General features: G+C 42.7%; 4 protein-coding genes, 2 long non-coding RNA genes and 3 other non-coding genes across 17 annotated transcripts in view; 4 read left to right on the top strand and 5 right to left on the bottom strand.

Moving 5' to 3' along the window:
- Nucleotides 1-219: 219 nt before the first annotated feature.
- LOC135101431 (oplophorus-luciferin 2-monooxygenase non-catalytic subunit-like) lies at nt 220-4,346 on the bottom strand. Its single transcript, XM_064005371.1, has 3 exons — nt 3,444-4,346; nt 2,288-2,413; nt 220-771 (listed from the first exon to the last, which is right to left on the bottom strand). Exons 1-3 carry the CDS (start codon nt 4,312-4,314, stop codon nt 620-622), a joined length of 1,149 nt encoding a protein of 382 aa, XP_063861441.1. The 5' UTR covers nt 4,315-4,346; the 3' UTR covers nt 220-619.
- Nucleotides 4,347-11,343: 6,997 nt separating this feature from the next.
- On the top strand, nt 11,344-18,995 carry LOC135101437 (oplophorus-luciferin 2-monooxygenase non-catalytic subunit-like). The gene is made up of 3 exons (XM_064005388.1): nt 11,344-12,215; nt 14,621-14,743; nt 18,743-18,995. Exons 1-3 carry the CDS (start codon nt 11,435-11,437, stop codon nt 18,889-18,891), a joined length of 1,053 nt encoding a protein of 350 aa, XP_063861458.1. The 5' UTR covers nt 11,344-11,434; the 3' UTR covers nt 18,892-18,995.
- On the bottom strand, nt 14,480-76,502 carry LOC135101435 (acid sphingomyelinase-like phosphodiesterase 3b). 9 transcript variants are annotated; one of them, XR_010269271.1, is made up of 13 exons: nt 34,416-34,546; nt 30,114-30,221; nt 29,796-29,880; nt 29,351-29,476; nt 28,704-28,854; nt 27,870-27,978; nt 27,174-27,361; nt 26,414-26,518; nt 26,067-26,134; nt 25,689-25,848; nt 25,356-25,505; nt 24,674-24,936; nt 14,480-14,876 (listed from the first exon to the last, which is right to left on the bottom strand). XR_010269271.1 is itself a non-coding variant. In XM_064005382.1 (12 exons), the coding sequence occupies exons 1-12, from the start codon at nt 76,485-76,487 to the stop codon at nt 24,724-24,726; spliced, it is 1,533 nt and encodes a 510-aa protein (XP_063861452.1). In that variant the 5' UTR covers nt 76,488-76,502; the 3' UTR covers nt 23,836-24,723. The 9 variants fall into 9 exon arrangements, 7 of the variants coding, with proteins under 7 accessions (XP_063861452.1, XP_063861456.1, XP_063861457.1 ...); XR_010269272.1 differs by lacking the exon at nt 14,480-14,876 and adding an exon at nt 23,836-23,919; XM_064005382.1 differs by lacking the exons at nt 14,480-14,876; nt 34,416-34,546 and adding an exon at nt 76,418-76,502 and having other exon boundaries at nt 23,836-24,936.
- LOC135101117 (uncharacterized) lies at nt 45,975-47,946 on the top strand. The gene is made up of 2 exons (XR_010269037.1): nt 45,975-47,404; nt 47,553-47,946. It is a non-coding gene; the product is annotated as an uncharacterized LOC135101117 (long non-coding RNA).
- On the top strand, nt 55,919-55,990 carry Trnat-cgu (transfer RNA threonine (anticodon CGU)). The gene has a single exon. It is a non-coding gene; the product is annotated as a tRNA-Thr (tRNA).
- Trnat-ugu (transfer RNA threonine (anticodon UGU)) lies at nt 56,823-56,894 on the bottom strand. The gene has a single exon. It is a non-coding gene; the product is annotated as a tRNA-Thr (tRNA).
- Trnat-cgu (transfer RNA threonine (anticodon CGU)) lies at nt 58,123-58,194 on the bottom strand. The gene has a single exon. It is a non-coding gene; the product is annotated as a tRNA-Thr (tRNA).
- Nucleotides 76,503-95,147: 18,645 nt separating the features above from the next.
- Nucleotides 95,148-96,437, top strand: LOC135101048 (uncharacterized). The gene is made up of 2 exons (XM_064004622.1): nt 95,148-95,848; nt 96,012-96,437. The coding sequence occupies exons 1-2, from the start codon at nt 95,696-95,698 to the stop codon at nt 96,435-96,437; spliced, it is 579 nt and encodes a 192-aa protein (XP_063860692.1). The 5' UTR covers nt 95,148-95,695.
- A 6,326-nt stretch (nt 96,438-102,763) lies between these two features.
- Nucleotides 102,764-125,000, bottom strand: part of LOC135101440 (uncharacterized) — a 204,395-nt gene continuing 182,158 nt past the window's right edge. The window contains exons 5-6 of the long non-coding RNA XR_010269274.1: nt 114,417-114,490; nt 102,764-102,844 (exon numbers count right to left, since the gene is read on the bottom strand). This is a non-coding gene — a long non-coding RNA (uncharacterized LOC135101440). The remainder of the gene's footprint in view (nt 102,845-114,416; nt 114,491-125,000) is intronic.

The following is a 125,000-nucleotide window of genomic DNA, read 5'->3' on the forward strand; positions in this document are numbered from 1 at the left end:
ATTAGTTACGGAATGTGAAAGCGTACGGTGAAAATTTATTAAGACGCATAAGTATATGATACATGCACCTAACCTTTATGGAGGCACAGTGACCCATACTGATTGGAGTGGTGAGGGAGAAGGAATAGCGCTGCAGTGGTTCATCTTTTGGTACAACTGATTTTTTTTTAAAGAGAGGGGGTGGAAAGGGAGTTCGTGATGGGATGAACAAAATATTAATAAAGGCAATCTTTATTTACAACAAGATTACTGTACTTTAATTACACTTTTCTCCATGTTCTTCACTCGAATGTGAAATCTTTTAATCAGGATATGAAACCAGATCAAAATTATCTTTTAGAAATACTTTTAATCATACAAGTAATGTATCTCACGAGAAGATTGAAACAGAAGCTAACGAATCCAGGAGCAACATTTGCTAGCGGGCCTAATCAATGAATAGGTAAAATTATACTGTAATGCTGCCAAGCTACACCAGTGCCTCCTCCTACCACACATATGAAGCAGTGGAGTCAAATAGTTGGGATGTTGACATATTTTGTTTCTCTTACAAGTATATATATATTACACAATTACATGGCAACGTAGATATCAGAGACTATGGTTGGGATACAGAGGTCTATTTGAGGCAGGTATGGTTTAAGAAATCAACATTAACATTATGTATCTCAGTGCCAGTGTCAACGCAATTAGCGCCGTAGCTAATGGTGTCCAAGTGGTCGGAGTTATTCAACAACCACAGCATGTCACAGCTGCACACTAACGGATTATCTGTCGAGAGAACGTCCATTAAAAATATACGTGGTCTTTATTTATTTTTTTTTTATCACGAAGATCATAACATAATTGTTGGCGACCACATTATAAATGCTAAGAAAGAGGGGAGAAAAGAAAACGAGAAGCACATTAGACAGTTTAGTGGCTTTGGCGTAAAAACAAATAAATAATGAACCACGTATGGCATGTCAGGTGTTGAAGTACTTCAATATGCCGGATGACGCGCGCGCACACACACACACACACACACACACACACACACACACACACACACACACACACACACACACACACACACTTACTTTTGATCTCTTATTATATTAGTAAGAGTGATAGGTATTTCTGTAGCGTACCGTATGCACGACTTCAGACTGTGTTCGGAAAGATTGCCAGTGTACGATAATGTGGCCCTGTTACCATGGCCACCATTTTTGTTCTCTTTTATTCTATTCTGTGTGTGTGTGTGTGTGTGTGTGTGTGTGTGTGTGTGTGCGTGTTAAAGCACGTCAGAATACGTGGAACGCTTTAACTGCTTGGAGAACTGAGCACTGGCATCAATGTTAACTTTGATTAGTCTTAAGTTACATTTGCTACCTAACTGTTAGTGATTAGCATATTACACACACAAAAAAAAAAAAAAGATAAAAAGGGGAAAAAAAAATGGTGGCCATGGTAATTGAAGGCTGCATTATCGTACACTGGCAATCTTTCCGAACACTGTGTCTGAAACCGTGCATACGGTACACTACAGGAATACCTATCACTTTTAATAATATAATAAGGTCAACAATAGTAAATACCACTAAAAATAGTCATCATAGCAATAAATTATGAGAATATATTCACATAATAAACGCTGCTACAGGTAGCCACTGTTGCCAGTATGTATTTTTAAAAGAGATATCTCTTAATTCCTAAAGGGTAAAGCATGCAGGGTTTCGAATGCAGGTTTGACAAGTTGGATATCAGAGTACGATAATATTACCTTCAGTTCCCTCTCCCCCTCCCCTCTCTGACCGCGACTATACTGCTACTACTACTACTACTACTACTACTACTACTACTACTACTACTACTACTACTGCTGCTGCTGCTGCTGCTGCTGCTGCTGCTGCTGCTGCTGATGATGATGATGATGATGATGATGCTGCTGCTACTCGTACTACTACTGCTGCTGCTGCTGCTGCTGCTGCTGTTGCTGTTACTGCTGCTGTTACTACTACTACTACTACTACTACTACTACTACTACTACTACTACTACTACTACTGCTGCTGCTGCTGCTGCTGCTGCTGCTGCTACTACTACTACTACTACTACTACTACTACTACCACTACTACTACTACTACTACTACTACTACTACTACTACTATAATCTTCACAATTTTCATTATTACGCATTCTTCTTATTATTATAACTATTACCATCACCGTCATCACCACACACACACACACACACACACACACACACACACACACACACACACACACACACACACACATGACTCACCATCAAATACAAAAGTGCGAACTTTGCCAACCACGCTCTTGAAGACTGTCTCCCACACCGGCTTATGGAAGTCCGCCACAAAGTTGTTATGCATCCCTAGGAAGGTGAACTGGCCGTTTCCTAGTCCTGCAAAACCAAGCCCCTTTAAACATGTACTTGCGCTGCTATCAATGTCCATAAACACGAAGATAAACACACAATAAACACTCTTAAAAACTGAATGCCAGTAAAGATGAAGACTGAAAGGTTGAAATTCCTCTCCATATCTCCATTCATCAATAATTGCATTTATTATTATTATTACTATTATTATTATTATTATTATTATTATTATTATTATTACTATTATTATTATTATTATCATCATCATCTACTATCATCATCATCATCATTATCATCCTTTTCCTCATCATCATCAGCTGCAGCAGCAGCTGCTGTAGAGTCTAGTGTCCAGTGGAGGACAACCTTTTTTTTTCCATATATCTCTGTCGGTTGCCCGTCTATTCCACGCCAACGTAGCTAAACTTGTCATCCTAGTTTTCCACTTGCCAGCTTTCCATACATCACTCGTCCGCCTTTCCGTTACTCTAATTGCCTGATTGCTGTGTGTTAAATGTTCGGCGCGTGACTTATTTCGTCCATGTCCATATTTCTCTTATAACGTAAGACGTCTTTAAGTCTGGGATCTTTTCTAACATGTTTATATTACGCTAAACATTATTTCCTCTATTTCCTTGTGTTCACTCGGATATTGTTGATCAGAGTTTACCCCAGTGTTCCACTCCATATCAAAACTTGCAGAATGCACCCACTATAGGCCTTTTCTCTTTGGCGATAATGTAAGATTACTTTCCATAGAACCACTTTGATTATCTTTTAACTTATTTTTGATGATCCAGATCTTCTGGTTTCAGAAGATTCCGGACACTTTCTACTAATTTTTTAAAAATTCTACCTTTATATCATAATATTCAACTGTTAAACATTAACTGAGCAACTCGGCTCTGTCACAGACTTACGAGTTGTCCTCCTGGGTCTGAAGTTTCAAGTTCCGGCTGGTGGAGCCAGTCTACCAGCTCCTGCTTGGAGGGAGAAAAAAAAAAAAAAAAAATGCTAGATAAAGTTGTGCTATATACACGGCCTGAGGGATACACACCTGAAATGGCGCCCACTTCAACAGTATGGATGTCATTTGAGTTCAGTTTGATTTCTTCAATGGGACTCTGGAACTTGAGGGAATCTTTGTAGAGCGTTTCTATTGAATTGTGACTCAGGTCCAGGTACTTGAGATTTTTGTTTTTGTAAAATGCATTCGCAGCTACATGTGTAAGATCAATGTCATTAGCAACCAAATACTCCAAGTTTGGCAGAGCCTCAAAGGCGTGGTCACCGAACTGTATGCCAGGATTGTAAGCGATATGCAGGTAATTCAAGGAATCAGAAGTCATTTCTGGTACATGTATGATGTTATTTCTAAAGACACGAAGGTCGGTCAGTAATGGTGCTATGTCCACCACTTCAAATGGGAAAATGGTGATAAAGCTGTCAGTTACAGCGAGTGTTTCGAGGTGTGGAGCACACTTATCGAACACAGTTGGGTGAATAAAACCTAGATTGGTGTGACTGATCCTGATGTTGGCGAATGTCACGTTCTGGAAGATATCGGCGGATAAAGATTTGATATCAATTCGCGGTTCTGATGGTTTTGCAACAATGGTTAGAAGGGTAAAATTTTCAAATGGAAAATACGCCTTGAACACAGTCTGTAGCTGGGCTTCATTTGTTACTTTAGAACAATCAAGGCTCAGAATATAACCATTTCTGATGCACACACACGGGTCTATTTCCGTTATATTAGGACATGGCCATCCTTTCTCTAAGTGAGCCTGGGATGGATCAGACTCTTCAAGTCTGAACCCAAGGGCCGCTTGGATCAGCGTGGCAGCGAACAGAAGCAGCAGCGTCTTGATAGCCATCGTGCCTGACGAACACTGAGCCACTGAGTCCTGGGCGCGTCCCTTGCTCATCTCCGTGTGGCTGATAACAGTGACCGTGTTGCCGTTACTCCTTTATTGTATCACGGACTTAAAAAAGAAAGAAAAAAAAAGACTTCGTTTCCTTAAATCATGTTCTCTCTCTCTCTCTCTCTCTCTCTCTCTCTCTCTCTCTCTCTCTCTCTCTCTCTCTCTCTCTCTCTCTCTCTCTCTCTCTCAAAATTACTCTGACAACTGGTGATCAGCAATGGCGGCGTGAAGTCTTCATGCTAACTCTATTTCCTGAGTTCCCTTTATTATATACTTTGTGTTGTTATTCTGGAGAAGATTGATTGTTTTGTCACCTTGTTTTTACTCTGCTTTTTTTTTTTTTTTTTTTTACTGAAATACAAGTTCCATTACAGTGATGATACTTTTGACATGTTCACTAGATTGTGTGTGTGTGTGTGTGTGTGTGTGTGTGTGTGTGTGTGTGTGTGTGTGTGTGTGTGTGTGATATGAGAAAGTTATTTTCACAAAGTTCAGCATCTCCACGAACTTTCTCTATGTATTAAGATTCTGTGAAGTCAACGCTTTGCTTTGTGAACTGCACTATACGTGACAGCAAGGGAGATGCTTCTGAACCTTGTGCAAGTAGCGGAACGTGAAAAAAAAAAGTTCAAAATAGTATGACAACCACAACGCATCGCCAGCGCCACATCACCATCACAGCCCACCACCATAGCATCAAAACGCCCACGACAAAACCACTACAACCACCTCTCTTGTATCGCTGTATGTATTGAAATTTACGAGCTATTCCCGTGCCATCTTCGCATGAACACCAGCATTACCACGATGACCACAACCAGTCCCAATATTGTACCGGCGAAGCGAGATGTTCACTGCTGGATGACGATTATCCTCATCATAATCAAGATGACGATAATGCTGCGGCTGCTAACGATGATGATGATGATGATGATGATGATGATGATGAAAATAATAATAATAGTAATAATAATAATAATAATAATAATAATAATAATAATAATAATAATAAAAATAATAATAATAATGACTGATGATAATGATGATGATGATGGTGAAAATAATAATAATAATAATAATAATAATAATAATAATAATAATAATAATAATAATGACAGTGATGATAATGATGACAACAACAACAATAATAGTATAATAATAATAATAATAACAATAATAATAATAATAATAATAATAATAGTAATAATAATAATAATAATAATAATAATAATAATAATAATAATAATAATAATAAAAACTGCAATAACAAACATTAACAACAATAACAACAGTAATAATAATAATAATAACAAGAAGAATAACAACACTAATAATAATAAATGGCAGCAATGGTAGTAATAACAATAAAAATATAATAGTGATGATGATGAAAGCGATATTGTAATAGTTACTGCATACAGTCGTTCAAGCCCTCCCCCTTCTCTCTCTCTCTCTCTCTCACACACACACACACACACACACACACACACACATCTTGATTACTGCTTAGGTTTGAAGAAGAGAAGACACGTAGCACATGCAGTTAGTAACAATGATAACAATAATAATAATAATAATAATAATAATAATAATAATAATAATAATAATAATAATAATAATAATAAAATGGATACATCCTGTTTGTGTATGAACACGAGCGTGACAAGCGCCGCACACAACACCCACAGAAAGATCATAAACCACACTTCAATTAAGATCACGACGATACTGCCCTCTGGAAGTCTCATTATGCATGCATTACGGATAACGACCTTTAGGGAGGGTGGCCGTCATTTTACCCCAGAAAATAGCTCCTGTCAGGGAAGCGGTTCATGATTTGCGATTTAAGGAGTCTTGTACACGATTCATTAACCAGGTTATATGGTGTCACCGCCAGGGGCACTGCTGGTCAGGCTGTCGTAACCTATTATTGCTTGCTGCTCTCAAGGTCACACTCCCTAAAATCAAGTATCCACCAATGAACTTTTTTTTTATCTTACCATTGTTATCAATCCTATTTTTTTTTTTCCTATCATTATACTGGACGTTGGGGAAAAGGTACTGACATAAGCGCACTTGACCGGGTTACTACAGCTCCCCCACGTGTACCGTCGTGTGTCACTCTGTACTAGGTATTAATTGTCATACATCAAACACCTTAGTATATCAAACACCAGCATTTAATGTCACTTTTTACTGAAGAGTTCACGTACAGCAAATCCGATGCTTCTAAAACTTGCAAGATACATTATGTCACAGTGTTAATTTTACATTCCCACCAAGTGGTATTACTCTTTGCATTTCTTAGCGCAAGACTATGTTTTAAATAAGCTTTCTCACTCATGGAATATATATATATATATATATATATATATATATATATATATATATATATATATATATATATATATATATATATATATATATATATATATATTCACCAATAAAAAGAGAAGGTAATGAAAAGTGATGGTGTGCATCAATGACCTCTAACAGACACAGACCATGTTTTAAATAAGCTTTCTCACTCATGGAATATATATATATATATATATATATATATATATATATATATATATATATATATATATATATATATATATATATATATATATATATATATATATATATATATATATATATATTCACCAATAAAAAGAGAAGGTAATGAAAAGTGATGGTGTGCATCAATGACCTCTAACAGACAGACAGGTGTATCAGACTGGCTCATCCATGGTTCCCAGGCGCCTCCACACTCCTGTCATTAATGCCATTCAAGAGTTCGCCTCCATAATGGCATGCAGATAGAGTACTCAGTGGTGGTCGCTGCGCAGAGTTAATCACGCATTATGATAATTTCCCCTCGTCTCTATTATTAATTCAGCTTTATCTCAGGTGTGGTTGAGCCACGCAGCCGCTCCTTCCATCTTGGTGGCGGCGGCAGTGGTGACTTTTCCCCCGCCAAGATAATGCCGTGAATGGGAGAGTCAACTGAAATAGCAAGGGACGGTGGCTATCACTGTGAAATGGTCTACAGAATAAAGAAAAGAAATCAGACCCGCAAGACATCACTTCCCGTGGCAGCATACATTGGCTATCGCTTCTGTGACAGACAATGCAGCCCCAAAAACTTTAATTTCTCATTTTATCCATTTCTCTGGCTTTATTGTTCCACAGCAGCATTTCCAGCGTCCACTACTTTTGTTTTCGTCTTGCACCTTCAACCACTTCCAAAACGGAGCATTAGGTCACTTAAAAAGTAATTGCACATTACATTATAATAGCTAAGTGCAAGAGCCAAGTTTATTTGCATTCCGAGACCGAGAAGTCTTGGGCTAAAGCAGTTTGTGCATGGACTTTCTTGAGCGTTGCCTTTGTCTGAATGTGATGACGGCAGCAGACGTTTCTTTTTTCTTTTGCATCAATGAAAGGTCATAAATCGCCTGGCAGGTCAGTCATGCGTCAGAAAGGACGGTGTGTCGTGGTGACCATCGGTAGTTTGTCTGAGATAATTTATTTGCAGATGTCTTTTTTGCAAAATCAAAGAGGCTCCCGAGTTCTTATCTTTTTATTTATTTCTATTTAGCTTTTTATCTGATGTTCTCGATTAAAGGGAGCCTCGCCTGCCATCTGCTCATCCCCACAGTCTGCTTGATACCCGCTCCATCCATGGGACTCTTGCCATCCTGAGATATGGAAAGCTTGATAAGAGCCATGGAGGAAAAAAAAATAAATAAATAAATAAATATAAATAAATAAATAAATAAATAAATAAATAAATAAATAAATAAATAAATAAATAAATAAATATATATATATATATATATATATATATATATATATATATATATATATATATATATATATATATATATATATATATATATATATATATATATATATATATATATATATATATATATATATATATATATATATCAGGAGTTCAGGAACTACTGCCCACCCGGACCCGGATCTCCCGGACCTATTGAAGACTGTCTAGTTACAGCTAGGTCTAGGTGTGACGGCATGATGCTTAGTGAGACTTATCAACGATGAATTCAACGTCTTATTTCCTTCACTATGGTCGGTATTGGCTTACCTATACATACAGGGTGCCCTAATTATGACATGGAAGACAAGGTGAATATTTAAGAATTCCTAAGCAGTTCTTTTTAATGAAAGAAGCAAAAAAATAATCAACCATTAAGGAGTTATTAGATCGACACTTATTTTTCTTCATCCCATAGTTATATGAAATACTCTAGATGGCCTTAGTCTCCCCTTATTCTCACTTCATCGCCGACGACTGGCATGGGAAAGTCAGCTGATTCCTTACCATCCACCACTGGGAGCTGAGGGTGCGTCCACTTTCCATCGCAGCGGAGGGAGGAGGACGAGAATGGATCTAATAACTCCTTAATAGTTGATGACAGGGATTTTTTTTCCATAAAGAAAAAAAAAATGCAAAGAAACGCCAAAAAAATCACCTGAATTTTTTGCGTATTATACTCGTTACTGAGACACCCTGTATATAGTCATGAGACACACTCCCGACCACTTACACAGTCCAAGAAAAGGCTGGGAACACTGAAAGGTTCCACAGATGTTCAAGCTGCAGCCAAACAAATGATAGCGACGGGGGCCGCGCACTCTTCTTCGCAGCCTTGGATACACAGATACGAGGAGGCGGCAGTATGAAGCAACGGAGGAGCAGAGTCCGGCTTTGTGTGTGTGTGTGTGTGTGTGTGTGTGTGTGTGTGTGTGTGTGTGTGTGTGTGTGTGTGATAACAAGAAGCCCCAAACGTGTAAGCAAAAATGTGTCTCATTTTTTATGATGATTTACATATGAACCTATTAAACATACTTTTTCTTAGGCTAGAAATGAACACTGTAAAAATGACAATTGATCTCTCTCTCTCTCTCTCTCTCTCTCTCTCTCTCTCTCTCTCTCTCTCTCTCTCTCTCTCTCTCTCTCTCTCTCTCTCTCGAGAGAGAGAGAGAGAGAGAGAAGTTGGATAGATATATAGATAGACAGATAGATAGATAGATAGATATAATTAGATACAGACATAGACACTGACAGTGGTGTGCCGCAATGGGTAAGTGATGGCAAAATGAGGCTCTGTACAGTATTATCTGTATTCTGTCATATATTTTTCACAGTGGTACAAGAAGACAGATTTGTATGTATAATAAAATAAAATATTTTATTTGTTTCAATTGCTTCACAGTCTTGCCTGGAAGAAACTGGCTGCATGTGTCCAAGTAATAATTTTTCTGACCCTAAGAAACCCCAAAAACACATACAGTATGGCATGGGATTATGTTGGGAGTTCCTTCTTCCCAAGTGCCAAGTAACTCCTATTTAATAGGTTGCAATTGGACTTGTGTTTCATTGTCAAAATGTGCTTTCTTAAAATTATATATTAGGCGACCGAATTTCTACTGCACGTCACAAATTCTCAAACCTGGCATTGATACAACACGATATGCAAGACAAATCTTCACTTGTATTCAAAATACCAGTCATATTTACTACAGCATACGCAGCATTACGCCCTGCCGTTCTGAAGCGAACGCCGTGGAGAATAAAGCAGCCTTATACGGCAACATGTGATCAAAGTGTATAAAAGCCTGCACAAACATTCATGCAAGGCGCCGCGCCGTTAGTGGTGCACGGTGCGAAGCAGGTGTATTCATATATGAAATGGGCTTTACAGTACGGGGACAGTGCCTATCTACATGCAGAAAAGCCACACATGAAAAACAATGTCGAATTTTTCGCAAAGTAACAAATAATGATTAATAGCAGATATCATCTACGCGCAGGTGAAAATTCTCAAGGAGTGCAGGTGCTCATCACGTCTGCGAGGCGCCATACTCTGATGTAAGACGCTAGGGCAGATAACCAGGATCCGTGAGAACTGCGCTCCTGGCGGCGGCAACCAGGGCTGCCGCAAAACGTGACGTGGCTGCCGTTACCTTTGAAAAGACTATAATATTTCCAAGAACAAAATCACCTGAACTACCAAGTTATGGACGGGAAGGATTTCTCAGAACTGGGAGGCAGAATGAAGGTCGCGTAATGACAGACGCTGCAGACAACGCCAGTACTTGTAAACCAACTTCCTATTCGCTCCTCTTGTGTGTCTTTGTTTCTTGAGGAAGAATGTCAAGAGAGAGTCCATTTTCTGCTTTGTGAAAAAAAAAAAAACAATAATGACAACAACGTCAATAATGTTATCATAAACAATGATGATAGTAATAATAATGCTAATAATGTTTCTTCTTTTTATTATCATTATCATCACCACAACCACCATCATCATTACCAACATCACCATCGCCATAATCACGGACCACGAAGACACAGGACACACGTGAGTATTCCCTCCACATCGCAAAAGGTTGCGAAGAGACGAGAGATGGGAAATTTGCTCTGAAATAGTTATTTACGCACAACACAAGAATGAAGCAATGGAACATGAATTTTGTTAAATTTTACATAATTTTATCAACTATGCCACCGTGCTTTTAGGAGCCAAGCAAACAGAAAAGTAATAATTATGGTAATAGGAATGATGATGATGATGATGATGATAGTAATGAAAATAATAATAATAATAATAATAATAATAATAATGGCTAATAAAATTGCTATTATCACTATTATCATCATTATCATTATCATCATCATCATCATCATCATCATCATCACCATTATTACTGTTACAACAACAACAAATGCTGCTGCTGCTGCTGCTGCTGCTAATGAACGATGGGTTTCACCATAACTCATGAAATCTTCGTTGGCGGAAATAGATCCAGGAGCATTGCTGCTATAATCCCAGACACAACATTGATGATGTCTTCTGTTCTTCACACATGGCAGAAGGCACGACTGATCCACCCACAGCCTACGACTTGAGTCATGATTTTCTACGTTAGCGTAATTCTCTCTCTATTTAGAAAAAAGCGTCTTCTGTGACGACTACCCATATCGAGTGAGTATCAAGTGTGTGCTATATGTAGCGAAATGAGCCAGTTTAAAGCCGCCTGGCATCGAGGACAGGGCGGCGATAGGGAGCCAGTGGCAACAGTTTGATAAGTAACAGTGATCATGAATACCAAGTGTATCTACATGGCGATGATGGCTGTACTGGGGTTTATGCTGACCTCAGCTCAGCGCTGCCCATTCCACATGGACATCGCACCCTGTTTGTGTACTGAAATCGGACCGAGCCCTGAGTTGGATTTGGACTGCTCGCATGTGGTGGACATCGATCAGCTCACGAGAGTATTCCAAGCGGATTTTCCTTCCACGAATTACCGGAGACTGACCATGACTGGCACTCCTGACGAGCCTATTCCTTTAAGCTTCCTCCCTGACGGAGTGTTCGGTAGCATCACTTTTCAAGAAATTGTAATGCAACACACACAGATCTACCGTGTGGATGATTATGCCTTCCTCGGGTCAAAAGACACACTTACAATGCTAACATTAAGTCACAGTGTACTGACAAGCTTCCCAACCACGATCTTGCCGCTGCTGTCTGACTTACGGGAGCTGGACTTGTCATACAACCATCTCGTGTTCATCCCTGACCTGCGCTCGTCCTCCCTTCGCTCCCTTACGCTGGCCCACAACACCCAACTCTGCTTCAGTGATCAGGTCTTCACAAAACTCGATCAAATAGTCGATCTAAACATAGGACACTGTAACATGGAGACAATACCGACTGGGATGTTCCTAAATATGATGAACTTGTCGACTGTTTATCTGGAATACAACAAGCTCACACACTTGGATGCCGCAACTCTCCACTTCACGAGCGAAGTTATAGAAGAAATTGTTCTTTCCGGGAATCAGATTTCTGCCGTTGAGCCAAATTTTTTCTCTGGTAAGACTTTTTTTTTTTACATGAGGAATCCTATGTCGTTATGATGCAACCACTGGCTTTATTTCACCCTTTTCCTACATTCAATAAAATAGTACGTATACGAATAAATACAATGCAAATCACAATGATAGAGAGAAATTATATATATATATATATATATATATATATATATATATATATATATATATATATATATATATATATATATATATATATATAGTCTTCCCCAACTTTCCTACCGTGACGGGAGAGAGCGCGGAGGTCAGAATGGACCCCGCAATAGGGAAAAAAAAAAAATCCAAGTGAAATTATCCACGGAACCTTCCTGTCACACTTGAGTGATAGCTATCAGTTGCTGGGGCCAGAGAGAAGTAACTCCCTCGCCAGAGCAGCGCAGGAAGAGCCAGCCAATGACGGCTCGTGCTGCGAGTCACTTGTCACGCCGGAGCACCTCCTCACTACCACACCCACATACTTCACACTCTTCTTCCCTCCAGCCTGCTTGCTACCCTTAAATGACAGGCTGCTGTCTTAATTTTACTTTTACACAACACGTAAGCTTTTCATTATTATGGCGGACAACAGCGTACCCCTTGAGGAGCCAGGAGTCTTCAGAGGAAGAAAAATATCGCTAAAAGGCGAAGAAGCATTGGGGAAGCCTTCGTGGGCTTCGGAAGCATCGGATGATTTTATTATTTCTTTATATTCTATTATCCTTTATACCGGTATATATTCATAAAGTTTATTTGTTCCTTTGTTTTAGTTCTTTTCCAGTTTCATTTTTTTAAGCTTATATCATTCTCTTCATTTGTGTTCATCTTAGGAAGTACTTGTATGTCGCTTACGTTTTTGCTTCATAAAATTGATAAGTTCACTAAAGGAAGACTTTTAATGGTTGTGATTCCCCTATTAGTACAGAGAAAACAAAACAACTTGATGTGTGCGCGCTAGATACAATTTGGGTGCTAGACACAATTTTAATGTAGCTGTGTGATATCCTTAACAAAATCGTATCGAAAAAAAATAGTCACCTATTTTTTTGATAATGTAATTTAATTGCAACTTCACAGCGTAATTCAACTAAATAGTTGCAAAGGGTATAAATTACTGAATATTTTGATATCAATCATTACTTTCTATCTCAGTCCATTCAAGAGATATCGCATTTTGAAACTAGCAAAACTCTTGACAGCGTTTCTTTCCGTTTTTTATTTTTGGCGCTTACGTCACTCTAGCTCTAGGCGCCTTAAATAAATAAATAAATAAATAAATAAATAAATAAATAAATAAATATATATATATATATATATATATATATATATATATATATATATATATATATATATATATATATATATATATATATATATATATATATATATATATACAAAGTTGGAAACATTCTATGGTGAAGTGTTTTTAACTCCATTTTTTAAATAATAAACGCGCATCAATGGCAAGCGGTTGGACACAGGCCGTCCCTTACCGTTCAGCTGAGTGATGTTGCTAGAGTTCCTTATGTTTTAGTTATCATTTTCTACAAAAATACACTGGGTTCTTCAATTCACTTATATCTTTATTTATCAAAACCTTGATGTGCAATCCTAATGATGGCAACTCCCACCATTAGTGTCCCCTCCTCCTAACTTGTAACTTCTACACTATGGCATTAAAAACATTGGGCCACAGAATATTTCTGACATAGAATGACTTGATCTTTCATTGCTGAGGATATGTGACTTTACTCGTGGGACTCACTCTCTTTCTCTTTCTCTCTCTCTCTCTCTCTCTCTCTCTCTCTCTCTCTATTATACAGTACACACACACACACACACACACACACACACACACACACACACACACACACACAAACACACACACACACACACACACACACACACACACACAATCAATAATTTTGAGTGCATCAGCTTACATCACCTTCATCCACACTAAAACTAATAATCTTCATTCGTTTTTACAAATAAGTGTCACTTGCATTCATTCGGATTAAAACAACTAAAATGTGCCTAACAACCGTAATTCGTAATTACCTATGTAAGGCACACGACACCCGTCTCTCCCTCTAGACATACAGTTGACCCAGGAAGTGAAGTCGTAAAGTCAAGTGAATTTCATATCGGCAAATCAAGTATAAATTAATACGTGGACCACATTATTAAAGTGGATTGAATATAATAAAAGCATCACAAAGTCAAGAAGAACTGGGGATGTGGTAGTGGAGGTAGCTGCAAAATACAGCATTTTTATTTATTTATTTATTTATTTATTTTTTTATCAGAATCATTTTGTAGAATATGACACCGCTTTCTTGGGCAACTGTACCGCCCTGCAACTCACTGTGGGCTTGCTCTTCTCACCCTTCAATAACACTACTGCTTCAGGGACAGGCAAGCAGACGTACCTGGAGCTGCTCAACAACCAGATCACGACCCTGGCAGAAGAGGCGTGGCGGCCAGTGTTCCAGGCCATTAGTGACCCCGGTGACGGCCTGGTCATGTTGGACGGTAAGTCACTCCGCCACGCATTCACTCTCCCTCACTGCTCACATATCCCTGAGGCCTCCATCCGCTCCCCTTTCTCATTAGCATCACCAGTACAGCTTCATCCATCGTCCTTCTCATAGCGTATTGCTGATAACTGCGATGAACCGTCGACATTTTGCATTAAAAGTAAATAGCAATAATAATGATAATAATAATAATAATAATAATAATAATAATAATAATAATAATAATAATAATGATAATGATAAAATAAATAATAATACTAATACTACTACTACTACTACTACTACTACTACTAATAATAATAATAATAACAATAATAATAATAATAATAAAATGAAATAAATAATAATAAAAAAATAAAAAAGATAAATAAATAAATTAATAAGAGTAAATACATGAAAAATAAAAATGCTTCTACTTTTAATCTGGTGATATATTGTGTTCATGGTGTACACTGGTGGCATTGATCAAGTCAGACGAAAAAGCCGAAAGTGTGTAATGAAAAAAAAATAGTAATGTACAGTACATTGGATGTGCTGCTCCATTATGCTATAAGAACCCCTTTCTCTTTCCTTACCAATGACCTGATATTTATTTCGTAAGATCTACTGGTCTATATATTTCCTTACACACACACACACACACACACACACACACACTTCAAGGATATGCAGAAAATTCTCTCTGGCAGCCACTCCTTCAGTAGCGAGATAGTATATGAGAATCTTCCCTATAACCACTTCACCCGCCTCAAATTGTGGCCAGCATTCCCTTCAAAGATCCCCTCCTCCAGCAATCATCGCCAACACGGTTGTTCCCACCACAATCAGCTCTAACGCAATCACCATTATCATTACTGCCAACGAAGTGGTCGGAGGTGTGCTTGTTCGTTGCTTGCACACTCATGCCAGAGTGGTGTTTTTTTTTTTTTCTTTTTCGGTCTGTTCTTTTTATTCCTATTCTGCATTGTCGACAATACTTAAAGAAATATTCTCACGTTTTGATGCCTGAGAATACGATGCAAGTCACCGGGTTCTATCTTTCTCCAATGTTCTTCAGAAACAAACTTGCACGTATCCCGTAAGAAATAGGAGGAGGCAATGTTACCAACATGCCTTAATGTGGCTCAGAAGGCATGATGTCAGGGAAGTGACTTGTAATAACGACAAGTATTCTCTATGAATCCGGCAATGTTATACCATTATTCAAGAAGTTTCACATTTCATATAATATATAACGTTGAAATAAATAAATAAACGAATATGTATATATATATATATATATATATATATATATATATATATATATATATATATATATATATATATATATATATATATATATATATATATATATATATATGAGAACCAATCTCTCTCTCTCTCTCTCTCTCTCTCTCTCTCTCTCTCTCTCTCTCTCTCTCTCTCTCTCTCTCTCTCTCTCAATCTAAATCTAACTTTGTCAAGCTTGAATTTACTATTTCTTGTCCTATCTTTATTAATGACTGGGGCTTTTGGTTGTCATCCTTGTCCCTTATGTTACTTGAACACCTCTGTCGGATGATCTCAAAAGGCACTCATTCAAGCTAATACCATACGGATATAATGATTTTGGGGTTTCCTGATGTATTCTTTATATATATATATATATATATATATATATATATATATATATATATATATATATATATATATATATATATATATATATATATATATATATATATATATATATATACATATATATATATATATATATATATATATATATATATATATATATATATATATATATATATATATATATATATATATATATATATATATATATATATATATATATATATATATATATATATATATATATATATATATATATATATATATATATATATACTCGTATATATATATATATATATATATATATATATATATATATATATATACGAGGTGTGTCATTAAAGTTCCAGGACTGGTGTCCTAAAAGATGAATTTCAAACCCAAGCCACAAACCACCATATTTCCCCTTCAAAGTAATCCTTCTGGAGTATACAACTGCGCTCCCAACCCTCTACAGTCACTAATCTTTTTCTTACGTGCTTTTAAAATCATGTCCTCTGTTGCAGGTCGTTTAACAATGAGCGCTGAACAGCGAACAAACTTGAAGTTTTTGGTGCAGTTGGGGAAAACGCCGTCAGAAGCACTGGGTATGCTGCAAAAAGTGTACGGGGATGAGACAATGTCACGCTCACGTGTTTTTGAGTGGTGCAAGAGGTTCAAAGAGGGCCGGGAGGACGTGGAAGATGACCCCAGGAGTGGAAGACCCTCAACGAGCAGGAATGAGGCCAATGTTGAGCGTGTCAAGCAGATGGTGCGTGACGATCGTCGGTTGACTGTTCGAAAGATCGCAGATGAGCTTGGCATGAACCACAACAGCGTGTGGAAGATTATCACTGAAGATCTGGGCATGCGGAAAGTCTGTGCGAAGATGGTGCCGAGACTCCTGAACGATGACCAGAAGGGACGACGCATGCAGGTGTGTCAGGACATCCTCGAGCGTCTGGAAACTGAACCAGACTTGCTCAGGAGAGTCATCACCGGCGATGAGTCCTGGGTATTTGAGTACGACCCGGAGACCAAACGCCAGAGCCTTCAATGGAAGAGTCCGGCGTCGCCACGGCCGAAGAAAGCAAGGCAGTCCAGGTCCAGCTTCAAGGTCATGTTGATCGCTTTCTTCGATGTGAGGGGCATCGTCCACTGCGAGTTCTTGCCACAGGGCCAGACAGTCAACCAACATGTGTACAAAGAAGTACTGCGGCGTCTGCTTCGTGCAGTGCGCGAGAAGAGGCGGGAGTTGTGGCAGGGCAACTCGTGGCTGCTTCACCACGACAATGCGCCTGCTCACAATGCCCTGAGCATCAGAGAGTTCTTGGCCAAGAAGAACATCGCCGTGCTGGAGCAACCGCCCTACTCACCTGACCTCGCTCCGTGCGACTTCTTCCTCTTCCCCAAGCTCAAGGAGGTCATGAAGGGGACCCGTTTTGATGATGCGGACGACATCAAAAAGGCCGTGACGACGGAGCTGAGGAGCATCCCGCAAGAATCCTTCCAGCAGTGCATGCAAGCCTGGCAGAGAAGGATGGACAAGTGCATGCGGTGCCAGGGGGATTACTTCGAAGGAGATAACCTATAGTTTGTAGCCTGGATGTGAAATAAAACTTGTGTGGCACCAGTCCTGGAACTTTAATGACACACCTCGTATATATATATATATATATATATATATATATATATATATATATATACTCGTATATATATATATATATATATATATATATATATATATATATATATATATATATATATATATATATATATATATATATATATATATATATATATATATATGACATCATATTAGTCTACACTAACTTTTGCTATCTCCTCTCACAAATAACACGGATTTACTTGCCATTATTTGTCACTGCCAACAAAACTACGCGACCTAGAAACGATCATTATTCAACTTCATTTCCGCATTATCTTGTTTATCTCCACTTTGTTATCACCAGCCTCTGCTTTCATTCTTATGATCTCAGTCTTAGACAGTGTGCAGCGCTGCATCTCTGTCACACACACACACACACACACACTCAGCGTGAATTCGAGCTGCACACGCTAATCTATAAATGGGCAGGTGTCTGATGGACGAGAGAGTTCCCAATACGTAGTTCCTTCTGTTTCCCAATGAATTCTGATACTTGTCTCCTAAAAGTCTCTTGAAAAAAATAAATAAATAAAAAGAAAACAAATGATGAAAAAAGTGATCACTGTGTGTGTGTGTGTGTGTGTGTGTGTGTGTGTGTGTGTGTGTGTGTGTGTGAATATACGAGTATTCAGTCTTACATGTTTCTCATCCAAATTTGATTTACAGTATCCAGCATTGCAAGGCTCCTCAGGGTCTTTTTCCAGTCCCAAATCTTCTATTCCCTCTCAGGCAACCCGTTGGACTGTGGGTGTAGCCTGGCCTGGCTGGTGACCTCGTCGTCCTTTCTGAGCCACCTGGCCCGCGGCGCCACGTGTGCTAATGGCACGGCTATCCACGACCTCGATCCATCTGCCTTCGATCACAACTGCAGCCGCTGACTTAATGTGCTTCCCGGACGGAGCGTCAGGTGATTTTTTTTTCTTTTTTTTACAAACTGACATGTACATACGATATTAAAATAATAAACAGGGAAAGATGAACGTCATGGAGCACGTATCAACGATGCATTTTTTTCTTTCCTTGATGCTTAGATTCTGAATGAGTTGTTTCTCAATCATCCTAGGATACACAGCTGCTGAATCCATGAAATTACCTACTACCTCTCTTATACGTTACCTTAAGGGTTTATTGCGTGACATACATTAGAAATGAATGACCTACAAACAAGTTGATACTATCAATTTCCTTGTTTGAGAGTGTCTCGCAACACAAGGAGGCAGTCACAACCTGCCCTCTAAAGGCAGCTCTCTTCCTTCACACAAAACTACAACCACCTAATTTCACACACACACACCATTCACTTAAAATTCAAAATCAATACAGCGACTCCTACACCAGCCTCGGACTTCCCATCTGGGGAGGGGACCACAAATGTCCCCAAGTCGGACTGCTTTTCTGGCATCGACCCTAAGTGTTTTGACACTCCCCTCAACTTTTCATTAACTTCTGCAACATTCGCGGTCTAAGATCTAATTTTCAATCTGGAGAACACCACCTCTCCTCTACTAAACCTCATCTTCTTTTCCTCACTGAAACACAGGTGTCTGAGGCAACTGACAGTAGCCCCTTTTCTGTTCCCTCCTACTTTCTCTATCCTGGATGTTGCGTCTATGTGCGCAACGACTTAACCTGCTCTCGTGCCCACGCTCTTAAATCTTCCGAGTTTTCCACTATCTGGCTACGACTGCAGAGTCATTCTCAAACTAAATTTATCTGTGCTGTATACCTCTGACTTAACTCCTCTGACTATAAGAAATTCTTTGATTACTTAACTTCCAAAGTGGAGCACATTTTGACTCTCTTCCCTTTTGCAGAGATCTCCATTCTTGGAGACTTCAGTGTTCACCACCAGCTTTGACTTTCCTCTCCCTTCACTGACCATCCTGGTGAACTAGCCTTTAATTTTGCTATCCTCCACGACCTAGAGCAACGGGTGCAACACCCTTCTCGTATTCCTGACCGTCTTGGAGATACATCCAACATTCTTGACCTTTTCCTAACATCTAGTCGTTCTGCTTATTCTGTTATTCTCTCTTCTCCGTTGGGCTCCTCCGATCACAATCTCATATATGTATCTTTTCCTATCGCTCCAATCCCTCCAAAGGATGCACGAAAGCGGAGGCACCTCTGGTGTTTTACCTCTGCTAGTTGTGGGGACCTGAGGAGGTATTTTGCTGATTTTCCTTGGAATGACTACTGCTTCCGTGTCAGAGACCCGTCTTTGTGTGCTGAGCGCATAACAGAGGTGATAGTGTCTTGCATGGAGGCGTACAGTCCTCACTCTTTTTCTCGAACTAAACCTTCTAAACCTTGGTTTAACACAGTCTGTTCTCGTGCTGTACATGATAGAGAGGTGGCCCACAAAGAATGCTTAAGCCTTCCATCACCTTTACCTCATGCGCTTCATATTTCTGATCGGAATCATGCCAAGTCTGTTCTCCAACTAGCCAAAAATTCCTTCATTAATAGAAAGTGTCAAAATCTTTCAAGATCTAACTCCCCTCGTGACTTCTAGCATCTAGCAAAAACACCTCCAATAACTTTCCTTCTTCTTTCCCTCCTTTATTTCAACCTGATGGCACCACTGCCATCTCATCTATTTTCAAAGCAGAACTCTTCGCCCAAACCTTTGCTAGAAACTCTACCTTGGATGATTCAGGACTTGTTTTTCCCTCTCCTCCACCCTCTGACTACTTCATGTTACCCATTACAATCCTTCGTAGTAATGTTTTCCATGCCCTCGCTGGCCTAAACCCTCGGAAGGCTTATGAACCTGATGGGGTCCCTCCTATTGTTCTCTGAAATTGTGCCTTCTTGCATGCACCTTACCTTGTCAAACTCTTTCAATTCTGTCTGTCAACATCTACCTTTCCTTCTTGCTGGAAGTTTGCCAACATTCAGCCTGTTTCTAAAAAGGGTGGCCGTTCTATTCCCTCAAACTACCATCCTATTGCTTTAATTTCCTGCCTATCTAAAGTTTTTGAATTTATCCTCAACAGAAAGATTCTCAAACATCTATCACTTCACAACCTTCTATCTGATCGCCAGTATGGGTTCCGTCAAGGTCGCTCTACTGGTGATCTGGCTTTCCTTACTGATTCTTTGTCTTTTAGGGATTTTGGTGAAACTTTTGGTGTTGCCTTAGAATAATCAAAAGCTTTTAACAGAGTCTGGCACAAAGCTTTGATTTCCAAACTACCCTCCTTCTCTCTTTAACTTCATCTGAATTTTCCTTTCTGACCGTTCTATTACTGCTGTGGTAGACGGTCACTGTCCTTGCAAATCTATTAACAGCGGGGTTCCTCAGGGTTCTGTCCTATCACCCACTCTTTTCCTATTATTCATGAATGATTTTTTTAAACCAAACTTCTTGTCCTTTCCACTCTTACGCTGATGATACCACCCTGCACTTTTCCACGTCTTTTCGTAGACGTCCAACCCTTCAGGAAGTTAACAGTTTGCGCAGGGAGGCCACAGAACGCCTGATTTCTAATCTCTCTAAAATTTCTGATTTGGGCAGAGTAAACTTAGCATCGTTCAATGCCTCAAAAACTGAATTACTCCATCTATCAATTCGACACAACCTTCCAGACAACGATCCCCTCTTCTACACTGAACATCCTCGGTCTGTCCTTTACTTATAATGTAAGCTAGAAACTTCACATCTCATCTTTAGCTAAAACAGCTTCTATGAAGTTAGGTGTCCTGAGTCGTCTCCACCAATTTTTTTTTTTTCATCTCCCCCTCCTCCCTCCAGCTGCTAAGTCTGTACAGGGACCTTATCCATCTATGTATGCAGTATGCTTTACATGTCTGGTGGGGTTCCACTACGCTATTTTAGAGAGGATGGAATCAAAAGCTTTTCGTTTTATCAACTCCTCTCCCCTAACTGACTGTCTTCAGTCTCTTTTATCATTGCCGCAATGTTGCATCTCTTGCCATCTATGGCTATTTTAATGCCAACTGCTCTTCTGATCTTGCTAACTACATGCCTTCCCTCCTCCCGCGGCCTCGTTGCACAAGACTTTCTTCTTACTCTCCCACCTGTTCTGTCCACCTCTCTAATACAAGAGTTAACCAGTATCCTCAATCATTAATTCCTTTCTCTACTAAACTCTGGAACTCCTTACCTGTTTCTGTATTTCCAGCTTCCTATGACTTGAACTCCTTCAAGAGGGAGGTTTCAAGACAATTATCCTTCAATTTTCGATGATTCTCCTGACATCTCTTTTGGGACTGGCACATAAATGAAATTTTTTTTCGTCTTTCTTTGTTTCCCTTGGCATATAAATTAGTGACTTGCAATGCTGGCTATTTCATTTCTCCGACCATACTAAGGAGGTTATACGCTCGATTAACTGTGAGAATATAATCAGTCATCATGCCATTGAAGTTGAATGAACATACTAACACATACATAGAAGCCGAAATATACAAGTTAAATGTTTGTAAACATAACATAATACACACACACACACACACACACACACACACACACACATACACACACACATACACTGTGCACACTTGTGCTCCAGAATTAATTAATGAAGACGACAACCTCCGTCGCCCAAGTCACCTTCCGTACGCTGCACCTCCACACGAAGCACACCTTGTTAGGGGCACTGTTACCAACTAACAGATTCATCTTATATGTTCATCCGATTGCTAGGACGTACAGACAGTGTGGCAGGTCACTCCTATTTCCAATGCACACAAGTAACCTTGTGACGGCAGCATTCCGAGTCTGTCTCTCTTGATGAATGATCGGGACGTTGCAATATTCCTTGGTGTACAGGGCTTTAGATTTCCGTTGTTTCTTGACAGTAAAGTGCATAACGAACAAAATCAAATACAGTCGAATTACAACTGTGCATTTTATGAATTTCTGGACGGTGAAAGGAAAACAACATACATGTGTGACATTGCTGCTTGAAGATACACCACAAATCTCATTAGTTACCTTACACTGCGTTAGTTCTTCACCTTCTTGTGTCCACCCTTATCATCCTCTTCCTGAGCCAAGTCTGTTCCAACACCAAGCCTTTTCCCAAACTTTCTATTTAACCAAGCTGTATGGTTCATGAAAAGGATTAATCATTAATCACGGAAGGCGGTGAGGATGCTCTCAGCAAGCACAAACAGTATTTTTTCATGAGCATATCATTTCGAGAGAGAGAAAAAGTTTATGTACTTCATCAGCCACCTTCTCACTCACTGCTTTTCCATGATTTGTCTGTCTGAAATTTAAGGGCATCATCCTTTGACACTTACTGTAATGAATATCAAAAGGAGAAGAGATTTCGTTAGACGCAGAAAAATTTGGTGCGTGTACTTCCCCAAGTTTGCGGCTGGACACGGCCTTGGTGGTACGTGGCATGCTATTACTAAGGGCTGGATGTGTAAACGAGGAGTTAATGGCCATTAGAGACGCGGGACAAGGGACATCAAAAGGCTGTTAAGTCGTTCGTTGAGCCTAAGATATTGGAAGGTCCTGACAACCACTCCAGCGGTTTCTTAGCGGCAAGGCAGCGGCGAGTAGCGTGAGTGATGTGGCAGGGATGGTGAAGGGGTAAGGGAAGGGGCTGCCATGTGGGTTGGGGCTATGGCAAGGCGAAGGTGGAAGGGCGGCAGGTAGGCTGGCTAGGGAGGGATGGTGTGGGTTACGTGTTTTGCCTTGTGTGTTACGGCACCTTAACATCTCGAGCCATTGCACGTCGAAGGGTTTATTGATGGAGAGAGTAGTGGTGGTGGTGGTAGTGTTGGTGGTAGTAGTAGTAGTAGTAGTAGTAGTAGTAGTAGTAGTAGTAGTAGTAGTAGTAGTAGTGGTGGTGGTGGTGGTGGTGGTGGTGGTGGTGGTGGTGTTGACCAGTTGTGATGAAGAACGTTAGAAATCGAGATCGGATCTGTAATCAAAGGTGGAAATACCAGGTCACAGCTTTACCACTTCACCACAGATTCTTCAAAGACATGCACATGCGAATCAAAACATGATGCTACAAAGATCTTCATGCAAACAGAAACTGTGGCTTGATTGCATGGTTCTCTCCGTCCCGGGCACCTTTTGTAACTACTTTAACATGAAAATATGTCTTCGGTGGTGAGAGAGAGAGAGAGAGAGAGAGAGAGAGAGAGAGAGAGAGAGAGAGAGAGAGAGAGAGAGAGAGAGAGAGAGAGAGAGAGAGAGAGAGAGAGAATGAATGTGATTATTTACTTGCTTGGAAGGCAACTTCAACTGCAAATCGATGGATCACTATGTTGAAAAGTTTTCTGTTGATCTTACAGATGTCACATGATGGTAACACACCAGCGAGCCAAGGCTTATCAAGGACGAACACTAATTCCGTTAAAATAGCTTTAATTTTAATATGACGTAACAATAATGATAATAATAATAATAATAATTATAACGTATATATATATATATATATATATATATATATATATATATATATATATATATATATATATATATATATATATATATATATATATATATATATATATATATATATATATATATATATATATATATATATATATACACACACACACACACACACACACACACACACACACACACACACACACACACACATGTTCGTATGTGTATGTATATGGATATCAGTGACAAAATGCTAAAATGTACACTAATCTCACCATAAATATTGATCGCAGCGTCTCGAAACACGACATCACGGCCTGGGTGACTAGCGGGCCACCAGCACTAGGAGAAAGGGCACCACAGCGAGCGCAACCCGCCAGGAGGGCCTGACGCCGTTGTTGCAGTCATAAAAGCGAGAGTAGTTCATTTCGGTAATGGCACAGTAGTGCAGCAGACGACACTTCTCGGTGCACTTCTCAGGGTCCTCAAGTCCCACGGTGTTAGCTCGGTAGTAGAGATCGAACACAGTCCTGTTGGCCTGCATGGGTGAAGAGAGGAGCGTGTTAAACAAACTTGCATCCTTTAGCAGAAATCTGCTTATATGAAAATAAATTTTTACTCTACATTTTTCACATATTGTACTCATATTGCAAAATGCGGAAAAAAATATTTATGTATTGATAAACAAACAAAATGTCTCGGCCAACTTTCCTAGCTCATCCTACTTGACTCAAAATGTCAGTGTGTCTGCATGTCAGTCAGATGACATGTTGTATTCTGAGGTAAGTAAATCATAATCCACACGATGGTCTTGTTGGTGTTCGGGCCATGCTATGTGTTGATGTAAGGCATGCTCTGATGCATCTGAATATACAAGTTAATACAGTGCATGTGCAGTATTGCAATAGGAAGGTATTAATGTGAAATGCCCCCAATAAAGTGTGGGAATACAGGCACCTTCATGTTCTTTGCGACCTCGTACAAGGCGACAGGATTGAGTGACATCAAGTTGTACGTGGACGAGAAGTTGTACTCGAGCTGCCACTCAGCGCGGCCCTCCAGATTCGCTGCAGACAGATCGAGGTAATAGGTCGACACGTCCACCACCTGCGGCACATGTAAGGGAGTCCTGATGGCATGATTTTGACTGACTAAGGAGGTGTTCGTCAAAGTGGCGGTCAAGGCGCAGCTTTCGGGACTTCAAAGGGAAAGTGAAAGGACGTCTGAACTCTGATACACCATCAGGGAGTAAATCAGTGGTGTGTGAGCCCGCGGACTAGTGTCACTCACCTTGCCAGTTGTGGTATTGTAATAGACCAATCTGATGCCTGGATTGTTGGCGCCAGTCTCCTCGGAGAGAGTGGAGCGCCATGGTGTGACTCCTGGACTCAACAGCTGGTAGGATATGGGTATTCGTTGTTCTTGGTTCTTCTTTTCCTCAAAGAACAGTCTGGTAAAATACTTTACATTGTTCGACATAATACGTTATGCATTTATATGAGTGAAAAGTTTTACCGTGAAAAAAAAAAATAAATAAAATCACTTTCGTGGCAAGACGTAAACTGTGATATCATAACATCATACCAGGAATGTTACAAGTAATTATCTAATCTGAAATTCGCCCCATATATGTATTCATCTATTTGCTTAGTCCCTGAAGAAATTCACCTGAAAGAGTCCGTGTGGTGGTGGGCGAAAAACTGAGCCTCTATCACGTGGGCGTGTTGCTGCACCAGCTGCGGGGAATGGTAGGATTGTAAAGACAAAGCACAAGATGAACAGTTATAAATTAACGGAAATATATAATAATCCCTATTTCCATGTTCTGCTTTAACTGTCAAACAAGCAGCGCGGATGGCCTGCACATTTACGACATGAGTATGTTGTTCTCACTACGTAAATTGGACTGCCCTTACAGCATGGAAACAAAGTTAAAACTCCTTTCCCAAAGCTCATAAAACTTCGTGGCAGAGTATTGAGGTCACGTGTCTACGCAGACAAGGGCGCCACTCTACCTGAATGAAACGCTCGTTGTACCGTGGCTGGTACCAGTGGAAACCCTTCCTCTCCTGCTGGTACCGCTCGAAGGTTCCGGGGGGAATATGTCCCACCAAGTACACCTGAAACACCAAAGTCAATCATTACTATTAATCCCCAGACATTAACTACTTCCATGTTAATGCACTCTGTCACTCAAATCTGGACTGTATGAAGTAAACCTACAAACAGCTGTCAAAAGAAGCACTGTAACGAGCACAGGAAAAAAAAGGTAACAAAATAACTTTTCTTTATGAGTTCCTCTGTGCTAATGGTGTTTCCTATCTTGGGTCACACCACCAGTGAAATGCGGTATTCAGAGAAATCGGTGAGAAATGCACATGTATAGCCACGCTGGGCTGTGCCTGAGGTAACTTGGCCTCCTCCATGTGGTTAATGGTGCGTATGCCTCTCCGCGGGGTGGTAAAGTCGCCAGAGGGACAAGCGACATCTTATTGTTCATAAAAGACAGCTGATGACTCCCTACAGAACAACTTTACGCGATACACTCTTCGGTGGTTTTCACTTAGAACGTCAAACACATCCATCAATATTTTTGTAACTTTACAAAACAATTTAATATCACGGATTCTCCCTACCCTAAAAAAAAAAAAGTTTGTTCGGATACTCTTCATCCCTTATCAAATTTAATATGATAGACTTCTCACGCCGCCGATGCGTGTAATGGGCGGCCGCTGCTTACACACCACTCACGAGGGGCGATGAACCACCACTCACCTTGCGGCCTTTCTTCGCCAGCTCTGTCAGGAGTTTATTGGCCCAAGAGAACTGTTCATCGGGGTCCAGGCCGTCAGAGCTCGTGTTGGGTAGCAAGGCAGTCTCATTGTTACTCTTGTACCAGATGAGCGTATTGAGCGCCACCACCGTCACCTTGCTTCCTGCCACGTCCGCCACGTACCGGCCACCTGCACCGACGGGATTCCCTTATTAGTGTGACGCAACATGAAGCTTTACCAACACTGCTACCTTTAACTATGAACGATATTGGTCGTTGTCATGCATTATCAAGAAACTTTAAGGACAAGCATTTTAATAAGTTATAAACAAGACACATGGCCTCTCTCTCTCTCTCTCTCTCTCTCTCTCTCTCTCTCTCTCTCTGTAATTTGAATCTATACGGATGTTTTGATGTACACACACACACACACACACACACACACACACACACACACACACACACACACATGCACAATGTAAAAAAGGAAAACTACTTGTCGTAATAATGAAGAATAAAAGTCTGACGCCTCGTTTACTCTTGCATGTGTGCGCACGGACCGCGCGACCCCCTCCCCCTCACTCACAAGAAGGAAGAAGGTGACGCAGTATGCTGAGCGATACTGGTACACAGGACCAGTAAGGCATCCCTACCATTCTTTTTGCCTATAGAGACAAAGGTGACGCACGAGCACTTACTGGAATTGAAGCTGTCGTACACGTTTTCTTCGTGTCCCTCGAGCTGTTGAAACCATTTCTTCCACAGATCGGCCACTTCTGACTGTAGACGATTTGGGCCCACCGGCATCTGAAAGAGTAAAGGACCACTGATGTACAGAGGCTGAGCCATGCTAACTGACATTGATGGATATTAAGAAAATCCGTTACGTATATACATAAATTAGTATAAATGACAACACTTTAAGAATTTTAAATATACCTTTCGTGATTGTTAATTAGCTTTTCCCACAATTATAAACAGGTGATGAAGAGTAACTATCTTGTCTCACCAAAAGTCACCAGTAATTTTGCCACCTGAGGGCACGCAACACTGTCGCTTACTGATTCTCTCGGTGAATTGGTCAACGTATTTTCGTTTTGCTTTAAACCTTGCAGCAAAATTTAGATTACTGTCACCAAAATTACTGTCATCATTTAACTGTAACATAGAATATTATTTTAATTTTAATGATCTTGTATCTTATGATTAAGTGTTTTAGTAGAAATATACCGGTGCTTACTGCAGGTTTCAAAACAAGACGCAGGGGAATCAGTCAATGAAAGCACCAGTCACTGGCAGTGCTACCATGTTCGCGTAAGCTCAAGGGACAAAACTGTCTTGACAATTATTAAACAGAGTATAGTACACTCATGTTACAATATTTTCAGAGGATGACTGAGAAATGGAACTCAACAGCACTCATTCTTGGGCCTTTGCTTTGCGGTTTAATAAAATTCTATATTTATTTTATATTTTCCTATGTAGTTCTTTGAAGTGGGTGTAAGGAATGAACATCAAGACCGGTGCCTCACCTGGTTCTTTGGGTAGTAGTCGTGGTTGCCCAGAACAGGGAAGACCGGGGTGTTCGGGAAGTGGCTGGCGATGAGGTCGGTGAGGTTGGCCACGATGTTGACAACAACCTCGGTGCTGAAGTAATCATTGGGGACGTGCGCGGTGTCATCCCTGGTGGAGGACAGTGGCGATGGTAACACTGTTGTCAGTGGCTTCAATAACTCGCTTCAGGAACTATTCACTCTTACAAGCGTGAAGATAATTGGCGATGCCCTCCACTCACTCACACAAACGAAAGTTATGCGTTAATGAAGCAAAGTATATCCCATCTAATCTTGAAAAGTTTGTCAACACTTATTCTATTTTTGCGTATGCACCCCTCACACGTGGCAGTGTTGTGTGCATACTGAAAACAACGAGTGACAGGCGAGCGGCGCCGCAGGTTCACAGCAAAACAATCAGTCCCTCGTCAGCAGGACTGGGACTGAGCCACTGATTTCCCTGGAGTATTACTGTTGGCACAGCTGCCTGACGTACACACAGGCCGACAAGCAGACAGACAGACAGACAGACAGACAGACAGACAGACAGATAGACAGATAAACTAAGAGACGGACAAACAAAGAGATGGACATAAAACACAAAAGTAAAAGAAAGGAAGACTCACCCCGTCCATAAAATAAAGTCCGGGTTACTCTTAAATCTCTTCATGGCGTTCACCGCGGAGGTCAGAAGGGAAAAAGGCGCATCGCAAGAGTAGTCGCCAAATTCACCCACGCTACGGGAAACATCTCTGCCGGGACACGAGGAACACATGAGAGAGACGGGGAAGGATAACAGCCTCATGTGGAAATACATCAATAAATATATCAGCGGGATAACCGATAAATCAAGACTTGCGTGGCTCATGACTGAAGGGAGGCAAACAGACATGACACAGGCGCAGGCCAACAGGTGTGCGCATAGTACGCATGTAACTCATAGTATATATGTGTGTATGTATGTATGTGAGCAGCCGATCCAACAGTCACTATTGATCTGTCATGGCAAGGTGTGTTGGGTGACGGGAAGGACCAGCTAAGGTCAGCGCGGGGTGGAGGGCAGCTACTCACCTGGTGTCCCAGCACATCTTCTTCGGGTCGCCGCTCGTGGTGTAGTTAAGATCATAGTGGAAGTCCGTTACGTGCCAGAACGTCCCTAGATGAAGGAAACCTCACTAATACCACTACTATACATAGATAAAATAATAATTTGGCAAAATTATAAAACAAATTTAAATATATGATGAAACTAAAAGGGAAGCAAAATGTGGCAGTAAAAACGGTTCCTAGAATATGTATGTTTGGGAATAAAACCACATGGAAATGACTCATTAACATTTTTGTAGCGATACTAATCCTTTCAATCAAGGGTGTAGCGGCGACACTCACCGATTCTGGCCTCAGCGGTGCGAGGGTGGCCGGCGAGCACCAGCACCACTGCCGCCACTGTCCTGGCCGCCGTTAACATCACAACTTCAACCCTCGTAGGTCTCCTCTCTAAAATAAAAATTATACGTCTAGAATATGCTTGCCAAATTTTTATTTTAAAGCCTCAGCATGAACACCTAGGAACGTATGTGAGAATTCAAGCATAGTTCACGACGGCTGCTCTTGTGAAGGAGAAATACAGATGTCCGATTGAGAATCAGGAATTCAATTTCATTGACAACGAACGTCTCATGGTTGACAGAAGTACACATACAGGAAGGGGAGATCATAAAAAAAAAAAAAAAAAACAATCCGTAATCACAAGAGCATCTTGAGATATGAGAGGGTAGTGTACAGCCAGGCAGGGGCCCAGCCAGTCCAGACCTTGACGCACATTATTTCTATAAACCACACCAGAGTTGCTACAACGGAATGTAAAATTCACAGGCTGAGCCAATTACTACGAGCTAATTTGTTCAACATTAGGGAGACTTTGTTTCATTTTCAAGCAATTTATCTTAATGAATGAGTTTAACCCAAGCACAAACACGGAGATAATGATGCGGCAACACTCCGCCATACCAGTCATAATTAACACCATTGAATGATTTTTCTTACTTTTGTTTCGTTATTGACAACTGTAACATCAACCAAGAAGTGACTGCGGCGAGGCGAGGCGAGGCGAGCGTGACTCTTACATCAACACAACACCTACAGACACACACTCACACAAGATTGCTTCACCGCGGCTTAGGGAGCGGCCAAGGTTACACTCCTGCCAGGTTGCGGGAAACTCCTGGCGGCTAACGCAATGCTCCAATATGAACTCAATTTTTTCTTATTTATGAACTATGCGGCTCCTGTACAGCGTGATTAGAACTCAATTGCCGGAAAATCTAGACACAAAATTTCTTTGAATATCATAAGCAGCTGTACAGCATTATGGACACTGGCAGACTCGTGTGTTATCAGTAGTCACTCCACACTGCGTCACTAGAGGTCAAGCGAAGCAATCCAACTTACTGTCTTTTAAACACATAGAGAGAACTGCAGGCTGACCTACTGGTGCCGCTGATACATAATCCTCTCCTTATAGTAACCGGTAACACACTGAACATTATTTTCACAACTCATTCCCGACGAGTATCCGGGAGATGGCGTCACTAAGCAGCAGGCGACGTTTCAGGCGACGCGAGCACCAGCCGCGGAGGACTTGCCATCGATGAAGCAATTACTCAGGCCGAATGCAGGCAATTTTCCATCCCGCTCTGATATCCAACACCAGGCTATTTGGAACTGTAAAGAATCCTACACAATATTTTTTTTTTTTTTTTTCTGAGCATGTTGCGCCTAAAATCACAACACAATTTTGAATTTGGAATCATATGCAGAGACGTGACCGTGAAATTTTACAAGTTGGTCATGGTAATGACACTGCATCACCAACGTGTTTTCTTCAAGGTATTTATGTGTAATTTTTGGTAGCTACAATCACAATTAACTGGAAATAACTCGATACAGTAATGTTAACTCATTAAAAAAAAAAAAAAACACAAAAAAAAAACATACTGCTATTTTTTAAAGCGTGAAAGAATTATAAATGAATTGATGAAATACGGCGGGAGGTATAGAGGTGCAAAACGAACAACGCTTAATCAGCCTAATTTTCATATTATTCTTCGTAATTCCAAAGACAGTTCACGCCTGGCTTCCCGCTGTCTGGCTTGGCCTCGCCTTTCCGCCGTGGAAGTCGCCGGCACCAACGCACACCCAATGAGGCAGAAAGAATGCTCGCTTCTGACACTTATTTCCAGATTGGGTTGCTGACGTCTACACAAAGCCGCAGAGTCTCAGTGCTGACTTGGTGAGAGGAGTTACTAGCTGATTCTTTATCGTTCTACTGCTACACTTTTTATCTGTAAGACACACATCTGAAGGATTACATGGATTAATACAGTAAGAAGCATTATACAGTTGTACAGGATGTTATGTGAGGTGGAGAATCATGTGGTCTTATCTGTATCACCACCAAACCTTGACGAGAATGCAACAGTGGAATGAAAATTACCAGTAGCTGACAGTTACAAAAGCCTACCCTGACAGTGTTCGTTTGGTTCACTTCCATGAATAACGCAGCTGTGCCATTCCACCCACCACTGTGCTACACTATTTTTTCTCTCCTTTCACGTGATTCCCACTGCGGGACGTAAGTAATATAGTTCCCATTGTCTTAACATCTGATAAGAGCTGGTGAAGATATTCTGATGGAAACCATTTGCTTAGTAGTTACTTATCAATATCTCTCTCTCTCTCTCTCTCTCTCTCTCTCTCTCTCTCTCTCTCTCTCTCTCTCTATATATATATATATATATATATATATATATATACTTTACCTACCATCTAAAGGCTATACGTAACAATAATAATACATCAAACTGCGGCATACGTTGTCAGTTTCTGATATTTAGAATGTCTTACAGCATAAGAGCTACTGTACAACACTACCTTAACACACCCTTTGGTTCATAAAAATTATGATGATGATGAACCAAGAATTTTATTAACTTTATTAATTCAGTATTGACGTCAATGGAGACGATGGAAAGCGGCACTTAAGAAAAAGATTCCGGGAAGGATTCCCAGCAGTACAACACCCGAGGCGGGTGGCAAATAGATTATCGTGGTCTGTGCCTCTATGCAGGTCGATCGTGACACGAAACTACTAATACTCAAGTAACGGGAAGTGTGTGTGTTTGTGTGTGTGTGTGTGTGTGTGTGTGTGTGTGTGTGTGTGTGTGTGTGTATAAGAGAGAGAGAGAGAGAGAGAGAGAGAGAGAGAGAGAGAGAGAGAGAGAGAGAGAGAGAGAGAGAGAGAGAGAGAGAGAGAGAGAGAGAGAGAGAGAGAGAGAGAGAGAGAGAGAGAGAGAGAGTGGGAAGGGGGTGAAGAAAGGGACAGGGAGGAGGCTATCTCTGAGCATCGCCTTAACATCGCTGGTAAAGTAAGAAAGGGTACGAAGGTCTGCGTGGAACAAGGCGTCCCGTTACTCAGCTGAGGCCTCACCTCGGCGCGGCGGAACCCGACCGTTGCTGCGCGAGATCCTTGACGGGGGGAACACGGTCTGCAGGTGGTGGTGGTGGAGATGGTGGTGGTGGTGTAGTGTGGTGATGAGTTGGACAAAGGAACATAATGATGATGATTATATAAACTGGACATGATAATTAGATGATTATCGTCAACAATGCTCAGATTTTCCTTTAACAAACAAGATAATAAGTCACAGTGTGCTGGGAAGAGTGCCAATCATCTCCCCGCAAGGTTATCTGTGCTTTGTACCAACAGCCTCACCTTCTCCCTCACTGGACCCTCTCAAGATATTGTAGTAAAAAGAAATGGGCTGCTTCAATCCACTCACACCATGCAGGATCAATTACGGTCATACTGTCTCATGGTCTCGTTATTCTAGATTACTATATTCTTAAACACAGATATCTGGCGGCGCGCGCGCACACACGTACGCAAGAACACACGCAACATTCTTCTGCTCCGACACAGGTTCAGTACTTTACCGAGAAATACCTAACAAGCAACAAAGACGGCAACACATGCATCCTGAGGGCAAATCGATTGAAATGGAAAATAAGAAAAAAAAAAAAATGGAGGGTGAAGGATAGTGACAGAGTTCCTAATTCAATGGAAGACAATCATATATACGTAAAACAGCCAATACAGCAGAAAATACAATGTTGCGGATCAAAACATTAATTAAGGGAGGTGCATGCGTCATTCTGAAGGAGCCAGTATAAGGAGAGAGTGTATTGACTCTTCACTTCATTTGCTTTACGTGATTACTGAAGTGTGTGTGTGTGTGTGTGTGTGTGTGTGTGTGTGTGTGTGTGTGTGTGTGTGTGTGTGTGTGTGTGTGTGTGTGTGTGTGTGTAGATGAATATGAAGTTCTCTGTATGTGAGGGTTATTACGCTGACCATTACACTAAATAGAACTCTACACGGAAAATGTGCTTAGATCGTTCGACGCATCACTTACATTCACCTTTAAGGCAGGAAATGGTAAAGCAAAACAGTTGCATTCACTTCAAAATAAGAATGGCGCTACACGATCCTAATCAATGGTTCATGACGCATCACTTTTCTTTCCTCCTAATTTCTCACTGAACACCATGCTACTTAATTAATTTTAATGCAATAGGTAATTAAAGTACCCAGTTTGTATCCCTAGCTGAGTAAAGTAATGGTAGAAAACCCACCCCTACAGAACAAACAGCAGCGGATAAAGTTGGTCACAGCGGCGGCAGCAGCAACAGCAGGTGGGTTGAGGGGCGGCCGAATACTACCTCTTTTAACGATAACCATTGCCTCACCACTGTTATCTCGGACGTCTTCATTATCACATGACATCAAATCACAAATTAAATGTTCTGAAATGAGGCATAGCGATAGCTGTAGTGGTGGTGGTGGTGCTGGAATGGGTGGTGGCAGCACAACAAACAAAACGTTTTCCTACATCACAAAACATTCGCTGTCAACAAACGGTCACCTACACAGCTAAACAGTGTACACTCGCTAACTTTTTTGTTGGACCGTTGATCAAATCCCAGCAACATATCCACCATGGCACGAGCTGCAGGTTCCCTTTCCCTCGACGCGGCTCCCACCCTCGCCCAGCGGACCAAACTCGAGAGAGAGAGAGAGAGAGAGAGAGAGAGAGAGAGAGAGAGAGAGAGAGAGAGAATAAACAACAAGCATAATTCATTGAAGGTTATATGAATGTGTGGTCACTCGTGGTGTAATTATGGGTGTCAGGCTCTAGAGAAAGGCAAGATACACACCCTCATGAAACGACACGGAAAAGTGAGGGCAAGGACACCAATCCCCTCCACTGTGAGGCGTGGCGAGGCACCGTTGTCTGACTTGGCGACCCAGTGGCAGATCAGAGCAGAGTGCAGGCCCTCTGGGAGCCTGATTGCCAATAACGTGCCGGAGGACTCCTGCTGGTGTCAGTGATTGGCTCAGTCGGTGTCACGTGTCAGGCGCCAGTGCTGAATAATGACTTTAATATCTGATCGTTAGTCAGTGGCTCTCCCCCGCCTCAAGCTGGCTATTCGAAGGAGCACCACCACGCCTCCTGCAGTGACCGCCAGCTGCAATGTATCTAAACCTACTCTTCATTTACATATTCGTGTAATGTATTGTACATCAATTTTTTTTTGTTTTGTTTTGTACAATTCACTGAAATCACCACAGTTAACCTTTTAAATACATCTCTAAACATAACACTTGGTATGCATGAGAAAAGTGGGAATGTTGAACTTTACTCGACAACAGCGACAAAAGAAAACAAAGAACATAGCGAAGGAAGGCTCCAGGTGGTGTCGCGAAGCCCCCCAAGACCTGACTAATTCCTTGCGACATGGCGTGTCCGCGCTAGCAATCCCCCGTGTCGGTGGGGACGCCAATCCAGCTTGCCTAATACCTGCTACTTTGTTATCAAAGGTAAAAAAGCTTACCGTGTGGCGGATACTGATAAAACGAATTATAACGCCTTTAAATTCTAACACACCAGTATATCAGAAGGAATCATTTTAAAAAGGAATGAAGCTGAGGATATCATACGCTTGTAAACAGAGGCTGAGTACAAGAAAATGAGGAAAAGACAGCTTAGGGGCGATTCTTGTCGAGAAAACTGCCAAGGAATGTCAATCTGGTTACAGAGAGATTAAGATAGTGGGTGCATCATTCTGCAGCGCTGAGGTGCTGACGTAGAAGTGTCACGACATGGAGACTCTGCTAGAGACGGGCTGCCGTCAACACCCCGCGGCGCCTCAGTTCCCGGACGACAAAACTGGCAGTAATGACGCGTTGCTGAGGATTAGCGAGTAAATTTACCTCGCAATTTGATGATGCTCTGGTTGCTGCTCTCAAATTGTTGACTGCCGAGGCCTGAGTGGAGGCGTCTGCAGTAATGATGAGAGCATTAAACAAACTCTCCTCATTTTGGGAACAAGAGTGAATCCACGTTTCGCGTATATTATGTTATGTCGTAACTATTGAATTTAATTAATTACAATTTATCTTAGCAACTGCCTCTCTCAAGTTATCACTGATCTGAACACAAAGGGCGCTTCCTGGGTCATCATCTTTCTTGACAACCATAGCAACCAACCTTGCCAACCAAGATGGTGCAGCGCCCACACCAGCCTATTGTCATCCTGAAGCACCCTCGTCGGGCCTTGTAACTGCGACCTGGCACACTAGAGCAAGGGCTGCGAGGGCAGGGGGGTGGGGGGGCAGGGAGGAGGAGGGGAGAGGAGTTCAGTGTTGTTTCAGCTGGTCGAGTAAACATCTAAGCAACGCAGCTCGACGATGTCTGCATTACCCTGCACGAGCTGGAGTTCCCAGTCCCTGGTGATCAAGAGCCTGCCTCACAACACCTTAGCCGGGTGTCCTCATGCGTGCCCACGACCCAGGGATCACACCTCAGCCCGGCAGGGATGTCCCGCGTGACCAGGATTAAAGGGGCGCCCAAGGAGTCCCGGCGCGGAATGAGTAAGTGGGATTTACAGCTTCAGAAGGGATAAGAGGTTCTCCTCGGCTGATAAACGTGAGAGAGAGAGAGAGAGAGAGAGAGAGAGAGAGAGAGAGAGAGAGAGAGAGAGAGAGAGAGAGAGAGAGAGAGAGAGAGAGAGAGAGAGAGAGAGAGAGAGAGAGAGAGAACAAATAAGAAAACATTTTTGAAGGATCACAGCAGGATGGTACAACGAACGCAGTGCACACTCCACACCGCCGCGAGGAAACAGCGAAGGGCGAGAAGAGAAAAATGCTCAAATGAATTAAAAGTGTGTAAAAAAAAAAAAAAAATCCCTCGCACCTGCGGTAATTAGTCGTAACCTCCCACTCCCTCTAACACCCAGTTCATTATCATGCAAATACCTTTTTTTAATTACCTGCAGCCAACACCTCTGTAATGATCAAACTTTGCCTCGGCCCCCCGCCAGGAAATTGGTTGACTTCCTGTGGGACCGTGCGTAGCTGCCGCCTCGGTCTGTGGTTGTGGTGAGGTGATAGCGGCGGTGGCGGCTGTGGTGGTGGTGGTGGTGGTGGTGGTGATATCTGTTATCGATGATGCTGATGTGGTTATTTTTGACGATGTTGTATCATCTGGTTTTGTTTCAAGTGTCAGTATCGCTGCTGATGTGTGCAGTGAGGGGTGGTGGAGTGGTAGGGTGGTGGTGCACGAATGTTGGAGTGATGGCATATGTATAAGTCTCGTCATATTTTTGTAACTCGCTCAATCATCAAGAAAGAAGGAAATTCATTAAGACTAATTTCATTTCACTGAATACAATATTACGTTCACTGCAACTTCCCCTCGACACATTTCATTTACTGCCGAAATGTTTTTGTCTCTCACGTTTCTCTCGCTCATGTTATCACTGATTCATTGCTGATAACGAGTAAACCACTTACTCCTATCTCCCGGCCGCCCTATCACGGCTGCGAGTAAATGAAGTATTTATCGAGACTGGGAAACGGAGTCCTTCACGAAAAGATACCAAGTGCGCAAGTAACTTCGTGGGGATGGTAAACTTTACAACAACACCCTAATGGAGATGTTGTATGTAAGATTTGGCAGGTTTTTAACTTTATTCCATTTTCATTACCCTTTGTATGAAGAATGACTGAATGCAGCGTCCTTTCCCAATACTAATACTAAAGTATTCCCAGTACTAATATAGGTTATCCTTTCTAACTAAAACCGAATGGCAGTGAGAATCCCTCTTAACTCATGTAAAAGACGGATGCATTACATGCGATTTCTGAATAAAATGCGAACTTCATGCATAACGATATGCATACCTAGTCTGTTAGTGTCACCAACATGTACACAATGAAAACTACATAATATTTAACAACACACAAGGCCTCTGATGACAGGAACATAACGTGAACTAACATTTTTGCTGTACGGTTTATGTCAGTGTACACACACACACACACACACACAGTAGTAGTAGTAGTAGTAGTAGTTTATTGACAAAGTACCATTACAAATTGATAAGATACATATTATTCTGATCTCTACTTCGTCCAAATTGAATTGATAAGTCACATTATGTAGAGAGCCGCTTACTAGGTATTAATAACTAAACAAATTATCTTAAGTTTAAGAACTTTCCTACTGAGTACAAAGAAAATACAAAAAAGAAATTCACCGAAATAAAACATGACACGTACATTTAAATGCAAAAATTACCAGAGCTTAGAGAATATAAGTAAAATACATTAACAGTATTTACCTTAAACAGATGTCTGCCCTATCTTTTAAGAGTAATTTTTATAAAATTTCAGAACTGCATATACATAGTCACAAACTTCCTCCAGATGGGTGTTATCAGTAAACATTGCTTGTAGGGTGTCATATGTGATGTGTGGGTGGTCATTCCTGTGTTGTGCACTGAGTGGACAGTGTAACAATGCATGTTCCTCTGTTTGTATGTGTGTGCCATCACAGGGACACACACGCTGGTCACGCGGGGTTCGACTCCACCGCCCCACTTCAATTCGGAGACTGTGTGACATGAGACGTAGTCTGGTGAAGGCCTCACGTTTGTAATCTGGTACATATTGTGTGGTGCTGTAGATCGGGTGAACCGTTAATGACGGATTCATAAATGTTATATAAGTTGTTAGCTTTGTGGCGCCTGGAGCTTTTTCTCTTACAGTTTGCTTAACATGATCGAGTTCATCAGGGTTCCTGTTTCTTGATCTTACTTGTTCCAAAAACCGATAACCTGGAGTGTTTTCTTCCCTACATAAGTTGTATATGTAGTGAAAAGGAATGTCTCTGTCCATCTGATCAGCTAGTGTTATAAATTTGTATCTTCTGTCAGCCACTAGCTTATTTAACGGGTTGATTCCAGCTTCTATCATGCAGAGATTTACACTAGTATTTTTTCTCACTCCCATTAAACATTTTATCAGCTTATTATACTGTTTTTCTACACTTTTTAAATTATTACTGAACCATGACTCACAGCTATATAATAAGGCACTTGTTACTGCAGCATCAAATACTTTCTTTTTATAAACAAAAGGCATTAGAGTGTTACTGGCACAAAATATGGCAAACTTATTCACTATGGCCTCACTCGCGGTGTGGTGCAGTGCTGTAACAGTGTTCGTGTGGGCCGCGTCGGTGAACCATGCGCCCAGGTACAGGTACTGGTTACAGTATTGCACCTGCACCCCGCCACTGTTCAAACTCTGTCTATCATTCTCATCACCGTTGATCACAAAGAACTTGGTTTTCTTCTCATTGATTAGCATTCCACTTTCTTTACAGAATTCCGAAACAGAGGCTAGTTTTTTTAAGCACATTTTTCGGGAAGTCGCAAGTACTACAGCATCATCCATTAGTAATAATACATGTAAACTACCGAGAAAGCCATCTCTTTCTACAGCTCTTTTTAGCATTTGTACCATTTTATCTATATATATTACAAATAATAAACTACTTGTTGGTGCACCTTGGCGGACACCTACAGTTGTGTCTATTATTGCAGATTTTAATATGTTCTTCGTGCAAGTGTACATTGCTTTTATGATATACAACATTACTTTACCACATCCTAATTCTTTTAATCTCTTAACCAATTTATTTCTGGGCAATCTGTCATAAGCTTTACTAAAGTCAATGAAAAGTACATACAATTTATTTTTCTTATAATTGGCATAATCACATAGTAATCTTAAGGATATCACATGTTCCAAGCACCCTCTGCCTTTTTGAGCGCCTGCCTGACATTTATCAATGTTAAACCAAAGTTTAAGTCTGTTCAATATTAATGTGTCAAAAATCTTAGCTAGTGTGTCCATGATACATATACCTCTATAATTTCCACATAACATCTTGTTACCTGACTTAAACAGTACTGTTAGTTTGCTATAACACCATACTTGGGGGTACAACACTTTCATTAATATAATATTAAATATTGTCAAGAAGAACATTAACCAAGATGCTGGTAACATTCTGAACACACCAGGACACATTCCACAGTAACTCTTATTCACATTTATATCACAATTTACCTGACTCAGTTCCTCATACGTGAAAGGATCATCTAATATGGGTATATAAGGTGCTGTACTAATATCACAACTGAAACTTGTTCGTGCATTTTCAGTATTCAATAGTTTTTCAAAATGTTCTTTAAATTGAGCATCGTTGGGTCTGTCACCTTTATTTTGATCAACGTTTCCTTTCCAGTTGATAGATTTCCATATCATTTTTGTGTCGTTGGTCTCCAATATTCTCTTCCATCTTGGCTCCATCGAGACCCAGTTGTTGTTCGCAGCAACTTGTCGTTGTCGGTTCGTCACTCTGGTGGTGGGAACAGCAGCAGCAGCAGCAGCCGCCCTGATGATGCGGCAACCTTCGGTTACCGCTGCCTCCACCTCATGTACCTCGCTGTTTTCTGTCAGTACTGGAGTTGGGGTCACTTGTAATTCCCTTGTCAGTGCGCCTAGGTCCACATCCTTGTACTGTATGCTCTTAGGTAGTGATGGCTGTATCTTTTCTGCACACCGTGGCTTCCCCAGTGCTGATGCCCTGCGCAGCAGCTCGGTAGAAGACGCAGCCTGTCTTGCAGCGATGGTCACGGTGACACAGAGAGGGGCGTGGTCAGATCTCGGTACTGTTTGATCCATGTGGAGGTTTGTGATCATATCTACACATTCATTCTTAATCACACATAAGTCAATTTCAGATAACCAACGTTCGCGTCTTCTGAATGATAAGTCGCCTCCTAATAATTTCCCGTTGCGGTGAAGGTGGTTTGCCACGGCCAGCCCGTTATTGTTACAGATATTCAACAAAGTTCTGCCGTGCTCGTTGACCACGTTATCCTGCACGCCTCTGTATTGGTAGTAGTTGCCATCTCTGTCTGAGAGTTGCGGTGTTGCCACACGTGCATTGAAGTCACCCAGGGCGATGACTCTATCTCGATCAGTCATATGTCTGACTAGGGCCCCATATTGTGCTGGGCTGTAATAGGGTGAGTCACTTGGGGGTATATATATTCCGCCTAACTTCAACGTCGGCAAACACAATAATACCACCCAAATCTGACCTTCATCTTCTGTGTCCACTTGTATCAAACTGTCCATTATTTTGCTCTTCACAAGCATCACTACTCCGCCTCTGTGTTGGCTTTCTCTTGATGCATTCTTGTATATGCTAAACCCTGGAACGCTCAGGTTAAAGTACATCTTTGATTCTAAAATTCAGACAATATCAAACTTAAGAATAAACGTCAGTATATTCTGCTCTTGAAGTTTATCTTTGAGGCCTGAGATGTTCCACGAGCATAGTTTTAAATCACAGAGGGGATATGGTCTTAGAAAAAATGAGGCATGAACCTGTCAATCACTACTCCATTTCGCAACAGTACACGATTTTTCCAGTCATATTCTATGTTTACTCCAACATTTTCTGGTTTTTCTTTTTCCTCTCTTTCACTCTTCCTTAGACGTGCATTCTCTCTCCTGACAGCGGGATGTACGTCTTTTTTAATGTATACTCTTGACAGTGTCTGATTCGCATTCTTCAAGTTTTTCCCTGCGCGTACAATACTGTCTCGCTGAGTCTGATTGTTCACGGTGATGTGGATAGGTCTCATGTTCCTTTCGTTTGGTCTTCCGAGCCGCCTTGTCACCCATCTGTCTCGATCAGCTGCCGCCTCGCACCCTGTTGCCTCCATCACCTTACCAATCTTTTCCTCATCGGTGCTGCCAAGCTCGTCAGCTGATTCGGAGACTCCAGTTAAAATAATGTTTAACTTGCGATCTTTATTATCCAAAGCCTCCAGAAACATCTGCTGCTGATGTATGATTTTATATGCATCGTCCATTCTCTCTGATAAGTCAGCCACCTGCTGCTTAATGGCGGTCACTTCCCTCAGTGACTGCTTCATACTCTGCAACTCTGCCAGTAGTACTGCATTCGATGGCTCAGGGTTTCTTGTCTCGCTAATGAGTGTAGTCAAAGCCTGCTTCAACTGAGCATTTCTCAGTCTATCAACATCATTTGGTGTAAGTGATCGGACAGTATCGGCATCCTTTAAATCATTTAAGTCTGCCATTCTGTTTGGTTCACTGCTCAGGCGTGGTTGCTATGGACGCGTTGCTAGGGCTTACTGCGCATGCGCAGAAATGACCCACAGGGCGTGAGGGGGGGTTACCCAAGTACCTCTGATATATAGGGGTTAGTTTTGACTGATTCCAAATTGTTAGCGTCACAGGTTCTGATCTAAGTAGATTCCAGCAACTCTTACACACCTTTCAAAATCAGTAGTGTATCTATAACACTTCCCTGGAGTGTGAATTCGATGGAAATATGAGCAGCTCTTCCACCAACTGTTTACCCTCACGAACGCCCTCTACACACACAGACAGACAGACAGACAGACAGACACACACACACACACACACACACACACACACACACACACACACACACACACACACACACACACACGCAAAGCTAATTGGTAGTACCGTCCTATTACAAGGAGCACCATATAAGGAAAATAAGCTTCTAGAGAACAGTACGAAAATCTGCCTTAAAGCGTTACTTCTACAATAAACAAGTGTACAAAAGGTTGCCTTCAAGGAACACTTGGAAGGCAACACTCAGAGAAACACCAACACAAAACATTAGAGGCTGTATATTTAATTTATGTTATGCAGAAAGAAAAGAAAACATTGACAGAAAAAAAAAAAAAAGCAATCAGCACAAACTTTACATTATCACCTTCAAAATTCATGTTGGAAATTTTTATGAATATCAGTTCAACAACTTTGAGTCACTTGCGCCTTGCTCCATATCTTGAAGAATACCAACTGAATAATGACGAGGCGCATCAGTCATGCTCGTTCTTCTTAAGAAAAGTGCCACTTCGAATCACTCCTGTGAATACTGTGCACACAAAACCAAAGTTAGTCAAATCCTTCATCAAAACAACTGTGACTAATGTATTAGTCATTTCATGCGATCGCTGCTTCCTTGTAATAATTGGTTAAACACGTTTACATACTTGCTTTGCGATGAAAATCACTCCGTTTGAAATGTTTGTAATATTTTATGAAATAATATGATGTTATGTATGACAATATAGTACATCAAGCGTAGTTTGGGACCATTTCCGCAATTTGAATCTACCGCCTTTGACGTGGCATCCCGCCAGTAGAGGGGAGTAGTAGCGTAGTAGTAGTAGTAAGTTAATCATTGATGTTGTTTCTGTATTGATTAATGTTGGATAGTTATGGCTGAAATTTGTGAGTAGAATCAGTACACGCAGTTGTGGGGCTGTATGATGCCGGTATGTTCTTGCTTGGGTAGGGGCATATTATGCAATGTTACAGGAGGCTGCAATGGTCATCTGTAATCACTTTGGTTCTTGAAGCTTGTGAAGGGCCAGAATGCATATTTCTGAAGTCTGGAAGGAGTTGTCCGCCAGCCTGTATGGACACTAGGCTGTAGCTCCAAAACTAACTGTAGGATTCTCTCTAAAATAGTCTCATTGAGATTCTCGCACAAAATTACCTATACGTAACTTAATCTAACCTAACCTAACCGCTACAAGAGTAAATGGGCCGAAACATTACCAGACTTCGGGAATATGCCTCCAGAGGGATACGGGTTAAGGTCGCTTCACACACATCAGTGCCGTATTCATTCCGTGCTGTTCAGTGATTCAGTGTCAGTAAAAAAAAATTCGTCATTTTGGAATTCGGCGGAAGCATTTACACACGTCCGGCGAAGTACCGTGTTTTGACTGAAGTGATTGTTACGTCTCCGTTCCGTGAAATGGAATATCGTCGTCACTGGTATTTTAAAAATTTTCACGGATGTCGGACGAGTGTTTGAAATAAAATAGAAGAAATTGAAATGGTGATAAATACTCTTTTTAATTGATGTAATTAATCACATTGTACATTATACCTTACCACAACATACCACATCACACCACACCACATCATAACACACCACACCATACCACACCACACCACACATCACTGAGCAATGTCATCAAACAGTTTTTGGACATTCTTAAGTACTGGAAAATTTTTGTTTCATCATTAATTAATTCCTCGTACAGAGTAGCAAAATCTCCTTCAGTTTCTCTTTTTCTTCCACGTTTCATGTACCCAATTTTCTTTTCTTTATTTTTTGTTAAGCAAGCATCTTGCTCTTCATCAAGAATTATGACAATCATAGCCAACTCCACGTCTGAAAGGATATGTGTGCGTAGACGTCACGAAAGCGACATGGATATCACTGACACTAAACCTATACGATACTAATACGGCACTGATAGGTGTGAAACCATCTTTGAGTGTACTATTCAGGTAGTGTACCCACTATCTCACTATCTGCCAATTTCACTGGGACAAAAGCAGAATTAGGTGATTGTTAAGAACAACAACAATAATAATAATAATAATAACAATAATAATAATAATAATAATAATAATAATAATAATAATAATAATAATAATAATATAATAAAAGGAGTTAAGCCATCTATATAGATAGTTAGATTGATATTATCATTATTATTGTTATCATCATTATTACATATCAAGGTATCGTGACATTATTATTAATAATATGTTATTATTATTATTATTATTATTATTATTATTATTATTATTATTATTATTATTGTTATTATTATTATCATTATCATATTTCAGCTATCCAACATCAGAACAGTATATGAATATAGCAAATGCTGTTTTGACATCATTTCCTGCCATCCTGAGAAACAGTGGTTTCGAGGAGCATGAATTGCAGCTGCAATGGAAATTGCGCATTCAGAGCAAGTTTCAGAATTCAAGAAAGAGGCAGGATTCCTCAGTGACTGAGGTGATGTCAAGGAAAAAGAAGATCCCTTGCATAGCGCCAAAAGAGACTACGTGTCCACTGATGTATGGAGTAAAGGCTTACCTTCCACCAAGGCCCCATTCAGAAGATGATGAGTCATTAGAGAGACATAGACAGTGGCTTGCTCTACATTGGATGAAGAAAGATCCCGAGTTAGATAAGGTATGTGATATTTGTATGCTTGATTTATCTTTTTCATATTTCAGAGACTTCTTTACTGGCGTTGTTTTAAAATACCTGCTCTTATGTAAGCAATTTCAATGGTACTGGTGGATAGCCACTGAAAAATGATGCTCATATATATATATATATATATATATATATATATATATATATATATATATATATATATATATATATATATATATATATATATATATATATATATATATATATATATATATATGAGGGAGAGAGGGAGGCTGGCGGGACAGTCAACTTATGAAAACTAATTTTACTTTAATGATTTTCCTCAGGCTGAACGCCTCATGCAGTTGACACTCTCTGAGAGACGCAAAAAAATAATCAATGGGAACATTCTTGTAGCAGAAATCCTGAACTTGTACCCGTGGATTCAGACTTTTGAGGGCGTAAGTGTGTATATATGTACACTTTATGGATTTTGCTACATATTGTTACTAATTGTCAACTTTATTTGTAGGACTATAATGTATATAGCTATTTATATTTTATAGCAGGTAATTGATATTTAACTACCGGTACTTCCATTCTCCCTCTCAGGCTCAAAGGCCTCAGTGACGGGAGATAAGCACTCATAACTAAGTACAGTTATTGCAGGTGCTCATCTCTGTAACCTTCACTTATAATTATTTGATGCTTATATCTTTACAGATAATCAAGGAGTTCCTGAGATTAGAATCACAAGCGGATGAACCAGACCCAAGAGTAGCAGTTTTGAAAGGGCTGGAGAAATATAGGCTCCCAATAATTGCCATTCTCAAAAAAAGAAAAGCAGTTCCTCTGTATATGGAAACCTTACTTGAACTCTATGACCACGATGAAAGTCAATGCGAGTAATGTCTAGTTCAATTTGTTCATTTCAGTAGCTGGTAGCAATTTAATATATGTATCTTTTCATCATTAGCAATGCATCTTTCACTTTTATAAGCCTAGTATTCATGAAACTATGCTGCATGCAAAAACCAAACATTGTATTAAGCATGACCTATCTAACTGTAATGCTTGCACCAATTTCTATAAAGGTACTAATTTAATTGTTAAATTCCTGCTCTTCTATCAAATTTTTGGCTGAGTGCTATGGCTAAATAATTGTTTGCAGCATAAGTGATGTTAAAGATTTTAATAGGTGTAAAGCATCTCTCTCTCTCTCTCTCTCTCTCTCTCTCTCTCTCTCTCTCTCTCTCTCTCTCTCTCTCTCTCTCTCTCTCTCTCTCTCTCTCTCTCTCTCTCTCTCTCTCTCTCTCGTAAGGAAAGACATTATTTCTAGTGTAAATAAACCCAATAGGCTGTCCAATTTGAAATTTAAAATGTAAATATTATCAATCTTTTTAGAATTGTTAGCTGCATCCTCTTCCCTTGCAGTCCAATAAGACAGGTCACTAATTCGCGTGGAGATAGAATTCTTGGAGTCACCTTTGCCGGCGCTAGCGCAAGTGCAAACAGTCTGATAAAGGTTTGTTCCATGGTTGTGGTGAAGTTCAGGACTTCTCACACTGTTTTAGTGGATATGATGAGAAGAATCGGGGGTTCGGAACATCAGTGCGTTATGTCGGGGCATGTAGGTTCGGCTGGGGTTATCTTTCTTTCTTTCTTTTTTTTTTTTTTTCGATCAGTACTCATCATATTCTTACGAGGACTTGCTAGACAAAGCATTATTGCATTATGATATTACCCAAATAGTGTCTCAAGTAAAAAACATAACCGCATACTGGAACAAAAGATTTGCTGCTGTGACACAAAGGACAAAAATCATTAGTATACTGGTCATTCTGAGCATTCAATCAAAATGCTTGTCATTCATATAATTAGTAGAACCATCGAGGAGCTTTATTTTTGTTAATTCTTATGTGATAAAGCAATAATTACAGGAGACTTTTAAAAGATTGGTAATCAAATTAGTGGACTGTCCTATTGGATGTGACCATATCTTCACTTTTTCCTTACACAGTTAATTTTCTTTTGTTTATTTGATTTACTTATTATCATATTTATTTATATATTTATTTATTTGCACCAGATGCTTGCTTAGTTATATTGGGGTTACTTCACCTGCTCGGAGAAAGGAAAGACTCCATTTTTACTAAGGTTAAATTTCAGTACCTTTGATTTTAGAGTGGTGTGTATATATTGAAATTTCTGAATATATTATCACCTTAAGATATACATCTACATATAAAATTTTATTTTAATGTCAAAATGTTATTAATGTTTACACTATTATTTCTTCCTTAAGGTACCAGAAGAAGAACTAAGAACAGGACAGTCTAGTGTGTATTTGATGGTGCACCTGTAGCTGAACCAACATGTATTTCTAAGGCTGTAGTCTCATTGGTAGCAGGGCTTTGTGTTTAATATTGAACACCCAAAAAATTGTGAACATTTCCTCCGTTTCACAACATCCCATCTCTTAGGTATCAAGTATGACAAAGGTAACACTTCAAAAACAAGATCTCTACTTGTAAAACTCAATGAAGTAAAGACAGAATTGAGCTACAAAAATGCATAAATCTGCTTCCAAATATATTCAACTCCACACATAATGCCTCTCTCTCTCTCTCTCTCTCTCTCTCTCTCTCTCTCTCTCTCTCTCTCTCTCTCTCTCTCTCTCTCTCTGTCACACACACAAACACACACACACACACACACACACTAGTCAATTACTAGTTAAAGATTAATCAGTGAAATAAATACATAACATTATGTTAATAAGTTTTCTAAAAGGAAAAGGAAATACTTGTATTTCCCCTTCCCCCAACCCAGTATTCATGAAATCTTACTGAATTGTTATCTTATGTTATATATATATATATATATATATATATATATATATATATATATATATATATATATATATATATATATATATATATATATATATATATATATAATGAATGGAGAGTAGACACTCTCTCTCTCTCTCTCTCTCTCTCTCTCTCTCTCTCTCTCTCTCTCTCTCTCTCTCTCTCTCTCTCTCTCTCTCTCTCTCTCCAAATTGGGAAGTATTCTTCATGTACCATATGATGCATATATTTTTATTTTTTTTTATATGCATTTTTTACCTTTTTTTTTATTTCTCTATGTTATTGCAAGTGATACGTGAAACTTCTTTATTACTGTTCTGAGCATTTCTGTAGATTTGTTTAGTTAGTATATCCCATAGAAATACTCATTTTCTTTTTTTGTGTGGCTTTAAAGGATTAATGGTGACATATGGATATGATCTGGGTTAAAAGCTTGTACAAATAAGGTTAAATGTCTATTTTTGCACTGGTTGTTTCCCTAAGTTTCTTAAAAGTACTGTGATATAATTATTAGCAGTGGACTAATTAATTATTCTTTACAGGGTCTGTAACTCCTTACATTTAATTTATGTTAACTTTACTTACATATTTTTTCCTTTAGTTTATGAATGGGAGGAAGGTTTAATATTCATATCTTAAGAGATGCTTACTTTCTTTTCCACATTGCAAGTTTTAGTGATTAATACTCACAAATGTGTATTATTTACTTAATGGCTTGTCAAAACAGGTTGTTTTTGTGTTGCTTTTTTTTTTTCTCATGCTAGAATGAAGTGTTACTAATGGAGTTTATTTTTTACGTCTGTTTTATATATCATTACAGTTTTGAGGGGAGCTTTCTGTTAAATGTTCAAGTGAAAAGCATATTATACTATAGATGATAAAAATTATAGTGTTTATTTTTTTATTTATTTATTTTTTAATGCAATGAAATGGAGGGAACATTTAATTGTATATGAATATATTGAATTTATTACCTATTCTTTCCCTAACATTGAGACAGCAGTAGCTAGCTGCTAGTATTAAAGGTACTAATGATTCATCATCTGCCTAAGAAAGACTAACTAATTAGTCATTTAATTGACTAACTTATGATCCACTTTACTAATGTGGTTAGTAGAAGCAGTGAACAGTACGAAGGCATTAGTCAGATATATTTGAGTAAGACCATACTCAGGTTGAGTGCTCAGTTAGTCACAAATTGACTAACATTATGTTAGTCACTGTGACTAATGCTGCCACTCGTTCTAGACCCCATGGGTTTTACTAAGAAAAGTTTGTCAGCACGACTAACTTTGGTTTTGTGTGTGTAATGTAACGCGCATCTCCTCAGCGGCCTCTTCCCACAGGCACGGAAGGGAACGGGTGCACCACGCCGCGCTCCAGGCACCTCACCGGGTGCGGTGCCATATTGGCTCGGTCGTAGGGCACGGTACACGGGTCCTGCCCCACTGCTATGCTGAAGGCAAAGGCCAGTGCGAACAGGCCGCAGCTGTACCCGTCATTCTGGTGCTGCACAGGCCGCATTATGGCACCCGGTGGCGGCACGTGCAGCTCCTGCAGCTGCTCCATAAGGGCAGTCGTGCAGGCGGACAGACTGTTCTACATGGAATCGTACACCGCCAGCTGGCCGCTGCGCCTCGCACCATAAGAGGACAGCAGCAGCCAGTGGGTACCCGCCGGGCGGCCATAGTCCGCCATGGAGTCCAGGCGCAGCGGCACAGAGCGGTTCACCACCTGCGGGAAAAAGAGACGAGGCGCGGGGCTGGAGCGGCGGCAGGTTGAAGGTCGCGCAGCAGACGTACAGACCTCGAGTCTCAGGAAAACGTGTTTGCAATATGTCCTGAGCCAGGTCAATGACATCATCGGAGAGCAAGCGCTGCCCCAAGATGTCCCTTCGGTCAGCACTGCGAAGGCGAGGCAAGGGCAGCGGCTGGAACAGCACAGTGCACGACTCTGCCTCGCGACGGAAAGCCTCCCTGTGTTCCTCGCCACCGTGGCAGGCGAGGTGATCGTCAGGGGACGAGGTGCCCTGCTCTGAGGTCAGATCAAGAAGGGGAGAATTCTCCTGATCTGCAGTCAGGTCCTCGTCCAGCAGGAAGGTCCACTCGTCACCCGTGTCCTGGTCACTGTCTTGCGTGCAGGCGTCACCATCAGCTGTTTCATAATCACTGGATGATAAAGCGTCATCATCGGCTGTCTCACACTCAGTGTCGGTGGCAGTGTCAGTGTTGCACGAATCCGTGTGCAGTGACTGTGTGCCACCATGGCTGGCATCATCCGTGGCTAAGCTTTCAGGGCCAAGTGTGAAAGGCTTAGACCAATCTGTCCTGTCAGTTGCAGGCCCGTACATGTCCTCCACCAGCTGCTTGACCCTGAAGGGAGCTGGCTCCCGTGCGGGCAGGAACATTATCTGTCCAGGTGAGATGTCCTGGGAGAGAAACTTGAATGTTACTGTTGGAGGCAGCGGTATAGGGCTGGGACTGATTTGCTCCATACCTGTGAAGGCTGTTTCTGTCTTGCCTCCCTCTTTGGCCTCGAGGGGGACCTGTGTGACCCATTCGGCGGTGCGAGAGAGAAAGTCGCCCAAGATAATCTCGGCCTTGGTCCTGAGGCTTCCCCCGCGTACAGGCGCACCACCAACTTCCTGGTGCGGCCTTTAACCCGCAGCATCGGCCCCCTGCCTCGAGAGAACCTCTGCTGCAGTTCACACTTCCCCGCCCCACGCAGCTTCTGGGCGCCCTTGGTCACCGGCTGCAGAGCCAGGCGCAAGTGCACCTTGGGCGTCTGCCACCAGCCCTTGTACACCACCGTCAGCATGGTGGGGCTCCTCGTGTTCTCTAGCTTCACTACCACTACTCGGCTGATTTGTAGATCTGAATGCATTTTGGTTTTGATTGATCTGTATAAAGCCTTCAGTCTGACCGTACAACGAGATAAAAAAATGGGCTGATGTGTCAAACTCACGACGGAAAGTGGCAGCAAGGAGTTCAGCAGAATATGGACAAAATGGAGGTGTGTTGGCTGCTTTTCAGTGCACGCGTTTGCAATGTATTGGTATTTCGTTGTTCTTGGAATATTACGAAGCCAAATAAGCACAAATAATAACAAACATAATCAGAGTGTGAAGAGAACTCAAGATGCAGGGCATTAAGAGAACTGGTGGAGACCAAACTGGATTCTTCAAAGATGAGTACGCAAGTGTTCATAGTCAGTACTCTGAAGCAGCTACTCTGCCGTGAGCCATCTCTGCAGTACACCAGCTCATCAAGAAGTTTAATTATTCTTGGCTTTCGTAGAGTAAATCCTGTATTTTCAGAGATCAAAGTAATTCAGTTGAATGATGTTATTTCAATACAGTCACTCCCATTTGTTTTTAAATCATTACAAAGATCTCCCCATGATGAAAACGCCTACTTCACAATCACCATTTAAGGAACCTGACATCCACATAACCTGGCACTTCCACTACTTAACGCAACACATCCTCAGAAAAAAAATATAACACTTAGAGGAGTAAAGGCGTGGAATTAGCTGCCTGAGGACCTTAGGAACATCTCCACGTATAACTTGTTGAAGATGAAGCAAAGATAAGAATTGTTAAATGGTAAAATTTTGTGACTTGTTTTATTTATTTTTCTTCTATATGTATACCCAGGGTAGTTAATGTACACCTGGTGCATATGTTGTTTGCTCATGTGTAAACTGCAACTTTAGTCAATCTTTATATACATTTTTTTTTTTTGCACTTCTAAGGTAATCTGCATTATCTATATAAGACAATTTTTGGCCGCTGTCTGACACTCCGGCCTAGGTATTAGTTATAGGTTTGTATTAGAGATTAGATCTACAGACCGGCCATCTAACCTTCATCAATACTAACTACACTTATGTACTCGCATTTCTTAACCCTTTCACTGCGGTATGCAACAATTTACAGCAAGAAAAACAATACATGGAATATTTATCTACAAGAAAGAAGGAGATAAAAAAAAAATTGCAGTTTCTAGCCAGTACAGTCTTTGGAGGTGGCTGTAGAACAAGAAAAGATGTCTTAGAGAGGTTAGTGAGTAGGGAATGATATACCAAACAGCAATCTCTCTCTCTCTCTCTCTCTCTCTCTCTCTCTCTCTCTCTCTCTCTCTCTCTCTCTCTCTCTCTCTCTCTCTCTCTCTCTCTCTCTCTCTCTCTCTCGCAATAGCTTCATGTACTATGTCGTATAGGCATGACAAGAGTTTTCTTATTTCCATAAAGTTATTAACTTGCATATAAAATATATACATTCTTTTCTTTTTACTTTATCTCTGTGCCCTACCTACTCAAGCGTGGCTGAAACTCGTCTCTTTACCCGCATAAATGTGTTGGAATATGTGTTAAAAAATGACTCCGTGTTCGCAGCCTAAGAAATATTTGCATTTGTGTTCGCGTCCGCTGAAATGAAAATCTTAAATCAGATGTTTCATCCACAACCGCATTTCATGAGAAGTTCTGTAGATATCCTGCTCTTCCTGTGCCTCGACAGAGCTCTAAATTTTGTACGGGATGCGACACACACACACACACACACACACACACACACACACACACACACACACACACACACACACACACACACACACACCAGTAGCAGCAGCAGCAGCAGCGGCGGCGACGGCGACGAAATAATCAAGGACGAGCAAGATTCGAACACGTGGCACTGTAGCAGGTATCAGATTACCAAACAAGAAAGCAGCATAACAATAACAAACTACAATCTTGTATACTTGTACGCACGCGCAGGTTTCGTCCCCCATGAAGGTATAAGGTACAAGGCGACGAGGTCCATGCATTCCTCTGTTGAGTCTGAACATTGATAGCCACACCAGACGAGATACTCTTCGGATGTAGTTGCAGCTGCTTCATCCCGCACCGGTACCCCTATTGGGTACTCAAGATTGCTGCTCCTGTACGGTACATGTCAGCAGTTCTACTAATGAATAGTGGTGTTTAGATGTGACTGTGTCGTGTTATGGCGGCTATTACCGCTGGCGCCCTCACAATGATGAGGTCGGCGAGGCCATAACCGGCCGGCAGTAACACCGCTGCTGTCGGTGTCCCAGGCAGCCCTGGATACCATTACTTCAAACACCCAACTTCTCAGACAAAAGTTACTTCCAAGTGTGTGTTCAGTTATCCATGAAGTGTGGTAATACACAGATCAGTACTGAGACATTCCCTTCCCTTGTCCACTCAGCATCTTGTGGAGGGGAAAGGAGGAAGAGAAGAAGGAATATGTTTATGACAGACATCCTTTGCGCCTCACCGCACAATCTGTTTTCATATTCTGTGTGCACCAAAAACGCTTACAATGCCTATAACTCAAAAATAAAGCAACACTAATGCGACAGCTGCTATAATCGAATTTTAAGAAAGCGGAGAAGTTATATTAGAGAGCAACGTGGGAATATTTATTTAGTTTTTTGTTACTTAGAAATATCTATATCATAGGTGTGATCAAAACCATTATACAGAAAAAATAGATAGATAGATAGATAGATAGATAGATAGATAGACATAGATAGATAGATAAATAAATAAATAAATAAACAAATGGCCTGATAGACTCAGTGAGGCAAAGGTGAGGCATGGCAGGTCGGATCAATGCGCTTCCTATTTCTTGTCGCCTGCACAGCAATAAACACGGGACGGACAAGCGCGAGGAGCCAACTGGTCGGTTTAGATCAACGTACACGCGTTGTTGGCTGCATGACTTAACGCAAGTTTGCTCTACTCTGCCCGCCGGCCAGGTGAGTGACATTAGCTGTCATCACTGCGCCAGTCTGCTCTGACGCGGTGATCTGATTTCCTGGCAGCCAAGACCCAAACAGCTCGTCACTCTTGGAGGCAGGGGAGAGATTGTCACGTTACCTCTGATGATATCACGGCAACAGTACGTGTTTGACTTGTCCGATAAAGATTATGTTAAAGACGAATAGGGAGACATAACATGGCATTTCATTTTCTTAAATTTTCTTGTTCGTATGAATACTAAAAGCAGCATCAGCAATAAAAACAAACCAAAAGTTTTCATCTACTCTCATTATCTTTCTTTTCAGCGATAATGAAAAAAAAAAAGAGGAAAAAGTCACACGTCCCCAGAATTCTGTGAGTGACCTTCTTCCCTATGATTCTCTCCCATTGCTGGCACCGCTGGAAGGATTCGCGTCATTTCAGTTATGTATACTGTTATCGCAGGGTATTGCTCCTAGCTGCCTTCCTTTCCTCTCTTCCTGAAGCGCCAAAAAACTGTCACTCATCGTTGGCTCGTTCGTTCAGGTCAACCAGAACTCCGAGATCCCTTGTAACTCCGTTAATTTTCATATTCTCTCGCCTCACTGTGTCGTTCACACGTCTGCGTTGGGCTGTGAGACCGCCCCCTTCCCCTGACAGTGAAAGGAAGAGAGGGGGGGATACTGGTAGGAAGGCAAGGGAGAAGTAAGAGGAGTGGGAAGAGGGAGGGAAAGGTTGGTGAGCAAGAGGGAGGGTAAGGATGAGGAAGGAAGGCGTATGCGCGCCACGCCGTCCTTCACACAGCATGCAAATAAGGAGGAGGAAGTTAGTGTGTGGATGACGTGAACCTCCTCAAGTCCTCCAAGGCCTGAGGAAAGGAAAAAGATCCGCAGAATAAAGTCTACTCAAATGTGTATTTCCGAGACAACCTACTCTTAAACGCTTCTCCACGCGCGGGCCAGGAGGAGAAGCCTCATTTCCTGCTTCACAGGGATGCAAAACTGCTGCACAACACGCCGAATTACAAAGAAAATAAACAACACAGGGAATATACTTTTTCGCCTAATATTTTCTGTTGTTTTTGCGTGTTTTCAACTCTCATGACGCGCCGCCCCCTTGTTCGTCGCCACCACAACTCCGACACAGGTTCTGACAGCTTGTCAGAAAGTGGCCGGGAAGGTTGCGGTGTTGTGCGAGTTGTTTGGGAAGTGTCTGGAGGCATCGAGGGAAGAGTTCGTTAAAAGTGTGAGTAGGCGGCGACACTGCAACGTATTTTGTGGCTTTTGTGGCTCGTGGCATAATGTATTCCCCACTGCCGTGCCTGGCCTATCACGCTTTCTAACAGACGGCAAGGGTGACCACTGAACTCCTGCAATGTCAGGTTCTACATTTTGCGGTGGAAAGATTCTCCTTACTCTTTGAAGGAAACATTTTCCCCCGACGCAAAGATTTCTCTTGATTTAACGCAGGAAAAAGGGATTCCCCATTACTTTGTCCTCTCAGGCAGCGCGAGGCAGGCCGCCCACACACTCGCGCTCGCGCTCACCCTCACCCTCGCCCTCCCGGCACAGCCTCGCGCCGCCAGATGGGGGCCAACCACCGCGATGAACAAACGTTAGACTATTTTTATCCTCCTTTTCACGATGATTTATAGTCGTCATAAAATAGCGTTTCCAGTCAGCACGTTGTTTCTTTACACTTCACTTAATTTTCACTTTTGTTCATTCTCCCGCTCGCAGAGAATTCTCTCGCCACTTCCTCCTGGAGTCAAAAGATAAAGTCGGGAAAATGTCAGTGACCATTGGACAGCGCTAGGAAAAAAATGTACGCACGGTAAAAGTGGAAATGTGCACTGCAACGAAAGAGAGAGAAGGGAAAAGAGTAACGATAACTTTTTCTTGACTGACCGCTTAGCAAGAGAACTACATTTGTCTTCACGCGCGCCTCTCAGGATTGGATGACTCGGCCTGGTGCTGAGGAACACTCTCGTTTATCAAAGACTATTATGAAATTAGTTCTAATCCATACCAGCGCCTCCTTAGCTCAGTGGTAGAGCACTGGTCTCGTAAACCAGGGGTCGTGAGTTCAAACCTCACAGGGGGCAGTAAATTACGGGTCTTTTTCCTCCCTTTATTTGTTATTCTTTTAGGTGTTTGTGGAGGAATTCTTTCTTATTGTTGCACGACTGGGGCAAAAGTTAGGCTTTATTTTTGTCAACAAATTTAATTTGATTTTTCTTGCTGCAGAATAATTCTTATCTTTAATCGAACCACCACCACCACAACTACCATCGCCACTGCCGCCGCCGCCACTGCTGCCGCCGCCGCCACTGCTGCCGCCACCACTGCCACTGCCGCCGCCGCCGCAGCCGCCGCCGCAGCCGCCGCCGCCGCCGCAGCCGCCGCCGCCGCCGCAGCCGCCGCCGCCGCCACCAACAACAACAACAACAAGAACGACAAAATAATAATGATAATAATAATAATAATAATAATAATAATAATAATAATAATAATAATAATAATAATAATAATAACAATAACAGTATAGAAGAAGAAAAGAAGAAGAACAGCAACAACAACAACAACAACAACAACAACAACAAACAACAACAGCAACAACAACTACAATAACAACAACATCAACAACAACGAACAACGAAAACACCTAATAATTACGTCGTGGTTACATGCGACACCTGCACAGGTGCGGCGGCGTCCTCGCCACCTGTGTCCACCACGGTGTGTCCCCCCACATCGACGCCACCCACACCGCCGCTACTGCCCAACAGCTCACTTTCGCGCGGCCAAAACTTTCGCTGCGCCAGCCTTCACTCATTGCCGCTGTGTTCCACCGGCTGTACCTTGCCTGCCGCCGCCCTGGCAAGGCAGGACTACCCCTTGGTGACAAATAAATGCATAACAAGCAATATGAAAGTTTGCCCCCTGTGAGAATCGAACTCACGACCCCTGGTTTACAAGACCAGTGCTCTGCCCCTGAGCTAAGGAGGCTGTACCTGACCAGCCACTCGCACGCTACATATCTCACTGCTCGCGCATCAAAATGTGTGTATAGATGTGGCAAACCTCACTGTTAATTTTTGTAATGAAAGACGTAAGCCAAATTTTATACTCTCTCTCTCTCTCTCTCTCTCTGGCCGGTATTCAGAAACGCTTCGCTCTCTCACCACGACTATTTCCAAAGGTCACAGAGATGATCAGCCGGGTTCTCAAGAAGGGTTCTCATGTTTAGAATGTCGAGATTTTGTTAATTTGTAACTAGAACCGTAAAAAACACTCTTAGAAATCAGTGATGCCTCAAATAAAGTCCTTTGAATGTAGTGGAAGTGCAGCGCAGAAGTGTCTCAGAATATGATCTTGTTACATACTCACTCACACGTTTGTCACATACTATCATGTGATCACCACCACCCGTTTAAGAATCAGGTAGAGCCAGGTCAGCCATGGCAAAGTTGTTCTCAAGACTCATTAGCACTACCTCATACTTTGTGGGGGAGGGGAGGGAGGAGAGGGGGAGGAGGAAGGTACAACACGAACATGTCTTCCCCTTTGACACTTAGCGGCAAGGCAGGTGAATTGGATTTGGTGTCCTCAGGTAACACAATACCAGTGTCCATCATTCCCTGTGGTGGCCTCTTTGCCCCCACCTGTCGCAGGTGAAGTAACCTCATTACCTGCCCCGGCTGATAACAGCACTACTCGTGTTACGCAATAGCAAACTGATGTACAAGTGGATGAGGACAAATATAAATGTTCTGATAAATAACTTCTACAAACTGGAAAGAAAGGCCCGCAGTTTGCACAGGCATATCAGTAGTTCTTTTGAAGCTCATATCAAAGGTAAAAATGCGCTACGTGGGGAGAAAAACAAGAAATAGCAGAAAGCAATAATCACTGCCAAATCATACAACACTACATTTGCGCGCACATGACTGCACTGAACATACACTGAAAAAAAAAAAAAAGGGGGGGGGAAACATTAATGATTTCCCCAGGGTGTCGCTGTCCAGCTGTGTGAAGCACCATATATCAATCCCGGGGATGATGTCACTAATGCCAGCAGACGGCCAACTCGCACTTTAACAGGCATGCTTCCACTGACCCCTAACGGTAACATCAATCCTCCCCTTTATCTGAGGCGATCACAAGCAAAGACCTAGCCTAACCTAAGGACAACTGATGTGCTATGTACAGGACAGCAAAATTAGTGAATGCGAGTTGCCCCCTGTGAGGTTTGAACTCACGACCCCTGGTTTACGAGACCAGTGCTCTACCACTGAGCTAAGGAGGCTGATGAAGACTTAGGGTACAGTAAGTGAACAGTTACTGCCGCATCGGCCACGCTATGGATTGTTGGATACGGGAGATGACGACCACTAATGCTAGGGTACAGGGCTGTCACTTCTACCATGGGTACAGGGTTGCTTCACCATTGTTACGGTATAGGGTGAGTCACCACTGTTATGGTACAGGGTTGCTTCACCATTGTTACGGTACAGGGTTGCGTCACCAATGTTGCGGTACAGGGTTGTCAGCACTGTCACGGTAAAGGGTTGAGTCACAGCGGTCACGGTCAAAAGATTGTCACAGAATGGGACACTGATTCATATTTTTGGGTTAATTTTACAAACAAAATAAACACTAACTTTCAAATGGCCTATGAATACGGAACGCCGCGCGAATAACCCTAACAACAGACAACCGCGATCGCACTCCACCACCACCACCACCACCACCACCACCACCACCACACACTGCTCCCGACATATTATGCAGCAACACAAGGTGCTCCTCGGAGTCCGTGCTGGGCAGGGAGGTGCGTGGGGTCTGGCCAAACATACATATATACACACACACATTTGAATACAGTAGCTTGGGAGTTGGTGGATCCTGATGTAACTGGCCATAACTGTCACCGTAGCTCATAACACTGAAAGGTGGAGGAAGAGGTTGCCGGCGGGATGTACAGGAAAGCAGAGTGGGATTCATTGTGTATAGCCGACTTGGGGCGCGCGAAAAATAAAATTAATAGAGGAATAATATGAAGGAGTATTGGTGGAAGAGGGAGGGAAGTGAGTGTGGCCTGGGAGAGGCAGTCTTCCTTCGTGTGATCTTTTCCTTCATTACTTTAGGGCAAGTTTGGAATAGTACAAATGGTTTGCTGGGAACATTGACTCTCATTTCAACGAACCATTAGCCGAGCCTGTCACGCTAAAGCAAATTATCGAGTTCCCCCAAACTCTTTTTCACGTAAAATCGTGATTAAGAAAAATGGAAAGTAGCGGTCCTATACGTAATATTTTTCAATAAATACTTAAGTACTGATAGACATAAGTAATCTCACAGATTATAGCTAGTTAACTGTTTGAGTCGGGTTATTCAGTAATTACTCTTTACATTATGACTTAATTAAGGCAGTAAGTAGTAATACCTGATTTAATGTAAGTACATTACTTTCGTTCAATTCGCGCTCATTAGTTAAGATTGTTGCTTCTTATACATATATAAAGGAATACATATTGCAGATAAATACACACACACACACACACACACACACACACACACACACACACACACACACACACACACACACACACACACATGAAGATTGAGCACAAACGTCAACAAGTATGGATAATGATTAAGGCCAAACACAGCTCCTGATGTTTATGTCTAAATAGTCACTTTCATTTTGAACATGAACAGAAAAACCCAGTTAAGGAGAGTGCTTTCATTTCTTTAAATACGCTACACTAACAACACTAATTAAAAGATTCTGCCGTTGCGTTTGGTCTGAGCCGCACATTAAGCGATGCTTTTCTCAGCTTTCATGAGAACACCTGGTAAAAACTGTCCTTTCAAGTGCATGTCTGTGATAAGGAAGACAATCTGAAGACCTCTTCTCTTTACTCTTATTTTTCAATAAAAGTTGGGAAACTGGAGAGTTACACAACCATCAGACTGTTAAACAAAAAACCTACCTAACGAACACCATAATAACATTTGTCAACTTCCAGATAAAAAAAAAAAAAAAGAAAAAAACATTAATGTATTAATGTCTTCACCTTAACCGTGTGTCTGTTGTTGTGCAATCCTAAGCTATTGCTGATCAAAGAAAGTATACAGTGGGCCCTTCATCGCTCAACATGTACTATCATCTCAGTGAGATGACTAATATCACCATACGTGTTAGCATCACAGCACTACCTATCACCTGCACGAGCGACAACCGCACCCTCCCCCATCTCTCTGCATCTGTATGGACGGACTGTAGACTGACTTCACAAACCAAACTCAGCTGTTCTCCGGTGTGTCAAGTTTTCGTGGATCGCAACGCCTTAAAGCCTTAAAGCTTGCAGCGAAGGCACCAACAAGTTTACTCTGATCACTTTCGATACAAAGCAGCTGAACAATATATGTTCAGAGAGAGAGAGAGAGAGAGAGAGAGAGAGAGAGAGAGAGAGAGAGAGAGAGAGAGAGAGAGAGAGAGAGAGAGAGAGAGAGAGAGAGAGAGAGAGAGAGAGAGAGAGAGAGAGAGAGAGAGAGAGAGAGAGAGAGAGAGAGAGAGAGAGAGAGAGAGAGAGAGAGAGAGAGAGAGAGAGAGAGAGAGAGAGAGAGAGAGAGAGAGAGAGAGAGAGAGAGAGAGAGAGAGAGAGAGAGAGAGAGAGAGAGAGAGAGAGAGAGAGAGAGAGAGAGAGAGAAAGCACCACCACACTTCAAAAACAATGTCAAATATACGTACGGCCGCAGGCTGAAATCCGCCAGCATGGAAATGAGATGGAAAAGTTTGCAAGCCGAACTTGGTGAAGATTGGCACATTGCCGTGCTGCAGGAAGAGGGCTGCGAGAATACGTTTTTAGCAGTATATTTCTCAGTAAGAATTATATATATATATATATATATATATATATATATATATATATATATATATATATATATATATATATATATATATATATATATATATATATATATATATATATATATATATATATATATATATATATATATATATATATATATATATATATATATATATATATATATATATATATATATATATATATATATATATATATATATATATATATATATATATATATATATATATATATATATATATATATATATATATATATATATATATATATATATATATATATATATATATATATATATATATATATATATATATATATATATATATATATATATATATATATATATATATATATATATATATATATATATACACACACACACACACACACACACACACACACACACACACACACACACACACACACACACACACACACACAAGATAGATAAGTAAAAAAAAATACGTGTGTTAGGGATTCATATGAAACAAATATAAACAAGTAAAGAGGTATTCCCATTTTGGTCTGTTTGTTGTTCTACGCACGTCTCTATTTGGTGTGTTCATGATTCCCATGGAGGCTTTAGTTCTTTGTTCCTTTGCCCACCATCTTTTATGTCACTGTCACTGGTTACTTCTCCGAGATTCTTAACAATCTCTCTCTCTCTCTCTCTCTCTCTCTCTCTCTCTCTCTCTCTCTCTCTCTCTCTCTCTCTCTCTCTCTCTCTCTTTCTTTTCGAGTGTCAGGAATGACTATTTGCAGTTCAGTTTTCATTCTAATTACATACAAAACTTCAAATGTAAACACGGGGTGACTTGACCTCAGGGGAGAAATCCTAACTCGTTGAGAGAGAGAGAGAGAGAGAGAGAGAGAGAGAGAGAGAGAGAGAGAGAGAGAGAGAGAGAGAGAGAGACCGACACATCAACCCCCTCGGCAAGTCGAGCCCCACCAACCACCCTGTCCCCTAGTGCTGCACCATGACAGTGTGTTCCGCACCCAGTCACCATCACCCTGGCTGCTGGTCGAGAGTCAGTGATCCGTCCCTCAGCCTCCCCCGTCCCCTTGGTCCCTCACACTTCTCTTTTATCTCCCCAGCAGAGCGTCTCTCCCCAGACAACTCACAGTCCATCATCCTAACCCCTCGCAGACTCCCTCCCGGATTTGAGAAGAATTGTGAAGCGGATTCCGGGCCACCCTGAGATAAGAAAGTAAGGAAAAATGGAAATACTGGTTGAACAGGAAAGAACGAACGATAGGATAGGTATTGTTTCCCCCTCAACGTGTGTGTGTGTGTGTGTGTGTGTGTGTGTGTGTGTGTGTGTGTGTGTGTGTGTGTGTGTGTGTGTGTGTGTGTGTGTGTGTGTGTGTGTGTGTGTGTGTGTGTGTGTGTGTGTGTGTGAAATTATAAAATGTTTTGCGATAGTTTTCAAGATCATAACGTACTACATAGGGGTTTATCTTTCATGATTTTTTTTTTATCACATTCTCGCGTACACGTTTAAAGGGAAACGTTGTGATCTAATGTGGAGCGAAAAACAGAAGACTCCTCTACACTCTGGTACACTAGCTACGTTATTCCATAACCATCTTTAAGAATCTCCGCCACCCGTAAGGCAAGAAAATGAAAATAATAAAGAAAAAAGATACCTCAGAGAAGAAATGCTCCAAATACCCACGAGCTACAAACTTTGGGATGAGCAAATTCAGAGTGTGTGTTGGTAGGTGGCGGGGGAATGAGAGTCCGGGTGACGTGAGGGATGCTGGGAGTGGGAGGGATGCAAAGGGTGCCGCGATGAGAGGATGCGGGGATGGGGAGGCGAGGGGAGCGAGGGTGTGGGTTTGGGGGCGGAGACTGTACTGACGCCACCAGCTCTGAGACTTATTGCGGTAATGGCGAGGAGCAGAGTCATGAATAATGTATGTCCTGTTAAGAAAATATGAATTCTCTCACCCCAGAAGTTCCTCTACACTGCTGAGGGTGGCGGGTGTTCTCGACAGGTGGAGGACAAACCGGTAGGTGACAGTGAAACTTCAACGAATCACCGTAAAGCAGGTTAAAAGAGGTTGGCGAGGGACTGGCAAAGGGTAAGGCTCTGTTGTATCCTGCTCAGCTCTCTCGTCTCGTCCCGTTGCCGCGAGGGGCCTACAAGGAACGCGGGAATGTAAACAAAGAGAATGAAACTCCGGCATGTGTCCCGAAGAAAGTTTGTACATAATTGCCAAAAGCTGTCACCTCATCAGCGGAGACGTGTTAGCGCGTTTTTTTTTCTTTCTTTTCCTATCATCACAAAATCATCATCGCCACACAGACAGCTATGCTTTTGTTCGCACCAGTCCGCCACCGTTACCACATTCCAACAGCTGCAGCACCACCAACATCCATGACAGCAAATATACATGACAAGAAATATACATCCATAGTTCGTAATGATCACGTCCCAATATCATTTGCCACGACAGCGAGAAAAAAACTGCAAATTGAGCATGACTAGCATAATATCGGCAATGCATCAGGAACATGGAATAACTTAAGCACAAGAGAGGGGGAGGAGGAAGAGGAGGAGGAGGAGGAGGAGAAAGAGGAATACCGCCATCAGCAGAAGGCGTGAGGGGGTGTCGCAGGTCCATCGCAGCTACACAAACCAGACGTGACGTGGAGCCTCCTTAGAATTCATTACCAGCCGTGTTGACCCGCCAGGAAATACCACGTCACTCCTGCTTCCTTAAAGTGATCTTATAAGCCACCACGCCAGAGAAATTGCAGCATACATCACCTTCCCGCCTCCCTGTGTTGTTGCTGCCGCGGCTGTTAGACATAATTTATTCCTGGAGTCATCCCATCGGCTGGAGGCAGGTACCGGCGAGACACCGCGTTCACACATGTGCCAACGGGTGCGGGAGGAATGCCACTGGAACGCATTACACCTCATACTAATATGCGAGGAACTCAAGTAACATGAACTAAACTTTAACTAAACTGTACGTTGTATTCTGGAACTCTCCCACACTCACTCTCTTTATGGGGTGACACACGGCGAGCGTTTTTCCCTTCATCTACTTTACAGCCCTACTCTGCCGGGCCCTATTTGGACAAACACACAAAAACGCAGAGCCAAGCATCACTCTTCCGTTGAGTAGCGTTTTGACTTGTCTCGCCTTTTGTTCGCTAAGGGCCGACCAGGGACTATTAATTTCAGTTCCATCAAAACTTTTCCGAACGAGTTAGTTCCGGAGAACGTCTTCCTCCTTACCCCGGAAAGAGGTAGACCCGAGGCAGAGGCAGGCGGAGGCGAAGCAGCGTTCCAGTGCGTCGTCTGAACACTCCAGCACTCTTCCCTGTTCAAACGGTGAACCACACAGTATGTAGTGAGGCTGCGCTGGCCGGGAAGCGTAGGTCAAAGGCTAGGTTCAGGCACAGGTCCCTAGTGCTTCTCGCCTATCCACGTGATGTCTCGCTCCATCAGGACGCGAGATGAGCTATTTATTGGGGGAACGAGGAGTCTAATTGAAGGGTCACGGGTGCTGACGGGGGCGTGTTAAGGGCGGAGCGCAAGTGTGGAAAATGAGAGAGAGAGAGAGAGAGAGAGAGAGAGAGAGAGAGAGAGAGAGAGAGAGAGAGAGAGAGAGAGAGAGAGAGAGAGAGAGAGAGAGAATATAAGGAAGACTGTGTGGTGGAGAGTGTGCGTGAGGGAAAATGCGAGGAGAAAGCAGGCGGGGGTTAAGGAGGGAGTGCGGGAGGAATATATAAATGCTGAAGAGAAAAAATAGGCAAGCTGTGAAAAATATAAACATAATGGATGCCAGTATGAAGAAAAATAGGTATGGAAAGTGAAGGAGGCGAGAAAGAAGTGATAGGTGTGAATTCGGAGCGTGGAAAAAGATGCCAGGAGAGGATGAAGAAAGGAAGGGGAGGAAGAGGATGACGAGAAAAAAGGAGGAGGAGGAGGAGGAGGAGGAGGAATATTGTAGGATCTAAGGCACAGCAACCCCCAAGGTTATCACCGATGATGATAACGAAAAGGAAGAGGAGAGAGAGAGATGGAGGGAGGGAGGCAGGCAGGCAGGCAGCAAGGCATCAATGGGCAGAAAGCGTCAGTGAGGTGTAGGTTGGAAGGAGCACAGCGGCAGCAGGCGATGCGGGGAATGTGTGGCTTTGGTGCGGGTGGATGCGTGAGCTGAATGAAGGGGAGGCCCGCCATTTGGGTGACCGCCGGCCAGTATGGATGAACAGGTAGCGGGCAGACCAGACGACAGTGACGCGAGGAAAGAGAATGGTGGCAACACGCAGATTCTGTCGCTCGTCAGGTTAGGATAAAAAGAAATGCAATCAGACGAAACGGGAAACAATGACTTGATGGTGTTTAAAGAAGAATTTATCGGAGCTTTTTTCATGGTTTAAATAAAAAGTTTGGGGAAGAATACAGAAAGATGAAGAAAAATAAACTACAGCTGGTGCAGTATACAAGGAGGCGAGCATTCCCTTCACCACGTTCCCTGCCGTCCCTTCCAGATCCTTCCTTCCTTCCTCCTGTGCTGTCGCTCTTCCAAGGTATCAACGAGAAGGGAAAGAATGCTAAACGGATAAAGGTTCCAATCTCATTATGAACCACCGCAGGAGTGGCTCGAAAATATGACATAACTGCCGATACTTTAATGGCGGAAGGGAGGGTGCGGCGGCGATTTAGTGCTTGGTGTTAATTCAAGGGAATGTTTGCATAGTCTAAGGAGGACGCCTCGGGCAGAATTAAGTCCCCCCACCCCTCCTTCTTTCCTCTCCTCCTCCCTCCGTCAGAAAAGTCACGCAGTTTACACACACACGTAATTAACACCGTAAACTTAAGGGTAACTACGTGCTGTTAATAACCTCTATCGGAGCATAACACGGCCCTCAACCACCACCTCGCTAAAGACTCCTCATCTTCCCTTCGTTAACCTCCGCATCCGGAAGCTTATTGCCCAATCTACCTGATGCCGCTTGCTGGGATTATTGGCAGCGGCTGCGGTGGAGTTTGTGTGGTTGGAAAGGCGACGACGACGAGGAACTAAACTAAATGATTTAATACCGATTTCTTTTAAACTGAATCCTTCTGCGTTGTAATGAACCCATTTAAGAGTTCATTCACATGGTCGACAAAGTGAGCAACGTGCATCTTTAAAGGTAATAAATACTAATGCGTGGGTGGTTCACGAGAATATGAATAACTGGACGTTTGGTACTATAGTCTGACGAGCAGCAACATGTTACGTGTTACACAAAATCTAGTAGCTATCTAAGTTTTCTGTTTTCAGGATTAGTAGTTCGCTTGATCGATGATAGTATGTATATAGAAGTCTCTGCTCATTTGCTGGTACAGTGAGAGGATCAATGACACTCACTTGCAGTACGCTCACCGCACAAGACTTGCATGAAGGCAGGTCACGGGGGTAAATCTGTATCAGAGAGTGGCATATACTAGAACCTGGCGGTGCCTGCAACGCTCTTAGCACAAGACACTAGTCCCACTTTTCCAGGTATTGATTGCACTGATTTGTGGTGACGCCTCAAATATTTCACAAGCTCATTCAACTTTTAGAACATTTCCAGGCTTTCAGACTGCCACCATTCTCTTTAGCAAGGCTCCGCGGGCTGGTTTCATTTCGAGGTCTCATGCAAATGTGGAACATTTGAATGTCGATAAGCAATAGAAGCATAAGGTTTTACTGTGTAGTCACAACCGGCGGCTAAAATAAACCATTGTTTCGATAAACAAAGAAAATGTTTCTATTGGTGTTTAACCGTGAAACGAAATATCACAGTATAATTTGTGGCAGTAATTACATCAACGATCACAGATGTTCCTATCTTAATTTGCGTAACGACCAGCAACAATTCCAATAATAGACTGTATGCTACACGGAAACACAATGGAGCTTTGAAACACACCGGTGGACACACACACACACACACACACACACACACACACACACACACACACACACACACACACACGAAAGAAGAGAGAGAGAGAGAGAGAGAGAGAGAGGAGAGAGAGAGAGAGAGAGAGAAGAAGAAGAAGAAGAGAAGAAGAAGAAGAAGAAGAAGAAGAAGAAGAAGAAGAAGAAGAAGAAGAAGAAGAAGAAGAAGAAGAAGATGAAGAAGAAGAAGAAGAAAAGAAGAAGAAGAAGAACAGAAGAAGAAGAAGAAGAACAGAAGGAGAACAGAAGAAGAAACAGAAGAAGAAGAAGAAGAAGAACAGAAGAAGAAGAAGAAGGAGAACAGAAGAGGAAGAAGAAGAAGAACAGAAGGAGAACAGAAGAAGAACAGAAGAAGAAGAAGAAGAAGCGGAAGCAGAAGAAGAAGAAGAAGAAGAAGAAGAAGAAGAAGAAGAAGAAGAAGAAGAAGAAGAAGAAGAAGACGAAGACGAAGAAGAAGAAGAAGAAATTACGGGGTAAATTAATTAAAGAAGGGACGACGATCACAAAGTGTAATAGAAGGGAAAAAAGAGGTAATATTCATTGAGGAGGTGGACAGTTGTTAGTTGCGTCCCTCGTTCCTCTTCCCGCAGCGGCCGCCCACTTCCCCTTCCTGCTCTGCCCTCCTAGATTGCCCTCCACAACGCGACTCGCTTTAATGCTCCCCTCCGGCCCGAGCGTTCCCATCTCCTCCACTTCCCCTCACCCATTCCTCCTGCACCTCCCAGCCACCGCACACCCGCCACAACCTATTTACCGGGCAATTTTCCTTTGTCTCCAGGGAAAAATATCAGCAATCAGCGTGACCGTCTCCTGGAGCCCAGAAATAAAGTCGGACCATTAAACTTTTCACGTTGCAAAATTACACGTGATACCCACAAGGGGGCTTTTCGGTGACGCGCTCGACCCCGCGAGGAATACGAGACCTACAGTGAGTTTTAATTGTGCAAGATGCTACAGGAACACAAAGCTGGCTGTAGTCGTGGTGACAGTTGCATCAGGGTCTTCAGGGGAAGCTGGAGATTAACGCCATGCGCCTTTTATCTGCCAGACGGAGGTGCTCAACAGGAATAATTGTGTTGCAGACCTGCGTGAGTTTCTGTAGTTTACGGTACACGTGTGTTTAAACGCCCGGCACGACCTGCAGCCTGACTCAATGTATCCTCAGTCACTTCAGTAATAGTAAATTGCTTGAAAGAATGTTGTAAAGGATTCTGAGCTGCAGCATTGCTAGTTGCGGGTTGCCTTCACACTCCTCACTCGGTTCACGCGTGAGGGGCCTGCACAGTATTGTCTCCTGGACCAGGCTCTACTCCGCTAGGCTCTGCTCCGGCACACCTCCCTGTTGCATACTCGAGTGAGAGAGGCTTCAAGCAGAATATTTTATGATTTACAAGTTTGGGTGGCAGTTGTCTGGTGCATACGAACACGCAGCGGCTTTCTCTATCTTTCCCAACCCTGCGGCGACTCGCGGGGCTCACGGAAGAGAGTCACGCCCCAGGAGTACGCCGCAAGATGAGGACAATCTCGCGTGGTAATCCTCTTGGTCCCATCGTCTGTCATGTCCACAGTCGAGAGAGAGAGAGAGAGAGAGAGAGAGAGAGAGAGAGAGAGAGAGAGGAGAGAGAGAGAGAGAGAGAGAGAGGGGGGGGGGGCACAAAGAGATAAACAGACACGGACAGAGAGCACAGTTATATGCAGCGTGGTGTAGGTGGGAGCATAATGGAGTCAAGAGTGGCTGAGTGGCTGAAGTGGTGGAGGGGCAGGCCGTATGAGGGAGTAGCTACGCGTGGAAGAAGTGGCCGTGGGAGGTGTGAGAGGGACTACCTACCGCGAGGTGAACACAATGCTTCTGCTGCAATTTTAACGTACAGGTCTTTGTCTGCGCGCCATTATGAAGAGGTAATTACGTAACTTTTCTGACGCTAAGTCGGTAATGAAGGAAGGGCTCGGCTTTGTCCTGGGGAGAATAGGGCGGATTTAAATCCTTCTTAATTGTTATGATCTTGTACGCAGTTGCCATGGAACTACGTGGCCCGCCGCCCGGGGAGGAACAGAGGCCGACGTAAGCTGTGGATCAAGACAGCAGCTGGCGACTTACTGACTCCCGACCCCGAGCACGATGACGCGAAATGACTTTTAAAGATAGACCACGCGAAGGACGACGCTCTTAATGCAAATCTTATGAGAAAACAAGGGGACAAGACGACGATTTTCTGTAAATATTTTCCCTCCCTAAAATTGCAAGTCAACTTAATATCATTTATCCATCAAACGCACACGCGCACTCCCATCCCCCCGCCTAAACACACACACGCCTGAGGACTTCTGCTAATGGTATGGTGGTCTGACCACTCCATGTGTGTTGGGACAGCATTAGGGGAGGGTGGGTGCCAGGCTGGCCATAAACATAAGTGGATGCCAATAACACTAAGGCTTGCTAAAGAGGCCCTCTGATATACAGATATATTGAGAGAGAGAGAGAGAGAGAGAGAGAGAGAGAGAGAGAGAGAGAGAGAGAGAGAGAGAGAGAGAGAGAGAGAGAGAGAGAGGGATGGGGTACTAAGCAGCCGTCACCCTATCGTCATTCACCCGTCACAGCCGCGGGCCTGCCTCCTCTACACACGCATCGCCTGCTATGAAATCTGGCGTCACTAAAAATCGATGACGTGTAAAATTGGAAAGGAATGACCATGCAGAAGTGCAGTGCAAGCAACCGGTTGTCTCCGTAACAGTGTGTCACAGCCATCAAGGTGACGTGGACTCTGCTTGTCCCCGCTGCCACCTACCTGCACTGCATCAACCCTTCACGCTTCCCTCGTCTTCGGTACTGGTGGCGAAATAAACGCCAATAAAAGTTATATCACCATCAATATTGTTTCTGTCGCTTTACTACTAGTACTGCTGCTGCTGCTGCTGCTGCTGCTGCTGCTGCTGCTGCTGCTGCTGCTGCTGCTGCTGCTGCTGCTGCTACTACTACTACTACTACTACTACTACTACTACTACTACTACTACTACTACTACTACTCATTAAAGCAACGCTTTGATAGTGACCAACTGCATTACTTTTCATCAGATGGTAGCAGTAATAGTAATAGTAGTAGCAGTAATAGTAGATGTTTTTACATAAAACTACTACTACTACTACTACTACTACTATTACCATCTCATGACCTCATGACAAGTAAAGCAGTTGGCACCAGTCTAAAAGCGCGGCCTAAACGAAGTACGTAATGGAGAGCGACTGGTTTTGTAAGAAAAGGATCAGGGAATGTCTCCAAAAGGGGATAAGAGAGTTTTAGGGTTGTGAACTGACTGGCCCATCGCTCCCCGACGCATTCAGTGCTTCCAAGACCTAGGAAGCACAGGTTGAAGCTGGGAACTCTATTTTATTCTTTTCTGAAAAAAAAAAAGCCAGGTCCACGGTCCCTTGACAGCGGATCCCCTTCCTGTCAGCTCCATAGGGACTTTTCTCTCTCTCTAACTTGATTTCTTAAGTCCGGGCTCCCCACCTTGCACATTGAAAAACAGAATGACCATGGTGAGGACGACAATAATGATGAAGATGAAGACAACTGTCATCACCACCATCATCAACCCCCCCCCAAAAAAAAAGAAAAAAAAGAAAAAAAAAATCAGGTCAGTTTTATCTTTTCTTTATATCTTGTGTACTGCATTTATTTTTCCAAAGTAGTGGTGTAAAATGGATGTGTTAAGTATTTCCTGCATGCCACTTAAGCTTTCTTCAAATGTATGTTACTTGGTTCTTCCTTTACTTTCTTCTTTCTTGTCTTAAGAGGGTCCAGCCCCCCGCCCTCAAGGGAATCCTCTCTCTACCGTCTTAAAACAACGCTGGGGCGCACAGGAAATAGAGGAAAAACTTTGAGCTACACTTCTCAGAGATTCTTGAAGCACGACCTTCTTCGTTCCTCCCCAAGCTGTAGCCTTTGCTCTGTCTATCGTTGTTGTGAATGTGTTTGTATTTTGGCCTTCTTTGACCGGGAGAAAAAAAAAAATACATGTGCCTGCTATCCTTTACTTCTGAGGAGAGATTAACTTCCCATAGCCTGGAGCTTTGCTAAAGGTTCTGTTCAGAGTTTCCTATCTCGGGGCGAGCACCTGGGTCCCACTCGCTCCCCAAACAACACTCAATATTCACAGGCTTTAAACCTGCGTCTTAAGGGAAAGGGAGAAGCACGTTGTGATGCATGAGGCAGGCGGGACTGACCATTAACATTATCCCCAATTTTAAGTCGCTGTGGTGCACCTTCCTCTCTTCTTCCAAACTCGCATTTCTGCCTCTCACCTCTGCTCCTGCACTTTGCGCCTCAGTCCAGGTGTGGATGTGAAAAGTTAATTATCTTTGCACTTTCACGATGATGTCACTGAGGAGGGACCCGACTCTTCTCAGACTCCGTCACATCCCGCCCAGCCCCGCCCCACCACTCCCGCCCCGCCGCCGGCACCACCTCCGGGAACAAGAGCAGTGAGATTTACTTTATAAGCCTGCCTTGACACACGACGCCGGTGTCCGGACCTTACCGGGACTCACATCCGGACACACATGTGGAGGTGACATTTTTCATTTACATAATTCTGATATATTGATAAAATCTGATAAATGAAGAGAAAAACTCGACGGTAACGACCCAGTGCTGGAGCCCCGGCTGCCTCGGTAAATATCCAGGAGGATCCCCGTTGTCAATATTCGCTCATTCATCACCTCCAAATACGCAGCCCGATGCTCCCACGACACCTCCCAGCGTCGCCCGTCCACACGCCTTTTTCACGCCACGGCACGGCACGCCACGCTGCTTGCACTCTCCATTCTCCACTCCCACGTCACCACGTCACACCATCTGTCTGGTGTCGCTTCTGGGCCAAACCGCTTATCAGGTACACTGACCATGGCTCAGCCAAGTGCAACTCCGCCGTGGTGCTCACCTGATATCTCTTTAATACCACGCCATCACTTTGGCACCCATCCTACTCACATCTTACGTAACATTACCGCTCCGTGTCGTGACGTAGCGTCGTTCCTTCACTCATGTTCGATGTTTGATATTTCTCATGAAATTATAAACCGCCTCTCTGCGTAATGTCAAGAAAATTGCCACAAGGTGTTTTTCACATACTGATAAGTGATACCCACTACCTTCAGCATTAAAACAGTTGTTGTAAGACACTCCGGCAGCAGAGTCAGCATTACTAGATCGGGGAATCCGATGCCTCCCTTTCCTTGACTTCCTGTAGTGTCAATGCTTATTTATTGCTTCATCAATAAACATTGTTGAAATACACTTCAACAGACAAGACAGTCATTAAAAAGTCAGGTGAACATTGCCGGAGCTGACAGTCTTGGTAAACACAGTAGTCAAGCTGTCTCATTCATACACCATAAAACGAACAATCACTAATTCTGTAGAGCCAAATCCCTCTCCACGTCACCGCAACCAGAAGGCACCGCGGCGCCCCGCAGCACACCACCAGCCTCTCCTCAGTTCGCTGGCCACTCCCCCGCACTCTGTGAAAGTGGGAACAAGGAAAGGGAAATGTCGCTTACATGTGAGGTTATAAGGAGGGGAGAAATGAAAATAAAAAGAAACATGTGTTCGGAAGGCAAGGGATGAGGAAGGTTGCGGCAAGAAGGGAGGAACAAGAGTTGCGTGAATAATTAACAGCGAGGAAAAATGACGCAGAGGAGGAGAGAGAGGAGGAAGGGCGAGAAAGAAGCTTAATAAACATTTGAGAGATGAAAGGGAAACAAGAGAGCTGGAGATTAAAGACGTAAAAGGCTGCCGCACTCATGAGAGAAGGAAGAGCAGTTGGTGGAACGGGGATTCAACCTGGTGAGGATATCGAGGCGAGGGGAGGACAGCGGTGCTCTCGGCATTTTCGATTAACAAACACCATAACCACTCAGACTTTCTTCTACTTCTATACTGAGACACAATTGATGATAAACTTACCATCTATTTATCTATTCATCTTAATCACTTAATCAGTACTACATGAATCAAGTCAACGTCAAGAGGAAGAAGAGAATGCACGATTTGTCGGTGAGGAACTGCCAGGTTGATACCGCCGCAGCACAGACTATAAAATAAAGCACGTATTTTTTGGAAGAAAAGCAGGCTAGGTAGAAAACTGTAAGGGATCTCTCTCTCTCTCTCTCTCTCTCTCTCTCTCTCTCTCTCTCTCTCTCTCTCTCTCTCTCTCTCTCTCTCTCTCTCTCTCTCTCTCTCTCTCTGGCCGCGCGCCGGGCCACCCAACCGCGGCTCCAGACCGACTCGCCACCAACACGGAAAATTGAGGTTTCCTAAGCAAAGAAAATGTCTGATGGAACTTCTTCCTATTCTCTTTGTTCTATCGTGATAGGAAGATGGGGAGGGAGGTAGTGTGGAAGGGATGAGGGCAGCAAAGAGTGAAGGAGGGTGCAGGGAGGCAGGGTCCAGGTAAGAGGATAAGGAGACAGGGAGGGAGGAGTTGAAACAGAGAGGAAAATAGAAAAAAAAAAAGTAAGTTTTACGATGGTGGTGGGTGGAATTAGTTTCTGGTGTTGGGGGGCGAGGACGAGTGGGCAGGAAAGCTGGGCTGGAGTTTGCGTTCCTTGGGCTGGCGCCACAAGTTATAATTGGTGCTAACAGAACTTAATCTACTGGTGCCCATGTGTGTCTGTGTGCGTGAGTGCAGGTGCACGCACGCGTGTTAATTTCATATTCACATAACATCATGCCATGTAATCACCTGGAGGAGCTGCGAGTCCTTCAACAGTGACGAGTGCCAGCATTAGCAGCACTTTAACATCCCTCGAGTGTGAGGCTGGGAAGTCCTACCTTTGCGCTGCTCCCGAACCCACTCTAGGCCTTTCTTTATTGCTTGCTGTGTCAGGCGCTATTGTGTTGTAGAGATGGCGCAAATAATACTCCTATATGGGATTCACATGAATGGGTAGGGGAGCTCTGCAGGTGGAACGTCCACTGTAATTACACGAACTGATGTTTCTTTTTTTTTTTTTTTTTTTTTTTTTTTTGTGTAGCAGAATATATTAATGTTGAGAATCGATCTTAACCAATATGTTTTAAAAGCATCACTTATACTGTGAACTAAGTGCAAATCTGACGCATTCCTCCGAGACGGTACGAGCAGCGTTCTATACACTGCCTCCCCACCCTCACCCAGACTTAGTTGTACACGCTGTTAATCAAAGACGCCCGCCTCCAGGCACCGCGACTGGGAATGACAGATCCTGGTAGACACACGGTAACTCCGGCACAAGTTAAGGGCGTGTAGTTGTCAGAACGGCACCAAGCCAGACCACACTGCCCATCCACGACTGGTAGGTAACGAAGGTCGTGTGTGTGTGTGTGTGTGTGTGTGTGTGTGTGTGTGTGTGTGTGTGTGTGTGTGTGTGTGTGTGTGTGTGTGTGTGTGTGTGTGTGTTTATATAATTCCATTTCTATCACTTGCAGCAGCGAAGTCAGCTTATGAAAAACTTAAAAACACGTCAACATGTTCCTCAGTGGAGACAAACTGATTACAAAATTCACTCTGGAAGGGAAGCATGAGAGGAAGAGTGACACATGGTATCTAATGGGCCATGGATCAAAGGAGACAAGTCCTGTCCGGAGTGAGGGTGACGCCCCTCCGTAACTCACGGTAATTAACAAGTCAGAAGAATGGCGACTGTGACTGCATCACCATTACGTGTTTCGTTTTACCCTTAACTTTAAATTATTACTTATATTTCAAACGAACAAATTAAAGTACAGAGCAAGACACTGCAGGAAAATGATGGAATATATAAAGGCAATAAAATCATTGATTACAACACAAAAAAAATTTGCCTCGCAAACTTTCATGATCCAAAATTTTTGTATGGAAAGAGTAAATTATCATACAAAATTGCAGATTATCTTATTGCCTTCCACACTATTTATTTTCGTACACAATGCTGAATTACTGTATTCATACGGTAATTATCGTATGTCTGGAGACGCAGCACCTTGCCCACGACCCTGCTTTTACCTCGCGATTATTTTTTTCTGTCACGCTGCGGTGCTGTTTAGACTCGCACTGGTGTTGCTCAGCACGCACCTTCTTCTGTGCCTTCAGAGCTCCCTGCTGTTTCTTTAGTTGCTTTCTATGCATATCCTTCTGTTGAGTGTCTTGACGGTCTTGATTAGCCTGGCCCTACTTTTCTTTCTTCCCCGCTTCCCACATTGTTTTACATATATCTGTGGTGCCCCCACACCATACTGTGTAATGTTAGGTAAAAAGACAGAATAAGAAGAGAAGAAAAGTAGACTGAATAAGTAAGAAGAGGAAGAAATGCGGAAAACGGATGAAATAGGATAAAACAAGCCGGTCACCCCACCAGAAGGATAATTAACACAGCATGTCATGAATGATGGATCCTTGGAGAAGAAATCGGAACAACAAATTACAACAACAGGTAAAAAGAGGATTAACTGGCATGTTATAGAGAAACTTCCGACTGACAAATGACTGACTGCAAATGAAAAGGCAGAAAAGATTAATACCTTTGAGTCAACCTCTGCCACAAGCCTCATCTAGCATCGCGCAGGTGGTGGTGGTGGTGGTGGTGGTGGTGGTGGTGGTGGTGGTGGAGGAGGAGGGGGAGGAGGAGACAGCTTTGAAAAGTGGACATGTGATACTTCCAACTCAGGAAGTCTATACCCTCGGGACAATTATTTCTGCGAATTGTGAGAAACTAAAAAGGCGACAGGAAATAAAATACTTTAAAGATGGAGAGAAATTAGTCGAATCACTAACGACAGAATATTCTTTGCAAGTAAGATTTTTGGTATCCCAGTGCATCAGTCCCGTGGGGCCGGGTATCTTTCACACTGTAGTTTGCGCGTCGCGTGCTGGCATGCAAGGGACACTAAGCCTTCTTGAAATTCTCAATCGCCGATGTTAAAAATTAATACATGTCAGGAGCTTATAATAGTGCTAAGCTACTGACGCATGTCCGTGGTGCATGGTGCCAGACCAACCACAGCACGTCGAGGGTGAGGCTCACAGCCTTGGCGGTGGCCTAGCGTCACGCGTCCTCACAGTTGATTGTCAGCGGAGGAAAATAGCGATTTTTATTCTGTCCTGCACTGAGGTCAGTGCGTTTCCATTGAATAATGTGTTGCTATCCCTCGCCGGGAATAAGAAACTATTTTCAAAAAAATTCCCAAAATATTTTACATGTTAAACTATGAACATGAAAACTACAAAAAAGTTTAAAACGCGTATTTGCATATATGCACGTAATTATGTAAATACACGTGTGTCCGGAACCTGCTTACCACTAATTTGGTGAAGGTGTTGTCGCCAAAAAAATGTGCACCATTTACATGAAAAATACATCAGTTGTTCATAGAGGAGGAGGAGGAGGAGGAGGAGGAGGAGGAGGAGGAGGAGGAGGAGGAGGAGGAGGAGGAGGAGGAGGAGGAGGAGGAGGAGGAGGTATGAGCTTCAGTGGAAGCTGGTGCATAATGAATACAGACTTCACAGCCTCCACACATCATGCTGGGATTGCACCACTGATGCCTGTGCCTTTTCCGCCGAAGTAATCCTTTTATGTGCATATCTATATATCTTATCTTGTTTTTATCTATTAATTTATTTGATTTCGTTTATAACGTGTAGAAGTACCACACACTTACCAAAATAAATGCAGCTCCCCACTGGCACTGTCACCCAGGCTGCGACTGGTTTCCCTTCACCCCACAGCATCCATGGCGCGCTTACAATGGCGTTACTCTGGAACAGTCTACATATAAGTGTGCACCTGGAAGGCAATGGAGGTTAGCAGCCTAACACCCTATCGCCCTAGGAAATTGTAACTCTTAACTGTTTCGAAGAGGTGCTCCTGCGCTGTCCCACGCCGTCCCGCGATGGGCTGTGCATGGTACTTACCTGAAGAGAAAGAAATAGGTACGAGTATTACGAACGGGGGTTTATAACTTTTAATCAGTATAATAAAATTTTAACGGCCTAATTACACCGTGGTGTCATTTTCATGTGGCAAGCATCATCCTTTTTTACCTCTGGAAGATCATCAACTTCACTTGTATCGTAATGTTATATTAACAGCCAGTTGTTAGAAGAGCGGCAATCATGCTTACCACCAGGAACGTTTCTGGCTATTAAAAACTCCAGCGGCTAATTTATATTTAGCTAGGCACTGTAAAAGTCAAGTTCCGCTTTGTTTGTCAGCCTGTTGTTTCGCCGCACACCTCATTTTCACAGCACCTCACAATGCCTCTGTCATCACAAACACCGCAGGCTTCTTGAGGGCAGCCACTACCTGTGCACTCACACGAAGAGCATGTCTTGAGGAGAGGAACAATGCACACAATCACAGCCAGCGACGATGCTCACTAATCAACTCACACAACGTCAGCACACGCAGATACTTGCCTCAACCGGCAAAGAGTTACGGTTCGAAGCCTCACCGAAGCTGATAGTTTGACAAGTTCATCCATGGTTCATGCTTTCATTAGGTCTAAGGTGGCGTAAGATTTGCGTACTCCGCTATGCATCAATGACAAGAATGACGAGAAATGACGATTATATACCAACCTCTATCTCATGAGGACGCAGGTGCAGCTTCACGCCGGCAGCCCCACCTGACGCCACACGTGGCCGCCCATGCACCTGCTCCCCAGCGTGCTCGTTCATCACCACATCCCGATGTTCCTTCTTCAATAAAGTGTCAATGTATAATTCTCATATCTATATTTATTTCGGCTAGTCAAAATTACGCTAATAATCGCCTTTGTGCCTTAAAATCTTACACAACGTTCACACTACGGCATCTCACGTCCGTTTATCAAAGTGTCAAAAGATGACTTCAGCTACTGCCGAAGTTGTTCATTTCATAATTACAAGAATTTCCTACAAGTGATATAAAAACATATATACGTATACCTATAAGCTGAAAGACACTCTAAAAATATCAATGTTACAAAATGAAAGCCACTTACGAAATGCAAGAAAGGAGGCAGCCTCCATCTGGGTCTCACCGACTGCTTCACCTGCTACCTGACTTGAGCCAGCGCCGCGAAACTTAACAGTGAAGAGCTTCGTAACGTTGCCTTTAAAAACACTCACTCTGTATAATTTCATATGTATTTTGTTTTTATATCCATGTAGTCTGTCTTCCAAACATCATCTCTGTCTGCAGCGGTAAGCAGGCAACGGTTTCCCTGTCCAGGACGAGCGTCACGTGGCAGGACCTTTTGCCCATGTTCACTTCGTACGTCATCATTATAAATAATTTCTAGCGGGGTCGAATGTCAAATGAAACGTGAGTCTTGAACGCCACACGAATGCCACCAAGAAGAGAAAGAGACACAGTAGAGTGTGTCCACTAAAAAGCTTTAGAAAATATATGCCCGTGAATTGAATTTCAAGGCACAGGGTCTTTGGAGGAAAATTTTTCATTTTTTTCATTTGTCTTATACTTTATAAACGAAAACTGCAGGCTGAAATATCAAATCAAGTAAAAGGTAAAAAAGCGAAAACCATACAGGTATACACCAACACAAGGCTACGATGGGAAAGATGTGGCAAAGTTTTATGGAGATGCAGAAGAGGCAATAAAATAGAGGAATCCAAACATTCTTTCACAGCGGGGAACTTGAATGGAAAAGTCGGACAAAAACTGTGTAGCAAAGACAGCATTAAGAAAATCTGAAATACGAGTATATTAAAAAAGAAATAATACAAGTGACTATCTCGTAGAAATGGAAGGGAATAATTCAAAAGCTAACAAACTATTTCAACACAAGCAAGCAACAGACAAGCGAGAATATGAATGGTAAAATAAAGAATGTCCCGTTAACTCCAACACGTCTCACAACTCAATTCAAACTCGTGAGCGTCAGTCAGTCCTTACAACAGGAAACAAAGACGCAACTTACGGATACATTTAGTGCTCCTTGTGTGTGTGTGTCTGTGTGTGTGTGTGTGTGTGTGTGTGTGTGTGTGTGTGAGAGAGAGAGAGAGAGAGAGAGAGAGAGAGAGAGAGAGAGAGAGAGAGAGAGAGAGAGAGAGAGAGAGAGAGAGAGAGAGAGAGAGAGAGAGAGAGAGAGAGAGAGAGAGAGAGAGAGAGAATAATTCAGAAAACGCTAAAATTGCAAAACGTTCACCTGTATCGTAAGCTACACTTCCAATTAGCGCCAATATGTGTGTGTGTGTGTGTGTGTGTTTATATATATATATATATATATATATATATATATATATATATATATATATATATATATATATATATATATATATATATATATATATATATATATATATATATATATATTGCACTAAATGTTGCAACATTTGTGTCGGTCTTCACAAGACTCAAGGGTCTACACAGTGCTTAACTGGAATGCCTTTCACACTAAAATACACTTCTCTCAGTAACGAGGTGGCGGTGTTGCTGATCATGGTGGCGGTGGTGGTGATCATGTGGTGGTGGTGGTGGTGGTGGTTGTCATATGCTGGTGGTAACAGCAATGCTGGCGAATGCGATATGATAGTGTTCGTGCTGCGGTGGCGGAAGCTGTGTAGTGATGGTGGTGTCGTAGGTGAAGGCTGTGGTGATAGTGGTAGAGGTGTTGGTATGGTGTGGGTGGTGGCGCGGAGAATTGAAGTGATGGTGCTGAGGCAGTAATAGTGGTGGTGGTGGTGGTGGTGGTGGTAGCAGCAGCAGCGGGAAGTAGGAACATGAGGGACGTTATCAGTGACTCGCGTGAAGCAAAATTGTAAAATTCAATTACCAATTACTGAGTGGGACGGCGAGGAGGAGGTGATGATGCTGGTCCTTCGCTCGTTGCAGTGTCGGAAAATTAATATTTATTCTTGAAAATAGTTCGAGTTGCGGTGTGGTGACAATTACCCGTCTGGATCTTGCTTCCCCGACCCCTCTCAGCACAATGGCAGCTCCCCAGGGGACACGCCACCGCCGTCGGCATTACCCGCGGCGCTGGCTGGGAGCCGCGGGATTGCAAGCTGAGCTATTGACTGGGAGTTGGGCGGGAGAGGGACTGGGAGAGCGGCGTCCCTCAGGGAGATGGAGACTGTGCTGGATATTTTACATTTTGTTTTGGTTCTCTGTTTCACCTTTCTCACTCCTTATCCGCTGCATAGCTCATGCTTTCTTTTTATCGTAAGAAAATGCAGTGATTTTTACTTCATTTAAATATAATAGGACGGAAAAAAAATTAACAGGGCTACATGATTTTGTAATGCAAGTAAATGCAGTAATAAATAAAGCGGCGGTAGAGAAAAAAAAAAAAAACAGTCAATTAAATCTTAGCTTTCAACTCTAACTTTCTATAAAGCAGGTCCCTCGTGACTCGACACATGTGGCTCGGTGGTCATTTCATTGCTTGAAATATTTATGAAAGTCCTTATTTGAATGTTACCAGCGGTCTTTCGCGGTCTTCCTCTCTGCTCTCAAACACTCTTTCAGTGGAATCTTCAGCTTGGAAAACAACTATACATCACACGCAGCAATGTCTAGAAAGTTGAGCCTAGAATTCTGTGTTTGGCTAAGAAATCCTGAATAAGCTGCGAAAAACTGATCAGGGAGTTGTCAAGATGCACCTGTAAACTGCAAGATCTCATAGACCCTTTCATTTGCGCCGAGCTGCAGCACAAAGACGATTGAGAACCTCTTGATAATACTATCTATTAACATTTGGACATCAGGTGTGAATTTGTGACATGCAACACCTGTCATGCTTTCTTTGGGCTTGAGGGTTCCGCGGCAGATGCTGTGATGACTGAGCCTAGGTTCCAGGGTGGTACCAACATATCTAACATTTATGATCAGTAGTCACAGTCTAGAAGTCACTCCACCAAGTCACGCACGAGGTCAAGGTAAAGCTGTTGCTGCTAACTCGAAGCAGCTTGCATACAAATTTTTTGGTCGGTCTGCGTATGAATAAATAATTCTTAAAATGGCACCTGCCGAAGCATAAGACATTTTAATATCATTAAACACTTCATTTGGTCAAATGACAGTTTTCCAAAGTCAAATTGCGCACGTGATCAATGATCCGTGGATTTCGGCCTAACAGAACGCTCCTCACAGTCGATCAAGTCCAGCCATCTTTAAACCAATCAAACCATTCCTTAATGTGTGTAGCCCCCATGCCCGCTGGATCTTACGAATTGTTACTGGGTTCCATCAAACTTTTGGCAAACCATAATGCAGTAACGTCATCGCGCATAAACTGAAAAAAAAAGAAAGGAGCATATGCTAACCAGCGCGCGTCGCGGCTGGTTAGCAGCGGTTTAACTCATTCAGCGTGGCTGCAAAATATAACGCATAAAGAGCAAGACTTACTACCACACTTGACGCCGCTCGCTTCTTAGCTCACTAGTTTACGAGAGAAAAATAACACACTTGCATTTTTTTTTTTTAACAGATCGTATGCGCGGGCTGGGGACTCGAAAGAGGCGCCGCGTGCCAGCAGTCTGGGGGCGTACAATGGGATGCACTTGGGAATGTTGCTCTGTGCTGAAGGGAACCAATGTTGGCAGTGTTGAAAATGTGAAATAATTTCATAGAGCAGTGCTTCGACATCTGACAGTTACTGCCCCTTACAGGAAGCGTGACGAAAATGTGAACACTAACATACAGCAGTTGTGTCCAAGGTGAGATTTCGTGTGGACTGTTGGTTAAACGTTCGGTTCCATCACTGATTCACGCTCTTATATGCCAGTGGGGAGGCTTAAAATAGTTTCCATGTTTTCCATTTTACTGCACATTCCATTACGGCCTCGTGTTGCGAATAGTGGCGTGGGCAGTATGGGCCCGAAAAGGATATCACCGTGCACATAACATTTACCTGCGCAGATAACGGGCTTTAATTAATAGTCCATTGACTACGCCGCGCCTGGTAAAAAAAAGAAAAAAAAATACGATACAGACCAAAGTATTATAACGTTTGATTATTGCTTTTGTTTTGGACGCTGAAAAAAGTTCTCAAATGACTTCCACAAGTGATAATATAACAAGATTCCTTATGTTAGAAAACAAATGCTGATATTTGAAAACTATCGCAAGTAGTGTGTGTGTGTGTGTGTGTGTGTGTGTGTGTGTGTGTGTGTGTGTGTGTGTGTGTGTGTGTGTGTGTGTGTGTGTGTGTGTGTGTGTGTGTGTGTGTGTGTGTGTGTGTGTGTGTGCGTGGCTTACTGAACAGCCGCCTCCTGCTGTACCAGATTCAGTCCTTGAGCTGGTGTTTTCGAGATGGACTCCCTTTAGGAACATCAAGTAACATCAAATCTCCCGCAAGATGACTCCAGGGGCCGAGCTGTCACATTTTTATTACTACTTATTGCACATTTCCCCACCGCCACGACAGCACCACCATTCCAGCCACACAAATTTAGCCACATTTACCCAATACTTCGTTATATAATTCCAAAGCCGAATCATATCTACACGCACCTCAGCGTGAATATGATTTAGTACCGGTGTGGAATCATTTATAATAGTATGTCCCGCACCGCTTTGCTTGTGTGAGTTAAAGTGGACGTGCCACCTACACTGGTGGGCCACCGGGCCTTGGTGTTGCCCGGCTTACAGGACACTTTTCATTCATGCCCATCACTACACATGTATGATACAGTGCAATAAAGAATGATATACACGCCTCCAGAAAGACACAAGTAAACATAGCTACCCACACACACACACACACACACACACACAGGTAGGTATATATACGTATCAACATACCAAAGTGAATACGTACATATGCCTGTATTCAATATGTTCTCCTACTGAGCATTTTTTTTTTTTTTTGTGTGTGTGTGATTTTCCTTTAAAGATTTGTTCACTCCAGTAACAGACCTAAGTTTGTATACATGAGGCGATAATTGGTTTCGTCTCTTTAATTATTTTCATCTAACAGTATTCCCATTACACTGCACCACAATTCGGGAAATCCCTCCAGGATATTCAGTACGTAAAAAAGTATAATCTGCCATGAATCTCCATTCCTCTATTCCTGCCTCCGTTAATACATGTACCAGTGCACAGTTCTCCCCTGCGACACTTCCTGCATTCACGCCATTAAGGGCAAAGAATAATGAATTTGTTATTACGTCTCATACTACAGTATCATTCAGTAATATGTGATGATAGAATATTTTTCCTTTTTTACATTTGTAGATATTCTTTAAACTTTATCATCAGTTTAACTCTGTCTTCAGTGAACCCTTTTAAAAGAATACATTAATTATAAAAAAATTAGCTTGTCTCGCAATCAGAGCCATATGCTTCTCTTTTTTCTTGCTTTGGTTTTTACTTAACATTTTTTTAATCACGATTCAAATAAAGCAAAATACTAATCATGCTATTCATGGTCAGCTCAACATGGTCGTTCCGTAACGTTAACCCACTTCTTTATCAGCACGACTGTCCGTTCTGTTGCCTGCCTAAGTACTATATTCCGAGCTATATACTGTATTTTAGTACCTTCTTACTCAATAATCTGTCTTGTCTCGTACCCTCTTGCCTATAACTGGCTCTGTGCATCCGTAAAGTTCCTGAATTTCCCGATCAGAGCCTTGGGATGTTGGTGCATGCAAAAAAATACTTGGAAAGTATCTCATCTCCTTGCCACACACATACTGACGACTTTTGCGTTTCGTCGCCATCTTATTCAATGAACTTCCACACAACTATCTCTGAAGAAGTAAAAAACGTTCCGTGTTGCCAGGAAACGATGCTTATTTTTTATATGGAACGTTACGTAATTCACCACCCACTGACGTGCCGACCTTTTTTGTTGAACCTAGGCTTTATATATATATATATATATATATATATATATATATATATATATATATATATATATATATATATATATATATATATATATATATATATATATATATATATATATATATATATATATATATATATATATATATACACACACACACACACACACACACACACACACACACACACACACACACACACACAGAGAGAGAGAGAGAGAGAGAGAGGAGAGAGAGAGAGAGAGAGAGAGAGAGAGAGAGAGAGAGAGAGAGAGAGAGAGAGAGAGAGAGAGAGAGAGAGAGAGAGAGAGAGAGAGAGAGAGAGATGCTGTGGGGACTATATTCGAAGGTGAATAAAATAAGAAAGGAAGTTTTTATGGATCGTTAGAAGGGCAGACACAGCGATTTGAGCAGTGAAACACGAAGACCCCCTTCATACACACGTACACGCATACATGCACCCAACCATCCCCTATTCACCCCTCCCTGCCCCGCACAAACACAATTTGTAGGAAGGCTGCCTCTGGAGGAAAACTTAAGCAATATATATTGGGAAACCATTTGCTATTGGCTGGGTGCCATTTTAGTGCTGATCTGTTCTAGATAAGTCACTTTATTTTATACATTTTACTTTCAATTGTAGAAAAGTTGTCCTCATCACGTTCCGTCGTGCTCCTATTACTGTAAATGAAGATGCAAATGTATAGCGATAAATCAAGAGTGTGGCACATGACCTCGATCAATGCCTGCCCGTGAGGAGAGGAAGTGGACGCCAAGGTCTTCCGCCGTAAGCCCTCCAGCCCACGCCATCAACCTTCCTTTTTCTCCTTCGCATTTTATAATAATTTCTTTCACTTTAATATTTATTCATTTATGCTTAGTCTCTCTCTCTCTCTCTCTCTCTCTCTCTCTCTCTCTCTCTCTCTCTCTCTCTCTCTCTCTCGTTTCCCAGCCTCCATATCTACATACCTCCAGTTTACTGTATCATAACACTATTGTTTTACTCGTTGCCAGTAAAAAGTGACGCACCAGAAAGCGATATAATACAATAAGTCAGAGAATTAAGGACGGAATAATTATGTCAATTGAAAATCTAAATATTAAATACAGGAGAACAAATATCTCGTCAAACACCGATAGATAATACTTCTATACGGTTTTCAATAAGAGCAAGTATTGGCCAGTTCCCGATGTCCTGATAATTTTCTCTTCAGCAACTGAATTGTACAAACGTATGACAACGGAGGAACGTACACTGCTTAATAATTATCGATGAAGGTGATGAAACAATTAAGATACTGGAATAGTCTTGCACTGGGAAAATGGCCAGAATAATGGTGAAAGTTAAGAGAACATCTAGTGGAACACGGCTGCCGGAAGGGAGCGGCGTGACAAGTTTTCAGAAAGTTGAACGAGCATGACCGTAAAAATAACGATGAAAAATATCACAGCATGTAACCTTAGAGTGAAAAGTGAGACTTCGAACGGTTATAGGAATGTGCTTCTAAAGACAAAGAGCTTTTGAATGTATGATGATGAGAGGTACTGAAGTCTTAAAGACAGATTTCAATTACTTGAGTATTTTTTTTCTTGGGTGAAGGAGGTCGACCAAGAGGACAAAAATGCAAAAGGCCTGCTTCCTTGTCTCTTCCAAAAAAAAAAAAAAAAAAAAAAAAAAAAATCTAATTGAGCTACTACAAGATGCTAAAAAAAAAAAATAAATAAAATAATAAAAATATCAAATAAATAAATAAATAAATAAATAAACTGACGCTGATGTGGCAAGAGTTGAAATATACCACGAAAAAAAAAGAAGTTAAATTATCGATACCACGGTAATGTTAAGCAAGGAGGACAGCTGAGTACAAATATATAAAACGATGGATAAGTAAAACGATGGATAACTGTCTTGAAATTTTTGGCTTAAAGATAGAGAAAAGAGGTTTTAGGTACCCAAGCCATCAGGCTTGGGATCAGGGGCATCAGGGCTGGGCGCCTGCACGCTTCTAACTAACCTGCCATGCTCCTCCCCATGTTTGACCATCGTTAGCTTTCATACAGCTTTGGGGAATGTCTTGCCTTTTATTTTTTTTTCAGATTCAGTCTTTGCGTACTGGATGCCAGTTGAGATGAAGTTTTCATTTAAGAATTTTTGTTTACATTTAACACCAGTGGGTGAGCTAAAAATTAGTACGTGGTGAGGTAAAATATACATACGTGTCAGAGAGGGAGCAACTACAAACCGATAGGCTGATAAAGAGCAGACTTGATCGTAAGCAGTGCAGAATCTTTTGTTTTCGTGCGTACACCCACCACCACCACCACCACCACCACCAAGAACAACAACAACAATGAATAAACACACACACACACACACACACACACACACACACACACACACACAACACACACACAACAACAACAACAACAACAACAACAACAACAACAACAATAACAACAACAACGACGACAACGATGACGACGACGACGACGATGACGTCACGAAAGCGGCGAGTTCTTGAGTCTTCAAGTAAAGGGGATGAAAGAGTGAAAGTACAGTTAATTTTTACACTAGAAAAGTGAACAGAAAAAAGAATATGGGTGGAAAGTCATGTGGAGTAAGATCGGCGGGAGACGGGGGGTGGGCGGGCATGCAATTAGCGAGTTAAGATGAAAATGGCGGCAGAAGATATCCAGAGACGTAAAGTACACTGAAGTGAGAGGCTAAGGAGTCGGTCAGAGGGGAGACCATCGATGAAGCTTTTTGACTCTGCCTTGTGAAGAAGTGGTGAGTTGAGATACCTTTATGTGAGAAGCACACTCCATACAGGAGCGAATAAGTCCCCCGTATGCAGTAAGCAACTGTGAGGGGGAAAGAATGGCGACGACACAAGACACCAAGCTTGTTAGAAGCTGTTTTTGCAAGAGAACAGATATGAAATTTCCAGTTCAGAGTTTTAATGAAGGAAAGACTAATAATGTTTAATGTAGAAGAGGGAGAAAGTTATGTGTCATCGAAGAGCAGAAGTGACAGTGTGGAGGGGATAGTGGAACAACTAGCAGAAGTGACAGTGTGGAGGGGATAGTGGAACAACTGAGTTTATGAGGCACTGAACGAAGCAAGGTTTGTTCTGCCCATTTTGACATTAAATAAAGATCAGAAATCAGGCGTCATCCGTGAATTTATTTAATTCCTGCAGTGTTGGACGTCTGAAAACTGCAGGATAAAGTCATCAACATAAGAATGGTAAGAACAGTGAATAAGGCTAATATCACTGATGAACAACAAGAAAAAAGAGGACGATTGGACAGAAGCTTGTGGAACACCACTGTTAATAAGCTTAGAAGGGCAGTGGCCGCTTACCACTGCTGTAATAGAACGGCCAGAGAGGAAATTTCAGCTGAAGGAGCACAGAGTGATAGAAAACGTGAGAAGCTTAGACATAAAAGCTTAATGCCTGACTCCCCTAAAACCCCTAGAAGAGGACGACGAAGACTTGGGGAGGAATACGCGCGCCGCCGTGTGTGTGTGTGTGTGTGTGTGTGTGTGTGTGTGTGTGTGTGTGTGTGTGTGTGTGTGTGTGTGTGTGTGTGTGTGTGTGTGTGTGTGTGTGTGTGTCTATATATATATATATATATATATATATATATATATATATATATATATATATATATATATATATATATATATATATATATATATATATAATCATATTTCAATAAAAAGTGACGTATCTTTTAATGTAAACTGACTGATGAAGATGCATCCAGTGTTTCGTGGGATTCATGATGGGATTGGTGTCATCCTCTCACTAAATGAGAGGAGTCGCTGGTGACGCTCCTTTGCGTCCCATCACTAGCCCGCGCTCCGACCCGCGGCTCGCAGCATAATTGATTGCCATCTGAGCACTGATTTCACAGCTCGTCTGAGTCGTCTTGGCAGCGACCTGAGCTGGGAACTGAGACGCTGAGCACACGAAACGCTACTCTCTTACGTGAAGGAAAAGAGAAAAATAGAAGAGAATAGTAGCGGCTCTTCCAGCACACATCACCGTAACGACTTGCCCATTCACGGGGCGAAACTGCTTCCGAAGTATTTTTACTCGACTTGAGGATAAAAGTTGCAGATGGAAATATAATCGAGTGAAGGGTTTGTTTCTGGCCGAGTCATCATCAAGTTCAGCATTAATTAAAACTTGGCCTCGAGTATATTTGTCTTTACCCCGGGCAATAACCAGGACCTATGGGAGGCCTCCAACGGGGCTGCCTCGAAACAAAAGACTCTCACTTTCTTTCCTCCTAACTCCGCAGGGTTTCCTAACTTCCATGATTGAGCTCCCTTCTGGTTCGCTCTGATGTTCTGTTTATATATGTATTCTGAGCCGCGGATTCCCCGATGTGGGCACAAGGCACAACTTTACCTATCATCAATGCAAATATAGCGCGGCCGAGTTTCCATTGTAATTAAACTTAGCATGTGGCATAAAGGTATGATTCTAGAGGATAGCGTATACTCTCACAGCTGCCAGCTGCAGGCGCTTGTCAGACGACATGTCAGCAATCATAAGGTGTCAGCTGTCCTAAGAATCGAAGATTAAATCAAGGAAACGCATTCTCATAGCGCAAAAAAAAAAAAAATAAATAAATAAATAAATAAATAAAATAAATAAATAAATAAATAAAAATAAATAAATAAATAAATAAATAAATAAATAAATAAATAAATAATAATAATAATAATAAAAATAATAATAATAATTTAGATTTTGAAGAAGTATGTAAACAGCTCCATTACCTGTCTCCGGAACCATCCATCAGGCAGCCTCTCTCTCAACAGTAACGACACAGCAGCAGGAACCAGTAGACTGCTGGCCAGTGAATGCCCAGAAGGTGACTGCGAACACGAGCCGGACCCAGGAGCCTGCCAGGGCCGCGGCAGCTGTCCCAGCCCACAGCCCCACCGGGAAGCTGACCACTTCCCCATGTGTTACCTCGGCCCACCTTCCTCCAGTGAAATTAAACTATATTTCAGACTAATATTTGCCACGTTTCCTCCGAATTTCTAGTAAAACAAATGTGCAGAGCTGGCCGGTGTAGACCACGGACCATTTTTTTGTGCCGTACTGTCCGTGAACAGGTGTCCGGCGCAATAGTTGTGTTGTAATGGCCGTGAGCTCGCGACTTTCACCTCCAAGGTCCATGTCACGCACCAGGCTTTTATCAGCGCAAAGCTACAGACAAATTGCCCTTTGTGACTAGTTCAATTCAACTGGTCAAAGTTACCAGAATCTTCCTGCCTGCAGAGTCAGGCGGAGGCACACACACTGCCCAGGGAGTGGCGTCAAGCAGGTGCTGCTCCTTCATCAGCTTATTTATTCAATAAAGTATCCATAATTGCTCTGTAATATATTAATGAGCTTGGTAGGGCAGGAAATTGCAATTTAGAGGAAAATATCACGTGGAGAGTGGTTTAATATGAAGTTTCCAATCGCTGTATGCCTTATTAAGCTAATTTAAAATGTTACATTGCGATCATGGCAGTTGATATAAATTCAGTAATAATAAATCCTGCGAAATTTTAATAATGTTATGAATCAAGATAGTTTTACGTAGGATCAATGGTTTAGTAACACAAAAAAAAAATCAAAATAACGAAATAATTAGTTTCTGGTATGTCTTGAACATTTTTTAAACAGTTCAAATTACAAAAAAAAAAAAAAGTACCGGAACTTAAAAGTAAAAGGGATGAATGAGTCAAGATAATGGTCTTCCATAAGGAAAGAGGAGGAGGAGGAGGAGGAGGAAGAGGAGGAGGAGGAGGAGGAGGAGGAGGAGGAAGAGGAAGAGGAAGAGGAGGAGGAGGAGGAGGAGGAGGAGGAGGAGGAGGAGGAGGAGGAGGAGATAACAATAATAGCAAATTAACAAACTGCTAGTAATTAGACTACCTGCTTGATTACGATGCCCTGCTGCCCACATAGCCACAGCCAGTGAGAGTGCAAGACAGCATCTTTTCCTCCATCGGCGGACATTCTCAGTAAGAATTTGGGATGACCACATTCATTGGAAGCAACAGATTTGAGAATCATAAATCAGAAAGAAACGCCAACACTACACACTTCTTACGTGCTTTCTGACTTCATATTCATTTGGTAACAGAAAGAAATATCATAAAAACAGCAACAAAAATCAACAACACCAACAATAATAACAATAAAAATAAAGTATCTATCTATATACCAGACCAAGACCACCATAATGGGATAGCTGAAACAAAGTGACACATACACGCACACACACACCATAACGCATACCTAAGAGATTCTCGGCCCCTACATGGATCTGTGCGTGCAGAGGACACAGGAATAGTAAATCAAACTAAAAACATCGAAAACAAAAAACAGAAAGAAATGGTGAGGAAACGCATACGCTGAGGAGTACATGTAGATGATTTGAAGGCTAGCTCGATCTTGTCATTAGAAAGGAAAATGAGTAATAAGTAAAGATAGATGATAATGAAAGGAAGAGGAGGAGGAGGAGGCGATTTTGACGTATTGGATGCCCAGATCACTAATTAGAGATGCAGACAGGTGAGACAGTATTGATGGACCACAGGTAGGTGCGGGTGCCAAACAAAGGCCTCGAGGAGGATGACCACCACCACCACCAGCACCACCACCACCACCAGGGCCTGCTGCTTCCCTCCCTCCCTAAAGTATTACCACACCTGGATACATGTCTCAGGTTAATGGTTTTAGGTTACACGTTTTGTTTTAATTGTAGGTGTTGTGATATCACGAATTCCTACCCGGGTTTATTTCGAAATTATTGAGGCGCCCACATTCCCACCAATAATTATAGTGACAGGACAGCAATGGGTAAAGACGCTTGTCACGCCACGTCTAATACCGGTGACAACGTAAGTTCCCGCGTGGGTCAGTCAGCTGAAGGCCAAGGGGCGGTGAAGGCGGGGAAGTTGCAGCTGCTAAGAATCTTTACTTGTACCCTCGTTCATAATGATCCTGCAGGAGAGGTCTGATCATGCCACGTCTCTGATCCAACTGAAAACTAAAAAAAAACCTAGTACTTCATGTTCGCCATCTTATGTACCCGCTGGACACAAAACTTCTCTTTAAGGATCGATTGCGTGTGCTCCACAAAGTTGTTATTTCTCCCTCTATCCCAGAACCTCGCCTGTTAGAACACATTTTCAGAGCAAGAAAGTTCATCTGTGGCGAGTGTGCCCGTGCAGGAGGGCACTGCGCCACCGGGCAACGCATGCGGGAGGCTGCAGCGTGATGAGAATATTATGGTTCGAGACGAGAAAAGAATAGCGGGAAGAAGGCCATCACAACGGAAATGTTGGGGATGAGGGACTGTCCCTTCCCCGCCTGGCACGGCACCGCCCCACTCTGCACCGCCACCAGCTGTTTTCATTTCGTGGCTGCACAAACCCAACATCCTCATCTCCATTCCTTTACTTTCTTGTATTCCAGGAAAGGCCAGTTAGAACCACCACGCGATCCACTCCTATCATGGAAATGTTGTCCAACTCAAACACTGATCCTGCCTGATCACCCTTGGTGCAAAGCAGTACACCTCTGTACTGTTAATATAAGGTTATTTAATAAAAAAATAAAAAAAACGTACTGTATACTGTTATGGGAACGAGAAAACTCCCTTTGTAATATTGGTATATGGGCTGTCCAGTAGTGTCCGTTACGACTATCCCGCTATAGGAGCCACTCTGGCGCACCCAGTTCTCGTCGGGACCGCCTACAGTCTGGGGTACGGGGCAAAGCGGGGGAAGGGCAGCGAGGGTCTCACCCGGGGTTGTATCACGCCACTAATGAGCCAATTACATGATAAGCCCACTAATGAACCAATCAGGTGATGTGATGGGGGCGAGAAATGCTTGATATGATTAATAATCAGTGTGGCTGAGGCGCGGCAGAGCTACGCATTACTGCAACTAGGAAATATATTACTCCACATTAACAGAATTGTAATTACAGTGAAAGATTTCCTTGTTAACAAACATTAATTCACTTCATTAATGAATATTTACAGAGCCTGGAGAGGCCGCTGATTTGCTGGGTTAATTTTCCGGTCCGCAGCACGAGACGGAACTCTCGGGGGAATATAAGGAGAAAATGGCTTAGCCGAGACGTAAAACTTTAGTCCATCGCGAAGACTCAGCAGCTTGAGAGGCAACTCCAACTGCAACTGATGCTAAGACTATTGGCTCGAGTTTCCAAGTTAGTCTGCGATACTGGAAAATATTAACAGTAAGTGTTTGCCAACTCAAGGCAGACTATAAAATAAAACGGAAACAAGTTTTCTTGCACTGAATGTGATTCGATTTTTTTTTTCTCTCCTGAAGTACCTACTTCAAGGTACAGAAGTTGTGCACAATAAATGAATAAATAAATAAATAAATAAATAAATAAATAAATAAATAAATATATATATATATATATATATATATATATATATATATATATATATATATATATATATATATATATATATATATATATATATATATATATATATATATATATATATGTGTGTGTGTGTGTGTGTGTGTATGTGTGTGTGTATGTGTGTGTGTGTGTGTGTGTGTGTGTGTGTGTGTGTGTGTGTGTGTGTGTGTGTGTGTGTGTGTGTGTGTGTGTGTGTGTGTGTGTGTGGGTGGGTGGGTGCGTGTGTGTATCTATAACTGCCTTCAGTGTGTGGGGAAGAAGTACCGAAAAAAATGTGAGAAAACAACACCTTTAGCTTATGCATTCATATCTACATTAACAATTATTCCTGCAATAAATTAATTTTCATTAATAGTAGGTGGTAATAATGTACACAGTCATCTTTGTTTCTGAGACTTCCATTTATAGAGCATTACGGTTCTCTTCGACACACACACACACACACAGAGAGAGAGAGAGAGAGAGAGAGAGAGAGAGAGAGAGAGAGAGAGAGAGAGAGAGAGAGAGAGAGAGAGAGAGAGAGAGAGAGAGAGAGAGAGAGAGAGAGAGAGAGAGAGAGAGAGAGAGAGAAAGAAACAGTTTCATGAAATCATCCAGAATGCATAAAGGTCTAAAAAAATAAATAACTAGGTATGTTTGACAGCTTTTAATTTATCGAAGCACTCAACAAATTTCACACGAGTAACATGTGTTGTCCTTAAGTGGTGAAAATCGTAGTATTAGGTAAATAACAGTTGTTTCTTCCTCCACTTTTTCTCTGAATGCGAAAACATTGGTACGTAGGCGTTCGGGTGTTAGTTTATTGTTAGCAGCGTGGCGGCGGCAGGCGGCGGTGAGAGGCGCCCCGGCTCTTTACACACACACAGCGCAAGCTTTAAATGAGCAAGAGCCAGATGCAGGTACTGATGCTAATCAAGTCAGATGACCATTAATAATACTTAAAAGTGTATTGCGATATTCAAATTAAAATGATTTACAGAATCCATCAGTAATTACAGGAAAAACCTGTCAGGTTTCAACTATGCTGTGCAAGCTTTAAAACTTATTGATATTCACTTACATAAAACATGGAAATGTATTAAAATACAATTAATAGTCTTAATACGTAATCCTCACCGTGGCGTAGTGAGCGAAGTCTTCACCATCCATTGGTTCCAAACACATGCACCTCAGGTCTGCATCAATACGGTCCTTGTACTGTACACGAAAATTTCTGCACTAAGTCAAAAGAAATAAAAAAAAAAAGTAGCGCACCATTAGTCGCTGTAATGAGGGGAAATGCATTGAGCCTTGTCTGTTGCTGCGCCCCTCCCCCTTCCCACCCTCATTCACGCGCCTAACTCAGATGGGTATTTACCTGCGCTGTGCTGATGAGGTGTCCACAGGCTGAGTGAATAAAGCGAGTGATATTCGTGTATGTGATATCAATATACTGCAGGACACAAACGCGCGCACACACACACACACACACACACACACACACACACACACACACACACACACACACACACACACACACACACACACACACACACACACAGAGAGAGAGAGAGAGAGAGAGAGAGAGAGAGAGAGAGAGAGAGAGAGAGAGAGAGAGAGAGAGAGAGAGAGAGAGAGACTGACTGGTCGACTCTTTAGGCTTCACAGCTCTCCCCTCTCGTCACTCTTCAAGCGCTGCACACCGCGTCCGTTCACAGCGGCGGTAACTGTCACCGCAGCGGGGGCCATCACAGCCACAAGCCGCACCCCCATCACACGCCTCCGACTGTCCAGATTCAAAGCTACGATACATTCAAGCAAAGAGGAGGGATTTTGTGACGCTGACGAAGGCGATTTATCATGAGCAAGTCTTACGCGAGCGTGACCGTCCGTAAGTTCGTAGAATTAATTGCTGGTAAAATTTATCGTTATTGTGAAGGAGACCAATTTAATTTCCGCATTAAACAAGAGAATTACGACTAAAATCATTCCTCTTTCTCTACTATTTTTTCATTTCCCAGTAATTACAGAAAGGCAATAACTGATGGATCCAGTGGACACCTGTCGCGAGGTAAAACACACACGGCAGATGAATTCCCTTGCACCTGTATTTACCCACTGCCGGACCTACCTCGCGGCGACTCCATTTCGTGCTCGGCCCAAAGGCAGCCTCACTGGTAAGAAATTGCCCCACAAAGGTCATGCTTACTAAGATCTTTCAGGCGGTACAGAATGAATTCCTTAGTGTGACAGAGAGGAGTCACGCGTAAGAGAACTTATAAAAGTAGTGGCCAAAGAAAACTTAATAAAGAGGGCGAGGGCTGTTAACACGAGGGAGAGAGAGCTTGTGGGGAAGCTTTTATTAAGAGTGAAGTGTTTGCACCAATGACGGAAGGGAGTAAGATGGGGACCAAGATGGAAGGAACTGACCAAGCGTGCCACGACTTTCCTAACTTGACCATCTTATATATATATATATATATACTCGTATATATATATATATATATATATATATATATATATATATATATATATATATATATATATATATATATATATATATATATATATATATATATATATATATATATATATATATATATATATATATATATATATATATATATATATATATATATATATATATATATATATATATATATATATATATATATATATATATATATATATATATATATATATATATATTACACACACACGCACAGACACACACACGCACACAATCACGCGTGGTGCCATCGCTTCGTGGTGCGCCTCAGCAAGGAGCAGCAATGATTGTCACTTGCTGCAGTCTGAAAGCCTCCTTCTCTGATCCTGGCCACTTTTTGACTGAGTAGAGACTGGGAACTTATCCCTCACTCTTCACCTTTTATTGACGGACTTTATATGAGCATGTCAACAATCCAGCTTCACTGCACTTTATATATATATATATATATATATATATATATATATATATATATATATATATATATATATATATATATATATATATATATATATATATATATATATATATATATATATATATATATACACACACACACACACACACACACACACACACACGCACACACACACACACACACACACACACACACACACACACACACACACACACACACACACACGGGGCGTAGTCACTTCTCCTACAAGCCTACAATAACTGGAGTACTGCCACATATCCTACACATAGATGGTCATATTTCCTACACAAAAACAAGTATCCGTCATATATCCTACACATAAAATGACTACCCTCCAGGTCAAATATCCTTTAAATACACCAGTTTTAGAGTAATGCCATATTTCCTACAGAGATACAGCATACCTCCTACACTCAAAAACCTGTTCTGTCACATATCCTACAAGGATACAGCATATCTGCTACACACAATAATATGTTGTCACATCTCCTACATTGCTCCTACAGGCGCACCCCCTAGCTTGGCGCCTCTGCACTCGGAGCTTCTGGCTCAGTACACTCCTGCCGACCTTGACTAGTCAACAAGTAGATAAGTTGTTATACATCCGTTCGGCGTAGTATCGTTCACATTCAGACATCATGGGTCGAGTTTAGTCTCGACCCAGCAGTATTTTTTTCTCCATTCGACGGGACAGACGGCATTATTGTACTCGATTGCGCCTGGACCAAGCATGGCTAGTATTGAGGGGAACATCCGCTTCAATGCAGTGGTTTACAAAGACAACTCTGGATTCCGGTACCTCCGAAATGTGGCAAGAAACAACAAACTATACCTGCGTTGCATTCATCACCCCAACTGTGGAGGAAGAGCCGTATTGTCGGAGGTAAGAACAGTTGTAAAATGTTATAGACCAGGAGTTTGGTAAGATTTAATCAACTTCACTGCTAAAGGTTTTCCGTTAAAACGATGGAGATCACTGGCAGAGTCACTGGTGATGATGGTGGTGTTAGGTGTTGTTCGAATTATTAAGCAGTTATATTTTACAGACAACTGGTGTCATCAGAGCAACGCAAGGTCACAACCATGAATCATCCGACTATGCTGCAACAGATCTGAGGAACACTCTCAAGATGAAGGCTGCTGAGGATGTGGGCTCTACCAGCAACTCCGAGATCTTCAGGCGGGTAACAAGACATCACCAACATGGAGCAGATGTGTCTTTCTCATCTGTAGAGCGAAGCATGCTTCGAGCCAAGCGCCGAATTCAACCGAGGCAACCACACACTGCAGAGGAGTGCGCCAACATTCTAGAAAGCTTAGAGGCCCAGGCCTTTAACGTAAACTTCAGATCTGTCGTCACAGATCAGGGAAGTGGTCATTTGGCAATTATTTTTTATTCTCTAACCCTGGTACCACTGATGACCACAATTAAGGAATGGAATTTTTTATGTGCCAGCCAACCAGATGCATGAAGCAGTTGACTCTCTGTTCCAAGAAAATTTTGACTTGAATGATCATTCCCAGCCAAAAATTACTGCATTCAAAACCTACATCACAGAGTACTGGATTCGAAAAGTCACTCCACAACGGTTATCTGTCTTCGAATTTTCTCGTGGAACTAACAATGATGCAGAGTCGTACCACAGCAGACTGAAAGCCATTGTCCGCCAGCACAAGCCAAACATTTACACTTTCCTCACACATCTGAATAATCTGATAACAGACACAACTAAGGACATTGAACGTGTGGATGCTGGCTTGGACATCACTCGTCAGAAAAAGGAGAAGTTTGTCAGAAACATTGAGCGCAGGCAGAACTTGAAAGAACAATTACAGAATGGCACATACACATTAACCCAATACATTAATGCTGTCGCTTACACATTTGATAGCTCTGTTTCAGCATTTCAACTTCCTGGAGACAGTGCTGATGAAAGTGGGGATGAGCATCAAGGCCCTGACAACGCAGCTGGTACTCAAGATGTTCCTCCCGAACTTCGGTGCAGCATCTGCTTAAGGCGAAGGGAAAGGACAGTTGTTCTTTTGCCCTGCCGACATGCCTCCTTCTGTGCAGATTGCATAACTATCCTTGTATCAGCAGCAGATGCTAACAACCCGGCAACATGTCCCACTTGTCGTACTGCCATTCAAGACAGGCTTGAAGTTTACGTTTAAAATGTGCCATAGTAATTTTTTTTTTATATATATACGTACGTTTTAGTGAGAAATGAAAAAAAATATCATTGTAATGCCATATTTTATATATGTAAGTTTTACTGAAAAATAAAAAGTGCCATTTTAATTCATGTGCCTTCCAGTTTTTACAATCATATTTTTTACTTGTAGGAGATATGACAGTATAAATGTAGGAGTTATGCCGGATGCACCATACTGCCGCAGCTCCTACACAAAAACAAGTGTCAGGCACATTTCCTACATAACAACTTGATACCCAGCGTATTTCCTACACCTACTGCGTGTAGGAGATATGCTGTATCTCTGTAGGAAATATGTCACTACTCTAAAAACTGCTTAATTTGTATTTGATGTGTCCTGTAGGAAATGTGGCGTAGGAAATGTGGCGCGGCCCCACACACACACACACACACACACACACACACACACACACACACACACACACTTCCTGAAGGGTTGGACGTCTACGTAGAAAAATGCAGGGTGGTATCATCAGCGTAGGAGTGGATAGGGCAAGAAGTTTGGTTTAGAAGATCATTAATGAATAGCAGGAAGAGAGTGGTTGACAGGACAGAACCCTGAGGAACGCCACTGTTAATAGATTTAGGAGAAGAACAGTGACCGTCTACAGCAGCAACAGAATGGACAGAAAGGAAACTTGAGATGAAGTTACAGAGAGAAGGATAGAAACCGTAGGAGGGTAGTTTGGAAATCAAAGCTTTGTGCCAGACTATATCAAAAGGTTTTGATACTCGTATGTCTAAGGCAACAGCAAAAGTTTCACCAAAATCTCTAAAAGAGGATGACCAAGACTCAGTAAGGAAAGCCAGATCACCAGTAGAGCGGCCTTGACGGAATCCATATTCTCGATCGGATAGAAGGCTGTGAAGTGATAGATGTTTAGGAATCTTCTTGTTGAGGATAGATAAAAAAAAAAACTTTAGATAGGCAGGAAATTAAAGCAATAAGACGGTAGTTTGAGTTATTTGAACGGTCACCCTTTTTAGGAACAGGCTGAATGTAGGCAAACTTCCAGCAAGAAGGAAAGGCAGATGTTGACAGGCAGAGTTGAAAGAGTTTGACTAAGCAAGGTGCAAGCACGGAGGCACAGTTTCGGAGAATAATAGGAGGGATCCCATCAGGTCCATAAGCCTTCCGAGGGTTTAGGCCAGCGAGGGCATAGAAAACATCAATGCAAAGAATTTTAATAGGTGGCATGAAGTAGTCCAAGGTAGAGTTTTCAGGAAAGATTTGAGCGAAAAGTTCAGCGTTAGAGATGGATGTGATAGCAGTGGTCCCATGTGGATGAAATAAAGAGGGAAAGAAGAAGCAAAGTTACTGGAGATGTTTTCGGCTAGGTGCCAGAAGTCACGGGGAGAGTTAGATCTTGAAAGAATTTGGCACTTTCTATTAATGAAGGAGTTTTTGGCTAGTTGGAGAACAGATTTGGAATGGTTCCAGGCAGAAATATAAGGCGCATGAGATTCTGATTCAAGTACCTTTTGTGGGCCGCCTCTATCATGTATAGCACGAGAACAGGCTGTGTTTAAACCAAGGTTTGGAAGGTTTAGGTTGAGAGAAAGAGTGAGGAATGTATGCCTCCATGCCAGACACTATCACTTCTGTTTTGAGCTCGGCACACAGAGACGGGTCTCTGACACGGAAGCAGTAGTCATTCCAAGGAAAATCCTCAGGTTCCCTCAACTGGCGGAGGCAAAACGCCAGAGGCATCTCCGTTCAGGGGTATCCTGAGGAGGGATTGGAGCAATAGGACATGATACAGATATGCGATTGCGATCGGAGGAGCCCAACGGAGAAGAGAGGGTAACAGCATAAGCAGAAGGATTAGAGGTTAGGAAAAGATCAAGAATATTGGGCGTATCTCCAAGACGGTCAGAAATACGAGTAGGGTGTTGCACCAGTTGCTCTAGGTCATGGAGGACAGCAAAATTAAAGGCTAGTGGTGAACATTGAAGTCTCTAAGAATGGAGATCCCAGTAACAGGGAAGAGAGTGAGAATGTGCTCCACTTTGGAAGTTAAGTAATCAAAGAATTTCTTATAGTCAGAGGAGTTGGATGAGAGGTATACAACACAGATAAATTTAGTTTGAGAGTGACTCTGTAGTCGTAGCCAGATGGTGGAAAACTAAGAAGATTCAAGAGCGTGGGCATGAGAGCAGATTAAGTCGTTGCGCACATAAACGCAACATCCAGTTTTGGATTGAAAATGAGGACAGAGAAAGTAGGAGGGAACAGAAAAGGGGCTACTGTCAGTTGCCTCAGACACCTGTGTTTCAGTGTGGAAAAAGAAGATGAGGTTTAGTAGAGGAGAGGTGGTGTTCTACAGATTGAAAATAAGATCACAGACCACGAATGTTGCAGAAGTTAATGAAGAAAAAGTTGAGGGGAGGGTGTCAAGACACTTAGGGTTGATGCCAGAAGAGCAGTCCGACCTGGGGACATTTGTGAAAGAAGTGTTATTTTAACAGCCTGTTTTCATGGTGGCAATAATACGTCTTACATAAGTCGATGTTTCGTGAAATATATTACCGGATCTGTTGCTGCAGCATTACATTATGACTAATATATAATGCTTATGCACATTAACATAGAGTACTATGGTACGACATATCATTTCACAGCAGCAGTGAACCCCTAATGAAAAAGAACACCTACAGAACAAAGTCTGATGACGAGTATTCCGAAAAATCCAAGTTTGTAAGCCATTCATTATGTGTACAGATTTTTATGATTTTTAACTGTTAAACAATGAAGTTCATTCCAATAGGACACGTGATTTTCAACTGAGACAATGAATTAAATGTGGCAATATTACCTTAAATACCTCATGATTTTTTTTAGGAAGCAACACGAATGTCGCTTACGTCTTGCAGGATGAACAGACCACTGAGCAGTGGGGCTTTGTCGTCTGTACTTCAAAATCACTGGATGATGTTTAACCAAATTCAAATCACCTACACTACATTTACGACTGATGAAGCTTCAGAATGATGTGTGTGTGTGTGTGTGTGTGTACTCGTGCGCGCCTAATTCACAATGTTGTTAATCACCTGTTATCATCCCGGAAAGAGTTTAGAGCTCGTAGAGAGCGGTGTATGGCTAGGACCTCACGCACGCCACACACCCCACCCCTCTGCTCAAAGGAAACAGTCACCGTTCACTCACTGTCACAGAAAAATCCTTAGCGACACAGCGGCGTTGGGACCTACTGTACACCTGTCGAGTGGTAGGGGGAAGGTCTCCACTGAGCTTCGAAGCTCTCTCTCTATTTATTTGTTATGTTGTTATAACTTTAGCATCCTTAATTAAAAAAAAACACCTCCCTCTCCCTCTCTCTCCCCCCTCTCCCTCTCTCTCCCTCTCTCTCTCTCTCTCTCTCTCTCTCTCTCTCTCTCTCTCTCTCTCTCTCTCTCTCCCTCTCTCTCTCCCTCTCCCTCTCTTTCCCTCTCCCTCTCCCTCCCTCTCCCTCTCCCTCCCTCTCCCTCTCCCTCCCTCTCCCTTCCTCCCTCCCTCTCCCTTCCTCTCCCTCTCCCTTCCTCTCCCTCTCCTTCTCTGTGTATGAATGGGGAGGTGAGTGTGTATGTACATTTCTTTTTCAGTGCCAAAACGATAATTATCCGCCCACAAAGACGTATCCTAATTCCTTCATCTTGCACCACATGCTACGCTTGCTGAAGTCAAGGCTTGCATTGAACATATCGTTTGGGAAAAAGTCGGTAATATCGAATCAGGCGAAAGCTGTCCGTTATTGGCGACAAAAACGAGTATCCCAAGTGAGGCTTAATTGATGACCCATTCTTTCCACCCCAAGGTTGTATGTGACATCAAGTGATGCTTCCGTAAGAGGCAATCCGACAAAGTTTTTTATAAATATGCAATTCTCAGAATAATAATTTAATTAACCTTGGCAGAGATTCCAGCTGTCGACAAATGCCCTCCTTCCTACAGGTCTTTAATGGCTTATTAAGGTAAAGGCTTGGCTATACAAGAGCTGCAGCTGCCGGTAATATTGCAAGAAAACCACTCAGGATAGACAGTGAAGGTTACGCCGACTTGCCAGGATATCACCCCGCTACTTCTCTCACTAACCGGCGCCGATACAAGGCTCCATCATTAGCTTTTCAGCCTCATGTCTCAGTTTCTAAAATTCTGTCAGCCAGCCCTGGTCAGGAATATACGATGTGAAATGCATCAAACCACCAGGAATTGGGAAATCATTAAATGGTATTTTTATCCTCAATTTCGTGTCCATGGTACTTACAGGTGACGAAAAAAAAAAAAAAAAAAGCTCATATTGCTCGCTACTCGGTCACACGCCAGCCTCTACCATGCCAGGTGGAGCTGCTCTTCCTCGCGGGACTCACGTGGCCGCCCGTGAGATTTAACTTAAAAAAAAAAAAAAAGTTTCGTGCAGAACAGGAAACCTTACTTGCGGTATGGGGAGTCTCTCTCTCTCTCTCTCTCTCTCTCTCTCTCTCTCTCTCTCTCTCTCTCTCCTCTCTCGCTCTCTCTCTCTCTCTCTTTGAAACACGAATCGTTGGACTGAACGTGTCTGCGCGGCTTTCGACAACTGCTGGTTTGCTCGACGAAATATTAAAATGACGATGATGATGGCATGGTATATCGCGGTAATGATGATGATAATACTGATTATGATATATATATATATATATATATATATATATATATATATATATATATATATATATATATATATATATATATATATATATATATATATATATATAGATATATATATATATATATATTATTGGTAATGATGATGATAACAGCAACAACAATAATAACGATAATAATAAAAAAATAAAATAAATAATAATAATAATAATGATAATAATAATAATAATAATAATAATAATAATAATAATAATAATAATAATAATAATAATAATAATAATAATGCCATTATTATTATTATTATTATTATTATTATTATTATTATTATTATTATTATTATTATTACTACTATTATCATTATTATTTTTTTACAACAACAACAACAAACAACAACAACAACAACAACAACAACAACAACAACAACAACAACATTCCAGGTAAATTAAATTTCATATCTCACTGATTACACCGGGCATTAACTTTGAGAAGCGCCACGTCCCCGAGTGTTTGCGGCCTGAGCTCTATTAAGTAGTGGAGGCAAGGAGCGCGTGTAATGAGGTGCCATCAGTGTGGGCAATCATTTTAAGCCACACTCGTACCCCGACACATCACTGGTAAAAAGAAGATCAAGACGATGAAGAAAACCGAGAACTGAAACTTAAGAAACACTAATTTTTAATGAAGATGCAAAAACAAAAACTTGTCTTATAACGAAAAGCAGGTGAATATCGAGTAGTTGTATTTTAATTAACAAAGTACAAGATAAGCCCTCCCTTTCCTACGGGGCAATCTGAACGTAAAACAACAATGACGGAGATATAAATACTTGAACATCGAGAAGATTGTGGATAAAGAAAATTCTCCCTAAAAAAGCGGCAGGAATTCGTAACGTATTAGTAATTAGTAACTTGGAGTGAAAAGATAGAATTGAAGGTGCTTATGTCTTACCTTACAGAAGAGGAGGAGGAGGAGGAGGAGGAGGAGGAGGAGGAGGAGGAACGTCGTGATTACCATTCCTTAGTTACTGCAAGAGAAGAAAAATGAGAATTAAAGAACAAAAGATTGGACAAGAGGGCGTTGGACAGTACAGAACATACTTCCAGTACAAGTAACAGTTACCACAAATGCATACAACACTTGTTACATGAAGAATCTGAACAAAAAAATAATAAAATAAATAAATAAAAACCTATACTGTAGACACAAGTTTTCTGAGCATCAATAAATGAAACCACACATGCAAAACATTCCTCCCAGAATCCATTTTTTCGAGATTAAACTTACGAGCACGACACAATCCAAGCCCGGCAGAGCGACAGAAAGTCAAGCCTGACACATTTACACAGAGATACCCAGCACCACTCCGGCCCTTCGTGCAGAGACAAAAAGCACGGAGGGTGGACAGAGAAAAAGCGAAAAAACAAGGATAGAGAGAGAGAGAGAGACGATCACTAAGAGCATTACAAAGTGAGAGGAGAGAATAACACATGCCGGAATAGGGAAATACACATCATCTTCATTACACCACACCCGAGGGATAACACAAGAAAAAAAAAAAAGTGAAAAAAGACAAACTAACACAAGTAGATAAAAGTGGACATGGCAGGAGTGAAAGCTTCCCCACAAAACCATGGTGAGGGACAATGTGGCCAACGGAGCAGCAAGGAACTGGGGAGAGGGAGACATGGGGAGGCAGGGATCCGAGTTCCCAGAGGTGGGGATTACCTGGACAGTGAGAGGAGCAGGTGTGGAGGAGGAGGAGGAGGAGGAGGAGGAGGAGGAGGAGGAGGAGGAGGAGGAGGAGGAGGGCAGAAAAGCTTTGTTATGCCGTGTTAGAGAATAATGAAATATGTCGATGAATGTGATGGTGAAGATTTGGTGCAAAATGATGTGAGCAATGAAGAAATGTTGAATAATTTACGAGAGAGAGAGAGAGAGAGAGAGAGAGAGAGAGAGAGAGAGAGAGAGAGAGAGAGAGAGAGAGAGAGAGAGAGAGAGAGAGAGAGAGAGAGAGAGAGAGAGAGAGAGAGAGAGAGAGGTGGGTGGGTAGGTGGGTAGGAAGGGACAAGGGTGTGAGAAAAATGACTGGTCTGGACAAGGAAGAAGATCCATCAGCGTATTAATCACGTGCCGACGCGAAGAGAGTGACAGAAGGGACGGGATGGTGCGCGTGGAGGCCTGGAGGGGAAGCAGGGAGGAATAGGAAGTGACAGGCTGGAGGGCTGAAGGGAGGCTGGGTAGGTCGCACACTCTAACTAGATTTACGTTCCTTCCCCTCGCCTTTCACCCCCTCCCTACTCATCCCTTAGATTACCTCCCGTGGGCGAACACCCAATGAGGCGACGGCGGCTTCCCCTTTACGGATTTGTAACAGAAACAAACAAATTAAAGCGTTGTAATCGATGGGCGAGTCTAGGCACGTTTCACACACTTGCCTGAAGTTGGAAAAAATAAATACATAAATAAAACTGTAAGGGTACTGATTTCGTGTGTGTGTGTGTGTGTGTGTGTGTGTGTGTGTGTGTGTGTGTGTGTGTGTGTGTGTGTGTGTGTGTGGTGATACATGGTGTGGTCTAGATGGTGCCGAGTTGCTACAGAGAGATTCAGTGTGAGAAGTGTGGTGTGGTACAGTGCAGTGTGGTGTGGAACGGAGAGAAGAGAGCATGAAATGTGTAGCGTGAAATGTGTAGCATGATGTGGTGGAGCGTCGAGCAGTAATGTGCAGGGTAATGGTGTGGTGTAGTGAGGTGAGATGTGGTGTGACGTGAAGTAATAAGTTGCAGGTGACAGTGTAGGATAGTGTGGCACGGTTTGGCGTGGTGGTGTGTGGTGTAAATCAACTGGGCGCAAGAGGGTGGCTTGGCGTGGTGCAGTGTGGTGCGGCGTGAAACACTACACGGTGCAGGCTAATGGTGTCGCCGCCCTATCCCGCCGCCTCGCTAGCAGCTTTCACCAATTTACATACCCGAGGGATCACACCGGCGCCCGTCCATCTGACTAATTAAACACGGATCAATCATGCCAAGACTGTCGTGTCCATATTGACTTTCTAATGACGACAAAACCATATGCCTCCCTGTACAAATCCTACACTTGGCACTCGGGGTACCATTCCTGGGGCGCTGGGAGGAAGGCACGCATCCGTCCAGACATGACGGGTGTGCCTGATTTTTGCTCTCCATTCCTCATCCTCACCCCATGGAGACCAATAGATATATCCACCATTTCATCGGCGATACCTGACGCTCATGATTCATCGCTCGCACCCCATACTACGCATGCTGGTCGTCTCTCACCGTCTCCTGCTTCTGCGTCTATACGTCCGTGCCGCTTCTCACACGCAGGTTCTGGCACAAGTATATAGCAGAGTTCTATAGTATCAGAGGCATTGGAAATACCGTGTTTTGATGGAAAGAAATCTTGTAATTTTCTCCTTTATATTCGTTAAAAATTCAAAGGGTGTTAAAAAATTATAGTAATAGTTTTTTTTTTTTTTTCATACAATGACTTCCAAGGCCATGTGTGTGTGTGTGTGTGTGTGTGTGTGTGTGTGTGTGTGTGTGTGTGTGTGTGTGTGTGTGTGTGTGTGTGTGTGTGTGTGTGTGTAACAATGAAAATCGGACGATGACGACAACTATCAACTTTCTGAAGCTCGAAACCTTTAAGAAGGAAAAGGAAATGCTTCAAATATTGCAGTGGATATACAGCTTTCGTCAAGTGAAAGGCGCCTTTGTGAGTGGTGGCGACGCCCTGGGGCCGAGGTGGAGGTGATGGACCTCGGACACTTGTCATGAGGTGACCGGTGAAAGGCTCGGGTGACAGTGAGTGGTGGCGGGGGTTGGGGCGTTGACTGAGTGAACGATGGAACACGGAGACGAGCCTCGCAGTCTATTTTGTGCTCCCAAAAACTGACGACGAGAATCGATGAGCTCTATTTAGTGATTGTCCAACAGACGATTTCTAGCGATAGCAATAATAATAATAATAATAATGATGATGATGATGATGATGATGATGATGATGATGATGATGATGATGATGATGATGGTGGTAATGATAATAACAATAATAGTAGTAATAATAATAATATTAATATAATAATAATAATAATAATAATAATAATAATAATAATAATAATAATAATAATAATAACAACAACAACAATAATAGGAATAATAATAGCAAGAACAACAACAACAACAACAACAACAACAACAACAACAACAACAATTTCAATACAAACATCTTTCCACCCACGAAAAAAAGAAAAGAAAAAAAAAAACGGAAAAAACAAAATAGGAAAGCACTGAAACATAAACCAAGAAACAGAGAAAGGAAAAACTAAAGACAATCCTATGGGAGAGGTTTTTAGGCCTCCAACAACGGCGCCCATTTTAGTTGCCTTTTACGACACGCGTGGAATGTGGCGGCGTGTACATCTAGGTCCTCGTATCTCGTAATAGCAACTTAGTAAGGCAGTGAGATTTGTAGGAGAGCTTACGATAATGAAGTGATAAGGCTATAGAACATCACTCTTTGTTATATTAAACTCTAGAGAAAGAAAATGGTAGCCCCACTGATGCTGGCTAACAAACCCACAAGACTCATCTTTAACTACGATGCTATTCACAACCAAGTAACTCTTAACCCATCACAGTCCACAGTGTTTCGAGCGTAAGCCTCCCGTCAATGTGCTGAATCTTACGCCTCAATCTGTTCAGGGTTCGGATCGCGGCGGTGACGGTCGGCAATCAGTTAACTCTGCGGTTTATTCACCTTTCGATGGCTGGCTGGTAAATAAGTGGATCGGGAAACCGTCATTACGGGAGGTGCCACAGAGGGTGACCTGGATGTGGTGATTAAGCTTCAGAATAATGGACGGATAAGTAATGACTCGTGTCACCAGAGACTATACATGTGTGTGTGTGTGTGTGTGTGTGTGTGTGTGTGTGTGTGTGTGTGTGTGTGTGTGTGTGTGTGTGTGTGTGTGTGTGTGTGTGTGAGAGAGAGAGAGAGAGAGAGAGAGAGAGAGAGAGAGAGAGAGAGAGAGAGAGAGAGAGAGAGAGAGAGAGAGAGAGAGAGAGAGAGAGAGAGAGAGAGAGAGAGAGAGAGATCGCCATCTCGCTCATAACCAAGAATCTGGCCTATAACTATCCCGGTGAGGCATGACGCCGGCTAGACGTGTCAAGAGGGTGGCCGGGATACACATCACGTATCTCGGAGTGAAGTTAATGTCGGAGGAAACCAGGGGAGGTTAACTGTAAATCTGGCCAAGACACACCACCCGTGAGTGATGGCGACCAGGCCACAGCGTGTTGATAATGATGACTGCGACGGTGACGATGATAACAAAAATTATGATAATTTACACACACACACACACACACACACACACACACACACACACACACACACACACACACACACATCTCAAGATTTGGCGTAGACCATTTCAGATCTACACGCACATTCACACTCACAACTTGAATAAGCAGGGTGGGTTTCCCAGCCATTTGTTCCTTCAAGGAGTCAGGGTCACAACTTCTAGCCTTACATTCTATACTATTCACTACTCGGTGGACAAAACCTGCAGAGTGAAAAAGAAAAACCCATTTTGTCTCCATCCAGCTCATGATTCGAACCTGGGACGTCTACAGTGAGGCAAGCACGCTAGTCACGACACCACCGAGTTAATAATAATAATAATAATAATAATAATAATAATAATAATAATAATAATAATAATAATAATTGCAACAACAACAACAACAACTATAAGAACAGCAACAACAACAACAACAGCAAAACAACAACGACGACGACGACAACGATCACATCGCAACCACACAATACACACACAGCAAACATTTAATCACCCACTCTCCGGGCACACTGCACCCCACACACACCGCAGAGCACAGCACACCGTGACGCACACTCCCGCCACTCACGCATGACGCAACGCTTGCACACCATCAGTTCAATGCAGCGTCCCCGCCAAGACGCGCGGAATTCTGTGCTCTCGCTACAATGAGAAGGATGACAATTAAGTGACAGGAACACAACATACCATATCAAATTAATACAATTATCCCTCGGCTCATCCGCGTCCCAGCAGCAGCGGGCGGGATGTAATTGCCTTGTATCTATTATTCCACATGAGCCGCTACAAAACTGCGTTTTTTTTTTTTTTCATAATATATTTTATTTATCATGGAGATGATGGTGATGAGAGACTAATACAACGAATTAGGAAAGCTTTCAAGCTATGTACACACACACACACACACACACACACACACACACACACACACACACACACACACAACGGTGGCTCAAATAAGTCAACAGAAGTGATGATAAATGTGTTTTCTATCACGAATTTTAAATTCAAATAATCACTTGTATTCATATCCTCACAGTCGACTCACAAATACTTGCACTGTACATTACCTCATCGTCATCACCATCACCACCGTCTTCGTTTCTATCACCATTATCATAAACCACATTATTTCTGCATCACAGGGCGATTCTGATCTCTAAAACATATGAAGGGAAAAGATAAAAGTAATAACTGTCCTAATATACTATAGCACTTTTATCAATAAATATTTTTCCTGGCTGAGACGTCCTCCGCCTATCAGCTGGCACGTATGTAACTGTTGGCGGGCTGTCACTCCACATGAACTTATAAAAACCGTTAATCTTTGTCTAATAATGTTTTTTTTTTCCTCTACTGTGTCAAGGAGTCCGGACACAGACACTCACTAAAGGAGTAGGGGAGGGAAATCTGGCTCATTTTGCTGCTGCTAATGAATTACTTATACAAAATTTCTAATATAAGAGTGATATGAGAAATGACCTTAAAATCTAACACAATGTAAGACCACTTGGGGAAAGCAACCAGGCATCGCAGTGTAGCCCAGCTGTGTACTGTAAGTCACGATGACTGTCTTAAATCATTCATGGGGATGCGTACTTTATACAGTGAATACTTCCCCCTGACACCCGATATATTCTGTGGTACTGAAATGAGCAGTCAAAGCACAGGGTAGGAGCATTTCTTACAGACAACTCGACCACGAGCATGTTACTGAGAGCGGCACGCCTTGGCACACAAGGAGCTGTGCTGATATGCGGGTTACATCTTCTGCTTAATGAACAGCTTCTTTAAGAAGGGCGTTAGGCAGTGTTATGTTCTTATTCGTATACTTATTAATACCTATTAATGTGAAAGGAACGGAGATGAAATGTAACAATAGGAATGTAGTGTGGCTGGACGTGGCAGCCAAAACAAGTTGGGTCTGCAGAGTTGCGGATGTCACCCAGAGCACAGGATATCTGGACTCCTTAAGAGATAAGACATAACGTTGACATAGTCGGTGGTGGTGATCAAACATCCAGGCGTCCTGTTTCCTAATACAATAAAGTAACGAGCTGGGGCGGATGGATAGCAGACTCATCCCAGATACGAGAACGGGGAGAACAAGCTAGAGTCTGTACAAACTGTAATTGTAATATATAAAGAAGCAAACACGGAGAGTGTTCTCCGCTTCATACCCACGAGTATCAGGTATCAGTGTAACAAGGGGGTAATAACCATTTATCTCTTACTTGATTCAAAGCATATTAAACTGCTAATTCAATCACAGTAAATAATCGATGGTTAGCAACCTTGATGTGTTTGAGTGTTTAATGAATGCACGCGGCGTGTGGGTTGCACGCGTGCATGCATGCGTGCATGCATGCACGCACGCACGCACGCACGCACGCGCCCACACACACACACACACACACACACACACACACACACACACACAGAGAGAGAGAGAGAGAGAGAGAGAGAGAGAGAGAGAGAGAGAGAGAGAGAGAGAGAGAGAGAGAGAGAGAGAGAGAGAGAGAGAGAGAGAGAGAGAGAGAAACTGTAAAAGACGGGTGCTCTTGAGACCAGCGGCTTCAGTCCATATTTCTCTTGAAACAATGAACGCAGATCTTTCCCGCCTTCTTCTCGGACTCTCAGAAGAGACCAGCAAGGCACCGTCCACACTAAGGCAGCGTTGTACTTTACGAAACTTGAGGCGTTACAGTCTTAGTGATTATTACCCCGGAGATTGTGTTAGCGCTTCATCCAGCACCATCCATCATGATCCATCTAGACTTCCACAACCCCTTACAGGAGGTAGCCACCGTCACCTGCCAACATCACACAATCTCACTCTCCACTCACGGGGGAAAACTAAATTTTTCGTGGGGTTCAACCCCACCTTCCCCTCACCCTGCCACGCACAACCCTCACCTCGCCCACCCCTTCCGTTATTACATGGACGGCGCACTAATAAAGGCAGATAAAGGAATAATAAACTAATAAACAACGTTCAATGGCCTCCGCCACCCTAGGTACCCCAGCAATGGCTGACCTTGTTTCTCTCTCTCTCTCTCTCTCTCTCTCTCTCTCACTCTCTCTCTCTCTCTCTCTTCCTCTCTCTCTCTCTCTCTCTCTCTCACCACACACACACACACACACACACACACACACACACACACACACACACACACACACTAAGCTTACCGTCAGGGGACATTCTTGCTTCTTACCCTGCTGGCCTTAATAAGCTCAAAAAGGCGGGCAGGACGGTGGAAAATATCTGCGCACTTTTTAGGATCTTCCAAGGAACCTTGTTATAAATTTTTAAACTACTACCCAGCGTTTCCATTGATAGGTAAGGGCGTGCTGCTTTTGTCTGCAAACTGATTTTCTGTAATGGCGTATACCTAGTATATCATAATAAGTAAACATTATATGACGATTATAATGTTGATCATATCTATCAACGAAAAAGTAAAGGCAGGAAGATCAGTAAACAATAGCTAGTAAACAAGAACTGGCCACTTGTTTCTGAGCAGCACCAAACGATTCACGCTAAATAAGACGACTTAAATACGTAATCTTAAAATTAGAAAAATGTTGAAAATCGTTTTTTATATTCCGTCGCAGCTGGCCCGCGGACGCCTCGATTGGCCCGTAACGAGGACCAATCAGGGCCGCCTTCCAGGCCCAGGTGAGGAGACAGGTGACTTGATTTATCTTTTTCGTCCAGAGGAGGAGGAGGAGGAGGAGGAGGAGGAGGAGGAGTGAGAAGAAAAAACGAAAAATAAAAGGAGGAAAAGTAAAGGAAAAAAAAATAAAACGAAAACGTAAGTTGATAACAATGACGACAATGATGATGATGATGATGAACGTGATGGAGTGACCGAGGGTACTATTATGCAGGACAAGAACATGGGCATACAAATATAGGACAAGAAAAATAGGAAAGATGAAGAACTCGAGAGGGGGAAGAACGACGCGGCGAAGGTGATGGACAAAAATAAGAGAGGAAAAAAAGTGAAAACAAGAAGCACAAATCAAAGAGAGAAAAAAGTGAGTGAGTTGGTAGTTAAGAGTGGCGATAAGAAGCCCGGGGAGGAAGAAGGCTGAGGGGAGAAGGGGTGAAGGTGATAAGGCAAGTTTAGAGGGAGGGAGGGAGGGGAAAAGGGGAAAGAAATTGGTAGCTAGAAGCGACCAGGCCCATCACTACCGGTATTTCCTTAGTGATACATGTAACGGAGACACCAGCCAGCGTGTGTTTGGCACTGACATCATGAGCGCCAGCGGCGTCATCACTCCTTGCCGCCAGTCCCTCGCCTGGTCCTCAGCAGCAGTGTTGGCACCACTCCGCGGCGGCAGCACAGCCACTCCCGCCACGCTCCAGCTGGCCCATACTCGCTAAGCCTTCTCGAACTCCAACTTAAATCTTTTACGACTTTATTGTCAGATGAAATTATGCGGGAAAATATTGTTCCGTTTTCTTCCACTCAGATTTCTACTACGCTGTTTCCGGTTCGTGGGTGGGGTGGTCCCTGTAGGGCCGGGAGGGGGGTGGGGGGAGGCGCCTGAGAACTCCACGTCGCTGCGCGCCCCACTCCGAGGAAAACAAACAAAGTTACAAGTCACAGACAACCGAGGGGAAAAAACGGGCGCAGGTATGACCCTAAACATGACAGAGAAGCCGAACCCCATCTTTTAAAAAATGTGCTTGTAGGCGAACGCGGCACCAAACTTAGGAGGTGGGGCTGGTTTTGGCCTCGAATCTCTCTCTCTCTCTCTCTCTCTCTCTCTCTCTCTCTCTCTCTCTCTCTCTCTCTCTCTCTCTCTCTCTCTCTCTCTCTCTCTCTCTCTCTCTCTCTCTCTCTCTCTCTCTCTCTCTCTCTCTCTCTCTCTCTCTCTCTCGCTTGTCGAGCCGTCGGCACAATTCGTCTGGGAGAGTTGGGTGAGATTGTGGTGGTGGGTGGTGGTGGTGGTGGTGGTGGTGGTGGTGGTGGTGGTGGCGGCGGCGGCGGGAGGTTATAGTCAGATTCCTTTAGGAAGAGAGGAAAAGGGAAGAGATACGGGAAAGGGAGGAAGCGGGAGCTCCATTGCCGGCTCTTCCCCTCCGCGTGAAGGATATTGCGAAACTGAAAACCGTGCAGCATGAAGCGACAAAGAAGAATTCAACCTTACGCAATAAAGCCCAAGAAGCACCGACAGAATGAACACAATTTCATCGAGATGCCACGCTCTGAGAGCAGACTTCTCACATAACTTAAAATGCCTAAACGATTTACTGGTGCCAATACCAGCGGCGCCTGTCCCCGACACTTCCCAGACAACAGTCAGAACCATACATCTCACATGACAGGTACCATTACATTCCACTACAGTAGTATTCCCATATCATCAGGTACGGAAATATTGACAGCCTTCTTCAGTGAGGCTGCCTGGTTGTGTAATAGCTGTAATGCAACAAGTGTATTTACTTCACGGCAGGCCTGCTGCTGGAGGCATGCCGCAGCCTGTGCCCGCCTTGTGTGGTGCGGGGACGGCAGAGAGGGATTCCATTCACTGAATGGGAATTAATCAGGTTTCTTTACGCTGTAGATCGATATCTTCATTCAGTAGCATTTGTCATTAATCAGTAGCACGAATTTTTAAGCTATTGTTATTTTATCTTATTTATAATACATTTTTTATTAGTCTGTTAACTTATCTACATATTTACTTAGTATTTTTCACTGGCGTTTTGCGTGACGCGCGTCGCGGTACTGCACTGGAACAGCTTCCAGCGGCCACCAGCGAGCACAGACCCTTCGGCGTTCCTCGGCGGCACGTTTCTCCCTCCTGGTGGGTATGACTATGAAAATGAAATATGATGCGAGCAGCTCGTCAAAAGGCGAAACAACTACCATAAATTTGAATGGCCTTTGAAGGAAGACGATGAGATTGGTTGCCGAGACTATTATTATGACGACACTTTGGATACGGCTTGAGAAAAAAAAAAAAAAAAGTATAAAGTCAGTGGCTGGAACACTTGAAAGAGTTTGCGCTCCAGGGAGAATGTTTGGGTCTCGACTTCACTTCAATGGTCAAAATTCTGAGCATAACAATCCGTCATAAATCCTTTCCCTGTGGCAGCAAAACATACCGGCGGTGTGTGGCGTCCCGGCGGGCGTATACCGATCCTCAACCAGGCGGGGAAATGGTGACGAGTCTTCCACACGCCACACGCGACGACTCCTAAACGACGCAACGGTCCTGGCACGACACCAATTTCCAAAACAAGAAACCTTAACTAAGCACATTTCCTCCCTGTGAAACAAAAACGAAGGGGGAAAGAGAACCCCCTAAAGGCACTCATTTCTGGCCATCAAAGCGCTTACAGCAGGGCGAAACTGGAGCCTCGGGGACACTCAGGGACAAAGTAGTTCACGCTTACTGAGGCAGGAAGAGGCGAACGGACGAAGGCAAGGAGGGAGGGGGAGGAGAGGGAGGAACACAGGAAGGGGACAGGAGCAGGAAGGAGAGGAGGGAGACAGTAATAAAGTCGGGAAGCCTCGGACACTCTAGAAGGAAAAGTCGTATTCATAAAGTTTCCAGATTGCAGCAGCACTCCGTTAAGCTTTGATGGCTCGGGACGGACCGCCTTCTCTCGCACTTGGAGGACGAGCACGAGGACGACGACGACGACAAGGAGGAGGAGGAGGAGGAGGAGGAGGAGGACGAAGAGCAGAAAGACGAAGAAGGAATGGATGACAATGACGACGATAATGATAAAAACAAGGACAATAAAAATGATAATAGCAACAGTAACAAGAGTAACCACAATAATAACAACAACAACAACAACAACAACAACAACAACAACAACAACAACAAGGAGGAGGACGAGGAGAAGGAGGAGGAGGAGGAGGAGGAGGAGGAGAGAAGGCGGAGTAGTCGGAGTTGTGCGAGTAGCAGAAGGAAGGAGGAGGCATGAATCTCGTGTACGGGCGAGCTGTTCTTGTAGTAGCTCAGCTTCTCCTCTACTAGGCACAGGCGTCATCAAGCTCCTGCCGCCAAGACTGCTTAATTTCCTGTGACTAACAAGGCTGCAAGGTGACCCGCGCGGCCCGAGAGGAAGGCGTTGCTGGCGGCGGTGCGTGGAGGGAAAGGGAGGTGTTATCATGATGGAGGTACTGACGGTGGTGATGGTGGCGTAGGAAGGACAGGGTGGCTGCCAGAAGGTGGTCACACTCACCGTTACTGCACAGCGGGAGGAGAGTAGCAGGCGTATCTCTGTCTGAGCAGGACGGCCGCCAACCCAACAGACACCTGAAAAATAGAGAGAAGAGTGTCAAGTTCAAAAGCCAAGGAATACGACTAAATTTAACCGAATACTTTTGTACGAGACGTGAGAGTGCAATAGATTACCAACATTTTTCTTGCACGGGCATGTTCATACACGCACGCACACACACACACACACACACACACACACACACACACACACACACACACACACACACACACACACACACACACACACACACACACAAGGCTAGGTAAAGGTAGCAAGGGATTTACAGTACATGTCTTCGTATTCTCTGTGTTGCAAAGGCGACTAGGAGGGGCGAGCGCTGCTGGCAGACCCTTCCTCAGAAAACTTTGTTCTTCTCTTAAAACAAGAAGGAAACAGAAAGGGCATTTTCTTTTATATTTCAGATTTCTTTATTTCTTACATTGTTATCTTTAAAATGTTTTCTTCTTGAATGCCGCCTGACATACATGGCAAGAGGAAACTGTGTGTGTGTCTACTGTATTGTGTCTATATACTGTGTGTGTGTGTGTGTGTGTGTGTGTGTGTGTGTGTGTGTGTGTGTGTGTGTGTGTGTGTGTGTGTGTGTGTGTGTCTATATATATATATATATATATATATATATATATATATATATATATACGAGGTGTGTCATTAAAGTTCCAGGACTGGTGTCCTAAAAGATGAATTTCAAACCCAAGCCACAAACCACCATATTTCCCCTTCAAAGTAATCCTTCTGGAGTATACAACTGCGCTCCCAACCCTCTACAGTCACTAATCTTTTTCTTACGTGCTTTTAAAATCATGTCCTCTGTTGCAGGTCGTTTAACAATGAGCGCTGAACAGCGAACAAACTTGAAGTTTTTGGTGCAGTTGGGGAAAACGCCGTCAGAAGCACTGGGTATGCTGCAAAAAGTGTACGGGGATGAGACAATGTCACGCTCACGTGTTTTTGAGTGGTGCAAGAGGTTCAAAGAGGGCTGGGAGGACGTGGAAGATGACCCCAGGAGTGGAAGACCCTCAACGAGCAGGAATGAGGCCAATGTTGAGCGTGTCAAGCAGATGGTGCGTGACGATCGTCGGTTGACTGTTCGAAAGATCGCAGATGAGCTTGGCATGAACCACAACAGCGTGTGGAAGATTATCACTGAAGATCTGGGCATGCGGAAAGTCTGTGCGAAGATGGTGCCGAGACTCCTGAACGATGACCAGAAGGGACGACGCATGCAGGTGTGTCAGGACATCCTCGAGCGTCTGGAAACTGAACCAGACTTGCTCAGGAGAGTCATCACCGGCGATGAGTCCTGGGTATTTGAGTACGACCCGGAGACCAAACGCCAGAGCCTTCAATGGAAGAGTCCGGCGTCGCCACGGCCGAAGAAAGCAAGGCAGTCCAGGTCCAGCTTCAAGGTCATGTTGATCGCTTTCTTCGATGTGAGGGGCATCGTCCACTGCGAGTTCTTGCCACAGGGCCAGACAGTCAACCAACATGTGTACAAAGAAGTACTGCGGCGTCTGCTTCGTGCAGTGCGCGAGAAGAGGCGGGAGTTGTGGCAGGGCAACTCGTGGCTGCTTCACCACGACAATGCGCCTGCTCACAATGCTCTGAGCATCAGAGAGTTCTTGGCCAAGAAGAACATCGCCGTGCTGGAGCAACCGCCCTACTCACCTGACCTCGCTCCGTGCGACTTCTTCCTCTTCCCCAAGCTCAAGGAGGTCATGAAGGGGACCCGTTTTGATGATGCGGACGACATCAAAAAGGCCGTGACGACGGAGCTGAGGAGCATCCCGCAAGAATCCTTCCAGCAGTGCATGCAAGCCTGGCAGAGAAGGATGGACAAGTGCATGCGGTGCCAGGGGGATTACTTCGAAGGAGATAACCTATAGTTTGTAGCCTGGATGTGAAATAAAACTTGTGTGGCACCAGTCCTGGAACTTTAATGACACACCTCGTATATATATATATATATATATATATATATATATATATATATATATATATATATTATACACACACACACACACACACACACACACACACACACACACACATACAGTTTCGTATACGAAGGGAACGTCTTTACAAATGGTATAAGCAACAATTACCGCTGTGTTCTTAACACATAAAAGAAGCGCCCCACGGCCCACGGCTTCACGCCCATATTCCTCTGTAATTACGGCTAAAATCGGTACATGTTTCGTTTACTGTTTTCCATTATTGTTGATTGGCTGTGCTCACATTTTGTCCTTGGCTCCCGGGAAGGACCTCTCCCTGCCGACAGTCAGTCCCTTCCACGTCGCGGCTGCCCGGTGAGAGGCGGCCGGTGGAAGGCTGGCCGAGGCTCCTCCTCCCGGTGCCCGGCACACAGGATCGATCCCGTGTGTCCGCGTCAGCTCCGTGCTTAATGGAACAGCGAGGTAGCCACGGCAGAGCCCATTTACGGTAATGGAGTATTGAGATACAGAGACAGTTTTGCTACATGAAATTGTATTTTTCTGGTAGGCAGCTGACTAAGGAAATGAAGTGGAAGTTACAAAATGTGGTAGACTACAAAATTACTTCAGAAAGTCTGTGAAGTTTTCGATGCTGAAAATATTACAGATCTGCACCCACTACGTACTTAAGGAAAATAATAGTGATTAACTTTATAAAAAGAAAAAAACTGTGAAAAAATTTAGTTGATCGCGAATCAACACACACACACACACACACACACACACACACAGCAGAGAGAGAGAGAGAGAGAGAGAGAGAGAGAGAGAGAGAGAGAGAGAGAGAGAGAGAGAGAGAGAGAGAGAGAGAGAGAGAGAGAGAGAGAGAGAGAGAGAGAGAGAGAGAGAGAGAGAGAGAGAGAGAGAGAGAAAGAGTAAATCACAGTAGCTTAAACTAGCAATGAAAACAAAACACCGCCACAAGGTTAGCTCACTACAACATTGCGGACGATAAAGTGAGATGCGTGGAAGTTGGTGGGCGCCTGCCGCTTAATGACCCGCCAAGCTCCTCAATGGTTTGTAATGATGATGATGATGATGACTGAATGATTACGATGACAACAACAATAGGGATAATGATAACGACTTATGTAAATTTAGCACGTTCAGAATCCCAAGTCAACACGGATACCTTAACACTTAATACGGTGCAGCTTCGAAAGACAAACTGAACCACCTGTTGGCTCTATCCAATACACACACACACACACACACACACACACACACACACACACACACGTAATCACGATGAACGATGACAATATAGACAGCAACAACAACAACACGCGAGAAACCAATGCAAGAATAACACAATTAACTTCCTCCCTCCGCCTATGACGTCACAGCAAGTAGGCCTCCTCTTCTTTTCTACTTGCGCTCACCTGCCGAGAGAGGATAGCCCGGCGAGGAGGAGAGGGACTGGGGTCAGGAAATGATCGCGGCATCTCAGCGATGTCTATCAGCTACTGGGCGTCTCTCTCTCTCTCTCTCTCTCTCTCTCTCTCTCTCTCTCTCTCTTCCCTTGGCCGCTCAGCCCTGTCTCGTCTTCCCACGATCTCCAAGCTTCTCCTAGACAACATCCAATAAGGAGAAACAACACTCGCTGGCACAGAATCTCATCGTTAGTTAACCCAAAAAGAGCCTCGTATCGCTGGTCGGTCATTACGCGGACAAAGCCTTCCGTGTATATAACCTTAGTGCAAAAAAGAAAAAAAAAAAAAAGCGAAATTTCACGCGCAAGGAAAAAGGACACACAAGCAGAATTAATCCTCCTTCTCTTCCTCCTTACTCGGTCCTACAGAACTCCATCCTGCTCTCTCGTTGCTATCCGGACTCCACGAATCCGGAGTCCAGTCTTGCTCTAATTTTCCGGCCGGCACAACTCTGGCTCGGTGGTGGTATTGGCGATGGAGTGGTGGGGGAGGTGGGTGAGGGGTAGCGTTGGGGACGGTAAGAGTCAGTGATGATGTGAAGGGGAATAGAAGGAAGGGAAGAAGGGAAGGGGATGTCAGATGGAAGGGAGAAGGAGAGGGGACGCTCTGTTGTCTCTCCCCTTCCCGAATGGTTCAGGTAGGAGGGAACAAAAGAGGTTTAGAGGAATACGGGGAGGACTCCTGGAAAGTGAGGGAGGCGAGAAGTGATGAATGGCGAGCGTGGCGGGATGTGGAAGGAGAAAGTAATGAGAAGGACATGTGATTATTGGCCTTGCGGGAAACTACGCGAGGCATGCCACTGATAGGGCGCCAGAACTAGTGATAGAGGGGCGGCCCGTGTAGCCCAGGAGAGCTTAATGACTTGTGAGATGTTTGAGACAGAGCTACCAAGTTGAGCGAGGCGGACTCCATGTTCATACTTCACGACCTGTAGGGGAAGTGAGCGGCTGACACTGATGGACGGAGTGACGGCTGTTAGGGCAAGGCGAGGGAGGTGCTTCTGTGATACCAGGCGCCCTCAGAGGTATTGACTCCGGAAAGCGGTGGTGGAGTGGAAGTGCTGGGATGGGAAGTGATGTGAGGTGGAAGTGGTGGTGGTGGTGGTAGTGGTGGTGGTGGTGGTGGTGGTGGTGGTGGTGGTGGTGGTGGTGGTGGTGGTGGTGGCGACGGCGGCGGCGCGTGAGGAGAAATGATCGTGTGTTAACTTTAATGGAGTCATTTATCGATGCATAATCACGTCACATCGGCTTAGTCACGAGACTATTTCTAGTCCTCGTGCAAATAAGAGAATAATTTTCTTCGCTTAAAAGGAAAAAAAAATGTCGCTTTGACTGTCGAAACATTTCATCACTAAGCGTTCTCATTTTTTTTTATTTATTCATTTTTTTTTTAACAATCGGTGGTGGAAGCGATGGGTTAAACACTTCTAAAAGTGAAACATCTGACCTGCTCTGCCTGACGGGAAGACAAACAGCCTCCAAGGATTTCCCAGTAAATGTGAGTCAGAGAGCGGAGCGCCAAGTGAATGTGTGGGGGATGCGAGCATCGCGCAGACATGAAATGCCCCCTTGTGGCAGTTATGATACACACACACACACACACACACACACACACACACACACACACACACACACACACACACACACACACACACACACACACACACAAAACTACACTTATCTGCATTTCAAGAGTCGTCGTCAGGCAGAATATTAAGTATCACAGCTGATCCCTACATTTTCTTTAGGACAATATAATTCACGGGCACGTCAAGAGGATGCAAGCGCCAACACCAACCTAATCTTTTGTACTATGAAATCATCTGAGGCTGCCTGCACTGGGATGGTGGTAGGTGAGCACGAGACACTTCAAACGCCATTAATCAGTGAGAACACATGTAACTTTCTTTGGCATACAACATACTCCTTTTATACCAAATATGCAGATAAATTTTCAAAATACCTGCACCAAAAAGACAATGGCACGAGGTTCATGTATTCACTTGGCAGCGATACACCTCCACAACCAGCGTGATGAGGCGCCTTTCACCCAAGATGGAAACGCGGACAGCTCACCTTTATCACCAGAAAGGCCAAGCAGACACGTGAACAATTCCAGGGACTTCCAGAAAAGAAAATCAAGACAAGGTTGTGAGTTGGACGCACAGAGCCTCACCTGCCCCGTCCCTTCCACCTGCCTCTTGTCACCACTCCCTCTTGCTTACTTCACGCTTTTCATGCTTTTCTTCTCCCATGTTCTCCCCTCACCCTATTCCCACTATCACTGGTGTTCCTTCCAGATTTCAAAATTATTCCCAGAATTCCCCAGTGCGACGAGAAAAATGGTATGCTCATCTTTGCCTCAGGGGAAGTGCAAACAGCGGAAGGCGGCCCATGCTCCCTTCCTTTCTGCGTCTCCTCTTCCCTCTCCTGCACACACACAGCTTTCCTCGCTCTTAGTAAATTCCCTACACAATCTCGACTTGTTCAGAGACATCTAGTACAGCAAACGTGACGCTTTCTTCGCTTACACCAACACTGTAACACAAGGGTGAAAGAAAAAACTTCACAAAGGCAACAAGATCACACACCGGCGAGCCTCGTGAGCCTCGCCCGCCTGCACGGTCCTGGCGGTGAGGTGTGGAAGGGCCTCATTTGCACGTAATTTGCTCGTCGGACATATCTGGGGGCGAGGGTGAGCGAGTTTCCTGTGATGCTTCACAACTTCCCAAATTACTCAAGTTTGCGCTCCACTTTGTTGTCACTTGAGGTCGAGCTGATACTGTGAGTGTGACGTGTGTGTGTGTGTGTGTGTGTGTGTGTGTGTGTGTGTGTGTGTGTGTGTGTGTGTGTGTGTGTGTGTGTGTGTGTGTGTGTGTGTGTGTGTGTGTGTGTGTGTGTGTGTGTGTGTGTGTGTGACTGAGACTACAGCAATACTCTAGACTATATCACTGAAATAAAAATAACGAAGAAAAATAAAATGAAAGCCAGCAGTCTTGAGTGGAGCTTCCTTCCCAGTTGCTTAAGAGAATCTCCAGATCCTACAAATTGCATCTTTATTATTCTATCATGGAGGGAAGTTCCTGCTTTGATCAGTGTTTCAGTATATTCACGCACTTTTTCTATACACGTGTGTGTGAAGGGTAAGGCAACCTTTGCCTTCTGCGGGCACATCGACACACTGCAAACAAATCCCTCGCCACCACACCTGCAGCTCGCGGCGATGCTGCGCGGGACAGCCTCCGTCCAGGCACAAAACCCATTACTTGGCTGTCCCCGCTCGCTATGCTCCCTCTGCAAGGCGCCGCATCAATCCACTACGTTTCTCCCGGCAATACAAATGCATGGGAACAATTCTCGATTCAAGTAAGGCGGCGGCAACACGTGAAGAATGTAAAGATACTAACAGCTCTTGTCTTTGACAAGGAATGTGAATCAACTGCAGCCTCACCCTGATCCTACCGGAACTAAAGAAAATGATGTTGACCCTTCCATCCAACACCAAGTTTTCACCAACGAATAAGACACAAGTATTCGCACCTCACTCAAGTGAGGAATGGCTTTCGTTCATCCACATTAATGAGCGAAGGGAATGAATATTCGTATTTTAACTACGTAGCCACCAAGGCCCTACCTTGCCACCCACAAGATACTTTTTGTTATAACGTTTTGCAACCTAAATAAAATAGTTGCTTTTCAAGTGATTCATGTCTAGAGAATCTGTAATTTCAAGGCGGGCAGCCTCACACAGGGTGGCAGTAGACCTCGATGACTTACAGATATTAATAAATACTGACTGTAGATATTTTTTTTTATTTTTTTCAAATTACTCTTTTATGAGCGACAGTTATGCGATTTTTTTTTCGTGTACTTGATATATATAATTAAAGAAAGAATGATATAATTAACGAATTATTTCCAAAAAAAGTCTGAATCCTAGCATTTTGGGGTAAAAAAGAAAAAAAAAAAATATATATATATATATATATATAGAGAGAGAGAGAGAGAGAGAGAGAGAGAGAGAGAGAGAGAGAGAGAGAGAGAGAGAGAGAGAGAGAGAGAGAGAGAGAGAGAGAGAGAGAGAGAGAGAGAGAGAGAGAGAGAGAGAGAGAGAGAGAGAGAGAATCAAAAGATTGTAAAATATTACCGATAATAATGACCAAGAATAAAGAAAAAAGTGCTTAGATAATGTGTAACGAAATGTTAAACAATTTAATGTATTACCTGCCATGAGTGTTGTATTACTATGTATCATACGTATATGTCTTTCCTTTAATAAACTATATAAATGCAAATTTGATTTTTGTCTCCTTTAGATCGTATATTTATGTTTATTTTAGTTTCCTTTAATACATTTACATACCTATATTATCCTGTAAAGTAGGAAAGTAGGCTTTTTTCTTCGTTGGTGTGTCTCCTCATCTAAGAACATAAGGAAAAGTCAATAACAGTGACAAGGATACTGGTGATTCTTGTCCTTGTAATCATCTACATGAAAAGCTAAAAAATAAGACTCCTATGCATTTCAGGTTCTACAAGGCATCATTTCCACAAATATCTTACAAAACAAACAGTTGGATCAATATGACATTTTGGCATTGCTTGACAACGTTCCCTAATTTATGGCATTACAGTTCATTGCCAACTGTGTGTCATTAAGGAGTTTACTCTTGACTTTGAATGCGAAGTTGGCAAGAGCCGAGCAGACATTTGGACAAGGGAAGGTTTCATTTGGTGTTGTTGTGACGTGAAGAGGGAATACTGGGTAGAAGGAAGGCAAGGAGGGAGGGAGGAAAGGAAAGACGGGACTGAGGGAAAAGTGGCGGAGAGGTACATGTCACAACTATGTCTTCATACCGGTTCCTACATATGTGTCTCTTTTTTCCTGATTGTATTATTTATTTATTTATTTATTTATTTATTTATATTTATTTATTTATTTTTTCGAAACAGGAAATTGCAGCTCTGTCTTCATTTATATGATTTTATGTTTTACAAAGTTCCTCAAATCAACATGACTTTCAACAATCCTTCACTGATGGTTGCTCACTCGACATTTTCTTTTCCTTATCCGTCGCTTTTGCACTCTCTCCTCTTTAAACCTTCTTCCAAAACAGTAGTTTATTGCCAAACTTTATATCAACTGTTTTTTTCTGGAAATTTTCGGGAAACTCGTTCTTTTTATTTAATAGTTTCTCTACTCATATATATATATATATATATATATATATATATATATATATATATATATATATATATATATATATATATATATATATATATATATATATATATTGCAAATTTAACATCAAAGTCCACATTAATTCCAAAAAAGAAACTCATTAGGAAGGTGACAAAAAATTATTCCGTAATGTACAAAAAATAAATAAACGTATAAATAAATACATAAACAAATAAATTTTTGATAATAATATATGATACAAAAAAGGTTTACACAAAAATTACAGTGTTTGCTCATCTCTGTACATTTGGCGCAGTGTTGCGTGCAAATGATAATGGCATGCGGGAGGGTGCACGGCGGAGTGCCACGGGGGGAACAGGACCGGCATAACAGTGGCAGCGTGGCCTTGTCGCCATGCCAGGTGTTGCCAAGACTTAATGAACCGAATCTGACAAGTTATCAGGAAGAGTAGGTAGGTGGATGCCAGCACATCATTAGAGACCCGCGGCTCTCGCTGTGTCCAGCAGGGGCGAGCAGGCGCTCGCACTTCAAAACAACACTCACCAAATAAATTTACCAAAAATTCACACATAGCGTCACCTTAAGGGATACAGACAGAGAAAATTGGAGAATGCAGCAAAATTCTTAGTACTGAACTGAACAAACAGTACCTGTTTGTGACTTAAATTTATTTTTTTTCAGCGTTTTTTTATTTGTAATATAAAATAAGTGTACGAAATATTTGCTTTTGCATCAGACGACTCGAAATAATACTTTATATAACATTTTTATCGTAAAACAGTGAATTTTACTTAATTAGTGTTATTTTGAAATGAATATGCGTGTGTGTGGAGGTGAGGCAGGGCAGGGAACGGGTGGGTTAGCCGAGGCTTGCCACTAAGCAGGTGAAAGACTGTTGATGAGGCACGATTAACTATTTTCTTCTATTTTACTTATTTATTATTTATCTATTTATTTATTTACTTTATTTTTTTATTTTATTTTTTTTTTTTGTTAATTGCACGAGCTAAACGTGAAACAGCGGATCAAGGGGAGGTCACCTTACTGTTGGATAACAAATGGTGGGAGGGTGAGGGAGGCTGTTTGAACAAATGCTGCATACCAGGGAACATAACCAATCTGCTTTAAGCCTTGCGTTCAGACAGCAAAACGCGTCTGGTGCTAAAACGCCTAAGAAGCTTTCTAATCGAGAGAGAGAGAGAGAGAGAGAGAGAGAGAGAGAGAGAGAGAGAGAGAGAGAGAGAGAGAGAGAGAGAGAGAGAGAGGGTGGGGGGAGGGGGAATACAAGAAAAGTTGCCAGAATGAAGAGCCTTAGAGGGCACAGTGATACGATAGACAGTGGGAATGGTGCGGGGCGACGAGGGGTGGGGACGGGGCAAGACAGGGTCAGGAGGGGACTGCAGTGTCATCCGCACCGCAGCCAATCCGAATATTTCCAGCATAAATCCGGGTTATGTGTACGTGTTCGCTGCTATCCATCACTTTTATTGAAAAACCGGCGATACAGATACGCGGCGTATATCGAATAATATTAAGTAAAGAGGAGGAGGAGGAGGAGGAGGAGGAGGAGGAGGAGGAGGAGGAGGAGGAGGAGGAGGAGGAGGAGTAGGAGGAGAAGGAGGAAGAGGAGGAGGAGAGTTTCGCACTAAAATCCAGTGGTTGTTTGACTGCACTAGGCACGGGACACACATATATACGGACTTGCACCAAGTGTATCTCTCACGTCAAACTCGCGGAGTCTTTCGTACTCTGAAGGTCGGCCACCAGTTGACACATCTCCATTGAAGTTTTCCTGATCATCACTAACACAGAAGACGGTTGAGGAAAGTACTCATATATAGGAAATGCTGGGTAAGTTCCTTCGCCCTACATCCTCTGCTCCACTTAAACCTGCCAAC

Source organism: Scylla paramamosain, chromosome 6, assembly GCF_035594125.1.
Source record: "Scylla paramamosain isolate STU-SP2022 chromosome 6, ASM3559412v1, whole genome shotgun sequence".
In the NCBI taxonomy this organism is placed as follows: domain Eukaryota; kingdom Metazoa; phylum Arthropoda; class Malacostraca; order Decapoda; family Portunidae; genus Scylla; species Scylla paramamosain.

What these genes read in the sequence shown, in the direction of transcription:
- LOC135101431 (XM_064005371.1), bottom strand. Translation starts at nt 4,314, where the DNA reads ATGAGCAAGGGACGCGCCCAGGACTCAGTGGCTCAGTGTTCGTCAGGC. An exon ending in TGAAGTGGGCGCCATTTCAG is followed by an intron (nt 2,414 to 3,443) that starts GTGTGTATCCCT and finishes TTGGTTTTGCAG; the next exon opens with GACTAGGAAACGGCCAGTTC. An exon ending in TCGCACTTTTGTATTTGATG is followed by an intron (nt 772 to 2,287) that starts GTGAGTCATGTG and finishes TTCTCTCGACAG; the next exon opens with ATAATCCGTTAGTGTGCAGC.
- LOC135101437 (XM_064005388.1), top strand. Translation starts at nt 11,435, where the DNA reads ATGAATACCAAGTGTATCTACATGGCGATGATGGCTGTACTGGGGTTT. An exon ending in TGAGCCAAATTTTTTCTCTG is followed by an intron (nt 12,216 to 14,620) that starts GTAAGACTTTTT and finishes CTACTGCTTCAG; the next exon opens with GGACAGGCAAGCAGACGTAC. An exon ending in CGGCCTGGTCATGTTGGACG is followed by an intron (nt 14,744 to 18,742) that starts GTAAGTCACTCC and finishes ATTCCCTCTCAG; the next exon opens with GCAACCCGTTGGACTGTGGG.
- LOC135101435 (XM_064005381.1), bottom strand. Translation starts at nt 34,521, where the DNA reads ATGGTTATCGTTAAAAGAGGTAGTATTCGGCCGCCCCTCAACCCACCT. An exon ending in AAGATGTGCTGGGACACCAG is followed by an intron (nt 29,477 to 29,795) that starts GTGAGTAGCTGC and finishes GTGTCCCGGCAG; the next exon opens with AGATGTTTCCCGTAGCGTGG. An exon ending in ACAACGAGCGTTTCATTCAG is followed by an intron (nt 26,135 to 26,413) that starts GTAGAGTGGCGC and finishes CATTCCCCGCAG; the next exon opens with CTGGTGCAGCAACACGCCCA.
- LOC135101048 (XM_064004622.1), top strand. Translation starts at nt 95,696, where the DNA reads ATGGCTAGTATTGAGGGGAACATCCGCTTCAATGCAGTGGTTTACAAA. An exon ending in GAAGAGCCGTATTGTCGGAG is followed by an intron (nt 95,849 to 96,011) that starts GTAAGAACAGTT and finishes TATATTTTACAG; the next exon opens with ACAACTGGTGTCATCAGAGC.